Raw genomic sequence first — 144,179 nt, forward strand, 5'->3', positions numbered from 1 at the left:
GTGTCCAAAATGGTCCGGTTCCAGAGTGTTCTCCCCATGTTCTCTCTCTCTTCCTGTTCTTTTGGTTCCAGTTATATAGGGAAACTAATCAAGTGGTGCTGATTACTTGCACCTGACTAAAATGAAGGTCCCAATCGTGCCCGTGGTAAAATAATTAAAAGGATAAAACACATAGATTTAACCCCTTATTGGGGCCTCCCTTTGGGTATACAAATAAATAAAACAGAGTGTAAAAACTGCAATAATTAATGCAACTAAAACAGTGTACAATAAAACTACCAGTAAATAAAACAATTAAAACTTTGGTCACTTGTGACATAAATTTAAAAAATGTACATTTTCTTACATTTACTTGGTTATTTTTCACTTTTTTGTTTTACACCACATGGTAGTTTCTAATAATGAACTGTCATGCATAGGATTCACGCATTTAGGCAACTAAAAAGGTTCTTGAGCGATGTTTAGACAGAACTGGTAATGCAATATGACTGTTTGAAAGTGTACTGTTTTTTAATTGGATTAATTTTTGCACAGCATTAGCATGTTTATTATTTAACTTTTGTGTATCTCAAAAAAATACAGCACAAACCATGACACATGGACGAAAATACTTATCTTTGCATCTTCTCTCTTCCTGTTTAGGTTAGATGGTTTCCTGGTAAAATCCTCAGCGTTTCCATCATATTTTTATTGGGGAACTATTTTTTTTTTTTTTAACTCATGGGACTTTCCCTAACAACAGGGTTTAACATGTTATATTTGTACAGTAGTTTTGGAGTTTATCATGCTTTTCCCATGCTAATACCAGGCTTCTAGCTGGGTTTCTACCATACTTGCCTGTGTTTTTAAAGGACATTACCATGCTTTTAGATTACCACACCTTGCTATTCTTTTACCATGTTTCAACATACTTGAGAGTTAAGTTATAAGGTTGTTTATTTTTAATTAATCCTACAGTCTTCCAGCCCTAATCAAAGTAAACAGTCCTCGTCTCAGTTAAAAATAAATTGTCAAGATGAAGCCCTTTGATTCCAGATTAACGATAAACAAAGCAGACGCTTTTAGCCCTATTTTTGTTTTGTTCTGTTCTTTCATATCCTCCGATTATTGTTTTACCATTCCCTGCCTTGTTCTGTTTGCCACAAATGAAAAGCAACAGACAAGCCCTTGGCAGGGGCAAAAGCATAATGCAGTAATTTACTGTAACTAAAGAGTCCAATATTAAAAAAAAAGATACATAGTTAATCATCTTCGATGAGAGTTGTCTGAACCACTTCCTGAGTGAGCATGTAAACTCGTAGTGCACACCGTTTGAAGTGCTCTCAGGTGGTGTCAGGGAGCCTGGTGTGTCTCTTATCACCTCACTGCATAACGACATGTTTCCTCAAGTGACGCATGTGCCCTGGTACAGAGGAAGGAAAGCAGTGACTAAAACCTTACACAGGCATCAGCAGCAGGGCAGTGCCAATTCAGCGCCACAGTTGGAAATTCATTTTGGCATTTATTTAAAATTGGTGGTTTTCAACTTGGATGAGTGCAATCTTAATTCAAATGCAGATAGAATTGCAGCATAACTGATTTTATGCTGGCTACCCATTCACTGAGGTCAAGTGAGGGGTAGGCTTGAACATGCACATTTCCATACATAGTGCAAAGATCTGCTGCAATGATACAGCAGTGTCCCTCACCCAATATAAAGGTTGTGAGAGATGATAGAACCCTGGCATTGAGGCTCAGAGACCAACCTGTTTTGTGCTGTGAAGCCATTTCTTAAAAATGTAACATTTCTTACATTGAATAAGTCATCAATATCATACAGTACTTCTAGGCAAGCCCAGGTCTTTTTGATTACTAACTTTTGTGTATAAGAATAGACCCATCATCTGTGCAAAGAAATGTTTGTCTTGCCATTATGCCAATATCTATAACTTAACAATTTAACAAACAGTCCATTTTCATCAAATGACCTATGCCAAAAGTGATATTTATGGAACAGCCATTTGATCCACCTCAATTATGCTTTAGTTCCTTCCATCTGTAAGACTTACCCCACTGGAAACATGCCTGAACATGTCATCTGTGTCATTCTAAATTATGTTTCTTATAGACAGAGTTTAAGAGGAAAAAATGTTTAAATTATATTAATGCCTAGTCATCAGAAATAAACCAAATATACAGAACAAAAACTTTGTAGCCCAGCTACAAAGCTCTGAAGAAGAAAGACAGGGAGAATGACAGGACACACTGGGACCACACATCTCAGGACTCTTAATCCCATGTATAGGGTAGGGAATTACAGAAGTACGGAAGCCAGAATTACTGGACAGGCTGTCTCAGGATAGAAATCCCAGTAAACTGCAAACTGTATAATCCTATTAGATGACATTTCGGGATAAAGAACTCAGAGTCACATGAGAAACGTAATTGCTTGAGCTAGAATCACAAGACAAACTACGCTATTTTCAGAATTAGTTTCAAACAGTAGAAACATGATACTGCACTCATCTTTGATTTCATAAGGTGAGTTGTTGGCATCCTCTTAGATCAAATGACAAAGTGCACCCTGTATTGTCTCCAGAATCATTATTTATTTGATATTTAAACCAACATTTCAACGTATCAATCGAGGGTTATCCAGGATAGAGAATTTGAAGACAGGGCTTATAATCTCTGGACACAGGACAGAAAATCAAAAAATGTATCAAGGCTGGATTTCAAAGTCATGTGACAGATATTGTACCAATAGGCCCACTTAGAAAAACTAAACAATGCATGGTTTACTTCAAGTATTTTAAAAGAAACAAAATGTTCTGAATTCCTGGTCTGAGTCATGGAGAGGGTGGTGCAAAAAGAGGCCAGATGTTGTAATCATTGTTAATACTGGTACTGGTCTGAGAAATGCATTTCTTCAATGGTGTCTTCAGCAATGATTGATTCATTCTGACCTAATGTGCTGGGGGAATAGATTGGTGTCAGCATTAGCACCTCTACATATAACTGGCAAATATAATTGGCTATGCCATAATTCTGTGACAAAGGATATGCTATGATGAAAAGTAGTGGGGAGCAGATAAAAGGACTCACCTAAGGAGGCTGTGTGGTCCAGTGGTTAAAGAAAAGGGCTTGTAACCAGGAGGTGCCTGGTTCAAATCCCACCTCAGCCACTGACTCATTGTGTGACCCTGAGCAAGTCACTTAACCTCCTTGTGCTCCCTCTTTCGGGTTAGATGTAATTGTAAGTGACTCTGCAGCTGATGCATAGTTCACACACCCTAGTCTCTGTAAATCGCCTTGGATAAAGGCGTCTGCTAAATAAACAAATAATAATGAGAAACATGCAGTTAATACCTACAGAGCAAACCATTTCTTATATGGGGCTACTTTGTTCTTCCTTTCACGTCAACTAAAATAGCTATGAAGTCTTTATGCCCAAATATAAGAAAAGCCAAACATATCCCCCCACAAATTAAACTGAATCATCAGAATCACTATACCTTGTAGTCCCCATCATAAATAAATGTGATCCTCAAGACAGTGGTATGAGAATCAGGACTCTATTTGGCCAGCAGTACTCCAAGTCCCCTCTCAGGAAGTAAGATATCTCAAGAAGACAAACATTACACAGATGGTGGTTCTCTTCTGACAGTGTTGGATTCAAATTGAATTATTGCATTATTGCTATTGTAGTGGATTTAAAAAAATACCAGATGACAACCACAGACTGGTTTATGACCTGTATGGGTCTCGGCTTCCATCACAGCCCTGCAGCTGGTGCCCTCCCAGTTTGTTCTTTTAACACCATTTACCAGCAAGAGGTACTGTGTATCTGTGGTTCACAGTTATACGTCAGCACTCCAGGCTTGTTTTTCTCTCTGCCTGCCAGCACCAAGACAGTTTAATGTAGTTTGTCATTGTCAGCTATCCCATAAAGATCATCTTTCACTGAGTACAAAACAAATGGCTGGATTGTACATCTACTTTACAATAATCAGCAGGAATTTGTTTTCAGCGGTATGGAATTTTACTGAGGCACCCATATTGTGTCTATAACCTAGAAGCAGTTTCAAGCAGTTCAAATAAAAACAAAACTGTTTGGAAGACTTGTAGAATACACTTATGAAATAGCATGACAATCACGATTTCAAATACATATTAACAGCCTACATTTTGATATCCAATGTTTTAATAGTACACATCACAAATCTCAAATTCACACATTCATTTTGCATTGGCACATTTTCTTTACACAATATGTAAAGGGAGGTCATTTATCTACACAGATGCCTAAACAACTGACTTCTGTCTGTCAACAAGTGATCCTCCAGCAGCCGTTGGGTACTTTGTGTGAAAATATGTGAGCATGGATTAGTGTATGCTTATTGTATAAAAGAGAAAAGAGAATGTCATACCTAAATAATGAAAATGATCCATACCTTCTAATGGACAGTGTAATAAAAATAAACTACAGCAAATAAAGCTAAATAAATGAATACATGAATGATGTATTCTCCATAAAATCAAACTCACATAACAAATATTACTAGATTCAGTTGAGTGGACATGTATTGTTCAGTACAACTGTAATGCGGTACAGCGATCTTGTCTTGTCTTGTCAAAGGCTTAGGATGACCACTGCAGTGACTTTCAGCAACACGGCTGGTACTTACTGTATCAGACTTAGTTAAATACTAATGTGATTGCTTCCATACATTAACCTGTATTCGCCACTCTCCAGCGTTTCATGAGCTTATCGCTAACTATTTGTTTCCACTCCATGGTATTCTTTGAGAAAGCTTATACATCATAAAGGAAGAGATGAGACTGCAAAGTATAGTTATACTACAGATTAATATGATGTATTATATCTGGCCTTGAGTTTACTAATGCTCACAATACAGCAGAGAGGGTGCAAAAAAGGTTGGGAGACTGGAGTTCAAGTTTCTTAGTCAGCCAAATCTTAGGGCATTAACCCTAACCCTAACCCTAACTCTAACCTTTCCAGGGCCATTAGCAGACAATACCATTATCAGACAATACCAATACAAATGTTACAGTGACCCTGATACAGTTTCACTGTGTTATTAATATGGTATTATGGTACTGAATTTACCAGTGTGTATTGGTTCCTACCAGTCAGATGCCATTCTTCCCTTGTGATGTCACTGCATTGTCACTGAAGATAATTTGATATGGAACTGTAACAGGGAACCGGGTCGCTGGTTCCTGCGCAAGTGTGTGCCTGTAGAAAATCAGCTGCAACGCGCAATTGGAGACGCGTTGCTAAGCAACCAGTTGAGTGGCAGGCTCGTCCTGAGCTAAAGTGATCGGGAGGTCTGGATTGGCTGGGGGGCGTGCCTGGAGATGCTGCGCAGAGCTCAAAAAGCGGCTGCGCTACAGCTCGGGGCTGCTGCAAGGCCATTGCTGTACAGACGAGAGCTGTGAGTTTGTTTACATCCAGGAGGGAAGCGTCCGCTCTGCGGGAAAGACTACTACGGAGCCCTTTAACTGCAAGACGGGGCCTGTGAAGGCAATTGCCCAGCCAGGACCGTCAGAATGGCCCGGAGTCGCTGGGAGGCCAGGACTTCAGAAATAACACAACAGAAGTAGGTCAGCTTAGGGGGGGTGGATCCCAAAACAGTATAAACAGGGTTACCGTAGAGTAGTAGGTTCCTGGAGCGGGACGTTCCTTTTAGTGGGACTAGCGCTCGTCATTTTGTGTGGCAAACTTTTATTTTTTAGCTTTTGTTTCTTTGTTTTTATTGCTTTGTTAAATGTGACACTAGGTCTACCATCGCTGGTACCCTAGTGTCAGTTTGGTGTTAAAATTAAATCTGCACGCCTGAGCGGCGCATCAACACCAATGCTCTGTGTCTGTCAGTATTTTCCAGTGACTACCCACACAAGTAACACGTCACCCTGTTACATATGGTGTCAGAAGTGGGCGTCACTGGTCCTGCTGAGTCAAGGCAGGATAGGCACAGAGCAGTTGCCTACCAGGATGCACAGGCAGAACCAGCTGACGATCAGCAGTCACCGGAGGCGGTGCGGAGGGAGCAACTGGAGTCAGAGACGTGGACGAGGCGTGTGGAGAGGCAAGGACTGCCTTCCTCAGCCAAAGGAGTGGCTGCCGTCCGGAGAGCTGATGGAGGAGTTGCGGTCAAGTGAAGGAGCTGACGTCCGAGAGAGGAGCAGCTGCCGTTCCATAAAGGAGTAACTGCCGTCCGGAGGGCTAAAGGAGGAGCTACTGCCCTAATCGCCAGTGAGGAGGAGACTGCCTCCACCACAGCCCCAACCACCACCCCTGGGCAACAGTCCGGCGCCTGTGGGTAAGAGCCCTTGACCCGTGCTCCCAGACACCCGACCTTGGTGTCTGGACCTCCCATCGCTGGGCCTGGGTCCCAGGTCGCAGCATCAGCAGGCACGGTTGTTCGCCCAGACTCCTGTTTCGCTCCCCCTGGTGAACCAGACATCGCTACACTGTCGCCAAGGCTCTCACCTCTGCTGGCAGCTGCAGCCGCCCGGTCACCAGCCTGCGCTCCGGTCGCCCTGTCCACGCAAGTCGGGTCTCCTGTCGCCGTGTCTCGGTCCCTTTAGAGATGGCGCCGGGGACGACAGCAGTCCACCCACTGACCCCCCCCCCCCCCCCAAAACGGAAGAGGAACCAGTCGGAGTTATCGAACGGACCGGTGGTGCCGTTCTGAGGGGGAAGATATGTAACAGGGAACCGGGTCGCTGGTTCCTGCGCAAGTGTGTGCCTGTAGAAAATCAGCTGCAACGCGCAATTGGAGACGCGTTGCTAAGCAACCAGTTGAGTGGCAGGCTCGTCCTGAGCTAAAGTGATCGGGAGGTCTGGATTGGCTGGGGGGCGTGCCTGGAGATGCTGCGCAGAGCTCAAAAAGCGGCTGCGCTACAGCTCGGGGCTGCTGCAAGGCCATTGCTGTACAGACGAGAGCTGTGAGTTTGTTTACATCCAGGAGGGAAGCGTCCGCTCTGCGGGAAAGACTACTACGGAGCCCTTTAACTGCAAGACGGGGCCTGTGAAGGCAATTGCCCAGCCAGGACCGTCAGAATGGCCCGGAGTCGCTGGGAGGCCAGGACTTCAGAAATAACACAACAGAAGTAGGTCAGCTTAGGGGAGGTGGATCCCAAAACAGTATAAACAGGGTTACCGTAGAGTAGTAGGTTCCTGGAGCGGGACGTTCCTTTTAGTGGGACTAGCGCTCGTCATTTTGTGTGGCAAACTTTTATTTTTTAGCTTTTGTTTCTTTGTTTTTATTGCTTTGTTAAATGTGACACTAGGTCTACCATCGCTGGTACCCTAGTGTCAGTTTGGTGTTAAAATTAAATCTGCACGCCTGAGCGGCGCATCAACACCAATGCTCTGTGTCTGTCAGTATTTTCCAGTGACTACCCACACATGTAACACGTCACCCTGTTACATATGGTGTCAGAAGTGGGCGTCACTGGTCCTGCTGAGTCAAGGCAGGATAGGCACAGAGCAGTTGCCCACCAGGATGCACAGGCAGAACCAGCTGACGATCAGCAGTCACCGGAGGCGGTGCGGAGGGAGCAACTGGAGTCAGAGACGTGGACGAGGCGTGTGGAGAGGCAAGGACTGCCTTCCTCAGCCAAAGGAGTGGCTGCCGTCCGGAGAGCTGATGGAGGAGTTGCGGTCAAGTGAAGGAGCTGACGTCCGAGAGAGGAGCAGCTGCCGTTCCATAAAGGAGTAACTGCCGTCCGGAGGGCTAAAGGAGGAGCTACTGCCCTATTCGCCAGTGAGGAGGAGACTGCCTCCACCACAGCCCCAACCACCACCCCTGGGCAACAGTCCGGCGCCTGTGGGTAAGAGCCCTTGACCCGTGCTCCCAGACACCCGACCTTGGTGTCTGGACCTCCCATCGCTGGGCCTGGGTCCCAGGTCGCAGCATCAGCAGGCACGGTTGTTCGCCCAGACTCCTGTTTCGCTCCCCCTGGTGAACCAGACATCGCTACACTGTCGCCAAGGCTCTCACCTCTGTTGGCAGCTGCAGCCGCCCGGTCACCAGCCTGCGCTCCGGTCGCCCTGTCCACGCAAGTCGGGTCTCCTGTCGCCGTGTCTCGGTCCCTTTAGAGATGGCGCCGGGGACGACAGCAGTCCACCCACTGACCCCCCCCCCCCCCCCAAAACGGAAGAGGAACCAGTCGGAGTTATCGAACGGACCGGTGGTGCCGTTCTGAGGGGGAAGATATGTAACGGAACCGGGTCGCTGGTTCCTGCGCAAGTGTGTGCCTGTAGAAAATCAGCTGCAACGCGCAATTGGAGACGCGTTGCTAAGCAACCAGTTGAGTGGCAGGCTCGTCCTGAGCTAAAGTGATCGGGAGGTCTGGATTGGCTGGGGGGCGTGCCTGGAGATGCTGCGCAGAGCTCAAAAAGCGGCTGCGCTACAGCTCGGGGCTGCTGCAAGGCCATTGCTGTACAGACGAGAGCTGTGAGTTTGTTTACATCCAGGAGGGAAGCGTCCGCTCTGCGGGAAAGACTACTACGGAGCCCTTTAACTGCAAGACGGGGCATGTGAAGGCAATTGCCCAGCCAGGACCGTCAGAATGGCCTGGAGTCGCTGGGAGGCCAGGACTTCAGAAATAACACAACAGAAGTAGGTCAGCTTAGGGGAGGTGGATCCCAAAACAGTATAAACAGGGTTACCGTAGAGTAGTAGGTTCCTGGAGCGGGACGTTCCTTTTAGTGGACTAGCGCTCGTCATTTTGTGTGGCAAACTTTTATTTTTAGCTTTTGTTTCTTTGTTTTTATTGCTTTGTTAAATGTGACACTAGGTCTACCATCGCTGGTACCCTAGTGTCAGTTTGGTGTTAAAATTAAATCTGCACGCCTGAGCGGCGCATCAACACCAATGCTCTGTGTCTGTCAGTATTTTCCAGTGACTACCCACACATGTAACACGTCACCCTGTTACAGGAACATAAAAGAATTTGATATCTTCATTTGACACAAATTTTAAAAAAATGTGACTAGAAGATTAACTATATTATCACTACAATCAATACAGCTCGTTAATATGAAGCAACATTTTGAAGTATTGATTTTCAATTGCAAGGCTACCATGATCCTGCTAGCATGCAGTTTCAGTGTAGTTAAACTACAGTGAACTACACTCTGCAATTGTGTGTCCGTGTGGTTGAAGATGGAATTAGAAAGTAGTTGTCAGAACTGAATAATGGATAGACTATTAAAGCTAACCTGATTGCTAAGAACTGAGATAGTCGGTACACAGCTCATCCCCGCAATGACCACACCCAGATGGACATCTCTAGTTCCTAAGTCCTACCTGCTCTTAACAATCAGGATCCTGGTATTTGCCCAAGTTGATGCCACCATAAACAACAAAAGCCACAATATTCCCCACTAGATAAGATGGATTTCAATCTGTTCCTGGGTGCCAGATGGAGGAGACTACTTACCGGAATACTGCAGATGAGTCTACTTTACAGGAAGCTGTGTGCATTGAATAAGAGTAAGTCGTAACTTTCAGGGGCTGTCACCAACCGGATCCGTGTCACTGTCTTGCAGGCTGGCAGGAAAGGGAAACACAATTATAATTACAGCACCGCTGGGACCAAGCTTGGGACAATTATCACTGCTACATAATATTGGATGAGAAGCATGATCCTGCTGTGAAGTGGATTGGATGCTGAGAACCTGCAGTATTGCTGTGAGCGGCATATTAAAACCTGCCTTTACTGAGCAAACCATATGGTTCAGATCTGTTGACAATGAAACAGCTGTATGAGTTCATTTACTTACGCAATGTTCCAGTTAAATATTTCATTTACACAATATAAATAAAGCAGTTAAATATTGAAAACAGTGAATTAGCACATGGCTTTTACACAGTAGATTGTATTACATGTATAGTGTACTGCCAGCTTTGTGAAATAGCAAGGAAGCACTGTATTTACTTAATGTTAATGTATTACTTAGTACAATTTAAAGGAAAAATAATATATTGCCTTCTTTTCGTTTTTTTATAATTTATTCAAACGTTTATTACAGTACCTTGCACACAGACAACCAGTCGCCTAATAACAGAGCTGTGTGCCCAGTTTGTGGTAAAGATACTTGGGCAAAGAGTTCCTGCCATACAAAACTAAAGTTAACCTCTGGAGCTGTATTTATCATGTAAATCCAGTCTGCTTAAAGGTGCCTACTTACTATCAGGAGCACACATAACTAGGATTTAGAGTTGACAGATTACATCTGGATAACGTAGTCCTATACGCTAAAACAAACCCGATAGTGATTTCAATCTTTGAAGTGAAATAGATCCCAGACGAAAGGGCTGGAGCACTCTGTAACAGGCTATATAAACAGGCATACAATGTACTGTGGAGCAGCACTTCATCTCCCTGCACAGATCCCTGTTACCTCATCCTTGAAGTATGTGCTAAACTGGAGACGTTTCCTCAACAAAAAGTTGACAAGTGGCTGGCAAACATGCTCCCTGCGCTGTGTAACATGTGCCACGAGTTCCATGACAGCTTCTTAAATCAACCTGAGAGTTTCTCTCTCCTTTGACGTCGGGGGTGTGGTGCATGACGCAGGCCTCACTTAGAAAAACAGAATAGTGGATTGCAGCCTGGGTGCGTGAGCAGGGGCTTGCAGGATGATTGCTGAAGGATGGTGAGGAGAGCGTTTCTCTTCCAGAAAGGCTCCTCTCATGAGTGTCTGTACAAACCTAACCTGTTTGTGTACGCAGACACAAGACCAGTGTGTGTTGATTTACTGCCCTCTGGTTATAAAACATTTTAATCTAAGCCAGCAGGTATCATTTTGTATCATTGTTCTTACCTTCCTACCTACCTACCATAGTTAAGCCAATCAGGTGGAATTAGAAACATTTGTTCAAATTGCTTTTCTTCATTGTTTAAAATCAAGCTTTTTTGCTGTGTGGTTGTAAAAGATAAGATATCAAAGCAGTATATTAGCTTCAGGGTGGCGGAGAAGGAAAGTTGTACAAATACTAATCTGCGGAAATCAGAGCAATCAGCAGTGTTCTGCTAAAGGGTTGCAAATCTTATTTTCTTTTGGCATCTGAAATCTGGCACCCGAACGCAGGCTGGTGCCACATGCCATCGAACGTGCTTTACTCTAAATACACTGAAATATAAAAGGAGGTTGAAACAAACTGCAGACTCTGCAACTAGGACAAGGTTATAGGGTCTAATCTTTTCTATTTTATATCTTCTGCTCTTCTTAAACTTTGATCACTGCTTACATGCCATCTTCAACATCTGAGAGGGCTAACTGGGGCCCCCCTGTGTTAAGTAATATTTTATGATAGATCTCTGCGTAAAATAAACCTTTATATATACAGTAGATAAGACGTCCTGGGGGCTGGCTGCATCACAGGGTGCATGCAGTAGCTAGACATTTCTAGATCCCACAACTTGTTTTTTTGTCTTTTAGCAGAAAACATTCAAAATTCCTGCTAAACACAATCACAGAAGTTCGTTTGCAGCAAAACAAAGAGAGTGGATCCCAGACGAAGCCACAAAGTCTTCAGCAGCAGAAAGACAAAAGAGCTAGGGCAGCCCAAAATGCCACAACAGATCCTCACATACTTTTAAGTTTGGTTTAAAAATATGCAAAACAAACATATACAGACCAATTTCAAACCAGCTATCCTTAAATCTTTTTTATACCTGTCCTCAAGTGTTTGTTTTATTTTTACCCCACTGATATTTTCTGAGATCACAGGCTATAAAATTGCTGCACCCCCTTTTTAAAAAACACATTCCTTGCATCGTAAATGCCTGCATCCAATAATATGCACATTCCCACAACTGTATGGCAACTGCACAGATTAGATATAGAATAGATGTACCTGGAGACTGTATCTGATATTAGGTCAGAAGGCCTTTGGAAATAGGTTTACTAACCTACATTTACCACCATTATCTTTGCTGAAGCCTGTTCTAGTAGGGGAGTCCCCCACCCAAGGCTTAGGATATTGCAGAGAGATGTGTATAATGTACTGGGTCATTTGGCAATATGCTGTACTGTATATCCAAAATTTCATTCTACAGTACAGCCCATCGTAAATCGAGGCTACGCTTATTGTAGTTTGCCAGTATTGCAAGTACAGTTGTCATTTATCTATAAGAATACAGAGAATCAGCAGTACAGCTATGGCCAACAGTTTTGCATCACCCTATAGAATTCATTAATTGTGCTTCATAAAGCCGAATGAAACCTGCTGAATAATGTTACTCTAACATATTGAATTACATACTGCTTTATAATATTTTATAGGCTTAACAAAAAACTGACATTGATAAATATGACATTTTGAAATCTAACATGAAATACTGTACTGTACTATTATTATAGTTTCCTGTAGACTTTTGTGATATTATTTTCTAGTTTCTTTGATTACATGATATTAAACAAAAGATTAAAATGTTGTTCATATATATATATATATGTACAGAGAAATAGCATCTGTAATTGACAAACCCAGGACTGGAAGACCCAAAAAGCTGTCTAACAAGGATGAGCAATACTTGAAGATAATGTGTATTTGTATTTGGGCACAGGGATTGTACAAATTCATTCACGTGCTGGGATTCAAGTGAATGATTAATTAGCAATTGAGTCCCGTCATAGCTCTATATATAGAGGCACAAATCACTCACTGAGGGTTGGTGTGTTCAGAGGCGGAACGAGAGACGTGAGTCATGAGAGAAAGAAACTAATATCTTAAAACAATTGCTACCAGTGCTTGTTTTGTTTCATTTCATGTCTGTTTTGTTTGTCTATTTGTTTTGGTCACTGTGCCATTTTTGTTTCTGTTTTGTGAAAACTCTTTGTTTGTTATATTAATCTGCACATCAGCGCAATTCACTTACCACTCTGTGTCCTGCATTTCCTGGCCTGACATCACCACACAAGCCATCCTGTCACACAGGAATTTTTGACAGCCTGTATTCTCTGTTTCGGTCTGCATGATTTCCTCTCTGTTGATTATGATCATGTTGTGTATGATGCCAGAAATTTAATAATTAATAAAACATGATATAATAAAAATAAAATGACTGCTAAATGGAAAAGGCTCTTTTATTTATTTAGCAGACAGACACATTTTCCCTAAATGACTGCATGAACTGCCCCTGCAAGAGCTAGGGTGCCAAATCTGAAACAACAAAAAGGGATTCCAGGACATCACTAAGGGATCTGCCAAATCCTAAATAGTAATACATTCCATTACCACAGGGCATAAAACATACACAAATTGACAGAGGAAAACTGAAACAAACCATCCATGACAAGAACCAGCTAAAGAACCAGTAAAGGAGGATGACAAAGAATAATCCAAGCAGAGCAGTCACAACTCCTACATCAAAAAGAATCATGCTCCATAAACAAAACTCCAGCAACTGGAAATCCCAGAACCAAACCCAGGTGGAATGACTCCTGCTTCAAGAGAGATGTGTATAATGTACTGGGTCATTTGGCAATATGCAAAAACGGGTATCAATGCTGAGGGCAATGCATAAACCATTATTAGTAATAACACAGTACCACAGACTTGCTAAATGGATGCTCTTTATTGCTTTGGCTTTCAAACAGAAACACATCTATCACAGAGGAAGGGCTAAATATTTGCTGTTTTTTTGGTGTTCTGATAATAGAACATGGATTTGCAGTATTTGATCTAAGGTTTTATAATAAAAAGGCATTGCCTAATTGGTTCTTTTATTCGGTTACCTGTATAGGGAGGGAGTTTCCCTACAAATAATTCATGATTGAGTCTTGTTTACTTTTTTCTCCCCAGTTTTATTATGCTATTCAACTCTTTGTTTATGTTAACAAGGGAGATCTCTACTAGATCTAAGATATGACCATCTTATCCTTGCCAAGACTAATGATTTCACTTATCCCCTAATACCACTGTTACAATAATATCCATCTACTGTATGTGGCTGGCTATCTGTCTGTCCCGAAGTCTGAATAGGTAGATATCCATTCATCTGTCTCAGAATTTGGAAAGTTTATGGATTTTTAAAATAATTCAATTGGAGCAAGCCTGAGATTGCAATCAGTAACAGTGGCAGGGCAGAAGCCCTGCATGTGTAAATAAATGTATAGTTTGTAAGTATTATGTGTAAATATGACTATAAAGTGTGTGTTAGATATGGCAGGGCTGGAAGTTAAGATTCCAGCCCTGGTTGTTTTGGGTGTGTTTGTGGTGGTGGTTGGCAGGAATGGGGTTAATTCCTATCCCTGCCAAATACATGTGCAGAATGTGGCCAGGTGTTGATTGAATTATGAATTGTCAATTAACCCTGGCCACATGGTATTTAAGAGAGGCAGGCACTTGCTCCATTGTTTGGAACTGCCTGGGAGAGACACATGTGCCTGATTGTTTGTTTGCAGTGTCACTGTGCTAGCACTGCTTATGTGAGGGTGCTTTTTGTGTGTTCATTTTGTGGTACGTGATTATTTAGTTCCAACCTTTATTTTGCTCTGTGAGCCATGTTCTGTTTTATTATTTTTGTTTAATAAACATGTGCCCCAGAGCTTAACACCTGCAGTTACTGTCTCTGAGTCTATCCACCCAGCCATCCTGTCATAGTAACGAATGATAGTGATAAGTGAATATAAAGGTACTTTAAACACCAACAGGACGGTGTGCTTTTCAGCTAGCCACCACCAAATTATCTGTCTATCCACCATATCTGTGGCAAATCTACATATACTGCAGATATTTCCATTGCTTTCATGAGATCCCTTGGAAAGATGGTTTGCTCATTACCTCGTGCACAGTTAGCTGGCAGCTCCCCACAAGAGGGAAGGAAATGGTTGACTCGGAGAGCTCCTTACTCAGCACTGGCTCCTTGCATTACTGGGAATCTTCAAACCACAGTTCATCCGGGCTAGCACTTTCCAATTCCAACAACGAAACCCTGACTCACTTTCTGCAGTGCCCTGCTTTCAGATACTTGCAGTGTAAACCAGGTCCAGAAGCATGACTGAAGGCATGTATCTCAAGAGCAAAAGATGTGTTGAAAGCAGCACTCCAGAGAAGGTTTTGGGTCTGGGAGTAACGTACCCTCTAATTTTAACACTGAGAGAGTGAAATGTATTTTCAGGGGGTAAACTGCAACATTACCTTGAAATCATGAGTAATCTTGATAAATACTGTACAATCTTTAATGGCAATGGGGTAGGCATTAAAAAAGAGCCTTCCATTTTAACTGCAATGTTACTTTGAACTACTGTACAACCACGCATGTATTCTACAAGGTTCTTTATCAGCTCAGCACATTTTTTTCAGGGTATCGCAATGACTGCAAATTAATTATGTTACTTATTTTAACATTAAATTCTTAAACTCAGTGAACATGTTAAAACTTCAATATAAAGCCATACAAATAAATAAAATAAGGAAATGCATCAATAAGTTACATAACAGTTTAATATTATAGGCACCACCTTTTGGCGGTTGCCTCTGATGATGGTTCCAGTTGGATTTGTAGCTGGACTGGGGTATGCTTCAACCTGTGCAGCTTAAAATTTTTCTTATTCTTTCTGTGATTGGCTGCAATGTTTGGTAAATGTTTGTTGGGTTGGTTTCTGGGAAATGTAGTTGTTAGTGGAAGTTTTAGGGGAGGCAGGAGGGGAGGCAGACAAGCTGTGCAGCAAAACTGTTATGCATATTTTTATGCATTAAATTAAAATTCTGTACATATTTCAGATTCTTAATTGCGTAAAAATGGCAGGTGCGCAGTTTATCTGGACCGCTGGTTGGAAGTTCATTTTAGCATCAGAACATTTTTAGAAAGTGGGTCGAGGCCTTCTGAGGTGTTTATTAGCTTTCTTTTGTAGGGGTGTACAGTAGAATCCCTCAGGTTTAGGTAATGTACCACAGTTTTTTTAATCCTCCTTATTTCTCTCCTCTAGTGTGCATGCATTTACCAGAATATTCCCTGATTTGTTGGATAGTCAAAGGAAACATCCCGAAATGCAGTGAGCATGGAAGTGCTCTAGCTCTTAGCAAAGCTAAGCTCCATGTTTTTAGTCTGGCTTAAGACCCTTTCACACTGGCATGATCTACACTGGTCAGAACCTACCCAGGCAGGACCCGGTGTCATGCAGGTCGGGTATGCGATTTCACACTGCTTTTAATAAAGCAGGGTTGACCTGGGTGACAAACGCAAGTAAACAATGCGAGTATCAATGCCCCGGAAACAGCTTGTTACAGACACTTCCATCCAAGCTTGAACTGCCTGCCCAAATGTTGATTAGAGAAAATGTTTCTTCATCCCTGCTGCAATCTGGCTCATGGTGTGTCTCACGCAGGCGTGGCTGTTTGCTATTGCGTCAGCTCACGAACGGCCATCAAGCATTTTATCTCGCTCAGCCCGGGTCAAAGCATGTCAACCCACATCCTGAGGTGGGTCACTGGGACCCGGGTTAGGAGTGCCAGTGTTTCACACTACACAAGATTGTGACCCGGTTAGCTAGGACCCAGGCAGGAGTGCCAGTGTGAAAGAGGCTTAGGTTGTACAGTGGACTGATTCACTATCTTTTCATGTTCAGCACACATCACCACACAATACGGCACAATGGTCAGTCTGTGCTTGAGAGACTGAATGGCAGCTATGAGAGGAAGCTGTTCTTTTTAGGTTTGCATCTTGGTGTGCAGTAATATTTTGAGCAGCCTGCAATGAAAGATGAGTTAATTAATGTTGTATTATGGTGATGATGATGACATGCTAAATTGAGCCTGTTTGTCAAAGGGTTAAGCTCACATTATTCGTTCACTCAGACTAGAGGGTGTGTTTCAGTATGTTAAAGCTCTATGGGTATGGGCTAAGAAGTTTAAATAATTACACACAAAACGTTGTACAAGCATAACTTGAGCATTGAAAACATTTGCATACATACTCACCTACGCACTTGCACACACCCATGCACACGGAAATAAAACTGGGGCCTTCCTCTCGGCTTATGCTGGGGAAGTAATTTAGTTAAAAAAGGCCTTGATTCACTTTCCGGTTGGCGCTCATTCATTTTCTCAGTGGGAAGACTGGTCCCTGCTTTGCGCATCTCCTCTCGGGACAGGGTGGTCCTCTTTGTTCTGGAAACACGTTGAAAAGCCATCAGAGGAGTGAGGGATGGAGGGAAGTGCTTCCTCCGCAGCTCCCTGGCTTATCGAACTGACAACTCCAGCAGACACTGTGCTTTTACATTTATACAGAAGAAAAAATAGATAGATTGAAAGATGGTTACAATTTTGCCCATAAGCATAGCCATTCTATTGTTTCAGATAATGTGTTTGAATGTACTGTTGCTCATTAATAAACGACGATACCATAATGATACATTTTTTTCACAATAAATCCATAATAAAAATGAACAGTAGTGCTTTTAGTAAAGAAAGGACTTGATAAATAAATAGACACCCAGTCAGTGTATATTTATTAAAGTTTCTTCACAACTTCAAGACAATTTGTCATAGCATGTACTGTAAAAGCTTTTTACATATAGATCACTTTGAAGCAATACAAAGAACAATGGTCTCACTGCCCTGTCATTCTACATTAGCAATAAACGGTTATTTGTCCATGTGACGGAAATATAATGAGTTCTGGTCGTAAATCTCCCTCTCGACCTGTGAGGATACAAAGTAGCGAAAGGGAAAGGCTTTGGACAGGTTGTCCTGACAGTTCATTCCCTGGGTCGGGAAGTCAATCAGCCTGGAAAAAGACGAGACTCCAGTGCGAGAATGTATTGACCTGGAAGGTAAACGAGGTAGCAGCTGCAGGCAATAGAGTCAGCTGTAATCGTTTACCAAGGGGTCATGCATAATCGCATAAAAGGGGCTGGAGAATTGTAAATCTTTTCCTTCGCTTGGGTTTTGACATGGAAACTGGAAGGACCGGGAGATTGCCCAAAATAATTAAAAGAAAATAATTTGTGAGTGTTTTGTTTGTTTGTCTGTTTAGTAATTGTCTGTGTTTGTTATCACTAGACGGCTAAACACAGATCCGGAGCTGTTGCCAAGGGCCAGCACGAAACCGGATCACCACTGCACTACCGTCACGAATAAACATTGTTATCAGCACCTGTTTCACTAAAAGCACGTATTATATAGTATTTCACCACAAGCACTGAGAGCACTCACTTTGGAACAGTGATCGTGTGTGTCTAATTGTGTGTGTTTTGTACCGTGTTTTTCATTTGCGGGACTGCAACCCTTTGTTTCATCACTGCGCAATACACATTGTTGTGTATTGCCAGCTCTTTATTATTTACTGGCAGGTCATCAGACCATTGGATTATAAACCATTAAAACATTTTCACCCGTACTTTGTTGTCTGTGTGATTCTTGGAATTACGGTATCTGCACTGCACCTGCTATACACCTGCTACCACTTACCACTTTGCCACAGTCCAATAAACAAGGTGATTGCATGTTCTTCAGAGACCTCTACTTTCTGAAATTAAAAGGGAATCCCCCCTAGTCATTTGTCACTGTTATTTGTCCAATAAAATGGAAATTGCATGTTCTTCATAGACCCACAGCACAGCAAATGGAGGTGATTAAATGCCTCTTGTGGCAGCTAGACCAGGTTATGTGTGTAGAGCAGTAACACTGACAGCAGACACCTCCCTGTCTATAGATAATAGTCCCTTTGATAACTCATTAGGCACTGGGAAAGGTTGCCATATGTTAACCATGTGTACCGTACATGCTCCTTTCTCTAATAAGAGAAGCAAGATGGGGGAGAGGCTAAAGTGTCACTTCTTGTTTAGAATAACTGGGCCACAGCCGAAAGGTTCTTGTTTTTAAATTACATGTAGAAGTAAGCCACTCAGTGGAATGATACCAAACCCTACCTCATACATGAAGTATTGTACTGTATACTATATGTACATGTCAGTGTATACTGTATGCAGTTTGTATCTGCTATGGCAGGAGGTGCATCAGAGCATTGTTACACTACAGTTCAGCTGCACTGTAAATGCAATGTGAATGGGATCTTAAACAGCATATATCTGCTGATATCTTTACAGCTACTTTGTGACAGTGGCATGCAAACCACTCATTACATAATGTATGAATGAATGTATGCATGTACGTACGTACTTAGTCATGTATGTGTGCTTATATGCCTGAGAGTTTGTATCCCTGTAAGTGTTGTCAGTTATGGAAACAAATCCACCCAGGAGGTGAACACACTTTATTAGTAATAAAGTGTGTTCATCTCCTGTTGGTGCCTGCTTGAACTGTATATGGAAATGACAGAGCCGTAGTTAGTGTGTTAGCTTTAGGCAAGCTTATATTATTACGGTGGATGAATAGCACAGAGCAACACTGCCGGCACCATCTTCCCAATAGTATAGTCAAGGGCCAAGGCAGTCATTTTGGGAAGGGGGTGTGGGATGGGGAATTGTACCTGTCCCTCTTTGCCCATTTGCTCTCCATGTGACAGCTAGGTTTTGGGACACATCAGCACAATCCCAACCTGTCACGGTTTGGGGCCTACACACATCCGGGGGATTACAGTAGGGGGGTTGTGTTGGACCAGGGAAAAGAGCTGTGTGCATGGAAACCAGAGATCTGGCCTACCTATCAAACACATCTCTGCTTACCTCATTACTGGCCCTCTTTCCGAGTGAGATCCCGGCCTCCTCCTGCTCATTTTGTGAACCGGATCGAAGGGTTTGGGAATTACATTAAGGGGGATGATAACAGTGACAGGAAGCACCTGGAAAGGACTTTCCAAGAACCCGCCGCTGGAATTGTGAAATGCAAAGAAATAATACAATATATGAAGATGTGAAAAAAACTCACTTTTCATACACATACTGAAGCTATTCATTTTTAAATATACATATATTTTCATTATATATCTGTAATATATTATGTCACAGGTTTGTTTTGGAGGTTTAGTTGGCCTCCATTATACACAATGTATATTTTAAGTTATTAACCATTGAATACATCATTGGGATTCACAGTGTCTGATAACGCTGTTTCATTATTTTATATTATGTACAGTATAATAACATGTAATGTCAGATAACTGTCAATGATTTGTGTTCTTAAGTGCCAACTATGCATGTTGTACCATGTAATTACACAGTAGTTACTGTGAAAGAGCAGGAATAATGAGTAATTATCAGTTATTACAGTGTAATAATATGGCTTCTCATGCCCTATAATCTAAAGCGCAATCATTTTTCCTCTCTCATTATTGGCATATTTGTTCAGCATTCTAGCAGTTGGCATCTTTATTATGTAGGCTTTAGATTATTTTAATTAGGCTATTTAAGTTTTGTTTTGGGGCTCTAAAAGTTATACATCTCCCGAGAGAGAGGATGTAATAAACTGAGGTTCTGTGCTTCCACATACCAGTACTCTTATTAATATACTCACTTTAGCCTAACACTGTCCATTCTCATGCTGGCTCCAGAATCTCAGTGAAAGAATCTGATGTCATATCACTATTCATCCTCATCAAACATTTTTGTTAAATAAATTAACTATTTTAACCGTAAAACCAGGCTGTGCCCCAGACAGCTTCTTCCTGCATGTGAGGAAATTTCATCCACCCTCCAAGTCATTTCAGCTATGCAGTGCTACAGAAACTGCCGATGCTGTGGTACAGATGTGGTTCTGCCAAGGCAATTCGCTACATTAATTCTGCAATGCAGCATCACGAAGGAGAAACCTTGCTTTTTATTTATTATGCTGTCATTTGTGTTTGAGTAAATAAAGTCAGCAAACCCAGAATGGACAATAGTCCAAAAATGTATTATTGTAGTCTATTGATAGCCAGGCGCAGATGGTATTCATTACTGATACAAGCAAAACAAAGGAGTGAAATGACACCTCCGGACCGTGAAGCCCACACAGAATGGTTTTGTTGGTGTTATAATACATCTTCATTACAATTTGACAGGGTATGACTTGTGCCAGCTAATTTTGAAAGTTGTTTAACTTCATACACATTAGTATTTAGGAGAAATCTGGATACAGTGCCATTCATTTGACAAGCTTCTTTTCCCCTGCAGATTTGAAAAACCACGTTATAGCAAAATATATATATTTACCAGGTTACACTTTTTAAGGATATATTTCCCGTATAATGTGAACAGCTTTTCAAAATCTGCGCATCTAAATGCAGCTTTGGTGGATTAATGTTTCCAGATAGGCCTGTAAAACTTCCATTTGCAGAAGTCTGCAATACTCTGGCTTCAATCTCTGCTGTTTAGTCGATTACCACCAGTAAAAGTTTTATTAAGTGATACACCAACTGTGATGAAATACAACAGTAGAACTGTACAGGTACAGTGAGAACCTATGTATCCTTTACCTACTGGTAAAAGAGAGTAGTTGTTTTGAATCAAGGAATCTGCTTGTTGGAACTTGCCTGAACATGCCTAAATGAAGAAAGCTCAGTGCTGATACCAAATGTTTCAGTCTGGAATTAGAGCCAGAAATACTGTATAACTGACCCCTGAAGAACATCAGCTGCCCACAGGCTTGCACACCATGACTGATGCATATCTACTAAACAGACTGCACAGAGCAGTGTGCAGTACATGCACCAGCTATGTAACGTTCACGTACACACACAAACACATGTGCAGTTGAACACATGCACGCACACCCCCAGCAGCTACAGTACATTAAGGTTTTGCCTGATTTGATGGTAATACCTTATGGTTTTTGAATACTATAGTTATTGTACTTAATAGGCTTTAAAACATGTTTCATATTAGAACAGCAGGATTGCATTCCACATTAGATATTTTCAGACATTAATTAGATGGATTTAAAATCATTTCCGAGAAGCCTGCTTCAGAGTGCACTTCAATACCGCATTTAAAAGTAGCAGCCTCTCTGTAATGAAACACAGACTTTCCAGTGAGGCACTGAAGGATAACACTTTATCAGACTTCTTCTAGAAGTTTGCAACGTAGCTGCTTGTGTCTCAGCTTTCAAAGCAAAGCCCCTGTTCGGGTGCACTTACACACTGTGCCCATGCACAACCCAAGAGAGGGGCATCAAAATGGTCAGCAGCATGTAGTCACAGTAATCCGCATTGGGATGCCAATATAATACTGTTTCCCTGAACACAGTCCTAGCAGAACTAATATAGATCAAGGCATTACCAGCAATGGGCAAGTCAATGGATTTGGACCAAATATTACTCAGTATTCCTGTTCTCGAGAACTACTGTAATACTGATATTGTACCAGAGTATTGCGATGGATTGTGAGGGTGTACTGGTTGATGCCACTGCTCTAACCTCGGTTTTTCAAAATATGAAAAAGTTATCACTTGGTATTTTTCATCCAAGAGCTCATACTTTTATTGCTTTCCTTACACTGTCATTGCCCCTCAATACTGAACAATTGCATTAGTAGTGCCAATGCTTTGCTATTGATAATAATTTGGCAAGGGGCCACATAGCTGCACTCTACTATAATTGAATATGCTGTGTGCATATTGACTTTTATTGTATAACAGATTTCATATGGCGAACTGTGGGTGAACAAGCGCAATGTATTCTTAACAGTTTGTTGAGCAAATTCAAGATTGACCTATGTAATTCAATTGCAGTCTTGTGGGTAATTCTGGTGTACTTTGGGGATGTACATTTCTGGACTTCCACTTTTACTATACTCAAAGTAACTATGAAATCCATTTAGTGTAGAGCTTTTCCTTTTAATGGCACTCAATAAAAGCTGTATGCTGTTGTTTCTTAAAGTCTGTTTTTTTAGCGACAATGAGATATCAATATTTTACTTGGCATCCATAAGATGGCAGCATTGTACTTTGAAAATCATTTTGTCCTTCATAGGAATTCAGTTTTTTTTTCAGCCATTTTCCAAAAGAAAGCAGCTTAATACAGAAGCAACCTGAATTACAGTATGATATCTAGAGGATTTCCTAAGCATTTGCTCTTGCTGATTAAAGAAGCAGCTAAAAGTTAATGATCTCAAAGACAGTACTGTTTAATAAAAGACCACCAATCCAGAAGTCATGCTGTCTCACACTGCATTTTTATGAGTTGTGTGCATCTGATCAGAATCAAGCAACTTTCAAGACTGGACTTCATTATAGATGCAGGGCCCCACTTTACTTTTATAATACAATAGCAGCTTCATGCAAAATACCTATGTATGCTTCTCCCCCTTCTAATAGGTGCAGTTAGACTTTACCATGTTCATTGTGTCTGTATTAGACATATAATCATATGTGACATATACACATTTTACAGATCGGTATAAAGTACTGTCTGCCTATAATGAAGGGACTGCACTACCAGTATTTTTTTCTTAATTAAAGGGTCACAGAACACACTGCAGTGTTTACAAGAAACAGAAGGTTACATTTATTATACAGTAATCATAGCAACAAATAAAAAACATTAAATACAAGAGCATCTTTATATTCCTGCAAGAAGTTTCACTATCATATTCCTTTGTTACATATTAACAGAAGAAAAAAAGTTGGAATATTAAACTGAAAAGTTAGCTGTGGGTGGAAATTGATATTGTTCCCAGTGTAAATCTTTCTCCTCCTCTGTTGCAGTAGCGAAGCCAAGGCATCCTTTCCATCTGCCTGCATCACTGACAGCTGAAACTGCACAGTCACTGTTTTAGGGCCAGGCCACTGGCTCCTGCTTTATTAGTTCCTATTTGAGCATTTTCCAAGGCTCAGTGCTCAAGACTGGGATTCACATATCTGTACCCCACAGAATGAAAACATGGAAATGTATGTTGTTTGTAAAAATATCATCAAGTAGTTAACTCAATTTAGTTGCTGTGGAGTGCATGCATGTAAGTGTTCACCTGCATTTGTGTGTGTGAAAGTTAACTTGCAAGTGTATATACTGTACAACGTTTCAGTGTGAAGAGTGGATCAGTGGATATTTAACACAATTCTTTACCACATCCCCTGCCCCATGCATATGTTTTCATTTATAATCAAAAGTAGTACTTATTGTTGATGTAGAAAGATGTTCTATCATGTTGTGTAGAGAGAGACATATTTGCGTTCATTCATCACACCTATATTGTACTGCTTCCAGCTGGTGGCAATGGTAATCTTATTTATGATTGGTTTGGATTATGAACTCTGCCCTTTCTTTTGGTTGTTTAGTCCATTGCACACATACAGTACATATAGTTTAGATTTAAAAAGCATTTATTCAATTTTTGTATTCAAACCAGATTATTCTGACATTTAAAAAGCTAAATATGACAATGACCTTGCATTAAAGTTTAACAAATGTACTTTATCACATTATTGTATTATCTGTATGTAAAGGAACACCATCAGTGGCTGCATCTTGTTTCACATGAAACTGAACTTAAAGTACCTACATTTCTGCACTTCAGATAAAAGGGTCAGTATAGCCCTGTCTGTTTTTACAATTAAATTCCCCTGGTCTTGTAGAACAGTAAGTGCTCTCTCTCAGTCCCTTGTTAGAAGTTAATTCCCCTAGTTGGCTTCAAGTGCATTTGAAAAGATACCTCAATTAATTACTTCTTATCATTGGCAACAGGGAGTAAGGATATCTTTTGAAACGTACATGGTCATAAGTTATGTACTGTTCTACAGTATATATTGTGCAACATCTTCCTACAATTAGACTATGATGCTGTCGAGAGGATACAAGGCTTGCCTGATAGTGATCTGGAGCAGAACCTGCAGATATACTGCATTCTGGTTTGAGAGTAACAGGGTGGTGGTGGTGGTGGTTATTAATAGAAGATAGGAAGAAAATAATAAACACTTTGTTTATTCCAGCACACCTCTGCCTGCCCAATTGTCAAGGATGCTTAGTAGTGTTTTACAGGTATCTGCTTATCGAGTTCCAGCACACAAGGCTCTTATCAAGCGTTTTTTCTTCTCTGAATTCCCACTTGGTATTGAACATAAGGTTGTGTTTTTGTGTTTAATGAATACAGTTCCTGTGTTTATATTCCTTCTTCCTCTTGGAGCTCAGCAACAGGGTGATTAAGCCAGGCAAAGGAAAGGGGGTGATGACCTGAAATGAATGACCTCAGCTTCGCAAGCTATCAGCAACAATGCAATGCCTTCTGGTAGCAGAGAGTAGTAGTGGTCATAAGCCAGGGTAGTGGGTAGATACCTTACTGGGAGAAAGGCGGCACACAGGTTAAGCCCCAAAGCCCATCATAGGCCTCTTCCTTGAGGCCATTTCAGAACCAGTGCCACACACAGCCATTGGAATGATCAACAGAGGGACAATAACAACAGGTTTCAATTATCTGGTGACAGGGTACTTTTAATATACAGCTACAAATAACTGTGTGTTTATATATCTGTAACCTTACTTTGCGGCATCGGGTTGTCACTGCTTGTCTTTTTGTATAGTGGTGCTATTCTAGTGTTTTCTAGTTAGTACTCTCTTTGTATTATGTTAGTTAGTGTTTTTCTCACCTTCTTCTCCCGATTGAGAGACCAATTAGTCAGAGAGACAGCTTTTCATTTTTTCGAATTCACGGTTTATTAATACCAAGAAGAAAACAAAATATGAGTCGGCACACAACCCAATGCTCTGTCCTTTTGCCACAATAGTGAAACAGCCATAGGAGAAACTTTAGGGATGACTCCTCAATCAAAACCTATTTCACTGAAGCCCCAAGCCAATAGAAATACTTTTTTATGCAGCGCAGCATTTCAGTAGCTATGGGTTTACTGTATACCTTGGCTTCAAGCACACACATTACTGGAAAGCACACTAAATCTCTCTACATAACCAAGAATGCTGACCAACCCGAATATATATATATATATATATATATATATATATATATATATATATATATATATATATATATATATATATATATATATATATATTACAGATGATGTTGATGGGATGACAGAAGGAGAAGATCTCCTGGATGACAAACTTCTTCACACTGATTCTAGTAAAGAATCTGAAGTAGATTATCTTGCACACCTGCATAGTATTTAGAAAGTTATTTCTGGTCCTAGTTCCTGAAGGTTGTGGCTACCACTGGTAAGTTTACATTTTTAGGTAGGAGATCATCAAATTATACTTATGAGGACATTTCTAAAAAAATTCAATGAATTTTAAAATGTATTTTTAAATTGTTTTACATTCAAACTAAGGGTATAATCATTATAGACTGAAAACATCGTTTTTGTAATAATCTTCAAACCTTTAGCTTCAGTTAATTTGCAATGTATACTTTTCAAAAGTTTACTTACAACCATATTTTCAATAAAATACACTGTACTTAAATGTATAATACTTTTCATTGTATTGTAATTGAAATTTGATTTGCTTTAGACTTGATAATAATAATTACTGATATATATATATATATATATATATATATATATATATATATATATATATATATATATATATATATATATATATATATATCATCATCATCATCATCAGCAGCCTTTTTCAATCCACTGCTGGATGAAGGCCTCCCCAAGATTCTTCCACAAAAGCCTGTCTGCTGCCTCCCTCATCCATGTTGCTCCGGCGTGTTTCCTAATTTCATCTTGCCATCTTCCTGGAGGTCGTCTTCAGGGTCTATTTACAGTAGAACCTCTCGATTATGAACACCTTAGGAATGGAGGTTGTCTGAAACGCCTGTAACTCTGAAAATGAGTTTTCAATGGTTTTGATAAATATGTACACCTACTATCTGCAGCCTAAATCTGGCAAACGGTACAATGATACAGAACAGTAATGTAATACTCATATTGTTATAGCTCTAGTCTTTAAAACGCTGCTATAACTGGAAACAGTCTACATTTAACTTACTGTTCAGATTGTAACTGTTGCACAAACACAGATTTTAAATGCCCAGGAAAACCTGGGTGAACGTAGTGCTTGGTTTTATTTAATTTTAAAATAAAGCAAAAAAATATATATATAAATCCTTGAAAAACAACTTTGCTATGTTTAAAACTGAAATGTTCCTAGTCAAATTGCCCGGTCTTGCTTTGAAATCTGCCTCACTTCTGTCTGGATACATTTGCTGGCACACAAATGTTGCCTTCTCCATGGCCAGCACCCCACTCATGGAGTGCTTTATCACAATCATCATTAGCAGCTTTGTATACGATACATCTCTTTTTCATCTCCTTTGCGAATTGTTGGATTTTTTTCTTGGCCTTTTTCAATATCGCTGACAATTTTATGATACCACATTCTCATTCCTGAGGATGATATCGTTGGCGAATTTTTAAAAATATTTTCAATGTTTTAATTCAATTGAAAGTGTAACAAGTTTAGGTTTCCTAGTTGTTATCATTTCAGTAGGTTCACCTTATGCTTTAAGCTGGAATCTAAGTATTCTGTCTGTCCACTTTTTTTTGCTCTGTGTAGATGCACTATTATTCTATGTTTTGCTATGGTTTGGCATTTAAACGTTTTAAAATGAAATAAAAAGTGGAAAGGCATTCAGATGACTCCAGAAGGCCAACGTTGATAAAAAAAATAAAATTAAAAAAAGATACTGCACCCTACACAAACATTGGTTTGACCCATGGTCTGCACTTTAGTAATATCTAGCTATATCTAACTTTATCAGGGCTGTGAATGCAACAGAACCAGCAGTTTCTGGAGATTAAAAAAAAGCATTTTTTCAGTAGGTGTACAGGCAGGCATGGACACGTTTAAGTTCAACACTAACCTTAAATAAAATGATGTGCCTGTTATTAAGCAGGAGTAATAATCGGAAGCAGTGGTATTTAGAAATAACAGAAGCCAGTTTTCACTTTAGTATACATTTTTTTCTCTTCATACTTACATATAGTACACATAGAGTCAGTTTACTAAATACATACACAAACACTCAAACCTTCTTCAGTGTGCATAGTATCCCCAAGGATGCTTGTCTTGGTTGACGTCAATAGAGCGCAGTCTGCTTGGTATGGTGTTTAGATGGCTGAGAGGCAGTGAGGCCTGCATGGACAGGGATCTGGCACGACTCTTACCAGTCTCCTCCGCTCTGACATTCTTGCTGACAAGCTTCCCTGGCACGGACCGTGCATAGGCCTCTTTCACTGAGGACACTGCAAAGAGTGCTGTGTCTCCACCAAGTAAATCCGTGTGTGTGTTAGGCACCATCCAAAATTGTCTTGGGGTTTTGGGGGCAGTGTCAGTTTTTTATTTTTATCAAATATTCACATGCCTTCCTGAAATAGTACTACAGCCACCAGAGATCACTTTTGTCAGCATTTTTAAAATAAAATTTTGGTTGAGATGAAGTATCGTGTTATAACACGTTTCATTCACACAGCGCATTGGTGGAGTAAAGGATTTAAAAGGACACTTTGTCACTGTATAACTTTAAAACATTTCTTCGGCCTATCAAGCTCCTTTCTGATGAAATGGCAGAAAAGTTTTTTTCTTTTTTAATTTGTTATACTGCATTCCCCCAGTATGCAAATGCTGTACTTGCACAATGAATTGAAATAAATAGCATAATAGCATGTCTAAAAATACGTCTTGAAAAACAGCATGCTGTGTACACTTGGTGTATTTAATTATCATTTTGGATGACCTCTTACTATGTTAATAATTCTTCAGAATAACTTTGAAAAAACAACGTAACAGGTATTCATAACATGTTGTCACAGCATTTATATGAACTACAATTTGAAAATAGACATATAGCAATTAATACTCCTGATTTAACAAATATAATTCTGTATCATTATGGCAAAAAATTTAATGTCAACACATTTAACGGAAATATTCAGAATACTTATGTGCATGTTGGGTAATTGTATGTAAAATAATGTAATATCTGTATAATGTGAAATAATGTATAATGTGATATCTTGTAACAATTGTAAGTCGCTCTGGATAAGGGCGTCTGCTAAGAAATCAATAATAATAATAATAATAATAATGTTAGGCAGGTTTTCAAAGTGATTATGAATGGTTATACAGTGTCGTGTAGGCTTTATGATGGTGTTATAAATGCTATATAGTATGTAGTTCAAATAAATCCTTGCCCTTTTTTTTTTTTTTTTTTTAATGAGGAAAAAGTCTGTAAAAGTTATAAAACTAGGAACAAAGACACTGGGTATTTAATTTAAGTTCACTTTGGATGATTCTTTTTAATTTATTAACCTGAAATTTAAGATTTAAACAACACTTTGTTTACATTTTAAAAGATTTGTAATAATATGCAGAGCTACTTAAGAAACAACAGTTTGTTGTGTTCTCTATTGATACAGTATATGTATTTGCTGGATCACTGGCACGAGTGGCCCCTCAGACATTTACGAGAAGGCCATTGGTAAGTGAAACCAACAACGGATTTTTAATGGGAGTAATAATATTACAGTTACTGTCTGCAAAAAAGAAACAAGTTCGTCTCGTTACCTTTTCCCTGTTGTACGCTTACATTAGTGGTCTTTTCTTTTTTAAGCCCAACGCGCCAGACTGCTCTTCTGCACCGATGACGCGATCTCTCCTCCGTGTCTCACGGCAAACAGTCTTTCTGAGCCTTGTATTTTAATAAGACTAGGCACTATGCCAATTTTGATGATACACTTAAAAACGTCATACTGATAGATGCGTCTACCGTCGAATATTTTGAAGTTTATTAGGACAAGATCGAGAGGAGTTTCGTACTTGACTGTATGTACCACTTTTATTTATTTGTTTGCTTGCTTAAGTTAACAGTGGTGTGCCACATTTATTGCATCACCCCATTATTGTTACGTTGACTGCTTTATCACCATATAGTTTGTTTTTCTCTATACCTTTTTTGGTTATTGAGGATTTGCTGTTTGTGGTTTTATTGTATTCTAACGTTTGTGTGATTTTCTCTTCATACTGCAAAATTGTTGAAAGTCAGGATTAGATACATTATGTTTGTACGCCAAAACTTTTGTTTATCTTGATCTTGTCTTTGTGAACGTCAGTCATTTTGTGCGCAATGTTCGTACGTGAGCATGAGTTGTAATTTGTGTTAAGTATTCTTCCAGTGCCAAAATAAATATTTATGCCTGTGAAGACGACCAAGTGGCTGTTTCCTGCGTTCCAAAAATCTCTTGTGTTCCTGAGGTGAAAAATGTGACTGTGGGTGGGGGTAAGCTCGGACCATCACCCTGTTACATAATCACAACAGCTGTTTCACAGAACACGACATGACAAAGAAATATAACGAGTACTATAACGTGCTACTTTTTTTTTTATTAAGTAATAAGTAAGGATATTATGTAACTCAAGTAACAAGTAATACCTTACTTTTTTCAGTAGTGCCCAACTCTGATAAAATGATTCTAATATGTTTGTTTTGTGATGTCACTTAGAATGTGCTTGTTTTTTTTAATCATTGAATATTCGGCCCTGCAAATAAATTAAAATGCACTCCAGCTCATCTTCCTCGAGGTAGCGGACACTTATTCTGCTCATGGAAATAAAAGGAAGTGTTTATGTCACAAATGACCGAAGTTTTAATTGATTTATTCACTGGTGGTTTTATTGGTACACTGTTTTATTCGCACTATTTATTGTATTTTTACGGTGTGTGTTACTTTTATTATACCCAAATGGAGGCCCCAATAAGGGGTTAAATTGATGTGTTTTATGTACCCAAATGTAGACCCCAATAAGGAGTTTTATGTATGTGTTTTTATCCTTTTAATTATTTTAGCACAGTAACAAGAGACTGGGACCTCAATTGTAGTCAGGTGCAAGCCTTCAGCGTCACTTGATTATTTCCCCTATATAACTGGAACCAGAAGAACAGGAAGAGAGAGAACACGGGCGGGGCGGGGCGGGGCGGGGCGGGGAGGGGAAGGGGAAGGGGAAGGGGAAGGGGAAAGGGAAGGGAAGAATACAGTGGAACTGCACCGGGGCCATTTTGGACATGGAAGGAAGAGAAGCAGCACTGGAGCCTAAGCAACAAATACATTGAAGAGAAGCAGAAGGAAACAAAACAGCACAACTAAATGCAATGAAGACATCACAGAAGAGAAAGTTAAGTAGATTATGAGAATATTGTTTCACAAAGGACTGCTAATATAACTCGTGTTGTTTACGTAAGCTCCCCGTCTGATGGTTGCTAGCTTTCTAGTTATTGTTAACTGTTACACGACTCCAGTACATAGGGACTGTGAATGGAATAGGTATACTGTCGGACTGGAAGATATCTTTATTGTATTACCAGTGCTGACGGATTGTAGTTAGTCTGTCTCCAGGGCTTGTCTTCTCTCTACCTCCGTTCCAGAAGAAGGTTTTCAGAGAAAATGGACTGCTGTATCACCTGCAGACACCCCGATAAGCGAGGCTCTCACCTACTAGAGTTAAGTATCAGTAGCCTGGTCGGAAGACTAATGCTCTTGTAGGGAGGGGCCAAATGTGAGGTGTGTGAATTAGCCCCGCATAGAGAGTGAGACAGGGAGGGGAAAGCGAGTATTAAGGACGGATTGCTTTCACTTATTCCAGGATCTACGTCATGGAGGGAGGAAGCACCCCCTGGAGGCAGGGGTGGGATCTGGATGCAAAGTATTGGTAAGGAGCCAGTTGGACTTTCGTGGAAAAATTAAAGTGCCTGTATTATGGTGAAGACCACTTTGGAGAAGATTGCCTTTTGTCTAGGGTTGGGACAATAGTGATTTTTTTTACTATCGCTACATCGTTTTCACAAAGACCCAATGCATCGATTTTTCATAATGCAAAAGAAATGTGTAAATAATATGTACATATATTTTCATCAGATCTAATCAAGAAAAGTAGACGTTTCTCCAGTTAAACTTAAAACTACACATTTTAATTATTTATGTATAGTAACACTGTCAGCGAGGTTGCCCACAAAAAGTTAATTAAACATTAAAAATATTACTGTCTTACCTGAAGTATAACTATTTACAAGTCCAACGTAACAAAGTGCTCTCTCCAGAGCTTATTTTCTGTTTTTATTCAGAAATATACCATCCACATTCTCCGGTTTCAAAGAAGAACGGAGTTTGTTCACAAGCATCCCTGCTATGATGAACACATGCTCGGGACCGATGTTGCAGGGATAGTTAACATGCTCTTTTCCAAGGCTGCTAGGTTGGGAAAGCGTGTCTGGTTATTTTTCCACCAAATCAGGAGACCTTCGCTGATGTTTTATGTTTCAGAAGCATACATCTTCATCTCTTGTTGGATTACGGTTTCCTTAGAAGTAGTGTATGTTTGTTGCTGTCCACGAAGTAACAATTCCATTGCTTGTTCAGTCTTCGTTTTATTTTTAACAGGCAAGTCCTCTGTGCTGCACTCACTTGTACAGGCACGATTTCCGTCATTTTCGAGGTTGTCCTCCACCAGCCTCACTAGTTGGAAGGCTGCTTCAGACACGCAGGCTTTGGCCTGTTCGTATAGGAAATATATATATATATATATATATATATATATATATATATATATATATATATATATATATATATATATATATATATTAGTACTGTGTCAATATTTGTTACAAATGTATATTATAGTCTTGGTATGTTCAACACATTTTTATGTTAGTATCTGCATTTTTTCCTAAAAAAGCTTTCTGCCAATCTAAATAGGTTAGTTTACTCTCCAACAATGGGCCCATTACGCTTTCTATGAAACACTGAAAGAAACATTTTTCACATAAATAAATATTTGGAACACACACTTGTGTCCAAAGGTTAATTCTATTTTGGTATTATCTTTTAAAATAGACCTTAGCGCAGCTGGGGAGCTGAAACAAGAATTGTATACAATTAGCCCCATGCTTTATTACAGCAGAAAGCTGTCAAGTGCCTGTCAGAACTGCCTTCTGTGGTTTAACAAACGTTACACAATATGGCTTACAGGCTGAAATAAAAACCATTCAACTGTTCTTTTTCTGCCTCCAAATAAACCCAGTACCATCATGTGCCCTGTGCAGCCACCCCGTTGCGCAGAACATCAAAGAAAACAATTTAAACATTTGTTTTCTTTGATGTTTTCCAACCACCCACCAAATCGACAAAAAGCACACCACTGGCCAGTGCCATGTGCCAGGAAGTCACTGGTTAATATTTTGCCTCATGTTTGGACTGTTTTTTTTGGGGTTTTTTTACCATGTACAGTAATGTAATGACTTAAACATCAGCAGACCCTAAACCCAGTAAACCTGCTCTACTTCATATCTCTTTTTACTGGATTTTACTCTTTTACTCTTTTTACTGTATAATATTCAACTCCAGACGGGACAAAGGAAGTTATCCAGGGCTTGGCTTCCAGTGATATGAAGCCTTGGTAACGGGCTGAGAACACTAGGGTTGACCAACTTTCTGCACAGTAAGTGCAAGTCACATTTTTCAGAGGCTAAACATTTTTTTAGAGGCTGTAATTATTACATTTTTTGAAACATTTTTTATTACCGTTATGCTAAGGAAATACACTTGACAACCTGCTTGACTAAATTAAAACCAACAGACAAACAGAAAATAAAGAGCAAATGTAGATAGTCAGAGAGTACTGCATCATAAGTACATAAGGGTTAAATTGGGACCTTTTTTTAGGATTTAAAAGCCTCAATCAAACCTTCCCCAACCACTCAGGTCACTCATCGCACTTTTTCCCCTGGGGTTAGTCTGGCTGCACTTCGCTGGACCTCTCTCAGAAGCTGCAATGTCTTTTTTGTAGTGCAGGGACCTGGCTTGATAGCAACAATTCGACCACAATGGCAAGGTCTTTCTCATGGCGACTACATTCTAGTTCCATGGCACCTCTTTCAGATATACAAAACACTTGACACAAGGTAATGCCGGCTAGTCAGGAACTGTCATTTGTGATTGGCCAGTCAGGAACTGCCACTTGTGATTAGCCAGTCAGGAACTGCCACTTGTGATCTAGAGAGGGCTATGCTTAAACATCAACTGATTTTTAGGTGATATGACTTATCTTTCAAAAAAACATCTTGAAGCTCATTTGCTTTGGGCATGCAGCGAGTCGAGATTAAATAAGCTCCAACAATAAGCAATGGATTATTTATGTTGTTAGCTGCTGTTGTACAAATGAATGAATCCAATACAGAGGTCCTGGTAGCCATGACGTTTGTGCTTGGTTTTAAACACCATCTGGAGACCTCATGAAATCACAAAGTTTCACACTCCCACAAGAGACCACCAATTGATCTACCTGCAAGTCAGCAAAAAGCACTAGGCATGTTTAGCTGTGGTAAAGTTAGGGTAGACAAAGAAACTAATTACCTGCAAAGCCTGCTCTGGCTCATATGGTGATTAGCAAAAAAGCTGTGGAGCGTAGGAGACTGGAACTCCATTGTGTGCCTGGAGCCTAGCTGAAATCATCTGGAATTTCATCTGATTGCACCCGCAATTGACACAGTCGGTTAAATAAACAGCCATGTCCAATGTGGTCCTCTGTTTAAATCTGAGAGGGTTGTTCAAGCATTACCAGAATCTCAAACGTCTAGCCTCTGTGTTCCAATGTAGACCTTTCATTTCAATTCTGTCTTCATAGAAACTCATGTCCATAATAGACTTGGGGCAGGGCAGAAAAGCCCTGTGTGTAAAGTGGGGGCTGGGCAAAGTCCTGCTGGTGATTAATGTGTTATAATGGGTTTATTTAAAAGAACAGTGGGAGATTTGATCTCAAAGATGGTGGGAGACCCATTGTGTATCATAACAGACATTGCTGAGGCGATGCAATAAATATAAATAACAAAAATGAAGGTTTTGCAAAGTTCACAGGATTAGTGTTTTTAAGACCACCACAATGAGTTATCCCAGATGTTGTGCAAGACTGACGCACTGTTAATGGAGACCTACAATGACATTAGTTAATGAAGCATGAATCCACTGCATATGACTTAACTCGTACTGTACTGTAGTGTACTGGGTAGCAAATCAGTCTTGTTTTTGACAGGAATGTTTGTTTTATGTCTGAAAAAAAAACAAATTCTCCTTATATTCTACATTAAATGCAACAACAGAGTATTAGTTTTATTTCATGACATAAATTGACCAAATAAAATGTTCCCATTATTGTTATTTCCAGTCCAGGAACAGAATATCTGACTATAATACTACTACTACTACAACGACTACTACTAATAATAATCAGGGGTAAAATTCTGGTACCGGGACTTAATTTAATGCCGGTACTGGGCACCGGTACTTATTTTATCTGCTTTTCATTCAACGTGCATGCATTCCATCCACTCTTACACAATCCACTAGCACAACATTTCTCAAATGCGGCCACCAGCGGGATTTTGTGTGGCCAAAGCAGCCCTCCAGTAACTCTTCTCTTAACTCGTCTGTTTCTATTAGCTGCTATTGGCCAGCATTAACGTCAGTATAATCACTGCATGTTGATTAGCTGAGCTTTCATTCTGAACATTTTGGCATGCATCACAAATCTCTGCCCATTTCACTTTGTGTTAGTGCTCATTGGTTGATCAATGAAAGAAGGCTTTAGCAGTGCAACGTGAAAACAGCGGTATGGACTACATTTTTTTTGGGTAGCGGAGAAACTATCAGAATATTCCAATGACCACTGCTGCAAACGAATTTGAAGGCAAAAATCCACGTCAGTGTCCGCCATAAATTACATAGTTTTTTAAAAATTAGAAATAATTATCTCAACGGGTTTTGCCTTGCACCAGTTTACCACCTTTCTAAAATGGCAAGTGGTGTGTGGGACAATAGGGATTAACATAAAAAAAAACAGGATCAACAAAGTGGTGCTTCAGATTTCGTGAGAGAGAGTCAGAGTCAGTATACAGATGTAGGTGTGCTTCACACTTTTAAAACACTGACCCAACTTGCAAGGTAAGTATAGTGATCAACGTTTTGTTTTGTTGTGGTCCTAGTATTTTCTGTTATGAGGACTGTAAAAGAAAACCAAAAGATTGAAGTGTTTCTTGTTTGTACAATGCCCTTTTAATGCATTTTTTTTGAAGAGTTTAAGCAAAATTTGAGTTTTCACATCTAAAAAAAGGCACAAGTAAACCACAGTAATGATTACTTTATGAAACTTTGCCTTTTGCCACTTCGTTTATTGTGCAAAAACCACAATGCCAGGGATTAAAAAGAAAAAAACTACAATGTCTACCTTTATACTCTTTCTGCCTGCAAAATATTTTTCTGGAATAGCTCATGGTTATTAAGAAGCACACAGCATATATTAAGTTAAGATAAGTAATAAGTAAAAAAAAAAAAAAAGAAACAGATATATATGTTCTCATCCAAGGCTATCATTGTAGAATGGCCAGGTCCTGTTGTAGGTGAGTACTCACTGTCTGTGAAGTATGGGAGATGATTTCAGAGAATACTGTGGATATTAAATGGTCAATGCCTGTACATAGAAAATTCGAGGGGTATTATAGCCCCTGTTGTGCATTGATTGACGTCATCACTTTTTTAGGCTATCTTGAAACAAAACTCCCTCTCTACAGCAGTTACTGCGTAGTGTAATATTTCTTAATGCTTGTCATATATGGTTTAACTCAAGTGTTATATTACAGTACATGACTGAGTGATACAAGCAGAGGGTACAAAGCTTTCAGTATTTTCAGCTTCCTTATTTTGTATTCATAAATGTATTGTGTAGTAATATGCATACATTTTAAAAGTATTTATTCATTGGCACTGAAATTGTCTCAAATGTTTATACCTGGCTGCTCATATGAGTACCTGCACTCAGCATTTCAACCCTGATAATAATAATAATAATAATAACAATAATAATAATAATAATAATAATAATAATAATAATAATAATAATAATAATAGTGATATATCTTTGTTGGTGCCACATACAGTAAGATTCAAGTTTAATAATTGTCCTAATGCAATTTTGTTTTACTGTTTGAGTGGAACTTGGAAATAAAAGTGGCACAAATATTGTCAATGGGGATGGAAATCTCAACAGCTTTGTTTGCTGCCTTGTACCATTCCTCTCATACATCTCATGGATTTAACATCTCCTCATACATTATATTGAAAGTGGATTTGATGAGGCTGGCATGAAAGATTGGAAGTTCATTCATATGAATGAAAAGCTCCTCCCTGGGTAGAACAGAATGACCTAATGGAGAAATCTCTGCCAGCGAGGCATGTGCTGGCACTAACATCTAATTAATCAAGGGTGGTGCAGACCTTTAATCCAACTGACAGGAAATTACAACAATGAGCAGTGAAAGCAACAATTGTCCAATATGTTTGTTTTGTGATTCACTGTATGGGAAGTTTTTGTTTTTTGTTTAATCTGTAAATATTTAAGTTAAATATTACATATGTATGACATAGTTCATATTTAAGTTATTATTAATTAATAAATCAATTCATTCATTCATTCATTCATTCAAACATTCATTCTTTCATTACAATTGTTTAACCGGGATATACCTTTGGTGTACCATCTAGTTTCCAAAGGGTTGGGAGAAAGCAAGAGGATGGTATACAAATAGATGTGGTAATACTGCACTCCAAGATAACCACCTAAAAATAGAAACATTGATGATTGTGATTAGGGTTCTGCTTTGGTTTCTAAAACATATACTTGTTCTTTTAATTTCAAGGGTGATTTCTGTGTTTATTTTTTGTGATGAAGTGTTGGCAACCCTTCAGATAATGCTTCACCCTGTATTGCTGTGCGATTGCCTAACCCTATATCGCTGTGCTATTTACTGCAGGTCCTGGTTCGTTTTCTATTTTATGTTTTAGGTGATATCTTTAAATGGATTGAATTTATATTGATATATCAGTTTGTTTCATGTTATGATGTCTGACAAAAAAAAAAAATCCCTCCTGAGTTTATAAGGCTCCAGCGGTGTGGCTTTGTAAAGCATAAAGAAGAAGAAGAGTAACCCACATTAAAGTCACAGCAATAAGGAATCCTTATAAACTGTAGAGACGCTTAGGTGGGCTCCTGACTGAGGCTGTGTGTTTAAATTTTACAGCTTCACAGCCTTCGGATAGACTTCAGATAGTGACATGGGGATAGTGTGTCTTGCTTAGGGAGCAGTAGCTTTACCTTTTGTGTTAAAGTGTGTTGTGGACAGAAAATAGTAAATAATATCTTGCAACTTCAAGCTTGCTCTCTTATGCATGTTATGCTCCTATGAAGTTTTGAAGGATTTTGTTTTGAATAATTAATCTAAAGCATTCACGCATCTAATTTGCAAAGCATTACTACAGTAAAAATAGTTGATAATACTTAAAGAGTAAGTAGTGGGGTTCCGAAAAAGTCCCCACAGGTTGCTACAACTGTTTAAATAATGTACCTGTAATTTCTCTTTTCATTGTTAACATCCTGACAACTTTTTTTACGCTATTTTCAAAATGGCTGCTCTAGTGCACTAGGGATTGATCTGTCCTCTAAATCACTGCAGGAAGAGCAATTAAAAAAAAACAAAAAAACAACAACTGGCTTTTCTTTTCCATACCACATCATGGATCGTTATTGCTGTGTTACCTGTTTGACAATGTGGGCAATATTCCTTACACTGTCAGTGCACTAGAGCAGCCATTTTGAAAAGAGCTTTGAAACAGACTTTAAAGTTATAAGTGTAAGAAGTTTACGATGTTAACAACGAAAATAAAAATTACAGGCAAGTTATTTAAACAGTTGTAGCAACACCTGGGGACATGTCATACGTGGCTATATTTTTCAGAACCCCGCTACTTACTCTTTAAGTAGAGGTCTGTTTTCTGATTTTGATTTTACAAATATACCATATATATTAACTAAACACCAAAAATGTTTTAAACAGCTTATAAACTGTCCCTTAAAGAGTAAGTAGTGGGTTTCCGAAAAATATAGCATGACACATCCCCACGTGTTGCTACAACTGTTTAAATAACATACTTCTAAGACAAACTATCTGATACAACCTGACAAGTTTTATTCAAGTACATCATCAAACATCTGCACAGCCGAAACGCCATATTTAAATGAACAATTAAACATACATTTTCTAACTTCCCACATATAAAGCACTATTTTAAAAATGAAAAAAAAAACTACAATAAAATACACATTTAAACAAAACTAGTGTGTAAACAGGCATATGTACATACAAAACTGTAAAAACAAAAGTAGTTTTCAATTTAAAAGGAAAGTAACATGTTTTCTCTTGCGTGTGTGTCACTCAGTGCAGCACTGAATCCAGGTTTAGCTGCTGCAGCCTGCTGCTTTGCAGTTTTCTTATTGAAATGCTTCTGCCAAAGCGCTGTGGCTAGTTTCAAGATGCAATCTCTCCTACTGATATTTTTTCCAGTGCATTCCTTGTACAAAACGAAAGAATTGATGGCTGCCAGGTTCAGTAGAGATAACGAGATGCTTGTATACCGAACTAGGAGACCAAGAGTCACAACACCTGCCCAAGATCGACAGATCATTTTGCAGCATCTTCATGATGTCAATTGTTAATCAGCACAATAAAAAGTCACTGCACCTGCTCTAAAACAGAATTTGTCATTTTTCGATCACATCTAGTGAATTTTATCCAAATATAAGTGATAAGTTTCTTTTGATGCTCAAATATAAGTGATAAGTTTATTTTGATGCTCAGTATATATAAAATAAAATAGAATACTAGGTTATATTCAAAATAAAAACGTGTCTTGTAAAAGGCAGTCAAAATGACTGCTCTGGCGGTTCTAGGTGGATGGGATTATAACTTTTTTTTATTTTTTGAAGTCCTGCCTTTCAAAAGCCATCAGGGTATTTAATTCATGTATTTAGAAAAAGTCAGGAACGGACAACCGCGTATCTTTCACACACACAGAGTAATTTAAATTTTAAAAGTGAAAACTGTCAAAATGACTGCATTAGTGGTTCTAGTGTTAACCCACACATGTGACGCACCTTGGTATTAGGTGACTCAAAGGATATAACTGGAAACGATAAAAGGGTTATTACTGGTTTCGTTTCAGCACAGTTAATCTGAATATTTAGAAAAAAGGATTAAACAGCTGACTGAGCAGATTATAAACGACTTTCATTAACTGCTTGAAGGGCCCTGGGCAAGACCAATACTAATCTATTCAGTAAACTATTAACATCAGTACTACCAGGAACAGGAAAGCATGCAACACATTATCAGACCATACAAAAATACACCACCAAAGATTTACATTGGTGTGAATAAGAACCAGCAAAACGTAGGCTGGTAACACATTTATTGCCTTCTTTATGATCTTTTATGGCTTCCTTCTGGCCCGTCATTCTTTCCCCTAGTTTTCTGACATTCTTAACCTAGTGATGCATAGATGGGAGTGGGTGGATATATTAAACTTCAATGCTAAAAGCTATGTAATGTGGAGATTTACTTGTTGTGAATTTTTTTTTCTTTTTGTATTGCTCGTGGTTTAGGATTTATCAAAAATGCCATATAAAAGTGAAACCATTCCATTTTCTGATTTACTAATTGACAGTAAATAATGCTCTAGAGATTTCAAATTGGAAATGACATGTTCAATATAAAAACTGCAGAGGCTCTCACAAATTTTTTCATACATATTCAAGTCTATACCTCTGTTTAAGTTATTCACTGTCGGGATCATGACTGCTTGTATGGGTATGGTGAGAGTGGTGATTATGGGCTATTTGGCCTCTGGTCCCGCCTGTTAAGGGTAGGGGTAGAAGCCACCGATGCCATGTCAGCAGGATGGATCATGACGAAGCTACACCCTTCCCCTCCATCAAGGGGACTGCCTGCATTAAGGTGGAAGTTGGGGAGGTGGAGGTTAGGATTACAAGTTTACCTGAGATTTATATAGCATACGAGGAACTGATCGAATGAGAGAGCAATTATTCAATAATCCTAATGAGAGACTCCCTAATAATCCCTCCCCTGAATTACAGCCTAAGCTTCTAATTTATAATCAGCTGTAGTTCTTTTATTTAAATCAATCGAATCCCCATTGTTTTTAATTCCTCCCCCCCCCCCTCGTAAGAATATTTTAGAAGTGTATTGTAAATGGGGTTTATAACTGAGGCTACACAGTAGGTCCTCTTTAAGGATTTTATATAAAAAGCTTTTAAATGAACATCTATGGTTGCGTTTTTGTTAAGTATAGTTTTATGACATCATCTTGGTTGCAAGTGAACCCTTGGAGATCATTCTGAAATCGATTTTGTTTGCTACTGACAGTGTCCTGATTTTGTAGCCATGTATACATATTACTAACTTTACATGGTAAAATAAGAGTGGAATAAGAAATTCTAGGATTTTTGTTTTTTGTTCCATAAGATGCTATACAATTTTTTAGATAAAGAAATATTTCCTTTTTTGACGTCACTTTAATCAGAATTGTTATTTAGACTAATAACTTTCTTCCTATCAGATAACAATAAAATTGATTGCATTTTGAGCATGTTGAACGTGACGAAGGAGTGGTTCTATTGAACTGGGTGCCCAGGCTGATATGACACAATATGATGACACTGTTGTGTGCACGCTATTTTGTGTTTAACAGATGCACTTTTTTATTTTGCCAACTAACCTTTCCTGTATTACATTCTTTCATATGATTCTGTTTATATATATATATATATATATATATATATATATATATATATATATATATATATATATTATTGATGCAATTATCCAGGTCAAGCGGTGTACAATGCATATAATAATGCAATCAATTATCACATTAATAGCTAAAGTTTTGTTTTAAACTTAAATGATTAAAGACAGCAATTTTTCAAGTAGAAAGCACAACCACTTGCTTTTTATTCATATTTTGTGAACAGTATAAACAGTCCAACACTGTCCAAGTCTTCTTAAAGGTATTGTTATAACTTCTATGAACATTATAACTTTTTTAGGTACAGTATTGTGTTAAATTACTTTTTACAGTAACTTTGTAATCCAGCACACTCTGGCACAATTTTCCGGTCCCAGGCAATGCTGGATTGTGCAGGTTTTACTGTAATTCTAATTTAGTTTGTTATCTTACAGATAACTGTAAAATAACAACATATCATCAGAGCAGCTTTTAGATGTTGTAAATTTGTATGTGTTGTATGTATTAAAAAAAGTAGCTCTGGATAGCCTGATGGTATTTGCCTGTCTAAACATGAATACATAAAGTCAATGAACAAATCTGACAAACCAATACCTGCCCATCACATTGGTGATCCTTATTCATACCTTTGGATTTGGCTACTACTCATTCTGCATTGGAAAAGCTTTGGAATCTTTATTCCTTTTGGCCTTCTGAGATTATTCCTGAGATTCTATCACATTACATCTTGGTCATCACTGTTTAATCCAGTGGGTTCACTGCAGGGCAAACCTATCAATAATGTTTAAGTGACACTGACACTTTCTAGTGGAGAAAAATCAAATTGCGAAAGGATCCATCATGTATTACTTTTGTTTGGAATAACCTGACAGCCCATACAGTATTTGATAAAGTAGATGAAGCCTTACTGTCTTTCTAAGCCTTTGCAACCCTATAACAAATCTAATCAAGTCAAGTAACAAAGCAACTGTAAACTGATCAATATGCATGCATATGTATGTTCTTGTGTATTATGCAGCATGCTGACAAATGAGGGGTGCAAGAGGATTGATTGACTGGGTGGACATCTTTCTTCCAGTTGAAGCTCTTCCGTACTGCTTTCAACATGAATCATCTGAATCAATCTGTAAACTGACGGACGGAGAACTGCAATTACTTGCCATTGGTTCCATAGTCACTTCTGTGAAGTGCTGCAGCAACCAGATTTTCTTTAGTAAGAAACCCAGGCCTTAATTTCAGAAGAGGAACAACCTTTTCAACCTCCATCCCTGAATACTTGCAACTGGTTTCACAGACACCAATAACCAATAATCTTGGACTACCTAATGTTACCATAAATAAGGGTAATACGAGTCTGTGTAACTAGTCGTGTTTTGATGTGGAATGTACTGTTTGCTACAGTTACTTTCATTAATACCATTGGATGCATTACTTTTATTTTGTAATTATGTTTTATTTATTATTATTTGTTTATTTAGCAGACGCCTTTATCCAAGGTGACTTACAGAGACTAGGGTGTGTGAACTATGCATCAGCTGCAGAGTCACTTACAATTACGTCTCACCCAAAAGACGGAGCACAAGGAGGTTAAGTGACTTGCTCAGGGTCACACAGTGAGTCAGTGGCTGAGGTGGGATTTGAACTGGGATCTCCTGGTTACAAGCCCTTTCCTTTAACCACTGGACCACACAGCCTTCTACCTCCTAGCCTCCTATCTATCTACAATTTTGGAAGAAAGAGTAAGATCAAGTAAAAGGCAACTGTTTGTCTAATTGGTTTAATGGATGTTTGCTGGCAGCAGTACTTGCTCTTTACAAACTCCCTGATAAACCTTTTCTCCTCATGTAAATCACAAACAGCATTCCTAGCACTCAGAGAAAAGCTTGCAGTCTCATAAAACTGTATCCCATGGCAGACGAAAATGGACCAGACAGGCTATAAAACAGATATTGGTAATCTCCAGTGCATACGTGACACAAATATCAGGAGATGGATGGATTATTAGGCCAGACAAACAAACCTGACTCAGAGGGGAAGAGGGAAAGAGATGCAAGACTAATCAATTAGAACCGACAGTATGCTGAAAAGGAGAGGTGAAAAGGCTAACACACTTTCATTTTTGTTTGGCAGACTTCACTTCTCTGGCCACAGTGGAATAGAACACTGTTACATACATGATCACAACAAACAAGGCCAGGTCACTCTGTTTACATCCATCTCAATGGAGGACAAAAGGAATGTCTATCCCTGACTGAGAAAGGAAGGGGGTGCAAACGCTGTTTGTCACAAACACTATACCAATAAAGAAAGCTGGAAGCTGTCCACTCTATTTTTGCTGTAATGTTTGGTGATGAATTTAGAGGTTTGTAATGACTTTGTCACACTCTGCTAAAGAGAGACAAAACCACTCTTTGGTCAACAGGGAAAGGCTTAGTGATGAACTCAGTGCATGTCATTGTACACGTCAGGGATAGACAGCACTGGAGAGTCCTAACAGGCAGAAAGAGTTCAGGCAAGCAAGCAAAGATTCATTTAAGGCCAGAATAGAATTTAAATAAAATCATAAATCACTACATCCCTCATAGGACGTTTACTGTGGTTTATGGCCTGACCTTGAGCTGTCATATACTGTTTTGCTTCGTTACCAAATTACCCTGACACTGAACCTTCACTGAACTGCAGTTCTCACTAGACTTGTACCATAGACACACATTCCACAGGGCAGCATTGCTTATATTCCCTCCAGTAGAACAGACTTGAAATCTCAAGAAGACTGGAATTTCTTTCCAGAATCTTCCAATATGGATAACTAGACAAACACAAGATCCATTCTGTGCTGAAACTTTCTAATACAGAAAAAACAACAATACAATGTATGTTATCCAGTATAATTTGTGAATGAATTCATTCAATACTACAATAAAACTGCAGTAGTATTTAAATATACACATACTCTGAGATTGAGCATTTTTTTTTAACCATGTCTGCGATTACATACTGGAATTTATTTTAGCACGGAGCCTGTCTGAAATATGTTATCACCTCCTTAGGACTCTGAAACATGCAGAACCATTTTAGATGGAAAATACTCAATACATCAACTCTTTTGATTTTTGCACAGGGGGTATGCTAATTAGGTGCCCACTTAATTTTCATAACATCATGTATACTGTCGGAATTGGGGTTTTGCCACTGTTCTCATCCTTCTTGGCCATTTTAGATTTTTGCTCGGAACACGAAAAACAGTCTGAAAGTTGAAACACCCAGACAAAAGCCCTCCCGGACAGTCGGAAAAGCTTTGGTATTCAGGGCAAGTGTAACCACAGGCATCCTGTCTCTAACTGGAGGAGAGGGAGCCCTACACGACTGCTCAGCCTAAAGAACCACACAAGTAGTTTGATGGAAAATGGAGATTTATTCTGTAAGAATAAACAAAACAGGTTTCAGGGGATACAGTCCTCAAACGGCAACACAGCTCACTGCATCTGGAATCCATTACACTGCTGCACACATTGTGATCATATAGTGAGTTTAGTATTGAGTAGTAAAAATAAAACAAATCAAACATCAATTACCAGGAAATATTATCTGGTAATTTAGAAAAGAACCTTCTCTTCCCAACAGTTATGAACAACAAAACAACATCACAGTAAACAATAATAAAGACATAGTCAGTTATATTAATAACACTATGTAACACAATTTTTGTTCCTGGGTAGTAAGTGTTATTTCCTAATTGCTTATGCCTCAAAAGTATAGAAAATGGCTATTATTCCCCACAAACTTTGCTTTTGTGACCAGGAGTGATATTTTGAAATGTACCTATTTCCAATGAGAAAACGGGCGAATTTGTGTCTTTTCGTTCGCATAAAGTCAGAAAAAAACAACATATGAATCCAAATTAACATGTATTTATACTAAAGTAATACAAAAATGACTACAAAAGATTTAGAAGTGAGTAGTTTTTCAAGATTTACGATTATACTGTAAATCACTTTCACGAATCAGCCCCCAAATGTAGTCTCCCATCATGTTCTCGTTATACTGTCCTTCATTGACAGCTCATCCAGGAGCCTCAAAGCCGTGCTGCTCCATAATGGTAACAAGTACCCGTCTCTTCACCTTGCTCACTCGGTGCACCTCAAAGAGGATTAAAACAGCATCAAGACCTTGCTGGACGCCTTGAAGTATGATGAGTACGGCTGGGACCCCCGGAAGGTGCTGATGCCACCACTGCACATCAAATTGGGCCTTATGAAACAATTGGTCAGAGCTCTAGATAAGGAGTCGGCAGCCTTCAAGTACCTTCAAGACTTCTTCCCTAAGCTGTCTGAGGCAAAGGTCAAAGCCGGTGTCTTCGTCGGACCACAGATAAAGAAGATCCTGGAGTGCAATGAATTCCCCAAGAAGCTCACTAGTAAGGAGAAAGCGGCTTGGAACAGCTTTGTCGCAGTGGTTCGGGGCTTCCTGGGCAATCACAAGGCCGAAAACTATGTGGAGCTGGTTGAGACTCTGGTGAAGAACTACGGCACAATGGGCTGTAGGATGTCCATCAAAGTCCATATCCTTGATGCTCATCTTGATAAATTCAAGGAGAACATGGGAGCGTACTCGGAGGAGCAAGGCGAGCGCTTCCACCAGGATATACTGGACTTTGAACGCCGCTACCAAGGACAGTATAACGAGAACATGATGGGAGACTACATTTGGGGGCTGATTCCTGAAAGTGATTTACAGTATAATCGTAAATCTCGAAAAACTACTCACTTCTAAATCTTTTGTAGTCATTTTTGTATTACTTTAGTATAAATACATGTTAATTTGGATTCATATGTTTTTTTCTGACTTTATGTGAACGAAAAGACACAAATTCGCCCGTTTTCTCATTGGAAATAGGTCAATTTCAAAATATCACTGTCCTGGTCACAAAAGCAAAGTTTGTGGGGAATAATAGCCATTTTCTATACTTTTGAGGCATAAGCAATTAGGAAATAACACTTACTACCCAGGAACCAAAAAAAAAAAAAAAATTGTTACATGGTGTAACTATCAAGCTAGAAATTACATTTCTGAAAGTATTTAAAAATACAACCGTTCAGATTACAGGAAGGAAACAAATTCAGTTTTTCAAGTGAAATAAAAACTCAGATCTCAACATGGCTTTTTAAAACCACAAAAGTAACGACTAAAGCTGAGGTTTACAATTTTAAAAAGGCCAACTATGAGGGAATGAAGCAGAGACTAACAGAAGTAGATTGGTGTAAAATAGAGAAAACATCCACAGAAAAAGGATGGCTACATTTCAAAAATGTAGTACTAGAGGCGCAAAACAATTACATCCCAAAAGTAGACCAATCAAAATCTAACACAAAATGACCAAAATGGTTTAATAGATCAATTAAAAAAAATTATCCAGAGAAAAAAAGGCACTTTACAGAACATTTAAAAAGGGACCAAGAACAAAACACACAGAGTACTTGGAACTGGAAATGCAAGTCAAAAAGGAAGTTAGAAAGGCCAAGAGAGAGATGGGAATGAGTATTGCTAAGGGGGTTAAAACCAATTCCAAAAAGTTTTTCCAATTTTATAACAGCAAGAGTACATTCAAGGAGTAGGTAAAATGTCTAAGAGGTGCAAATGGTGAAATCATAGATGAAGAGAAAAAAATAGCAAATATATTAAATTATTACTTTTCACAGGTTTTTACAAAGGAGGGCATGGACAACATGCATCACATGTCGACCTGTTCCTATCCAGTTTTAAATAACTTTAGCATAACAGAGGCAGAAGTGTTAAAGAGACTGGGAGCTCTTAAAATAAACAAATCCCCTGGGCCGGATGAGATCCTCCCAATAGTACTCAAAGAAATGAAAGAAGTTATTTACAAACCGCTAACCAAGATCATGCAACAGTCTTTTGACACAGGAGTTGTACCGACAGACTGGAAAATTGCAAACGTAATACCGATCCACAAAAAGGGAGACAAAATCAAACCAGGTAATTTAGGGTTACCATATGGCTCCAGATTAACCAGACGCTTTGAGACAGACCGGGATTTCAAAATTCCCCCTAAACTGAAAGTAATTCATGTATAAATGAGCGCCACCTTTGCTGAGATTAATCCTGCTGTGGTGGAATTGCTTGGGCACAGCAAACAAGTCACACTGATCAGCTGCTTCTGATCAGATCTTAATGAACGAATAGCTAATCTATCGATAGAGCAACGAGGTGATGATGCGATTGTATTTGCAGGATAATATGGGCGATTGAATTTTAACAAACAGAAAAAATAGCGACTGGCTGCAATTCATTCTTAGTATAATACAATTATTTGTGTCTAACTAACCTGCTTGATTTTTTTGATGATGCAACATTGACAATGGATAATTGCAAAGCATATCACATGGTTTATTTAGACTTCCAGAAAGCTTTTGACAAAGTCCCGCATAAAAGATTAATTCTCAAACTGAATGCAGTAGGGATTCAAGGAAATGCATACACATGGATTAGAGAGTGGTTAACATGTAAAAAACAGAAAGTACTAATTAGAGGAGAAACCTCAAAATGGAGCGAGGTAACCAGTGGAGTACCACAGGGATCAGTATTAGGTCCTCTGCTATTCCTAATCTACATTAATGACTTTGATTCTGGTATAGTAAGCAAACTTGTTAAATTTGCAGATGACACAAAAATAGGAGGAGTGGAAAACACAGCTGCAAAGGTCATTCAAAATGATCCAGACAGCATTCAGAACTGGGCAGACAAATGGCAAATGACATTTAATAGAGAAAAGTGTAAGGTACTGCACACAGGCAATAACAATGTGCATTACAAATACCATATGGGAGGTACTGAAATTAAAGAAGGAATCTATGAAAAAGACCTAGGAGTTTATGTTGACTCAGAAATGTCTTCATCTAGACAATGTGGGGAAGCTATAAAAAAAGGCCAACAAAATGCTCGGATATATACTGAAAAGTGGTGAATTTAAAATCAAGGGAAGTAATGATAAAACTTTACAATTGTAACGGAGCCTCACGGCTCAGGTTCATTTTCGCCCTTGAAATCACAGACCCAGACACAAGATTTGTGATTTTAGCGCTTGCGCTCACTTTTAATAAAGCAAAATAAACAAAAATGAAAACAAACTCCCAACTCTGTTCGGAGTACTTACTAAACATTGTCAGGAATACCCTAACTATTAAACAGGACAGCTAAACTGTTTGCCTGTTAAAATAACAAGAACCACACAGCTTTACAATTAAACACGTTTTGTTTTCGTAAAGAACACACAATACCTTTTCTTCATTTGAGACACACAGTCAGGATTCTTCACACAGCAGAGACCCCAAAGAGACTGGCTGCTTTCCTTTAATACCCTGCACCTAGCTCTAATTTACAATAATAGCCAGGTGCAGGTGATAAGTAACAATAAAAGAGTGCAAAGAAGAGCAACCAAAATTATTCCAGGTTTAAAAGGCATATCATATGCTGACAGGTTTGAATCTATTCAGTCTTGAACAAAGAAGACTACGCAGCAATCTGATTCAAGCATTCAAAATTCTAAAAGGTAGTGACAATGTCAACCCAAGGGACTTTTTCGACCTGAAAAAAGAAACAAAGGGTCACAAATGGAAATTAGATAAAGGGGCATTCAGAACTTAAAATAGGAGGCACTTTTTTACATAGAGAATTGTGGGAGTCTGGAACTAACTCCCCAGTAATGTTGTTGAAGCTGACACCCTGGGATCCTTCAAGAAGCTGCTTGATGGTGGTGGCTCCCGAGTGGCGCATCCAGTAAAGGCGCTCCGCGCGGAGTGCAGGATGTGCCCTATAGCCTGGAGATCGCAGGTTCGAATCCAGGCTATGTCACAGCTGACCATGACCGGGAGTTCCTAGGGGGCGGCGCACAATTGGCTGAGCGCTGCCCGGGTAGGGAGGGCTTAGGTCGGCAGGGGAATCCACGGCTCACCGCACATCAGCGACCCCTGTGGCCGATAGGGCTCCTGTGGCTCTGCAGCGGAGCCGCCAGATCTGTGTTGTCCTCCGGCACTATAGGTCTGGTGGCATTGCTGTGGATCTGCAGTGCGAAAAATGACGGCTTGGCAGGAGCACGTTTCGGAGGACGCGTATTCCAGCCTCCGTTTCCCGAGTCGGCGGGGGGGTTGCGAGCGGTGAGCTGGGGATACAGATAATAATTGGGCATGCTAAATTGGGGTGAATATCGGGGTAAAATAATTGGCGACGACTAAATTAAAAAAAAAAAAAAAAAAAAAAGAAGCTGCTTGATGAGATTCTGGGATCAATAAGCTACTAACAACCAAACGAGCAAGATGGGCCGAATGGCCTCCTCTCATTTGTAAACTTTCTTATGTTCTTTGTTTACCGAAGGCATGCAAGGGAAACTGTTCCTCATTGGTCAGTTCCCTAGCTGCTGCGCAACACCAATTCGATTTTTTTCACATCACTTCTGTCTTGCTTCAGTGTCCCCCATCACATCAAAAATACATGTTTTTTTGTGGTGCGGTGTGTCGTACGACACATTCAGTTGTTGCATCGCGTCCGGGTGTGGAGACCTTTATTGGTAATAAGAATAACTTAATACAATTAAAACCAAGATTAACTAAGATTAAAAATTGTAATCTCAAGCTTAATCACGATTATTTTTTTTAATCACTTGAAAGCCCTAGTAAAAATCAAAACCTACAATTTTAGCAAGAATTTAATGGCACTTTTAACTCTGTTACACGAGCATGCAAGTCCACACATATGAAGCTGAAATTTTGCAACGCAATGGTATGCAGTGTGCAACGTACGTACGGCTCGGGCGCCAATGTATGCAATAGTTTAAATGACCCAGTTTGGGAATAATAAAAAAAATAAAAACACTTTTAAAAAATAAAATTAAACGAAATACCATGTTGAAAAAAAAATAAAGTTTATATGGCTTCTGAAGTACTTTATAATGTTCACCAGAGTGTTCTGAAAGACCATATGAAGGAAACTGATGGTAAGCAATTATCAGTCTGGTTAAAACAACAATTTACCTCAAGAATGAGTCCTTTATAATAGGTTCTGTATAAACTATTCTCTCTGCATGTCAGTTGAGAAGAAAAAAAAATTAACTGCCTCAATGAATCCCAAGAAATACCCTACAAAACGTTCTTTCCAGTTCTTTCAGATACTGTATGTTCAATTAAACTCTTGGTGCTTGGACCCTCTTACAGCTTTTGATTTTATTTTTTGAAAAGAAGAAAGACGTCTCAAGTTATAGTCACTGTCTGCATGAAGAAACATAAACACACACATAACACTCCTAGACACTTGGATGAACATAAGGAGGCTGTGTGGTCCAGAGGTTACTCAACCTCCTTGTGCTCTGTCTTTCGGGTGAGACGTAGTTGTAAGTGACTCTGCAGCTGATGCATAGTTCACACACCCTAGTCTCTGTAAGACGCCTTGGATAAAGGCGTCTGCTAAATAAAAAAAATATATACATATATATATATATATATATATATATATATGTGCTGCTATTCCACTGTATGGAGAAACAAACACAAAAGCACCTACATCTATTCTCGCATACAAAATGACACGCAAACACATAGTAATTGAGTTTCTATGTCCTTGTGTTCCTTGCGAGTCAGTAATGACTAAAAATGGGCTGAAAAGATAATAGGTCGATCCACATGTGACTTATTAGGCACTTTATTCCCAGGTGCTTCTGTATACAACACAAATTTACTAACATTTACTAAATAACAGCAATAAAGGACTGGTCATATATCCCTCCAGACTAATTGAAACCTCTTGCAGAAATGTCATTTTAAATCACTACCACCCAGCCTGCCCAAGCTGACCACACACCCTTTTGATTGTGCTACAGCAGGTGTTTGTACTTTTTGTTGTCCAGGCCCTTTTGAAAAATGGCAACAAAGGTGAGATGAAGTATGAGTTTCCCTTAGCATCTTGGAGGTTTATGTTGAGAAATAAACATCTATGGTAAATAAACATCTATGGTGATAACACTTGAATTTCAATAGAATAGAATGTCATCAGATTTCATAGGAGTAACACTTGATTAACTGAGTTTGTAATGAATGCTGTACTTGAAAAGACAACATTAAAAAATGTGCACAGATTCATAATGGATTTAAATGGAACGCCACTGGAATAACATCTAATCTATTGGAATTGATATGAATTGGTGGCCAGTATTTTAGAGTAACCTGATATATTAATTCAGCTTCTATTCACTTAACGTCAAAATAATCTGTTATAATTTCTTTTTTCCAAAATCCTGTTATTTGTTACATATAAAGTGAATGGAAGTCTGCTGTAACTATTCCCTCTATCTCCCCCTGCAAGCTCTGGATTGGCTGGCCTTGTTTCCCTTCAACTGGAATGACAACCACTGACAAATAATTCTGGGAACTGCTTGGCACAAGGGAATCCTAGGAACCACTGGCAGCCTTTCAGTGCTGCTGAGGAGACAAGATAATTTAGCGCCCTCCAGGAAAAAAAGAGAATCATCCACACTGACAACAGTATATAAACTGAGAGAGGTACACACAGAGAGAGTCCTGTAACCCCCTTCCCTCTGTCTCTCTCTCTGGCACAGATAGACATATGGCACACTATACACACACACACACAAGCTATCAGATGCAACCACTGACACACACACACACACACACAGGTGCAGACAATTATATTATCATACTAAATAATGTTATTCTACAGAATAAGAATGTATGGAATGCAGACTGGTGAAAAAATTGTTAGCTTAACATGAGTCTGTTTAAACAGAAAACCTGTGCCAGAATATCTCTGATCAGTATGTAGTAGGTTGGGACGCAGTGTTTTACTAATGTAACTCTTTATTTTGAACTATTATTTGTATCCCAACAGCTAGACTTTAAAAGCTAAAGCACTGGTACTTTTTTTGCATTTTCCAACTCAGTACAGGTATAGGACTTTCTTGTAATAGTTGAATTTACATGACTACAGTTTAGTTTCCATTCCAACAATAAGTGCAGTGGCCAGGCCAGCAGGGTGTACACATCTGCTTTTCTTGAAGTACTCCAGCAACATTTCCATATCGACATTGAGAACATGACCTCTGTTTAACTCCTCTCTAGTACAAACATGCTGGGCCCCTGTCTAGTTTTGGCTCAGAGGAGCCATTCATTTGTTTTTGTATAAGGTGCAGGTAAAACAATTCTGCAAAATAAATTTGTGTGCACTTTCCTTCTCTTTTCAATCGCATGTATACATTCACATTCACAGAGTCCTGTGTTTTTTTTCCACTCATGTCAGTACACTCATTCATAGAATAAACACCAGCTACTGTGAGTATCCTCTGTGCTTGAGGAATTAGCACTACAGTGCGTCAAACAGCCTTGTCCAAGGTCTTGAAAGGTTCAACTCTAATTATTTACTCCACAGCTGCTCACCATTGGATATCCTTATATATCATCATAAAAATCAGGCTAGCTGGAATTGTAAACATGCTGAATAAGGAATATTCGTAAGTATTCTGATTGACTGCTGGCTGTCACTGCAGCCCCTCTTTGACGCACATACACACACACACACACACACACACACACACACACACACACACACACACACACACACACACACACGTACGTGCTGGTACTGTCAACAAAGGCTGACCCCCACTACTTTCTGCCATTCCATTTGTGGAGGTCAACAACACATAGTGAAAGACAAGAAACTTCAGTAATTTCAGTAACAGTTAGTTAGTAAGGATGCATAGTACTAGGAAAATGGCTACCCTCCTGTTCACAGCTAAGCAGAATCATAGGTGGCATTTGGGTCCGAAATGTGGGAGGGGGAAATTCACAGTTACTGAAACATATAAAATGCTTTTTTGGTGATTGCTACATTTTTCAGTTGTCTTTTTCCAATCTGAAAAGCCTGTTATACAAAATGTTTCCTCAGCATCCACTGCCACCAAGTTTTGTATTGATTACTCAACTGTGATAAGCCTACTAGCATTAATTCCAACAAAAGTCTTAGGGTTTATGTACTAAAGTGCACTAGGCGCAATGCTATATGCGACTTTTTAGGGAATGCTTTGCGGCAGCAGTTTTTCTTTGCGGTTATGTGTGTGGCGTAGTGGTTAGGGCTCTGGACTCTTGACTGGAGGGTTGTGGGTTTAATCCCCAGTGGGGGACACTGCTGTTGTACCCTTGAGCATGGTACTTTACCTAGATTGCTCCAGTAAAAACCCACCTGTATAAATGGGTAATTGCATGTAGAAATAATGTATAATGTGATATCTTGTAACAATTGTAAGTTGCCCTGGATAAGGGCGTCTGCTAAGAAATAAATAATAATAATAATGAATATGTAGTTATGGGCGGAGGAGATAGTGCAGATGAGGGTTCTCAAATATTATAATGATATGTACGAAAGATGCCAACAATTGTTACAATTGCATCAATTTATTAAGAACTTTTGAAAGCATGTTTTAAACAGTCGCAATTGTTGCAGGCATTTCCCAGTTCGCTATTTCTCGTGCGTTGCCAGTTGTGCTTGATGCATTTTTTAGGCGAACACCCAAGTACCTAACTTTTATGAAAGGCAGGGTGTACAAGCCATGAAAACAAATTTCTATGACATTTCTGGTTTCCCCAATGTGCTGGAAGCAATAGACTGCACACCCTCCAGCTCATTCTGAGCATCTGTATAGGACCATGATCTATTTTGTGAAAATTGTCTAGGCCAAGTTAAAAATAGTAATAATAATAATAATAATAATAATAATAATAATAATAATAATAATAATAATAATAATAATAATAAAAACGCTAAAATCATTTAGTTTCATTTAAAATCATCTTCTTTTCGCATTGTACACCAACAAAATGCAAACGAAAATGCAAATTGCGTTATATTTGCACTGCGACTGACCCATCATAGTACACCTACCCCTTACTATTTAACTAGGTAGCTATATTTATGCTGAAAAAGTGAGAGGGGACCCTCCACCCCCAGTAATCCCACCCATGAGCAGAATGTTTGTATTGGGTAGTATTTGAAATATCACAACACTAGTTGCTAATAGCAATCATTTTGTTCCTACAGAGGCGATCCCAGGTGAACGCTATAACAGGAACCCGGTACATGACATTACAGCAGAGATGATTACCCTTTGAAAGCAATGAAAACACTGTTCTCAATAAATTCAATCTCAACTATATTATTATTATTATTATTATTATTTATTTCTTAGCAGACGCCCTTATCCAGGGCGACTTACAATCGCAAGCAAATACAAATACATTCAAGTGTTACAATATAAGTCATACAATAAGAACAAGAAATACAATAATTCTCAAGTGTGACAAACCACATTTAGCAGTTTAACCTGTGAATCTAGTAATTTAAATCACATTTTTCTTTGGCCATTTCTTAAAACTGCTAAGCCTCCTGTGTTTTAAAGTTAACCCTTATAAAATAAAACAGAAGACGAAGACAGGATGTCTGTCTCTCTATCTGTATTGTGGAGAGAATTATATTAAACCTTGGTCAGGGGTTATCCAAACTCAAATGCAAAGCCAAACCAAATATTTCCCAAACAGCTGAAATTGTTTGAGTTTTTGTTTTCCAGACACCTGATTGCTTGCCACTAGCAGTCTGTCACAATCACCTGTTTATAGTACTGGGATATTTGTTTTTATAACATTGCACTGTTGTTACTTTTTGGAGTATTACGCACACCCTTTTTACAAAATTTAGAGGCATTTGGAATTCTGCAACATACCAACATGGTACCATAGAAATGTATTAGCTCTTCCCAAATATATTGATGGTAGTTTAAAATACAATAATAAAACAGACAGTATAAATTCTTCATTTAAACAGATTTATATTTTGTATGTAATGCTAAATACAAAACAAAAAAAATACATTCAACCAGAAGTCACATTTAATGTTAACGGTGTCATGCCGAAAGTCTGCACCTTGCTGAATTTTGCATCTGAGACAAAAACACATTGGAAATGTGAAAAAAGTTTTCAAAAGTGCCCAGCTATTTAAAGTGGAGATATCAAAAACACAAGCCAAGTTTCAAGAAACCATTGGGGCAACCTTGCTCAGCACAAAGCAAATGTGTGTGTATGTGTGTGTGTGTGTATATATATATATATATATATATATATATATATATATATATATATATATATATATATATATATATATTTTTTTTTTTTAAGTTTGCAATATAAACCCTGTGTGGGAATCAAACCCAAGACATGCTTCCAATGCAGCTTGCAATGCAGACACCCTACCTTTCACGTCACAAAGTTTCTCCTTCCATTTTATAACATTTGCAAGTATAGCAGTAAAGTTACAGTTTTTAACAAGTAACGAGACAAACAAGGTTTTGAAAATAATGATAATGTATTATCCTGATTATATTGAAAGCTTTCATCTGATTTTGCAAACTATCATAATAAGCTTGATCCATGAATTTTGTATATTGTAACATTTTCAAGTTTAGGAAGTAGTACTCAGGGAGACGGTGTTGAATTCTCAAAATGTTTGTTTTATTTGAAACTACAGAGAATTCCTGTCAGGGGCCGGAATTCACGGCACCAAAATAATAACCCTACGTTTTAGTCTTGGCACTTTCACTGCATATTCTCTCTGGTCACAGCTCACTCGCTCGCTCAGTCGCACCCACAGTTTCTCATTCAAGTTCAGCGCTGGACTGTCTCCAGTCCCCAGGCTCATGCACACCCTTATTATATAACCTCCTGTCGTTTCCCACCGCTGTCCGGCTCATCAACCAGTCACATCCATGCTCTGCAACCCCTGAAAACAGCAACACACATTCTCCCCACTCATTCACTCACTCCCCCTTCCCATGCTGAGTAATGGCGTGACCTGTTCCCCTTACGATATATGTAACATAAAAGACAGACGAGACAAACTGAACAGGCAACAAGTCCTGCAACAAAGCAATTGTCCAGGTCGTTACAATATATATTTTTTTTAATTTGAAAGTAAAAAGATATGAAAGTATGACGACTTTTATGTACAAAAATCTTCACTAATATACAATTGAACAAGAACTGCTGAGTATTTATTTCCGTTTCATACAGTATTAAATGGCAGTGTTTATATGAAAAATAAATAAATATCAAGATAGATAAAGAAAGAAATGTCTATGTATTGATTTATGTAATCATTTATTTCATTTTTAATTAATGTATTTATTTATGTATGTTTTACTTTTACCAAATATAGAGGCTATCCTTAAGCATAGCTAAATCTCAGAACAGTCAGTGTTTAGTTGAATTTTGTCCATGTGATTATTATGCTATTCATTTATTCATCCCAGTGGTTTAATAGTAGGATAAGGTTAATTATACTGGTTGGATAGATGGTGGCTTGCTTGCAGAATCTGTTGCTGCTGCCCTGTGTGTTTTTAAGGTTAGTAGGATAAGGTTAATTATACTGGTTGGATAGATGGTGGCTTGCTTGCAGAATCTGATGCTGCTGTCCTGTGTGTTTTTAAGGTTAGTAGGATAAGGTTAATTATACTGTCGGCATTCCAGTCCTCAACCCCCCACTGATCTCGCTGAAACTGCTTGGATCTGTGCACTGGGACTTTTGTAAACACATCAGTCAGCTCACAGTCTGCTGAATAAGAGACCAAGTGATATTGCAGATTAACGTTATCTTGTATTTTATGATGTTTTAAACCATTTTTAGCAAAACTGGGAGGGTTTTATTTTGTTATCTGTGTATTTGATTTAACATTTTTAGAGTGTCTAGTATCCATTCTGGCTATACTTGTAACATTGTATACTCATGTCCCCATATCCCTTATAGGAATAGTTACTGTATTTTATATTACGTTTTGTTTTATTCTGTTTTTTTATTATTAGTTTGATATACAAAGCCCCCGTTGTTATAGCTATCTGGGTCTCTACTTAACAAATTGTAAGCTACATTGACTGATAGTGCTTTGTATATTTTGTATTTTCTTGTTGTTTTATTATTTGATACATCATTTTAATTGCCTACTCTTGTGTCTTGTCCCCTGTGTGTGTGCTGTTGCCACACCCATTCCAGTGCCCAAAAACAAAGCACCTGTGCAGGTAGATTATTGCCCCTGAACTAAATAGAGTGGAGCTCCCACTGTGGCGTAGTCGGACTAATTTTTTTTTAATATTTGGTCTTCGTGTTACACTTTACTCATTCTTTTTACAAAAAGTTTTCAACCATTCTCCATTTTTTAACTGATCATGTGACCGCACATGCCCTTCCCCCTTTTCACTGAAACTTGCAAAAAACACAGGGATAAAAGGAATCTTACATTTAAAACACAGGGATAAAAGGAATCTTACATTTAAAACACAGGGATAAAAGGAATCTTACATTTAAAACACAGGGATAAAAGGAATCTCACATTTAAAACACAGGGATAAAAGGAATCTTACATTTAAAACACAGGGATAAAAGGAATCTTACATTTAAAACACAGGGATAAAAGGAATCTTACATTTAAAACACAGGGATAAAAGGAATCTTACATTTAAACTGAAATATGCCCAAATAGGGTTCAGATGTTTTACCTTTATTGCCTGACAAAAAAACAGAGAACGGCACAATTTCATTACCACTAAGTGTCTTTCATGTAAATCCAGATATATGCTTGACTCGTGTTAGTCCTTGTATAATTTGGTGGAGGTTGGGTGCATACTTGTGACCACACACTGCAAGTGGGCATCTTAAACAGTACTTATTACTGAGCTCAAACTTTTTTTAAATAAGTTTGAAGGATGTGATGAAAAAAATAAACAAAATAAAAATTGGAAACATGTGGATGAGAAATGATTCATTTTTGTTCACCCTAGTTGTTATACATTTAAGTCATGAACAATGATCCAGGAGCCACTAGCCTTCTGATAATAACTTCATCTGTTATCTATTAGTCTACTTTAGCTTTGGACTTAGACTGCCTCTCTTCTGCCTCTAGGCTGAATTGGTGGGTTTGTTCATCTGGCCAAAACATCAAAATGATCTCTGCCAGATTATGCTTGTGGTGTATGTTTCTTTTGTCTTTGCTATGGACAGCTGCACTGCTAACAAATTGCTTCCATGTGAAATAAGCACCCTGTGACTGGGTACACCCCACCCCTGTGTTTATTTGTTTTATTTTTGTATTATTATTATTGTTATTGTTTAATGTATTTGTATTGTTATTTTTATAGTTAAATATAGTTTGGCAAGGATGAAGTCTGCCTCTCGTCTCTGCCAAATACATCCCGTGAGAATGCGCATTCGGCAGCTAGAAATGTATTGACAAATTGACTGTCGACCACGCTCATTAGAAAATCCTGTACGGAATGTGGTCGAGGGATAGACGAGGTAATTGACAAACAGTCAATCCCTCGACCACCATATATATACCAGCAGTTTTGGCTGACGAAAGAGGGGGTTGTTCGGAGAAGGAGAGCTCAAGAGAATGATGTATAAAGACAAACAATTGTCTTATTTCCCATGTTCTATTTTTGTTTGTTTGGCCATCGTGTGTTTAGTGTTTTGTTATTCTGATTTAATAAATAAGAGCGCATTGGCGACTCACTTTTTCATATGGCCCTCAAATGTACTGTCGTATTTCTGTCTGATGTCACCCACCAAGCAAAACATGACACACTCAAACACTGACTCAGACTAGCTTCTTAAGGATTATTTTTCCAAACCTTTCATTTCTGTATAACTCTTTAGTGTATTTCAACATTCTAAATTAAAGAGAAAATTGGAGGTAAAATAATTGGGCACTTCAAATAAAAAATAAAACAACGGTATATTATTAAGACTTCACTTGATGCACTAGTCCTGCATATTCCTTCACATTAGCACTAGTATGTTGCTAAGGAAGAGAGCCCCCCTTGCATAACTATGAATCTGCTGAAAGAGCTGTTACAAATGTTTGTTATAATTTATAAGCAAGTCATATAAAAACTTATCAGGTAAGAAACAGACTCTGGTGTATAGTGGAGTAAGTCGCCAACACATTTATAAATAGTGTTACTTTTGTAAGTTCAGCTGTGTAGCAGTGGTTCCAGTGGGCGGCAGTACAGTTAATTCAGACAGGGAGATTGATGGTGAGAGGTAGATCAATGTACAGGTGGAGGCTCGACATGATATCTGGTAACTTGCACAATTCAGCCTAGATCTTAACCTCTGTACAAAAGAGATAGGTATGTCTGCACGAGCAGGTACAGACTTTAAGGATTACCTTCAAGTGCAATAACTCATTTTAACTGTAACAGTCTCGTATTGACTGTTTTTTCTTAACTTGTGCCACACAAGTTTCTAATATTTGTGTTAATTTCATCAGTAAAGAGATGAAACTACACATAACATGAGAATAGAGACATGGCTCATTTCTATTTGGGTTTTACAGTAAAATGAATCCAGCTCAATCTTCAATAATCTGAAAAACCCAGTATCTGTAATATATAATAATTATTTTGTTGTCTTTTTACTCATGGTACTTTATTTTTTGGCTGTATTTTATATCCCTAAGCCTTAAACCATGTTTCCTAACACCCTTTGCAATGTTTCTTTTTGTTTGTTTTCATGTGGCCCTCAAATGTTCCTGTAAACACATTTTCATTAAATGACACAAACAAGTGGACATCTTGATCACCTTAGCACATGCAGTCGTGGGCCCCTGAAAGGTGGATTGAGTATTATTTAATCTAAAAGGTGTACAGGTGCATTAAAATAAACCTTTTGGAGTAATGGAAGCTGTTTTAGGTTTATCTTCTTCGTTTACCTCGACCTGCCAATAACAAAAGATTCAATCCAGGAGGGATAAGTATTTTGTTTTCCCATGCGCTTCCAAAGCCTCATCAATTCTTGAAATTCTTCGATGTAGAATTTCAGTGGGCTTTGCTAGTTGTAGACTGTGGAGGTTAGTATTGGACATGGCTGATTCTGCATGGAAGTGTAACTAAGGCCCTGCTGAATCAGGAGCAGGGAGTTCTGCGAGGCTGCCAAGGGGAGGTGAGGATTAATCGGGAGGCTTGGGTTGGCATGGCTGAAAATACGACAGGCCTTGTATTTAGGCCCTGAGCACTTTAATTAAGTGATTAAACTTCAAAGCCATAAAATGACACAACTGGCCAAGTGTACACACGCTTCAATACACATATTGGCTCCATAAATAATATTTTGACTTAATTAATACATAATTAGAACCAGTACCAATGTATAGGAACAGCATTTATTTTGCCAAGAACAAATAATTATGGGGACTTAATAGAAGTCTTTAGAATCTTTTAAAGAGCTGACAAAAGCAGTTAACCCTACAAATAATTTCAGCACAATGCAGAAACCGGGACCAGAGGACAAAGTTGGAAATTATGTGGAGATAGAGACAGGACAGAGAGCAGGAGACAATTCTTTACACAGACATTGGTAAAGGTATTAATTGGTTACCTAGTTATGTTGTTGATGCTGGATCATAGGGATCCTTTAAGATCCAACTTGACAAAGTTTTAAGATCAATCAGATACTAGGAATTAGTCGAGCATTGATAGAATTAAATGCATTTAGACCAGGTGTTGACATTCAAACAATGCAGTGAAATGTATATTTGTGAATGTGAATCCTGTATATTTCCATATGAAATGCAACTGGTTCAAGACAGACAGAACGCATCTCAGCACATTGTACATACATATTGGTCAGATCTGTCTCTGCTTTGGGAAGGAAAAATAAGGGGTGGTCCTTCAGGAAGCTGTGTCAGTAAGCCTCTTATTCCTTCAACTTACCAGCACTAGATTCTCAAACCCTGAGAAAAAAATAGATATTTCAGTGAAAAAAGGGTGACTGAGATGGTTTGGCTAGCCCTGTCAACTTGCATCCTGCTCACCAGTGTTCCAGAAGGTTATAATTACTATCCTCAGCAATATTGGGTAATTCAGAGAAGATTGGTACCAGGCAAATTCAAAACTGAATCTGGGTTCCTTGAATATGTGACCAGGATGGCTGGTGGTGACGTCAGGCTAGGAAATGAATGGCGATTGACAACAGACCCGGGTAATGAAAGCACTGATGCACGAGTTTTATTAATAAATAAAAAAGATTAAACAAAACACTTTGCAAAAGAAAACAGCTTGTTGGCCAAAACAAACAGACAAAACACAAAATAAACCGAGCACTAAATAAAACAAGTATCGCGCTAATTCTCATCTGCTTGTGGATCAGGGTTTTGTACCTTATTGTTGGTGTCGGTAGCTGCATGCTGACCTTTTGTTGGTGGCGGGTTGACTAATCTGATGAACAGGAGCAAAGACACTGCTGTTGTTAAGGGTGCTAGTTTTTGGGCGTTTTGCCATTTGGGTTGTAAAAATACTAGCAATGTTGCAACCTAAAATAAACAGCTACGGAACACTTTTGTTACTTCATGGAAGAGGAAAGAGTTTTTTTTTAATGTACCTGGTACGTATATAGAGTTCTTTTTTGCACCAAAAAATATGTATTTTTTTTCATTTGCAAACTGTACAATTCTCGCCTTTCAGACAAAAAGGTACCGGATCTAGGATCTGGTGTGATCCACACAAATTAACCCCTGGTGACACCTGTTGCATCATACAAAAGCACTGGTATCCTGGGAAGACTGCATAAAAGTCCTTCCTGGACCGTCCCGAAACGTAGTCTGGCAGCAGATAAAAGAGCTGGTATCAAAGAATTTGTAAGATTTGATAAAGAGCAAAGAACCTTTCAGAGCCCGCAGGAGAGGCAGATATGAGCGGAACTATGGGCTGCCACGGGATGGCATGAAGAGAGAGCTGTGTGTTTACAATAGGCCTTTCAGATCACCAGTTATCTGCGAGTTTGGCAACACATCAATGCAATGCTTATCGCTCTAACAAAGGGAGGTGGGATCCATGTGAAGCCTGTGTATCTCCCGGTAGTCCTATCCCTGGCCATACAGCCTCCTCTGTGCTTGAGATGTAAACACAATTGCATGCCCAGGCTCAGGCTGTTCCGCCAAACTGAGCAGATGGAATGGATGCCTGTGGGAGGGGCAGGAAATGAAAGTATGTTTCCTGTTACACTTTTCCATCTCCTTCCTCCTCTCAGATTTGTACAAGCTTGGTTAACTTCTTTTTACAGCATTCTTCACAAAAACACCTGTAGACAACAAGGGCATTGAATTAAAATGTGGATCTTGTGCTGTACCGTAGCATTCTTGTAAATGACAGTGACGCTGCCCTGGGTAAGTTAAATACTTGTACAGTTGTGTGTTCAAAGTGATGACCAGCTTGTGGAAGAAAATCTTATGATAAACATCAGAGTTTCACATGTTTCAAATCAAAGTTTTACAGTGCACATCTAGTGTCTTTAAAATACAGGTATAGTCGAGCAGTGCACTATTTGTGGCGGAGATCATAATAAACTCTATGGTTATGTCTTGGTGTTCTCATTAATTCTTTCCTCCCCGTTACCTTCTTCTCTTCCACAGGTATGGAAGAATGTGAAGCAGTGAAACAACACAAAACAAACCTCTTAAGCTTTCTTTCCTCTTTTTAGCTCAACACACTCGCTGCCTGCCTGCAGTTGTATCTATAGACCACACCATAGCCACACATCACACCTAATAAGATGAGCACACTTCCACCGTGTCTTCAGTCCAACCAAATAGTCATTTTGCCTGTTCACATTCTTTTCACAGGACACATTGAAAGCATGTTGTCTATGCCATACAGGAATAACACGTGCCTCCTGGCTTTAGCCAAAAATCTAAAAGAAACCTGCATTGAAATCCATAAAGGTATACTCATGTAACTCAAGGCAGATAAGGAATATATTGATGAAACTGGTTAATTTGTAATTTAGCTGAATTAAAAGTTATCTCAGCACGAAACACAATCCTCTGTAGTTCAGGTCTTTATTTTTTGGGGGCAAAGTATGCATTGTCCATTCTTAGTTTATACAGAACCCATGATTGCTACTGGAGGCAACTTTAAAAGCAGGCCAAGCACTTCTATACTACAATCAAGTGCTGGCAGCAAATAGAAGGGTATCTTCCAATGCGCTTGAGCTCTCCAAGGAAAGATGGGTTATCTAACATTATTTGTTGTTGTTTATTATGAATATGTGACTAAGTGACCGATAATCAGGCAGCCTTCTTTTATAAATTGCACACTTTTACTTACAATAAACAAATAAACTAAAAAAAAATAAAAAAATACAAAGCAAAGTACCGGTCCTTTTAGCAGGGTCGGGAGTTTTGAAAATCTATCTCGATTACCAGGACAAAGAGGACAGGCATACCTGCTATTCTTGAGCCTTTCCCCTTAAATACAGATGACCAGGTCAAATTGACATTCAATTAACCAATTTAATTGACCAAAGACTCACCTGGATTTTCAGATGGAAAAAGGCTGGAACCAGCAACCCTTCAGTGTGAAGGCAGGGCTTTACTGGTCTGCTAAAAAGCAACAGCATTTGTTAATTTGAGTTCTAAGAGACTCACTTCTCCAATTGTATACATCTCAACAAACAACACTCAACACAAGGGACTGGTCCAGGTGTTTTGTATTTGAATGGTAATACGTTCAAGGTTAAATGTAACCCTGTCTGCATTAGGTTTTAATGTACATATACAGAACATTCACAATGTCAGGAACACAGCATGTGGCAATTCAGGATTAAGTCACTCACAGGCTACTGAAAAGAGGGGACTTTGCTACCCCTTGTGGCCACACCGTTTCACCAAGTTATTTGTAGATTGAAGGCTACATTTCTTACTTACTTTTAGCACCCTGTGCTGATAAAGCTGCAATCACATCTTGTATTGACTGTAATGGTGACACGTATGTTGGGGTTTCCAGTTGGAAATTATTAGACAGCATGCTTTCCCATTGTTGTACCCCCTCTGGAGTTTAGGGTCATAAGGCAGTGTCTACACTAACCACATCAACCACTTTGAGGAGAAGTATTTATTTATTTTGTTTATTATATGTTATTTTATTGAGGACCATGAGTGAAGCGCTTTTACTGCATGTGGTGGTAAATGGACCCCTTTCCCCACCTGCCCAGATCACAAATAACATGGCTGATGATCTCTCTTGAACCCGTCCACAGCTCTTACTATTTAAGAATATTACATGGTTCTTTGATAAGCTTTAAAAAAAAGAGCCACCCATCTTTATAGTCAAATCCATTTGAAAAACACACCAGAAAAATAGTAAACTAATAAGTACAGTCCACCTTAAATTATTTTCTGTTGTAGTTGTATTCTTCAGCCTCTAGGTGGTACTCCAAGACTATAGGATCTGGCTTTTTATGAACAGTCTTCCATTGAGGAAGTGCTTTATTTAAGGTGGTCTGGTGTGTTGAGCAACATTGTTTTTTCTCCTGATCTAGGATACAGCTACCAAATAGTGTTACCGTGCTTGTATGTTTTATTTTTTTTAAACTAAACTGCAGTTAGAGTAAAGGATGGGGTCTGTTTGTATACCAGCAGTATTAAGAGCTACCAATGGTCATATACAAAAAATCTAGAAATATTAGAAATCAAATAGTAAGGGCCAATGGTTAAAGTGGGGCGGTATGAGCTGGTAAAAAAAAAAAAAAAAAACGATTACAAAAAATTTGGAGGTATGCCATACCGGCAAAAAAAAAATAAAAAATAAAATAAAATTTAAAAAAAGTATATGACGTTGTACTGTTGATGCAAAAAACTCTACTCGCACATCTTGTGTTTTGCATCAGCATCAGCACATCAATACCATGAATTTCCCTGTCAGGAGTCCCTTGTTCTTGCCTATTCATTGTTTGAGCGCAGACTCTAATCTCAAGCCTGCTGCTGTGATGGGGCAGTCCCTGGAAGGGACTCTGAAGGTCTCCCTTGTGGAAATATTTACATGATTAAATAAATAAATAAACAGCGCAGGGGAACCTGCTGGAGATACAGTACTCATGGCTGACTATGTGTAACCCTCCCTGGGGGTCCGGAGGCCTGTGTTAGGAAAGAAGAGTCCACAAAAACATCCTCTGGGGTATGGGGGCAAGTGTTACTAGAATGGGACTGGGACTTGGATTGAATCAGAATTGTGGTGGCTCTAAGGCAATATAAAGTATAGCTTTGGTAGCACCATAAACTTTGATTTAAATTTGGCCTGGTAATCTTTTGGAACAAGGCTGATTTTAAAGGTTTTGAGTTATAGTACTAATCAGGTTTACCTGGCCAGAAGTTAATAAGGTAATCCTTCTTACTCTGTGTTTATATTTAATGTAATTGCCCTTGTAAAGGTTATTCATTAAGGTAAAAGGTGAGTTTAGATAAGTAATTTTTTGTTACAGGGCTGGCTTTAAAATGTTTTGACGTATTAAAATCTCAGCACAAAGTTATGTTGTTTTCCCCATAGAACCAAACTTAAAGCCAGGTTGCCAAGCCAAATACAATGCTACAGTAAAGAACTATAGAGGGCACATTATATATAATGTAGAGTTTTCTAGAAATTTCATTTTTCAACCATGTGTGCCAAAAATAACCATACTGATCATTTTCACTGTAATTTCAAAGTTTCCTGTGTATTTTATATGCGTAATCTATGAAACTACTCTTCTTTATCATTACATACTTATCAGTTATTCACCATGCTTTTCTATGCTTTTCCATGCTTTCCATGTATATGGTATACCATGGTAAACGTTTATAAAGGTAGGCTTATCTTCATCAGACAGGGCATGTTGTCATGTTAACTTATCAAGCTTTTACCATTCTTATAACAGCTGGTTTGATCATTTCACGCTTCTTATGCTTTACTACAATTTTCCTTTGGTGTTTTTAAATTGATATACAGCAGTCCACTTTCATAAGAGCTCTAACAACAAACATGCAAGTACAGAGAGCTATTAAACATCTCCTTCAGTCTCAGATTAGATGGAAAACTCGAAGAACTGTACACTCAGTGGATAAAAGGGATAATGTCTTAACTTTCCACCTCCATCTCAGCTGCAGTGGGGCCTCTTTGGGAACAATCATGCACACTCAGAAGGCTGCCCTACAGTAACTGGTCTGTCCTTTAGAGGGCTTCATGTGCCATTCTTCAATAGAGCGAATTCAGCGTGCATGGATGTCAAGTATTTTGCGCATAATTGCAAAGCTGAGTATTAGAATGAAGGGGATTATGTTAGGAATGAAAGTAGTTGGAGGCTGGTGGAGCGAGTGCTTTTGAATGAGGGTGGTAAGCTTTTTATAGGATTCAAGTGTAATTAAAATGCGAGTAGAGTGCAGAGCAGGCACACTGCAGAGAGTCATGCCATAGGTATGGTGTGCGCTCTGGGTTTAGAGGAGATTTAATAAAAGCGGGATGATTAGAAAGTTGGTGTGCTCTATATTTGGCTTACAGAAATTAGGCTTTCCTTATGATGGCTATACTGTTTGGAGCAGCCTTATTGCTTAAGTGGTTTGCAGCACCATACAATGTATAATGAGGGTGGTTTGTATAACAGCCGTCCAGTACAGGTTGGTACAAAGTTGACTTGACCAGTTCACAGATGATGTTCTAGTTGGACCCTGCTCACATAACCATTCTGTTCACCTCACTATAAAAATATTTTATAGCAGGGGTTCCCAAACTGGGGGCCAGGGACCACTGGGGGGCCGAAAGATACTTTTAGGTAGCTGTAGTACATACAAACATTTTCTGTCCCAAATGACCATGACAAAGCAATGTTCCCCAGACAGGAGGATCAGTTAATTTATGTGCCTGGAGTAATTCTGAATGAACACTGATGTCAGCTCAACAGTATGTAACATTATACAATAAAAAGGGGGTGATTGAAAAGAGAACAACATAGGCAATTATGTTAATGCCCCTAAATAAAACATACTGCGCCTGTTTACCTTTACAGGCAGGTTTATGTTGCATTTGCAGTTAGAGTGTACAAACAAACAACCTCTCTCAATAAAGGTATCAAAATCACAATTTCGGGTGGGGTCCTCAGTAAGAATGCCTAATGTCATGAGGGGCCTTGAGCGAAGAAAGTTTGGGAACCCCTGCGTTATACCACAAAAGGTACAGGGCAACTAGGTTAATCCTCATTCTCCTTCTGTATCATTCTTTTATTTTAAAAAGTAAACATACAGTATTGAAACTGGCTTTGATGTTGATTTAGCCGTACAGTTAGAATGCAATTAAACAAATTCCCCACAGGCAGAGATTGTAAAAAAATATTTGAAGCACCTGCCAACACTGTCAAGAGGGTGTAGGGCCTTTAACATGTGCAGCCTGGACAGCACTGGACAGCACTGGACATGAGTGTTTGAAGAAGTTAGGGCTGGGAAATCTGCCATCCCATGCAGTGGTCACCTTTGAGTGGTCACCTTTGAGTCTATTCCTTGTTAGGTCTTCATGCAGTCTTGAATATAAAATTGTCTCTTGGCCCATTATGCAGTTCTAGTTCCCCTAAAACAGATTTATGTAAAATTCTGTATTCCATAAACTTCGATCAGACAGTGCTTGTCATTGCATAAATTACAACAAAAGTACAGCAAGGGAAATGGCACTGAACCACCACACCAATCAGATGGTGGGGTAATAAAATTCACTAAATCCACTGAAGAACTGACATTTATTTAGGTTGTTTGTTTATTTAGCAGACGCCTTTATCCAAGGCGACTTACAGAGACTAGGGTGTGTGAACTATGCATCAGCTGCAGAGTCACTTACAACTACGTCTCACCTGAAAGACGGAGCACAAGGAGGTTAAGTGACTTGCTCAGGGTCACACAATGAGTCAGTGGCTGAGGTGGGATTTGAACCGGGGACCTCCTGGTTACAAGCCCTTTTCTTTAACCACTGGACCACACAGCCTCCTAGGTATAGCATACTGTCTTTTACAAATTTCTTCATGCAGTAAGATATTATACAGATAGTATATTGCATACAATGTGCAGTATGCTGTGTTGTTTTTGCTAGGTTGAAATGTAAGTGTATTAGTATGTGCGTTGGATCCTATGTTTAGGATCCTACATTTTTTAGCACTATTGCAAATAAGTAAAACTACCACAGATTGTACTACACTCTTCTTCTTCAAAGAAGGACAGTCTTTTACTGTCTACAAAGCGTACAATCACCCATCACTAGATGTTGCTGTGGCTAGTGATTGAGTTGTCATCAGGAGGGGATCAGGAGGGGATTTTGTCCAACATGGTAACTGGTGTTCCCTGGATTTATAGTTATGTGATACCAATACTAGGTGTTATTGCAGCAGCTAGTTGTTGTTGTAATAATTGTTGTAATAATATAACTTATTTAGAATACCATCTATTTTTTAGGAAGAACATTTCAGACAGCTTAAAACAGGACCTGAGGCTTCTAGGTGACAGTGGTGTTCAATCTAAACTAGTCCGGCCTACTTCGCACAGCCGGGACGCAAGCTTTATCATTTTTTATGCATTTTTGAGTTAAGCTGTTTAGTTGTTTTGATCTGTCCTAAAGATTAGACTTCGGTGAGGTATTTTTTTTTCATATAAGCTGTAAAATAACAGGATGCCATGTAGGAGCCCCAGTGGTTGATTCCAGTCCTCTTGTCTGCAGTTCCACTGGCTATCACTTCCTCTGTGGACTTCTCCACCTGCAGTGTAAATGCACTCATTGTTACCTGGGACAGAGCACTTTATCTCAATGCCTGTATAAACTGTACAAGATGTACCTGCGCTGTGTCAGAAGCTCCTCAGACTTAATGTGTGTATCTTTAGCAGCGGCCCCTGCTGCTCATATCACACTACCACACCTGGAGCCAAAAATGGCCTCCCTTTTAACTTGCCTAATATAATCCCAGGGCAATGGCTTACATAGACACCCCTTGGCATTACAGTAATGCCTGTTCTTAGAGTTGCATCTTTCTAAAATACTCATAAGTGTATACAGTACAAATTATGTTTATGTAATAAGTGTATTGATACAACTAGGTTAGGTAGGGTTCAGTAAAAACTGATTGATAAAGAATAAACGACACAGTAATTAAGCTCTAACCACTAGACCACACTGCCTCCCAGTCCCTCAGCTCTAACCACTAGGCCACACAGCCGCCATCTTTCAATAATTACCACCAGACTAGACTGGCTTCTAGTCTCTCAGCTCTAACCAAAAGGCCACACTACCTCCCAGTCCCTGTCCGGCACTGCCTCCTTGCCTTCATCTCTAGCAATAGACCAGGCTCCTTGCTCTTACCTCTAAACACACAGCCACACAGCCTTCCAGTCTTAAACACCAAGGTTCAATATGCAGGGGGTTAGGGGGGCTTAGCTCCACATAAGAATTCACTGAAGGGTTATAAAGAATATTTACTTCAGTTTAATTTAAATAGCTATTGAGTGATAAATGCCTTTAACACAAATCTAAGATAAGAATAACCAGGCTGGCCATTTCTAAAATCCTGTTTATAACTGATCACTGGACAGCCTCTTCTGCATTGCTCGCCATCCTTTCCACAGACCATCAATCCCCCGTTCCAGTACATAGTGTTCTAGCCCCATACAATGCCATGGTAACCGGGGAAGCACATTTGAACAGCCAGACCAGAAGGGGGTGCACTGGGAGTCCTTGGGGCAGGACGAGCCAAGAGGAAGTTTTCTCATGAGAGACAGTGAATAAGCTATTTGTCTCTGTTTTGCTCTTGACAGCCTCACTCACTCCTCTCTCATTGTAGCTTTGCTCCCTATTCATTTTTATACTGTTACTGCAGGTCAACAATTGTCGATGCTTTCTATCTCATAAACCATTAATAACCTTATATACAAAACAACAATGTGTTTAATGCATGTACAGAGCTCAATACTTCATTGTTGAAGGTGTGTAATATTGGAATGAATTGAAATTGCAATGAAAGTATACCAGCATACTTTATATGATAATTCAGTCTCCAGGTTCTTGGATCAAATCGCTGGCTGACATTACTGAACTCAGTCATCTCCAGGGACATTTCTGAACAATATACAGTAAAATCCATCCCCTCTATAAACAGGCACTCTGTATAACCCTGCATCATTTATGGGTCCCAAACAAATACCTAGTGAAATGAATGAAATTAACTCTGCAATCAAGATCATAGTCATGTGATTTTTCTTTCCAAAGTTTATAATCACGTAGGTCCCATGGGTACTGTACATGACAGTAAAATCCTGTTTTTACATAATCAAGAAAGTCAATTACAGGGTATATCTGGACAGTACTTACTGTATGCACTGTAATAGAGTTTTTTAAGTGTTCAAATAATTTGTCATTTATACTACTGTAGCTAAAGTATTATATTTTACAGTACCTCTATAAACCAACATGCTGTATAATCCGGCACACTTTTCCAATCCCAAGAGATGCTGGATTATACAGGTTTTACTGTAATGGGTTCTTGCACATGAAAACAAACAAACAAAAAACAAACAATACATAAATAAGGATCACTCAGTATGTTAAATATCTGTTTTATAATTATTATACCGAAAGAAAAAATTACTCGTATAATAACAAATACTGTACAGCATTAACAAAAATATTCTGTAGCAGTTCAATCCCATGGACAGTTAATACATTTCCATAAACCACCTGTATACTTTTTGGTCTGTAGGTAATCTAGGCCTATTGTGCATACATAAAGTAGTACAACACACAGTACATATTTGACAGCTTCTAGCACTTGGTTCAAACTAAACACAAGAAAAGCGTGAATTGTTTGCATGATGTTCTGTTCTTTCCTGTTTTATTTTAATAGGCAATAACTCATTGTGCTGTTCATTACACAGTAATTCAAGCTTCCATTACTCTTCTCCATCGTTACTCTTAGTTGAATCTTCCAAATGACTGGCTTATAACAGACAAATGTTTTATTTCACCTTCACCATTCTGTGTCCAGCTTTCCCTCTAAGATAACAGTGAATCACTGTAGCACCTGGGCAGTGTTCCAGATTACATCATGAAGTCCTGCTTCTGTTGTTCTTGTCAGGTTTTCTCCAAGTCCAGTTCATCATCTGTGGCTCAGTTCTACCACTCTTTACTCTCTCACTGTCATCTCTCTAGGTTTCCAGCCAGTCCTCTGCTCACTCATATCATTTTGTGAAGTGTTGACCTTTCATTTTGTCTTTTAGATTTCCTCGCTTTGTCTTGACGTAGGAGCATTCTATATTGATGCAGTGGGATGTGCTTACTGTGGCCAAAAGTGCTGTATGCAACTGGTCCTCAAAGATACCATTAAATGATGAAAACCTTTATTGGGCTGGATGTTTATAGTTAAATGCCAATAAAATTGTCTACTGCTTAATTCATCTGGTAGCACAAATTATTTTTTTATAAGACTGTCAGTCTTCAATAGACTGTTGCAAACTTGGTTTAGGTTACCTGTAATTAAAATGTTCGATGCCATGACATAGAATACTTCCTAATGCTGCCATATCCTAGTTCCCTGCTGACTGCATTTCCCAGAGCGTTTAGTTTTACCTGCCCTAAAACCTGCAGCTTGAGGTAAAAACAACTAGCTCCTTCCAGTAGTCCTAAAGACTATTATATTATTGTTTGCGACAGTGATAGCTGATTTTCGTCTTAACAACACAAATGCAATTAGGCATGAACACTTGATTGCATGGATTAATAAATACAGACTTCATATTAAGTAAACATTAAAGTGTAGATGCCTGCAAATATTGTCTAAGACTGGCAGCTAAAACTAAAGAGCAGCTTCTGAACTCAGGCAAATGTACCTTAGCATAGACTATATCAAAAAGTATAAAAGCACAATGGCCCATAAGCGTAAAAGATGGCGGTAATTTCTGGCCATTCAAAAAAATGACACACTATTTATAAAACTATGGCCTGGTTATTTTACCGGTCAGTAATGGTTTTAAATGTGATTTACAAGAAGCTTCTTTTAAACTAAAATAAATAAATACCGCTAGACAGAAAAATTCTGCCTGTCACGCAATACTACTCGGTTTCATAGTGAAATTGGATTAGAAAGCGCTACGTATTTCTTACAATTTATTTGTAACTACTAAAATATAATTTATTTAACTAGACCTACAACAATACAATACTGTTTGACACAAATATGCATTTTTTCAATATAAATAGTAAGCACACGTACATTTTGGGGGACTTGTAATAAAATATAATTGACTTTTAAATGACTTGAGCTGCCTCTAACAGTAGATGAAATGCTATGAAAAATATGAAAAGCTAAGTACTACCTGCTTTCTGGTCACGGACAGTGATCAATATCGGAATGAAAAAGAGTGGGGTTTTTTTGACCTGCAAAAATATCAGAATCCAAATCATGCAGTGAATTGATAACTTTCATTAATATAGAAACGGCCTTGTTTCTAGCAGTTCAACTCTTCAGTTTTAGTTCTCTGCAAGGGTTAATAATTGTGCTCCTGCTACGAATCACTTCATCAGAGTAATCCAGAGGGTCAAGTCACAGCTCAAATCTACTGGGTCTTCTCACTTGTATGGGAGGATTTCTTCCAAGATATCTCTAGATGTACACAGAAGCACACCGAAGCCTGACGTTTTCTCCACTTAGAGCAATGAATAGGCTACAAACCTGATTTATATGTGTAACAGGGGGAGACCTGTGCTGACTCTGCTGGCGTGTTCACAGTGCTGCAGGAAGAGGGCAGCAGTCGTCCAACAGCCGCCTGTCAGTCATGGCCGTGACACGGGGAGGTGGGAGTGTGTGTGTGTGTGAACTCTCCCTCTCTCTGAATGGCTGGGAGGCGGGTCTTGGGGGGATTGTTGGCCCTATAAGATAATGCTCTACTGTTTCCTCAGGTCTGCCAGATTTTAATGAATGGGCCAGCAGAGACCCTACGGACGGACAGAGCGGGGCTGGAAGAGAGCCGCGCGCATCTTGAAAGAGAAAAACAAAGACGCCGCGCACAGAAAGAATAAGTGTAGCGGGGAACATAAATGGGCAGAACCCCAAAGTATATAGTGTAGCGAGGGAACAGTGGGAGTGTAGGACGGAGTCCCGGGCCGTGCGGCTAGCGACGGTTGGGGTTTGTTTTGCTGCTGAGTGCAGTACTTTATTTTGTAGGTTTTGAGTATTTGTTTTTGTTTTCGTTTGCCTTCTGTTTCTTGTGATTTATTGCCATGGCGTGTGCGCCATAGGTGAGCACTGAGACACCTTTACCATCGTTGGTAACAACGGCGTCTCAGTGCCACCTGGTGGCGAGAAATAAATAGTGCACCCAAGGGGTGTTTAGAACCCAAAACTTTCTGTCTCCGGTGTCAGTGATTTCCCCCACCCTTCCACACGTGGTGTCAGAAGTGGGATTCACTGGCATTGCCCATTAAAAGCAGTGCAACCACAGGAGGTGCCAACATGGATGCCACACAATTTGCGGCGATGATGGACTTGTTACGTCAGACCCTCACTGCTGCGGTGCAGGGGGCTGCTAGACCCGCAGGTCCAGATCCCAGGTTGCAGAGACCCACCAAAATGACGGCTGATGATCGCCCTGAAGCCTACCTGGAGGTGTTCGAGGCTATGGCGATCTCGGCCGGGTGGGACCAGGCACAGTGGGCTACCTGCCTCTTACCCCAGCTGACGGGAGAGGCACAGGCAGCCGCGAGGGCGCTGTCCCCGGAACAAATGCTGGATTACCCCACCCTAAAAGCGGCCATCCTTAATCGGGTGGGGGCCACGCCAGAGGGATATCGGCGAAAGTTCCGGGAGGCGCAGTTTTCGGCGGGGGAGCATCCCAGAACCATAGCCCACCGCTTAAAGGATTACGCTCTGGGCTGGTTGAACCCGGACGCGACCACCAAAGCCAGGTTGGTGGAGGTGATCGTGGTGGAGCGATTTCTGGAGTGCTTGGCTCCGGGACCTCGGCTATGGGTACAGCGGCAGGCCCCTGCCACTTTGGACCGGGCGGTTGAGTTGGCAGAGCAATACCAGGCGGCGGAGCCAACGCCAGCGAAACCGTCTGGACGAAGTGGGGCTACCGGATCGTTCCCTCAACTGGCCCCGGAGAGGGCGAAGGGACTGGGGGGACGGGGTAATCGAGTATTTGGTCGGGGGGTGTCAGCGGGCGCTCCCGGCCCGGGAACTGGGGCAGGGTGGGGTTACCCACGGGCTGCTGCGGTGTCGGACCGGGGTCTCGCGCGGACACCTTATCGGCGAGCCCCTGTTATGGCTCCGGTATTTCCACCTGCTGTCGAAGCCTCGGGGAGAGAAACTAGCCCACCGAGGTGTTGGACGTGCAGGGAGGTGGGCCACCTCGCCTGGGACTGTCCGGTGATGGAGTGTGACCTCGGCCGACCAGGTAAGCACGTTCAATTACCTCAGTCACTTCAGCACAAGGGTTTTGTTATTCCTGTGACCGTGGATGGTGCAAAAACCCAGGCTCTCCTGGATTCAGGGTGTGGTCAGTCTCTAGTACAGGAGAGCCTAATCTCACCGGGGCATAAACATATACTGGGACGGGTGCATATTAAATGTATTCATGGGGATGTACGCTCCTATCCCAAGATCAGTGTGAATATGACGATTGGCCAGCAAGTGACGCAGGTGCAGGTAGGATTATGTCCTCAATTGCCAGTGCCGGTAGTTCTGGGACGGGACTGTGAGCAGTTTAAAGATTGGTTAGCTGCCCTGACAGCCCCGTCCTCCTTATTGGCTAAGAAAGAGGAAGTAATTGGAGAGATTTTTCCCTTTCGTGATCCGGAGTGGTTTTGTCATAAATTTAAACCCCGTAAAACTAAACGGGAGCGTCGGATCGCTAAGAATGAGGGCTGGCAATGGAGGGGGTCGGAGAAGTTTCAGGTGGGGGCGGTTGGTGAAGAGTCTGGGGGGGAGGCCGCGGAGCCAGCGCAGGGGTCTGGCTCGGCTGCCTCTGCTCGGGACCGATCTGACCCCGAGTTGGAAGCCATGGGAGCTGATTTCTTAGCTCGCTCCCGTGACTTCCGACTCGAGCAAGGGCGTGACGACGTGCTGGGCAGACTCTTTGACCAAGCAGCGGTGGTTAATGGTCGGGTGGTCGAGCCCAGACGCGCCGCCACGTACCCTCACTTTGAAATCAATCGAGACCTTCTGTACCGGGTTGATAAATTACCCCAGACCGGGGAAGTGCGTCATCAGTTGCTCATTCCTCAGCCTTTTAAGGAGGATTTGTTGCAGCTTGCTCACGCTATTCCCCTGTCTGGTCATTTGGGAAGGGACAAGACTAAAGCGAGGCTCGTGACACGGTTCTATTGGCTGGGGCTGGATGGTGACGTCAGACGTTTTTGCGAACGCTGTGGGGAGTGTCAGAAAGCTAGCCCTAGAGCCGTCCCACGCGCCCCACTGGTGCCATTGCCCCTAGTGGAAGCTCCATTTGAGCGTATTGGAGTGGATATAGTGGGTCCGTTAGAAAGGAGTGCGGCGGGATACACACACCTATTGGTTATTCTGGATTACGCTACGCGTTATCCCGAGGCCATTCCCCTCCGATCTGCGTCCGCTAAATCTGTTGCCAACGAGCTCGTGAAGGTTTTCTCCCGGGTGGGAATCCCCAAAGAAATACTGACCGACCAGGGTACCAACTTTATGTCTCGGCTAGTCCGCGGAACATGTAAACTTTTGGGTATTAAGACCATTAGGACCTCGGTTTTTCACCCTCAGACTGATGGTCTTGTGGAGCGATTTAATAAGACCCTCAAGAACATGTTGCGCAGATTTATTGATAGTGACGTGCGCTACTGGGACCAGCTGATTCCGCCCCTTCTCTTTGCTATCAGAGAGGTACCCCAGGCGTCCACCGGTTTTTCGCCATTCGAGTTGTTGTATGGACGGAGACCACGGGGTGTACTCGATCTGGTTAGAGAGATGTGGGAGGAACAGCAGGACAATTCGACTAATACTGTCCGGTATGTGTTGGACCTGCGCAAACGTCTGGAGTCGGTGGGAAAGTGGGCGCACGACAATTTGCAACAGGCTCAGCACAGACAGGAGACCCAATATAACAGGGGGGCTCGGTTACGCACGTTTCAGCCGGGGGATAAGGTGCTTCTATTGTTACCCAGTTCAGAGTCCAAACTCCTGGCAAAGTGGCAAGGTCCGTTTGAGGTTACACGCCGGGTTGGGGCGGTGGATTATGAGATCTGCCAGCCGGAGCGACGGAGAGAAAAGCACATTTACCATATCAACCTGTTGAAGCCGTGGTTACAGCAGGAGGCTTTGTTAGTGGCGCAAGCAGATGACGTCACGGACCTGGGACCTGATCTTTCTGTGTTGGCGAAAACAGGGTCGGTACAGATTGCAGAAAATCTGACACCAACACAGAAATGTCAGGCTCGGGCGCTAGTGGCGGAGTTTCCTGACGTGTTTTCTCCCGTCCCGGGGCAGACTCGAGTAGCCCATCATCACATTGAGATTGAGCCGGGGGCGCCAGTTCGCCAGAGGCCGTACCGCATACCTGAGCGTAAAAGGCAGGTAGTGAAAGCGGAGATTGATGAGATGCTTAGACTGGGTGTAATAGAAGAGTCCCAGAGTGACTGGAACAGTCCGATTGTGTTAGTGGATAAGCCGGATGGATCAACTCGATTTTGCATTGATTTTAGGCGAGTTAATGAAAAATCGAAGTTTGATGCTTATCCCATGCCCCGAGTAGATGAATTGCTGGAGCGTCTTGGTACGGCTCACTTTATGACGACACTGGATTTAACGAAGGGGTACTGGCAGATACCCCTGACTCCGGAATCCAGAGAGAGGACGGCGTTTTCGACTCCCTTCGGGTTGTACCAATTCAGGACCATGCCCTTTGGGTTGCACGGAGCACCAGCCACTTTCCAGCGGATGATGGATCGCATTTTGCGGCCCCATCAGCAGTACGCCGCTGCTTACATAGATGACGTGGTGATCCACAGTGAGGATTGGCCGGGTCATCTGTGTAAGGTAGCGGCGGTATTGCAATCCTTGCGGGAGGCTGGGCTCACTGCTAACCCAAAGAAATGTGCCATTGGGAAGAGTGAGTCGGAGTATTTGGGGTATCGAGTAGGGAGCGGCCAGATCAGACCGCTGATTGCTAAGGTGAAAGCCTTGGCTGACTGGCCGGTCCCTACGACCAAAACCCAGGTGCGCTCTTTCTTGGGACTGGCGAGCTATTATAGGAAGTTCATCCCGAGCTTCGCTACGCTCGCTGCTCCCTTGACAGACCTCACCCGGAAGGCTGCCCCAAATACGGTTCAGTGGACGGAGCCGTGCCAGAGGGCCTTTCTCGCCTTGAAGCGAAGGCTGTGCAGCAAGCCAGTGCTGTGCAGTCCTGATTTCGGCAGGAGGTTCACCCTGCAGACGGATGCGTCAGAGACAGGTCTCGGGGCAGTGTTGTCTCAGGAGGTACGGGGGAGCGAGCACCCGGTCCTGTATATCAGCAGGAAGCTCCTGCCCCGCGAGAAAAACTACAGTACCATCGAGAAGGAGTGTCTCGCGGTAAAATGGGCAGTCGAGTCACTCCGGTACTACCTCCTGGGACGACACTTCACCCTGATTACAGATCATGCCCCCTTAGCATGGCTTCACCGGATGAAAGATAACAACGCCAGAATCACGCGGTGGTACTTGGCCCTGCAGCCCTATGCCTTCAGGGTAGTCCACCGAGCAGGGAAACTGCATCAAAACGCAGATTTTTTCTCTCGGGAAGGCATGGGGTTGTAGGATTTTCGAATGGACCGGTGGTGCCATTCTGAGGGGGAGGATATGTAACAGGGGGAGACCTGTGCTGACTCTGCTGGCGTGTTCACAGTGCTGCAGGAAGAGGGCAGCAGTCGTCCAACAGCCGCCTGTCAGTCATGGCCGTGACACGGGGAGGTGGGAGTGTGTGTGTGTGTGAACTCTCCCTCTCTCTGAATGGCTGGGAGGCGGGTCTTGGGGGGATTGTTGGCCCTATAAGATAATGCTCTACTGTTTCCTCAGGTCTGCCAGATTTTAATGAATGGGCCAGCAGAGACCCTACGGACGGACAGAGCGGGGCTGGAAGAGAGCCGCGCGCATCTTGAAAGAGAAAAACAAAGACGCCGCGCACAGAAAGAATAAGTGTAGCGGGGAACATAAATGGGCAGAACCCCAAAGTATATAGTGTAGCGAGGGAACAGTGGGAGTGTAGGACGGAGTCCCGGGCCGTGCGGCTAGCGACGGTTGGGGTTTGTTTTGCTGCTGAGTGCAGTACTTTATTTTGTAGGTTTTGAGTATTTGTTTTTGTTTTCGTTTGCCTTCTGTTTCTTGTGATTTATTGCCATGGTGTGTGCGCCATAGGTGAGCACTGAGACACCTTTACCATCGTTGGTAACAACGGCGTCTCAGTGCCACCTGGTGGCGAGAAATAAATAGTGCACCCAAGGGGTGTTTAGAACCCAAAACTTTCTGTCTCCGGTGTCAGTGATTTCCCCCACCCTTCCACAATATGTTTTCCAACCAGTAAGTAACCTATGCTGTTCAGTTAACAGTGAAATTTATTGTATGTCTTACAAATAACAAACTACTTAAATACTTATTCTAATGTCGCGATGAGTGATGTATTTTAATGGTAAATGGCTTTTATGAATCACCCGATGAAATACTGTCATGTTAAACAATATTACTGGCATGACAAAGGAGACAGTACATTTTATGCGTATGGGCCAATATTTGAATAACACATATTTTTTTTAGGTTTACATTACAATTGTAATTATTAAATAATAGTGAAACTTCAAATAAAGTGTTGCTGAAATGTGCGAAAAATCTACCATTTGTGTTTATATACCCCACAAACACGAATAAGAGGAGGATATCATTAATATCACACTCTCTTTATCTGAAGAAAAAGAACCACCAAATAAGTCGCATTAAAACAAAAGAGGAAATATGGAAAACTTAAATTTTGCCATGGAAATTACATGGAGCTTTTCGAGCCCAAGGATAAAGATTAGAAAGCAACATTTGTGGGTAATAATGAAACATTTCTGTTGGGAAGTGCAATAATTAGCCATGACGTTGTTACATGTGCTGATATTCTTGATGTAAAATGCTGTATTTATTATTTTCTTTTGTTTGTTGTTGTAGCTTCATTACAGTGGTGTCATCAAACAGCTGTACCAGAGCTGTGGTTTGTGGGCTCTGGCACCAGAGGGTTTGCCAGATGTTGTCCTCGCAATGTATTACATATAACAAAAACTTGTTAATAAGAGATTGAGAAATATCAATACTTCAGTGTACAGCTTCAAAACATTAATCAAAACCAATGCATCAGAGATATTACACAGTCAAACCACAGAAGTGACCAGACATCCAACAATACACAGAAGCATCTAGAAATAACAATGCATTAAATGCATTAGACCTTGCAGGGATTTCATAACAGGTTATGCAAAGTTCTTTTTTTATTACATAAATTGAGCTTTACCTTCATTTATATATTTACCTCATTGGCAGTGCATGTCACAGCCTAGGAAGTTAAGACATTCAAAAATTAAACCGTTACTAATTTGAGCAGTGAAATCACAAAACATTCCATGAAAAAAGAACAGTGCACGTATACAGAATAGATTATACAGAATAAATAAATTATACAGCTTATATTGGTTTGTTTCTGTTAAAGTTAACGAAGCTTATACAATAACTTATTAACACCTTGTTGGATTAATCTGAAAATGCAATATGCTGTCATAAAGGCAGGGGAGCGAAATGCACACAGCTGCAAATTGTTGAAACATTGATAAGATGTTGAGAAAGACTTGTACTGTAGTCAGTTATGGATGATTTGCAAATCATTGTAACAAATGATTCCCACAAAGGTCCTTGTTATTGAGATACCTACATGGCAGGGCTGATTGAGATTGACAGGTTCTTATTTGTAAAAACTCCATACCTAACATGTTCCTCCCCAAGTAAGGTATGATTTCCACGAAAAGGGATGAGGGGGTATAACATTATCTCATGATTACAGTATCTGCAGGGGATTCCAACACCACTTATTTCGTCCTCCTTTGACAGCTCCAGCAGGAAGAGATAAGGGCTCATCAAACAGACAATAAGGACTTCATTGTCATCCCAGACACTGTTTGTTATTTTAACATGCAGAATTTAGGAGTTATGCAATAGTTCTCATATTTCATATTTGCATTAGTTCATGCTCTGCCAGGCAAGTAAATCAACCCTTTAAAAAAAAGTTATTTGACTTAGGAGTTGGAAAAAAATGTACAATAGAAACACGTGTATAGTTTTCACAGTGTTTACATGCTCGCTAATTGTTGATTTATTCTTTATTATACTATCAAATATACCACTCAAGGAAACTGTACATTGGGAATAAGATACTGAACAAGACTTCTAGTTGAAATGGTAGTAATTAAACTTGGTTTATTTTAGTTCTGTATTTCTAAAATTGGGAATAATGTGAACAGTATTCAGAATACAGTATTAGAATTCTCAGTATTGCAAATATAATTATTTTTTCATGTACATACTTTATTCAGAATGCCTTCTAGCTAGTGCTAGAGTGAAATACTTTAACATTCTCTCTCTCTCTCTCTGTCTCTATCTATCTGTATTTTCAGTTAACACAGGTATGCAAAGAGAACCGCAAGAATCAGATTTTCCAAACTATTTACTCTCGTCTGTACTTTACTGTTTTATGAGAACCTAATGGAATTGGGGGAACTCGATTGTATTCAGTAGTTCATCTCGTTTTCAGTAGGTTCTATGGATTAGCCCACTTTTTATACAGAAGCCTCCATCAGTCTCAATAATTACATATTTCTACACCAGTATGCTTTCTGCCATATCCAATGCTGTTTTACTAATACTTTTCCATTATATAATGAAATAAACAAAGCATAATTGCACTTTAATAAACAGAGCATTAATAGGGCAAAAGTCTATTGAATGCATTATGTTTGATTTTTTTTCCTAGTGATCATTTAATATGTCACTGAGAGAAAAGTATTTAATTTATTTGACATCCTTTTTCATTTGTCCTATCCCTTGCATCATCCAAGCATAACCCCTCTTGTATTTTTTGTCCTTGTGTCATACTTGCATGTCTTGCTTGATCCTTCTGTTTTTTTTTCTGGAATGTAGTACCAAAGTTAATCAGATTAATGTTGACAACATTATTGACGAACAAAGTCTAATAAAGCAGTAAACTGATTAAAGACTAAAGATCCTTCATCACAACACAAACATGCAGACAACAAAACTGGCCAAAGGCATTTCTTTGTTAAATAATTTTCCTTGGCAGGATAAAGGTTGTGGTTGGAATTAATGCAGATTATAATGGGTTTCACATTTTACAAACAATTAATTAGACATTTCTGACAAAAAAACATTGTGGTCACAGGGCAGATGTTATTGCCTGCTTTATATCAGACATTCAAAGGGATGATTTATATAATCTGCAATGTCTTAATATTTCACACCTTACCTTTAATATCCTACTGTGTGTCCTGTATGATTCTCTGCTGCTGTTTCTGCTTGTTTTTCAGTAAAATTTGCTTCTGAAAAGGCTGATTTTCTAAAATGAAGTGGGGAAGGATCAATGTTTTACATGATTCGTTACACAATCCTTCAACTATTGTCGCCATTGAACGATGCTTCACCTATGGGTTTCAGTGCATAGTGCAGTACCTAATGCTTCCATATATGTGCTTGCTACATCACATTCTTATGACAATGGAGAGAGAATGTGTAGTTTCTAAACTGCATGGAAACCCCATCATGGGTATTCTGTTCTGACCTGAACACTGCAGTCTTGTGCAGCCAGTTTTGTTCCTGGAAATTTTGTTATGTGGGGCTAAGCTGAGGCCACCAAATTCACTTCACTTGGGGCCTGCAGTGCTGGGCTGTATCCTGTCTAATGATTTATAAATAAGGTTCCTTATAGTTACTTAAAAGTGCATGCCTACATTCAAGCACAACTGCAATTTCATCTTATTTGAAACTTAAAAATGGTCTTTAATACATTTATGTACACCCTTTTAGTAAAATAAAACATATGCTAATAAGGTACATTTATTGTCTTTTTTATTTATTGTCTATTAAAGTGTTATAGAACCCCCTGCAGTGTTTACAAGAAACACATTGTTTTACTTTTGCTGTATCCTGTGTTGTCAATATCACAGCAATTTTTTTTCAACATATTCCAGATTGTTTTGATATTTTTATTCACATATTATATGTAAATCAACTAGGGAATTACTGTTTTCAACTTTTACTCAGAAACGTCCTCCAGGATCTGTGCATTGCCGTATATTCACAATAGGAGGGTCATGATACACTACGGATCACAATACAGTAAATTAAGTGTGAAACCCAAAAATTACACAATTATTGTCCCATTTGTTAGTTTGAAATGAACCAGGTTTTGGTCAAAATGCATCGCAACCTGCTTTGCTTTTGATTTCTGATTATTCTTGGAAAAAAATGTTTTCCTTTTGATCATTTTTTCACACACGATGATTGAAACGTTGGGGTGAGGCTGCTAGATTTTCAATGTAGACACTAAATGAATGCAGTAACATGTTAGCAGACAACCAAGTTTTTTGCATGCAGTCTCTTATCGGTCAACTTATCGGTACAGGGGTGTAGAGGTGATGTGATTACGAAACAGAAGGCAGACAGAGTTCACGATCCAAACAGACGTTTATTTTTGTAATCCTGGTCTGGCGACTGCAAAGAATAATCCCAGGCAATACAAAGCAATGTGTATTGCACTGTTCTAAACAATGGTTTACAGTCCTGAAATAATAAACACTGAAGAACACACACAAAGACACACACACAATCACAAGTGCTGGCCTTAAGCAACAGCTCCCGGTACATGTTAGCCATCTAATAAGAACAAACGAGTACAATTAGAAATGACAAAACAAACAAACACTAAACACTCACAGTTTTGTTATTATTTTCCTTCATGGGTTCTATCGCAACAAAGGAACAGATCGCTTAGCCATGTCCCCTTTTGTGCTGTCAGTCACGCCCCCTTGGTTAGCGAGTGCAACCGTTCCTCCTCCAATCCGCGGTTGCCACATTGCTTCCTTTCTGGGACGATGACTTGGTGTACCGTAGCTCCGCCCTCTTTCTAGATGGCCAACTTCCAACTGACCCTGGAATGAACTGTCAAACCATCCAGTCCGGGGTACACTGTTCCTGTTATACCATGCACTCACAGGTCGAGAGGGAGACTGTTGACTCGGATTCATTTGCTGTCTGTCACAATAACATTATATTTTTCGGAACCCCGCTACTTACTCTTTAAGGCTAGTGTACAATGAATTGCATCTTATTGCTAAGGGATGGAAAAGTCTAGACTGAAAGCAATCGGCTATACGATGACCAAACACAAAAATAACAAAGTGAATGTACAGGATGGAAAAATATATTTCTGTGCTTTGCAAAAGGCTTCGTTATTTATTAATTTATTGCAATGAATAAACAAATAATAAATAGATATATAAATAATGAAGCCTCTTGTAAAGCACAGAAATGCATTGTGGACAAAAAAGGTCATGTTTGTACCCCAAAATGTATTAAATAAGCACAGCTGGGAATTTGTGCCAGTGGACTCCTGTATTATTTCTGCGGGCTACTAAAATCTGATTCATTGAGCAATATTTGTTTTAGAAGAATGAAAACATGAACAAAATAACTGTTGGCTCAACAAATTTGTCAAAAAGACAAATATGGGGCTTAACATCAGCTTGCTGCAAGACTTAGAGAGCAAAGTTGCAGAAAGTTACAAAAATAATTGAAAAGAAATGTGTTAGACTCGTATGGACTACCCTTCAATGTCCATTCCATGATGACTAAAATTCAAATTCACAAATAGAGGCCCAAGCAGGCTGATCCATAGATCCAGTAAAGCTATTATTGGCAAATTCTGTATTTTTTTTTTTTATTTCATATATCATAATTTCTTGTTCCCAGTAATTTTAATATGAGATAATGATCTATTATTAATATCACCATGCAAAAAATTGATGTCCGATATTATAAACACAGGCTTATAAAAAGAAAAGAGGGGAAACATACAAAAAAAAAAAAAACATGTGAAAAGAGTAACTGGCCCCAGATCATGCCAACAATGATCTCCTGATCATTACTTGACGATCAGCAGCTTGGCCTCAGACAGTAAAGCAAAGATCGTTCTTATTTTAATAAATTATTTTGTACATAATATACTCAATATGCAATATTTTCTATTAATAGTATTTCATTACCTACAATAGGTATTAAAAAGCCAAGTACAGAAGATATGCTGTCTGTTATGGCATTAGTTGGGTGCTCTGGCGAAATAAGCGTCCAATTGGATTGATCTAAATCCCCAATCCTAAAGCACAATTTCAGTCTTTTTCATGACTCAAGCTTGCAGTACTATGTGGATCAAATTTGGTGTACTTAGGCACACCCCTGTGAATAGCCTCCATGCTGGCTTTTTTTGTAACAAGGTTATTTGAAGTCTGTTCAGATATCATGGCTGGATGAAACAACTTTGAGTTGCTTTTACTAAACTGCTCAGATTGAACTATAAATCAGTTGTAAATCAGCAAACTAATATGGCTAGTAAACTATTATTTCAGTAAAATGAAATCCCCTGCACATGACCTTGCTTTCAATTAACAGCCAGCATCCTCTGCTACAGCTGTTTATTTCTGCTGCCAGGGTTTGATTCCCTCACAAGCTGGGCTGAATGGCTTCAATTAAGAACTATTACCCATTATTCACTATTGGGCCACAATTAATGGCAAAACAGAAAAAAAGAGAAATATTTAGGCTGAGCCTGAACCCGGAGCCCAAATCATGCTACATAAGGGTATTTTGGCCATACCAAAAGCCAGACATTTTCACCTCCCCCATGAGTTTTAATGGACACCCTGATATCACACAGCTGCCCTATAATTAGTCACAAACAGCTCTTTATCATTTCTTGGGCTCAGGTTGTTTATTATTTGTGAGGAGATAGTAAGTGTAGATGTTTCTTGTTAGTTTTATACCTATATATAGAAAATGTCTCTTTTCACTGTGGCCCATAAAGCATTGTTCACTTGCATCGCAGAGGAAAGGAATGTAATTGGCTTATAGCTCTGTCATTCAGTCAATCCCTGGAATCTGTTACTTGTCATTTCAAACTACATTTTATTTCTAAACTTACTGTGTTAACACTTAGTCTCTTCAAACTTGAAGCTAACAACTCAAGGTTAGTGTAACTGACCAATAAACAATAATCCCCTGGCAATACACAGCAATGTGTACTGCATGGGGTAGACAATAATGGGCTTCTAGACCCCAAACAATAAACAATACGTATCTGACCCACAAAAATACCGACACGGTTACTAGTCCTGGGTACGTGCAGTAGTGCTCGTGGTGGGTGATACAGTTTATTTTGTGACAGTAGTGCAGTGTTGTTCTGGCTAGTGCTGGCCCTCGGCGACAGCTCCGGAATCGTGTTAGCCGTCTAGTGGTTCACAAACAAGACGAATTACAGAAAGACAAACAAACAAAACACTCACGATACTGAAACAGTGGTTACGGGGTCTCTCACTGTCCTTCTCGGTTCACAAACACAAACCAAAACGAAGGAACAGATTACATAAGAACAGCTTCAACAACATTCCGATTCTCCGTCCCCTCTTATGCTGTTACACATGACCCCTTGGTAAACGAGTGCAACCGCCTCTCCAATCTGTGGCTGCCACATCGTTTCCCTTCCGGGTCAATGCGTTATTGCAATGGATTCTCACCCCTTCCTGGCTGGCCGACTTCCCTTGAACCCTGGGAAAGAACTGTCAGACCAGCCCATCCAAGGTTCTTGCTGCTTAGTGCCCTCACAGGTCAGGATGGTGATTTACAACCAAGAATCATTGTATTTCTGTCACACCAGCTAATGGATCATAGCTGTCAGTACTGCAGGGGGGTTTATGTTTGCAGCACCCTAACACCTGGGTCTACAGACCAGTCTTGCCTCTGCAGTTGAAAACGTCACAGTTAAAAACAAGTTTATGCATGCAGAACCATAACTAATTTAATGTAGGAAACAGATGATCCAGAATGGTTTGTGGGAGATCACCTTATCAGGGACCATGCAGAAATGTTGCTGACAGTTATTGTGAGTTGCTGGTCTCTAACTGCCCTAGTAGATAGAGAAATTTAATGTGTGACCAGGACTTTGAAAGAATCAAATACAACCGAAAAACACTCATTAGAAAATATAAGTAAAACTAACAAGAAACATTATTCCTGACTAAGGCATGAGCCAAAATGTTTGTTTGCTTGTTTCTTTTCTACTTTCACCGGAAGAAGAGACCTTTGAGGTCTTGAAAGCTTGTGATTAATTATTGTTTATTTAGTCCAATAAAAGGTAACACATCTCCTTCTCTTTGTCGACCAACAAGAAAGCAATGAAACACACCTTTCTAAGGAAATTTATAAACAAAATATTTTTGGGGGGTTTGGGACACTTATCCATGTTCAGTTATCAAGCAGGAATGCCCACTGCATCGGATACTAAAGTTTAATTGTGCAACTTTATATCCTGAAGGGAGGCCAGAGATGAGAATGGTGATAACAAATGTATTAAATTCCTGGTGAGGTTAGTATTGTTCCAGGCCAGTTTCAGATTCATTGGGGAATGTTAATGAAGGCCATATGATATGGACTATTAGAGATCATTGGCTGAGCACAGTATGCATGGATAACAATCCACAGTGCCCATAGGGATGGCACCAATTTGTTGAGGGGCTTGACTACAGCACCACACTCATTTTTGGAGATGTTATACTAATGACTGTCCAAAATATACATGATAGATACAGTAACATTTGTAACTTTTTCTACATGTCTACTACATAGGGTGACTAGAGTTTTATATCATCATCATCATCTTCAGCCTTTTTCAATCCACTGCTATATGAAGGCCTCCCCAAGATTCTTCCACAAAAGCCTGTCTGCTGCGTCTCTCATCCACGTTGCTCTGTCGTGTTTCCTAATTTCATCTTGCCATCTTCCTGGAGGTCTTCTTCTTGGTCGCTTTATATCTTGGGATCCAGTCTAGTATCTCCTTGGTCCAGTAATGGTCTGTTCTTATTGCTACATGTCCGGCTCACTGCCATTTCAGTTTTTTCGCTCTTATAATAACATTGCATACTTTTGTTTGCACTCTTATCCATTCCTTCCTTTTCTTGTTTCTTCATGTTATTCCTAGCATGCATCTTTCCATACTCCGTTGAGTCGTTTATAATTTTTGAATCATTTTTGCATTGAGGGTCCAGGTTTCGCATCCGTAAGTTAGCACTGGTAGCGCGCATTGGTCGAAGACTTTCCTCTTGAGGCATAAGGGTAGTTTCCCTTTCAGAACCATGCTTAATCTTCCAAAGGCACTCCAGCCCATTTTTGCTCTTCTGTTGATTTCGCACATTTGGTTCTCTATTGCCAAAACTAACTGTCCTAAGTATACATAGTTATTGACTTCTTGTTCACTAGCTTACTAGATTTTTTGGGGGGGTGGGTTGGGGTTGGGCCAAGGGGGTGTAGGGAATCAATAATTAGTATCACTTACCACACTGCTTTCAGTTGTCTTTTGTTGAAGCACCACTTCAAGATGATCAGCATCTTCCATTGAAGACAAGGGGAAGTTATACTCTCTGGTTGCAAGTTCATTTGCGAGATCTATTACAGAGATTTTCATTGTTCATTTAGGAATTTCAAAGAAAAACAAATAGAATGTTTTTTCCTTTTCCTGACTGAAATTTCACAGCTACTGAGGAACATATTATTGCCATGCTAGTCATGGAAATAAAAGCTCAGGTGCAGCAGAACACAAAGATCCTTCAAGACCTGCAAAGGAAAATCTCTGTAATAGATCCCACAGATGAGTGTGCAACCTTTCCAGAGAGTATAAACTTCCCCTTGTCAGCTAAACAACAGAGACCTGCATATTAACATCTAACCAAAACGTTCCTATGTTAAAAAAGAAAAAAACAAGTTAGAAACAGGGATCGGCCAAATAAAGATGTGATTCCGTCCAAAGAGCCAAGTTAGTAAAAACAGGTAAGACACAATTTAGGCTGACATTGAGCTGCCAAGTTCAGATTTATGAATGAAAAGGGGACCAAGTTAGCACAAAATGTCTCTTATTTACTAAGTTATATCATATCTTTACTGGTCTTACCTGTTTTTACTAACTTGGCCCTTTTGACTCATATTACATGTTTATTTGGCTGATCCCTGTATCTAATATGGCTGTTTTTGTACATTGGAAATATTTTGATCAGATATCACTTCTTTTGTATTTTAAGACAAAAGTGATATCTTTGAATACACATATTAAATTGGATTCTAAATGTACATTTGAAAACAATTGTTATGTTGCTTCTTCAAGGGTGTCAATGATTCATTTAGAAAAAAAAAACAAAAAAACAGTTTTACCACTGTTTGATATAATCTATAGCAGATATTAAGTTGTTCTTTAGTATGTGATGTTAGTGTCCAGATCTGTTCAGAAACATATGAATAGGGACACTCAGGCATTTAGTGTAGCTGTGGCAATACCTCAGATTGGGCCAAAAGTTTAGTCCTGTATATAGTCACAGCAGTGTTTGTAGCCCTGTAGCTCAGCCAAGCACAGTTCAGGGAATCTTAAACTGTTTTAGCTTAAGTCTAAGCTGAATTTATTAATTTAGTTTATGAGCCAATGTTTTAAACTTACCAGTTGTATATAGAATGCATAATTGATACTGTGTCCACTCGTCATCTCTTCTGATGCCATTCATAACTGCCTTTTTAAGTTTTTCCCCCAGTGTAATTTGGCCATTTAGAAGCTCCTTCATTTACCATCCAGGAGATTGGCACAATGTTAACCTCTTGTGAGTCAAGGAACTCAACAATGTGAAACATATAAAGATTTCTGTAAATACAAACGTCTGTTTTAAAAATTTCTGTGTTTAAAATGATGTTAAATAGCCTGATTGCTCACTAAAGCTTGTCATTAAAATTATTTTCAGTGTGACATTTTCACTTCTTCTATTTATATAGAAAAGCCTCAAAAACATTAAATAGCTGCAAGAATTGGCAGATGTTTTAGCCCATTATTTTCAATCTCTGAACATCAATCGAAATTTGTTAATACATTAAATGTAAAAGAGGAAATGCACCAAACTTTGTCTAGTGGGCATAAGAACATATTTACTTCTAACAACTTTGAAACCATGTAGATTTCAAGAGCCACTGAGCTGAGAGGACAGAAAAAGAATTATTCAACGGTATTACATTTGTTAGAAAGTGTTTTATTTTTCTTGTATTTTAATGCAGTTGTCACACGTAGATAAACAGATTCTTCTTAATACTGCTCAGATAAGGGAAAATCAAATAGAAGTGGCCCTTTGTTATGTTGTTTTCTCAACTCTATGTTTCTTCTTTTTTCATACAATTTGCTGCAATGGTAATTCTGTTTTTTTAATCAACTTTTTAAGATGCTATCTAGTAGACCAAACTGCTTCACTGCTGCAGCTAAATGCACAAGGCCATGAACATTGTACAACATCATATCTTTACCATACAGATCGCCAAAGTTCTTGACAAAGAGAACCATCATGTCATGGGCATAACCTGTACAATCACGTGAGAACAATGGGCTTATAAACAGAAATATTCCAACAAAAAACAATAAAACATTCTTGTAATTAAACGCATCAGACAGTCTTTGCCACAAAACTACTAGTCCAGTTGAAAGCCTAAGTGACCTAGGCTTTCGACTCAATTCTTTTGGCATATGAGCCCGTAAATCAAGTAATACAGGCAGCAGTGTGGAGTAGTGGTGAGGGCTCTGGACTCTTGACCGGAGGGTCGTGGGTTCAATCCCAGGTGGGGACACTGCTGCTGTACCCTTGAGCAAGGTACTTTACCTAGATTGCTCCAGTAAAAACCCAACTGTATAAATGGGTAATTGTATGTAAAAATAATGTGATATCTTGTAACAATTGTAAGTCGCCCTGGATAAGGGCGACTGCTAAAAAATAAATAATAATAATAATAATAATAATAATAATAATGTTTCTGATAGCTGATTGATAACAGTGTCACCAATCTGCACTGCAGAGGTCCCTTAATCCACAACAGTATTAGCCTTCTAGTAACACCAAGGCACACAAGATGTAGTCTAAAGGAAACTGTGAGACCATGCCTATGTTAAGGTCACTTGGTGGTGAGGGTCCAAGGTGATGGTCCATGTCTCTCATTTCTGCAAAGGCAATGTCTGTCCTCAGTGGAGCACCAAATTTGTCAAGATTTTCTTATCCAGCTATTCCAAACTAGGTCAAGTCCTTGCTTCTTATAATAAAATCTACCTAAAATGTGCCCTTGTTTATTACTTAGCCCCTATTTTATTGGAATTGAATATGTGAATAAATGAATATATAAAAGGACATGTGGCTGTGTGTGTTTATGACTGTGGAAAGGGCCTGCTCAGTTACAAGGTGAGCATTTAGTAGGCAGGGGGTGAAGTTCACGTTCTCACACTTTTTACAGCAGAGTCACCTGCAAATAATCACAGACACAGCAGGGTTCTGGGGCACTCACACACGAGAAGCACATAAAATCCAAGGAACGCAAGCCAAGCATTAGATGTTAAACAAATAGGGATCCGGGCACCTGGAAGCACCTCGGGGTAAAGCTGTACTGGTATTCACAGGATTTCAGTGCCACTGCCATCCAGTGACCCCATCCCCAACCCCCAGCCCTCCTTCCGGCTATCTAGTCATATAACATTAATGTAAAATATTGAAACTAATAACACAAAGGAAATACGTCCACAATCCAGCCGGGAGTCAAAATGCAATCTGATGCTCACATTTTAATTGTGTTAGCAATCTGCTGCATAGATTTAAACATGCCAGGCCATGTAGTAACTAATAATTTTGCTATCTGAGCTAAGAAGGATAAACCCTATTTATGTTTCCTGGAGGCTACAGGGTCAGCCCGATGTTAAATATCCCGCCAGCAACCTGGCCCTTTAACTCTTTTTACTCAGGCACTGTGAGAGACAGCCCTGCTTGTATTTCTGGTAGAGAATCATATTAGGAGATAGCCGTGAGTGCGTAAGACACACCTACCTTGGTGCAGTAAACAAACATTTTCACACAAAATCTTTACAAAATAAGAGAAATGGCGAAAGAAAGGCACAAGGACCTATTTTCGTGTTTCATGTTTGTGGATCAGATGCACGAGACAGGAGCTGTTAGGGTTATGTTGCCATGGTCACCACAGTGAACAGCCCCACCTTGTGCCACATGATCAGGGTCCCTGAGATGAATAATTTGAATGTGTTTTTTTTGTTTGTTTTGTTTTGTTTTGCACATTTTTAATTAATCCGTTTTTTTGGTTGCTTTTGGTCCCTTTTGTATATATGGCCATAATTACTTTATTTATTATCCAAAATTGTTTTTCCATGTTCCCTACATATTGAAGTTTCATTATACACTGTCAGATTTGAGCTGGCCATGCTAAAATAGTTTTTACAAACAATAAATAATGTTTTTGGTTTTTTTCTAAAAAGCATCTCTCTTTTACTTCATTTTTGTTATCTGTATTAAACAGGATGAGTCTCAGACTAGTTCACTTTTTTATGGAAGCCTAGTGTGTGCACATTCATTTCATGTATGACATGTACCTGTAACCTTTATTGTTAAAGACTTATAGCCACAAATCTAACAACAGTAACAAAAAAAAAGGTCAAAATATCTTGGATCCTAAATTAATACTGTAAAACTGTGTAGAATGGTTCACTTTGAAAACGATCATATAACACAGACATCTAGTCATAATATGTGTTACAAAAATGCTGCAAACATGGTATTATTTAATAGATAGTTAAGAATTACAGTAATGGCTACAAGTCACACATGTATATGAAACTCTATATTTTCAGTTACAATACTTTCGGTTTGTTGTAAATCTCATGACATGAATATTTATATGCATGTCATGTTGGTTCTCAATGTCAATAGGATGGATTATCCATATAGCTGTACAGTGTTAGGTAGCCTCTATGAAGGTGGTATGACTGCTATTTTGTGTCCAGTTTATATAGGGTGTTACAGTAATGGTAATGTATCCCAATGGGTACCAATACAAAGTCATTGTATCATGGCAATGCTTGATGTACAATGTGATCAGACATCTTGAATGGGGCACAAAGACAAATCAGTTGGGGTATATAAACCTGGAATGAAACCATGACAATCTTAACATTTTAATTTCATCTTTACAAGGCTAGCAGACTTGCAAGAACTTAATGTATCTTTCTGATCTGTTCCAATTCTTATGTGCTGCTAAAATTACTCACTTTTAGCCTTTTATTGAGAACATTCAATTAAGTTGTTTTGCACAAGTCAATTTATTGTTCATTTTCTTGGATGTTATTAAAACAGTTGGAACTGTTTTTTCTTTTGTTTTTTTTACAATTCAATTGCACCCATTGCCAAAAATGCAGCAGTTAACCTAAATAAAAACAACTGTGTAATACGGAGAGACCTCACTAACAACATGCCCTCTGTGTTTCTAAATTTAATAGTGTTTCAAAAGTACATATAAATGCAGGTAAAAAGTTTCAGATAAGGACCCTAACAAATCATTAAAAATAGTCTAGAATTATAACCATTCCTTACTAGTCAGATGTACCTTTCCTCTGCTGAACTCTTCAAACAATTCAGGAACAGGATGGCATATTGCACCCAATTCCGAGACTTTATTTGTGTATGTATTTATTTTTTTCTGCATTTTATAAAAAGGTTGCGTGTTATATACGCAGTACATAGTATACAAAACATGGGTGAATATAGTATTCTATATAGAATACTATGATATTTTTAAAGGGTAGTACACACAGTGCACATTGTACAAGATATGCAACCCAAGACTGCTCTGTCATGTGTGTTATACATAGGGTGTATGTTATATATAAAACATTACAGTACTGTCATTAACTGCCACCTACAATGACAAGAAATAATTAACCCCTAAACAAAAATATCAACAGCTATTTCTAATATAAGCTTCAGAGTGAGATATAGTATCAATAAACAGCACATGTTGCGGGAATACAAAATCCACCCACTACATATGAACTGTCCTATGATTCAATATAATTCAATTCTATTCCAAGCACATTTGTTCTTATGATCATTATATAAGTGATCACCAAATTGAATTAAAAAAAAATGCAACCTGATGTTTGTGGAGTGAAAGATCTTTATGGAGCTTTACCATTTCCACGGGCAGCAGGTTGTATGTCTATATTAACACAGGATCAGTGGAACAATGTGCAGTGCTATGGGAAATCATGGAGAATTCAAGAGTGTTCTGCGTGCCCCATAGTTGAAATGAGGATGTTGCTAAGTATCTCGGAGGTATGTATAGTTAACATTTTGTTCCAATGGCCCCTTCATAGTAGCCCCAACAGGTTACAGGGTACTGTGTTAAAGAGAGAAAGAATCAATGCTGTAAATCTCACTCCCAATTGGAAAGGGCGCCGGGTAAGTTTGGTAGTACACTTTTCCATAGACGGGTCGACTCGACGGTGGGCAGAAACCGGAAGTCGTCCATCTTGGGGAAAGTGTGTAACTGCAAATATTCTAAACAACTCCATTGCGATCAGATACAGGTCAGGCAGCAATTGGATAAACCTGATTGCAGGGAGGAGTTTGGTAGTACAAAGGGGATGCATTTGCACGATTACAGCCCCGTGCGCTGAAATGTAACATACGGCCAGAGCACTGTATGTTTATTTTTGTTACGTGTTTGTTTTTTGTGTCTCGCAGAGGAGGACGGAGCCAGCGGCTGCAGCCATGGAGCCAGTCCAACCAACTGAACACTACCCTCACCTCACGATACAAGCACCCTCACCTCACGACACAAGCACGCACCGCCACACCGCTGAAAGTAAGAGCACATTTTCATGTACAGGAATTGTGGAATGAATTGTTGTTATTGTTTTGTTTTGACCTGCAAACTAGCCGTGTTCCCCCGATAACGTTGCTGGTTGAGGTGTGGTTCTTTTTGTTTGTATTAAATAAACACAGACATTTTGGGAGTTTACTACTGTTTGGACTTTGCCTTTGTCACCACACCACACTCACCTGATGACAGGTACCCTTTAGTAAAAATTTTGGTGGACAAACATTTGACAAGGTGTGGTAAAGTGGTTTGCAGTGCAGGTGTAGAGGTGATGTGATTACGAAACAGAAGACAGACAACAAAGTTCACAATCCAAACAATGGTTTATTTTTGTAATCCCGGTCTGGCGACCACAAAGAATAATCCCAGGCAATACACAGCAATGTATATTACACTGTTCCAAACAACGGGTTACAATTCCGAAATAATAAACACAGTATAACTACACACAAAGACACACACACGATCACAAGTCCAGAGTGAGTGCTAACGTGCAAGTGGTGAAATACAATTTATTTGTGTACAGTTATGAAGTGTTGTCCGGGTTGGTGCTGGCCTTAAGCGACAGCTCCCGGTACATGTTAGCTATCTAATAAACAAACAAGTATATCATTAGACACGACAAAACAAACAAACACTCACGGTACAATTTTGGTTCTCTTTTAGTGGTTCGCTCTTAACCATAAAAAAAGGAACAGATCACCAAGCCACGTCCCCTTTTGTACCATCAATCATGCCCCCTTGGTTAGCGAGTGCAACCGTTTCTCCTCCAATCCGCGGTTGCCACATCGCTTCCCTTCTGGGGCGATGACTTGGTGTACCATAGCTCCGCCCCCTTTCTAGATGGCCGACTTCCACCTTTCCCTGGAATGAATTGTCAGACCAGCCAGTCCAGGGCACTCTGTTCCCTTTATACAGTGCCCTCACAGGTCGGGAGGGAGATTGATAACCAAGATTCATTCTTTCTCTGTCACACAATGTTGTTTTGTGTTGTGTAATTCTAAAATTTTTATTCCATTTAATTTATACATAATGACCTAAAACATGTTAAAGGGAATTGCTCAGACAATCTGAGTTTTGGTTTGCATTGATCATGGTTTTTTTAGCAGTGCTTTTATAAAGCAATCCTTTCTTTTGTAGCGGTACACAGCACTAATATAGGCAGCCTGCTATAATATAATACATTCTAGTGATTTTTTTTTTTTTTTTTTTTTTTTTTTATGAAACACAGACACAACATCTACTTTGATTGTAAAAATATAAATTGTAGTACAGCAGTTTACATTCCATTCATTTTTAACAGTTTAAAATATGCACACAAGTTTACCCTGCTGCATGGTAAGGGAAAATAAATGATGAAAAACATTTTTACTACTTAAATGTATGTAGGTTCCAACGCAAAGTTTTAGAGAGGGATGCTCATCAGGGGAGAAGCGAAGAGGATTATCTTCAAGCTGCGTTGTTCCTTGTTGATTTCAGGTCAAACGTGGAAATCTTAAGACAATGCAATTCTTGCAAACATTTGTGGTTGTATGCTCTTGATTGCTCAAAAATCATTTTTAATGAAACTACAATGCAAATTATTTAAAATGTTTACTTGAAGAAAAAAACTAAATGCAGTGATACTTTACTTTTTTTGTTGGTTTCAGGGTTTACCCAAATCTCTTATCACAGGTTTGTGTCACAAAGGATTACATATAGTTTTAAACTTTTATATGACTGCTGTTAACATGTTGACCCTTCGTCTTCATAACTATATAATAAAGCTTTAATTTGTGTACATATTTACAGACCTTTTTTGAAAATGGGTTGGGAATTTTATGTAGACACTTTACTGATATGTATAACAAGAGATTCCTGGTTCCAAGTACGAATTTTGCAAATTAGAACTCGTTTGAGGTTCACACACCCTTAGTTTGCATAGAAACATGACAGTGGTTGGTTTTATATAAATCCCAGACGGCAGTCACAACTTATCTATTAAGAATATAAGGGAGTAGGGGCACATACACTGTGCTGTAGAGACCCAGAAGAGTCTTGGTGATGCCCTCTCAGCCCTGCAATGTTGATGTGGCGCTACAAGCCCAGTGCTCTTGCAGTTGGCAGCAATGTTTCATAGTGCAGGGGTAATCGTATCCATCTGGGAGTCATGGCCATCTTCCCAGAATGCCGCGGGGAAAAACAGTGGGGGGGAGTTGTTTCTGGGGTTGGCTCTACAATTTCAAGGGTTCCATAAATCTCTGTTTTCTTTGACGTTCCAAAAATAAATTTGTACTGACAGATTTAGTGTTTGCTAGAGGTTAGCACACAAACAGACCGATTTTCAAAGATTTTGCTCTGCTTATTTTTTTGTATTTTTATTTTCAATTGATCCCTGCCTGTTTTTCCTCTGGAGCACATGATACAATATTCAGGTATTCATTCCTATAGTAATGAAGGACATGTCCTTTTACAGGAGCAAACAGCAATATTAATACAAATAGGTTGAAATCAAAAGAAATACACTGGAAAGGAATAACACTTCAAGTAATTCAGCTTTTTGAAAAGAAGCTTTGTGTAAATCGCAGCTTGTGTTTTAATGGTTATTTTTAACAACCACTATGTTAAGGTATCATTTATGGGATCATACAAGGGGTTTAAAGTCTAATGTAGTCTTTATTTTATTAATTATCATTTTAAAAGTACTGGTATACATTAAAAAAGTAGGCTACGTACAGACTATTTTTTTTAATCTCCTGAGACCAAGGGTGTGTTCAATAAACAGAATGCTCTCTCGTGAAGCCCCGTAACAGATGTGAAGAAGTTGTAGATCAGTCTATTAGGAGCTAGCGGTTTCAAAATGGCAGGCAAGGTATTGCCATGTTTTTAAAAAGTTGCTTTGAGCAGTTGGTTCAAACAATTTAATAGCAAATGCTGGATTTTTTTCTGTATAATTCTGTGTAAATAAATATAAGACATATAATAATGTCACTAATAAAACAAATTTGAATGAGATTGATGCAGTAATGGTATCAATTAAATATGTGATTAAAATCAAGATTAACTGAGATACATTTTTTTAATCACAATTATTTTTCTTAATTGCTTGACAACTCTAGTTAGAATGATTATGGCACTTAAAGAAAATATTACGGGATACTATCTTGTCAAAGTCCCTGTTCTTGTCTATTTTTTTTTCTTTAGAATATATTCTTTTAACATTGACCATACAATTATGATGGTTTAGTGGGTCTTTATCTCAGAACTTGGGACTTGCCCTGGTATGTGACTCTGAAACAGAAGGCAAGGATTACAGGAAAAAGTAATTTCTGATCTCCTTTTTGTGACACACCTTCTTAGCACCCACATATGAAAACAATTAGGAGCTGACAATGTTGGAGCAAGTGCTCTGTGATTTAGTTCAATTAAATATAACAATCGCCTAATTATTAACTAAAAAGTTACCACGAAAGCAGCCTTAAAATGATCAACACGCCAGGATACTCAAAATGTATTGTTTAATTTGTACTGCACAGAAATACTGTTTCATAAAGCTGCTGATCTCTTCAAGAGACCTTCCCCACTGAGTACCAGCTCTTATACAAAGTAAGCCACTGTAGTATCTGCTCAGTCATTTCACTGAGCATGTCCAAACTTTTAGTTCTTGGCTTTTGTTTGTATCTGGGGATACAATACCTGTCTGCCTGTCTGTCTGTCTATCTGTATGTCAGACTAACTAGTGATGAAACTTGGTTAGTTCCTTTTTTAAATTAAGAATCCAGTGGTATGCAGAGGCATCTGTTTGTCTGTCTGTATGTCTAACTTACATTTGTATATGTGCAAACAGTATGATATGATGTTTGGAATCATTCTGAGTAGATCCTGTTGCTGCAATAATTATCATTTTTCTGTACATCTTTTACCTGGCTTGGAGCTTTCTTTGAGTTGGGCTGGAGATCACAAGTACAGTACCTGCTCTGAACAGTCCTTCCTTATTCTATTCAAGTCATATGACAATATGACCTTTCAACTCTACCAGCCGCGCTTACTCAGGTTATTTGTAGGCATAATGTAACATTAAATCTTTATGCAGATGACACGGTTAGCAGTGACAATACACACATTTGTTATTTAAGTACCAGCTCTCTCAATGCTTTCCTCTTAGCTGGATTTCACTCACCTTGGGAGTGTGCAGTGTGTGACCAGCTGTCATTTGATGTCCACAACTGAAACCAAACCAAATCTTCAAATTGCTATTTGAGAAATTTTGCTGGGCTGTGTCCTAAACTGATTTTTTTAGATGCTGACAGAAAACTAAAAAGGAAACCAGCTTTGGGTTACTACACAAATCCAATGTCTTGTGTATCTAAGCCTTTGTGATATACTGTATTTTGCGATGTTGGTACTGTAGGCATTTTAGAAGTTCCAGTTTCAATATAACCTTTAATTAATACATGTCAATGGGGCTATTTAATTGATTTTAAATTCAGTGACTTGAAATGCAGTCGTTGTTTAAATCATTAAATTTAGACACCCCCTGGAGTTGAAGTTGCTTAACAACAAGGATGCTGAATAAATAAGCAGCCAAAAGGTGAACAGATAGGGAAGCAAACAGCAGAAAGGTGAACAGAGAGAGAGAGAGAGAGAGAGAGAGAGAGAGAGAGAGAGGGAGAGAGAGAGAGAGAGAAAACAGTTGAAAGGGGAACAGAGGACAGAAAAGCAGCCGGAAAGTGGAGAGAGTTGGGTGGAGAGTTGGGTGGAGGCGGGTGGACAGAGAAGAGAGACATTGAACAATCCAGGAACAGAGGAGCCTGAATCAGCGCCTGGGTAGCAGCGAGCATAAGCAAGAGACGGGGGTGTCAGGGAGACGAGACCAGGATCATAACAATAACAACTGAACATTTTGCAAAGAGCTGCAAAGAAAAATGAAAGTGGGACAAAGAAAACTACTGGCATGGTCGAATAAATGCCACAAGTGACTAATTTAGATTGTGGGGTGGTATATGTTTTATAATTATTGTGTCCAGGTGTGTGTTCTCTTGTGTAAATTGTTATTATTATTTAAGATATTGTTTTAATTTTGCTGTGAGATTTATTTTTATTAATGCACTGTTTTGAATATTCTGCGTGTATTGTTTATTTTTTTTGTTTATTTCACTAATTAATATTTGAGCACAATCAGTCATGTACCTTTCCTAGGATCCAGAATTAAATTGCCACAGGTGCATGCCATTCTGTATCAATTGACAGACTGCTATAAAAGCGGAACCAAAACTATAGAAAGGGAACAAGGACACGCAGGAAGTCGGCAAGGTTTTTTTGGATTTTAGCAAGGGGATTGCAGGAGTAAACAACCTGCACACTGAACAGAAAAGAAACACAGGAACCATTCAGAAGTGGATAAAGAAACGCTTGAGAAACAAGGGAAGTACCATTTTTGTCACCGTTAGACAATGAATACAGTTCACTCCATTTATAAGAATTACAGATAAGAATCAACCGCATATAGTGATCAAAACCACTGGGACAAAATTGCAAACTGACTGCATTTAATACGATACTGTATCAAGTGCAATGACAATAAAGCTGTTTTTGATTGTGTGATTAGGCACGTACACAGTAGAAAGACTCCCAGTAGAAAAAAAGCAAGTTGTGCAGTTTATGTAGGTCGACAGGGCAGGAAAAAGAAAGACGTGTGACTGCATTGTACAGGTATTTTTTGTGTTCTCTGTTAGTGAAAATTAGTTTTAATAAAGTGAATACACATTCATTGAATACATACTGAGTACAGCACTGTTATTGTGTGATATGCATGTAGAGGAAGGGGGATTGGGTAGCGGCAGGGGGGGTGGGGGGGGGGGGTTGTGGAGCTTTGCATCTCCGTTTAGTGAAAAACTGTGAGATTTGCATAGCAGCTTAAAAAAAGCAAGCCACATGCTTAAATGCAGTGCTAGTCCTGACAGTAAAATACTGTACTGTAATATAATTTTAACTCAAAGGCCATCACACATAACACCACACGACAGTTAAACTAGGCCCCCTCACGAGACGATCGCTTCTCAAGTATACTGTAGTAAAATAATATTCTGTAGCCTTGAGTAAACATAATCATATAACAAGTTGCTTACCCACGAGGACTTGTTTTGATTGTTTTGACGTGTTGTCCTCAGTGATTGAGCATTGACATTTGTATACTGTATTTAAACTACTGATGCGCAGAGGCATGATTTTGTTAATTGTAAACATATTGGTCTGCTTTTAAGAATCAACCGCTTTTAAGAATCAAATCGAAAATCGAATCAAATTGAACATTCTGTTGTGCTACAGATCAGCTACTTGCATAGCAGAGTGTTCTTGAACATTCTGTTGTCTACAGATCAGCTACCAGCATAGCAGAGTCTTCTTGAACATTCTGTTGGCTACAGATCAGCTACCAGCATAGCAGAGTCTTCTTGAACATTCTGTTGGCTACAGATCAGCTACTGGCATAGCAGAGTGTTATTGAACATTCTGTTAGCTACAGATCGGCTACTTGCATAGCAGAGTGTTCTTGAACATTCTGTTGGCTACAGATCAGCTACTGGCATAGCAGAGTGTTCTTGAACATTCTGTTGGGTACATCCCATGTTATCAGATAAGAAGTATGGTAACCATTGGAGGAGCCTGGTGGAGGCTGTGTGCTGGTGGCTATAAATGTCAAATGAAAAGGGTGCTCTTTCGTAATTCTCTGAACCATGGAGTTTACCCAGTATGTTATACTCAGCTTGCTGTCATACTTTGACGATTTCTGCTTGAATAAAATAATTTTTTACAAGAAGGTAAAACACCTACATTTGGCTCCACCTATATGTGCAAACAGGCATTCTCCCACTTGAATCACATCAAAAACTATTTGTGCTCAAGATTAAAAAAAAGAAAGCCTGCATGCTTACATGAAATCAAACTTGACCAGCTATGAACCGAACTTCAAAGAAACGATGCAGCAGCAGAAGTCACATTAAAGAAGTTCATGTAGCAGGGCAGAAGAGCCCTGCACATAAAATGTATTATTTTGTGTGTGTTTAAAAGTATTATTGTATTGCTTTTTGTGGTTTGGCAGGGGTGATTTTTGGAGCTCATCTCTGCCAGACTACATCCTGTGTGAATGTGTAGCTAATGATTTATTGACAACTTGGCTGTCGATCACGCATGTTAAAACTCTCGTGCAGAATGTGGCCATCTCCGAATTGATTAAATGATTGCTAATTTGGAGATGGCTACGTGTATATGTGTAGCTTGTACTTGTCTGTGTTCAGGGTGGGGTTTTTGAATGTAGAAAGAGCGAGAAAGAGAAAAAGAAGGAGGTAAAGATTTAAAAGAAATACAATTGCTACTCATGCTGGAAGAAATAGCACAATACTTGTTTGGTGGCAGTGTTCTGTGTTCAAGATTTGTTTTTGTGAAACCTTTTTATTTTGGCTCTGTGAGCTGTGTTTGGTATGTCATTTTGATTTATTTTTATTTAAATAAATACACGCTCAGCGCTTCAACCCGCAGTACTTGTGGGGACGTCACCACTCAGCCACGTGTAGCAGGACGCGTTAGTAATCATTTCATCAATTCGGAGATGGCCACATTCTGTACGAGAGTTTTAATATGTATGGTCGACAGCCAATTTGTCAATAAATCATAAGCTGCCAACCACGCATTCTCACGAGCTGTAGTCTGGCAGAGACAAGCTCCAAACATCACCCCTGCCAAAACCACATTAAACTAAACAATACAACAACCCTTTTAAACACACACAAAATAATACATTTCTAGCAGGGCTCTGTAGCTACATTGCTACAGTACAATAATCAATTTAAATTATTATTTTGCACTTAAAAGTACATAAATTGTGTGTTTATGATTGTCTCTTTGCAGACCACTTGCTCTAAATTTCCATTCAGTTTCAGTCACTTGCATAAAAAGGTTGTCAAATCCTGGTCTAGACTAACTCAAGAGGAGAGAGGAGAGCTGATAACCCAGAGTCTGAAGGTACCCTTGCCAAATTACTGTGTACTTTACGTTATTCTCCTCAAAACTCAGTTCTTTAGAAAGTGGCCTCAAAGAAACCTCCATTAACTCATACTTAGCCTAGGAATGTAGTCAATCTTAATTAGAAAGCAGGCAGCACACTTCCTGTACTCAATAGAATATAAAGAGAAAAATAGACTTTCCACAGCCTCTCCCTGGAACAAGCAGATCACAGCAATCTTTAAAATACATCAGTAGCCCTCGCAGATCTAGATTGGACTGGAAACACAGTTCAGAAAATGTAGAAGCTTAAAAGGTTCTTTATGACAGTAAATAAAAAGGTTCCAGGGCACACTTATCAAATAAATAATATTCAGGTTGATTGATGATATATTTGCCATATTTTTTTTTCTTTCATTGCTGTAAGCAGTCTCAAGTATTTTCTTATTACCGTAGTTCTAGAATTGTAATGGTTGTTTTTTTCTCTTTGGAAAGAAATTGTGCCGATAATGATTTAGCTTTGAGAATTTCGATGGAATGCAGCTTGAAAGGCCAAAGTGTTGAAGTCTGAGACAGAGCAGTGCCTGTTTGTGTTTGCCATGGAAACAGCTGGGTTGCTGCACGTCAACCTACGAAAGCGATACAGTGGCGGACATTGAGGTAACGTACCCTGATTCCCAGTGTAAACAATTCAACTAAAACTGGAGCTATAACCAGTGAAAGCATCAAGTGTACAACAGTATCCCTCTTTAATTTAATAACCTTGACTACTTCTTTGATTTCACCCAGTAGGAAGACTTTTATCTCTTCATGCACTTAATGTGTCTGTGGTTATAGCTTATCGATTTCACCAGCAAATTGCGGTATTCCACCTTGGACTGAATCTTTGGGGCTTATAAAATGCACTACTATGTTTTTGTGTTGACAGCTTAATGTACTACAATGTACTGTACCAGTACTGTAATTGTGTTGACAACTATGTGACTGATTATGCACATCTTACCTAAACTCTCTTATACAACAAGGTAGAAATAGGCAGCCCTGGCTGTACCACACATACAAAACTGTCAACGTTCGAAATAAGGATTTTACCAGTATTTTCTCTTTGAATTTTGTGGACAAGGAGAGACTCCACAAACCTCAGAACTTTTAAACAAACTGAGAGGTAAACCTGAACTATATTTATGTATGCTCATGCTGTTTTATAACCAATTTTAACCATTCTCTGTTTGCTGCCTGCCTGTGTCCTCAGGAAACTTTTCAAAATTAGATGTTTTCAACTCACAATGTTACCCTACTTAAAGTCATTAATAAATAACGTTCAGAGATATAATTTCCTTACATATTCCCGAGTCTGTTGTTGTTTTTTGTCAGCAATGCCACTACTCTCAAATTTAAGTATTGCCTTAGTAGTAGATATTCTATATATTTTTCTCTATTATCATAAGAAAAATACAGAAAATAATCACTATTTTTCTAAATCCTGCAGTGTCTGCTATTTCAATTTAATGTATTTTCATACACTTATTTTTTCTGCTCATGCTCAGCAGCTCTCCCTTAGGCCACTGGCGTTTCATCCTGCAGTCCAGCAATCGCTGTCTTCCAGGAGGGAGCCTGCACGTCTGCACGTGCCCCTGCTCACATCTCCCAGACCTGCCCCAGAAAACAGCCAGCTGTTTCCACTCTGCACTCGTGAGGAGCTGGCCGGCGGGCCCCACAGCTGGAAGCAATGAGGGGGACAGCTGCCAGGCAGCCAGATGTGCACCAGTCTCCTCCCTCAGAACCAGGAGGTCTTTCGCAAAGAAATGGAACTGACGCCTGCCAGAAAAGCTTGACGTCTACTGCTCGCTTGCCACACAGCGAAGTGGCACTCTGTGGTAAGTACTTGCAATAGGGTTATATGAAAGTAAATAGGGTATTTTTTTATTGATTGACTAATTTAAAAAAAAAAAAACAATGACAGTAGAGGTGTTTTATTATTATAAATCAGTGAGACACTCAGATAATAAAAGTTCCTGATTCATAAACATTCCAATACCACATCTTATATATCGTAAATCAATTGTATAATTGTATAATCTGCTGTATAATTTTGACTGCTGGCAATCACCTTGAGGTGGTGTTGTCGTTTTGCCTCGCTAAATGAATGAACAGACTGGCTCTGCTCTGACAGATACTATACTGAAATACCTCCCAGCTTCATTTGCTAGCCTTATGTAAACAATGGCCCCTCTGATCTAATGCATTATGGATATTATAACAGCCACAACCCTTAGGAAGTGTGACCCTTTTATTTTCTTTGTATTTTATCAATGTGCAAGTTAAACACGTTGCTAAATATCAACAGAAATTGTCATGTATTATTAACATAATATTGTTGGTAATAGACAGGTGACTAGTTTATATTTTGCACAATAATCTAAAACCATGCATTGTGAGATATCACAATATCACATTGGCTGCTGATGGAATATGAGCTACTGTTCAGATGTGGGCATGGTATGCCAAATAATTATAATGTTAACTTGAAACTGTCTTCTACAATGTAAGACTTTAGTTGGGCAAGAGAACCATGAAGTATCATTTGATCTTGATTTTTCATGGTATCATGCCTGACCAAGAGAAACTATTACTGTAACTGTGCCATTTAACCCATTGTGGTCACATGTGTAAAGCAATCAAAAACAAGTTCAACCTAAGGCTGTTCAGTTGTTCATTAAAATAATCACTCTCAAATTGCTGTAATTTACATTCAGTAAAAAGGAATCACAAACACATTTGGATGATTTATCTCTTGTGCCATGCAAGAAAGTCCATATAAAGTGTTTTACACACAGCAATATGACTAGGCCATGTTTCATTCATTCAACCAAGGCATTCAATGCAGACATTACAGATTATGTCCAGATATATTTAATTGCAGGTTACAAATCAGACATGGGAAATGCAAAAATGAATATTTTTGACATTTCATATATTGACTTTTATATAACCAGCTTACATTTTGAACAAACATTTTTTGGATACATTCCTAAGGAGTGTGTAATAAATATGTACTACAAGTTTACTTACAAAACTATAAACATAATCTTCTGATATTCATTTGATAAATGGACCTATGCATGGACCCAGAAAATTAAAATTGACTCTGCTTGTAAAAAAAGCTCATATGGGACTTGCATCTCAAATTCAAACCTGAAGCACTATAAACCGTGCAGCTCGACTACTTTTTTTTCTGCATCCAGGAAGTTTTAGGTGCGCTTGAGCTTGTTGCCATGGTACCTCAAGATCTCAACTTCAGATAAAATCAATTAATGATGGCAAAATACTGTAAATACTGTAAATGTACACTTAGTTACTACCAATATCTACGTAGTTTTATATTTTAACTTTATTTTTTTGTATTTATTTATTTATTTATTTATTTATTTGAAACATTTTTAGTGCAGAGCAAAGTTTCAATCGTAAGTGTTTGGAGTAAGGCAGACAGTAGTCCACCAGAGATTAATCTACCCCTTTTTTAATGTCCCCTAGCAAAGTGGTCCCTCAAACCACACAGTTGCATACATTACTATTGTTTTGTATATCCAACATCATTTTCACACACACCCCCCCAAAAATGGACCTGATCTGTGCCTATCCCATAATGCACTGGGAGCAGACAAAACAGCTTTTAAATCCATTAGTGTTAGGGGCTGCCAGCTGTAGCTCAACTAGAAACATAAATGGTTTTATTGGATAACGTTTCTGCACAGTGATGACATCCGCTTTAACAATTCCCGGCACAAGCCTTTATTAGTGTGTCTCAGAAATGATTTTATTATTTATTGCAGCTCTTCCTTCACCTAGTTTGAAGAGAGACCCACATCCTTATTAAACGCTATCAGTTCATCCTTTTGTATTTGCTAATCATTCATTCATTTTGGAAATCATCCTTTTTATTTTACATTATTAATACACTGCAGAGGAAAATTCCAGTTCTGTGCAATCTGTGCAACGCCTTGCTGATCTTCACAGCCTGACCCAACAACCATATACCTCCCCACTTCACTTAACTCCTGTCTCCTTTGACCGACATCTGCCATCCACCAATAACATTCGATCCTAAACCTGTATGTATTTATGTCTTTTGACCTTAATGGCCATGTCTCAAGACCAGAAATTGCCAAGAAAATAAGGGGAAAGTGAGTTTTATACTATATATTTTTTTCTCACTGTATGTGAAAACTAGGATTGGATAACTATACAATATACTATATACTGTACTCACATCTTTTAATTTCTGATACATTTCTCATAAAATACTCCCATAGCCGATGCAAAAAAAACATTCACCCTGATTTAAATGTGTTAATGCAATTTTCTGTTTTTTTTATTATTGAAAAAAGGAAGATAAAACTGTGCATTTACTCTACCAGGAGTGAGGGAGTGGGTGGCTCTCTTACCTACTTCCTTTTGGCCCGTCTAGATTTGAGTGGGTTCATTATACAATGGTGTTTCCTTGAGATTATTGTTCCAGTGGGTACACGTTACTATTGCATTTGAGAACATCTGACCAGATGGAAATGTAATACACTACATTTGTTATAATTCCACATAATCAGTATATGATATATCATTTAGTCTGACTTAAAGCTGCAGTGGTGATGAGACCCCGAGGGACAATGATATTGTCTACAGTGTTGATAGCTTACACTCATAGCTCTGAGAGTGCACCCCAGTCCTGACCTGAACACCCCTTGCAATTCAGTCCAGAGCAGAGACTGCTAGCTACACTGAATTTTCCCTAACATTGATTCATTATGATAAGCATGGCACTGCTATATATCCTTAAGTAAAAAATAAAAATAAAAAAAAGATATAACTTTGTTCAACACTACCTGTAAAATAACAGCTTTTATTCTGTCAGGTTTTTTTTTCCCTTGTGGACTTCATCATGCCCAGGCCTTCACAGGTGAAAATCCTGTGTCTATAATCCTTCATCGAGTACTTTACATGTAAGTGCCAGAAGTATCTCAGTAACATACATCGCCTAAGCTGTAAATGCTAACTGTGGCTAATTGTCTAATTGTCATTTGGCTAATTGTCATTGTCATTTGACATATAACTGGCAACAGCAATCCGTCTGCAGTATGGTTTACATAGGTAATTATGGTACAATATGTTTATTGATGATAATGACAACATGATTCCACCTCTGCTTCTGTTTAATACAATCCTTGGCGTTATTAATTAAACAGCTTTTTAAATTTCACTAAACATACCTTTTAGTCCTCTCCAGGTAAGTTGAATCAGATCATTTAAAAAAAAAGGTGTAGTGTTTTTAAAAGCCTTTAAAAGGAACTGTTTCCAATGGGATATTGACCCAAGCTGCCTCAATTTCACATAGCTGTGTGCTGTGTAAACAGAGCTGGGGCCCTCGGCCTACGTGCCACCATGGAAACTATGGAAACAGGTTCTTGGAATGAGTCGCAGTCTCACAGAGGTTACTCTCTGGCAATGGGCTGCTTCACCTCCTTGAAGTCAAACATGGGCTCAAACTGAATGAGAAGCCTTGAGAGTTATGCTATCATAAAAAGTAAATTTAACTAAAAGTCCTAAACAAGAAGTATCTTTCAGGAGGTAATGTACATTTAAATATATGGAATTTATTATGCGTTGGACAAAAAATATAAATAAATGCTACAACACAATGATAAGATGTGATGAGTCTGCAAGGTGTTTTTATCTGTAAGGATATGCGCCCAATTCCTCAGGGATTACCACCTCTAATCCAAGAAAGTAGAGGGTGGAAATCTGTTCTACAGAAGGACCCAGAAAGTCATCATTTTTAAGGCTGAAACCTTTTTTTCTTGTGAAATCTACAGTACTGACTGAGGCCCCAGATGAAATGTAAGCCTGTAACCCCAGCCCGTCCTTTTAAACATTAATTTATGCAACTAGTGTTAGACTGGGTCACAGAGTTCTTCAATGGGATAAACAAGAGTAAATGCATGTCATTAGACAGATTTGTGTAAATGTTGTGATCATAATGTTATGTTCTTGTTTAGATTGCTGTGCAGCTAAAAAGAAAATCCAAACACGATTTGTTTCACGAAGTAATGATAGTTGTCGTTGATTACACAGAACTAATCCAATTTAAATATCTGTAAAAATAAATATAAGTTTTGTCTATGTATTGGGTCTGTCAAATGTATTCATAGCAAGTGGTTTAAGATAGGAGGTAGCTTAATTTGATGCTATGAGATGAGTACAGAAGGACTGCTTTAGAGGACATGTAGTTTGACAGAGGTGGTAGACCTATTTTGCCACAGGATGTGAATATTCAGAACAATAACCTTCTTGCCAGGCACAGCAGCCATTATACTTACTTTGAGTTGGTGATTGTGCTTTCAATACTGTATTGTTTACACCAAAATCACATCATATGTCTGCCCATTGACCAACTGACAATGCTGGTCACAATCAAGTGTAAAGTGTGGGCATTGCTTTTTCGTACTAATAAAAACAAGATTTTGTTATTGTAAAACAAATAAAAAATAAAATAATACGAAGCACAATGAGTCACAAACTGATTGCTCAGATTCTTTGAAATGAGTGTTTGCAGGCAAACACACTTTTAGAATATGTGTCAGGGACAACTTGTACTGTGCTTGCAAGACTTTTGTCATAAACTTTTAGTTTGAGAAATACGGTAACTTATAACCATGAATGTCAGCCAAGTCATCTCTATAAAAGAGTGTCCTCATGCCATAGTGTTTTTGATGTTTTTATTCCTATGCCATGTGCTACTTAAAGTTGAACCACTATATCTGTTTGACATTATCACACACACACTTCATTTAATTCATTTTTATGTTACAATATTTCCACACTTTCTCTTGTGGTGAATGTCTAACTGGCACCACAAGGAGTGCTTTTTTTACAGTGATAATTGAAACACAGAATCAAATAGATTTAAGAACTAACAGAACAACTTAAAACATACTATAAAATAGAGAAAAGCCAGCCAGTGGGGATGGGAATATATAGAACTTTAAGCTATATGTGTAAATTATGTCTATAACCCCACTGAAACTGATCATGAAGGTAAGCATGGTGCCGGACATCTGAATGCCTGCTTTGAAACAGTATTCTAGTCGGTAGAATCAATTTCTGTTAAATAGACTAGTATTTAAACATTGCACCGTCCCAACAGAGAGCTGGTCAGCAGCCCACCTCCACATTCCTGCACCACTATTTAATAGAGTTCTGCTGGCAAGCAGACTGTCCCCTTTAATCTGGCTCCACAAGCAGCTGGGGATACAAGGGAGAGGAGCTGGCACTTGTCTCCAGCCAGGGTTTCTCCTTTGAAGAGCATGAGAGGAGGAGGAGGAGGAGGAGGAGGAGGAGGAGGAGGAGGAGTAGACTTTTGGTGGGCTGTAATGGCTACAGTTCAGTAGGCTTTCCTTTAAAGAGACACCCTCATTAATGAGGTGTGTATCTAAATGGTTTCTTCCATAATATTAGACTTTTAAATTGTATTTTAAATTCAATTTCGATTTATACAACCTGCTAAAGGATCTCATTGAGGGAATGTTTAAGTAATTGTTAATGTTTAATGTGAATAATTGGAATACCTGATAAATGTGTAAATCTCTCAAGTTATTCCAGTTGGTAATATAGCCATACGGTAAGTGACTCATAGAAATCACCAATAATGATTCGTTAATAATTTTAATGTCAAAAATTTGTAAGTACATAATTAAAGACATGTAAACACATACATAAAAAATGGATGAATGCAGTTCTCTGGATCCAATTCAGTTTTCTTTAAAAAAAAAAAAAAAGTAGTAGGTTGCTGGAGAGATCACCCACCTTCAATTCAAGTACTTTTACATTACAGGAGGAAATGACACTTTGTTTGTAATTACAGATTCAGCTGTGTAGTTAATGTGGTCCTTCTAATTCTGTCTGTTCTAAGTACCCCACCATGCTGCTCCTCTCCCTCAGTGATAAGATCCCATTCACACATCCAGTACCAATAGGTCGCACAAACTTCCATCCCAGGTCTTAACACAAAGCTTCACTACCTCCCATTACACAGCTTCACCAAAAGTCTCTACGGCTTCCCAGTCCTAAGCACCATGCTAGTGGCTATGCGAACACACAGGCTCTAGCTATAACCCTGAGGCCACACTACCCACCACACAAGGTCTTTCCACTAAGCCATACTGCCGCCTAGCCAACCGCTAAACCACTAGTCTCACATGGCCTCACAGAGCTCAACCATAATATTGATGCCACATTTCATTTCATCCCAGATGTCAGACTGAGAGTACACTGAGGAACTTTTTGTAAAAAAGCGTTAAGAATTTTAGGAATATACAAGCAGTGGGACTTGAAGGGTGAATCAGAAACCTGCTCTGAACCCAAGTCGAACAAACATATTTAGTGACTGAGGTGGGAATTTCACTGTTGGGTAAACATCAGCTTGGTTCCCAGGCAACAAAAGAGAGCAGCTTTTTTTCACACCGAGGCACTGGGTATTATGGGATGCCTGTTAGGTGGGATGAGTGTATCTAAAACTGGTGAATTACATCAGGCTCGGAAAGGTTAGCTCACTGCAAAGGAATTTTCTCACCTGGATCCCTGCACACACACGCACACACATGTACACGCACGCGCACACACACACACACACACACTATGCCTCCACTTCTAAGAGCCACTGCACCGTTCATCACGGTGTTGTGAAAGTCCACAACATCACTCTAAAAAAATACTCGGTGAATAGAGAGCCCATATAGGAGGGAGATGGTTAAGTCGAAATTAAAAAAAGAAGAGAAGCATTCCTTCTGCCAGTGTGATATCAGCAGTGTATACCCCTTTGCCCTTACAAAGGGAATGCTGTCAGGTTTCTGGGAATGGGTGGTATTGGTGGTTGGCTCTGACATTCTTCTTGTGTTGCCACAGCAATCAAAAACCTAGTGGTTAACATACAACAGTGATTGGGAGGTCATTGAATCAGCCTCCTCATAAACATGGTAAAGTATGTAGCCCCCTCTTCCCTTAGTCAGGTTGATGTTACAAAGCTCTGAAATGACTAATTATAAGCATTGCATATTAACCCTTTGAATAGTACGAACGTACTGGTACGGTCAGCTGCTCTCTGGTCCCCAGGGGGTACGAATATACCGGTATGTTCTACAACTTTAAACTTGAATTACTGAGCCTACAAAACCCCTGATCACATAATATTGTAACACTGGGTTTATGTAACACATTTTATTGGTCTCTTGCCAGATATTGACTGAATTACATATAATAAACCCAGTCACAAAAATGTCAACAGTGTTTGTAACCGGCGAAAATCGCTCAGTGAGAAAGAAGTATTAGTAATAATACTGAATTCAGATTCCGATTTAAATTCAAATACATACAATTCTTCCACTGAATCAGATGTCAGCGAGTGTGTCAGTGAAGACATATGCGAAGAATATTTACCATCAACATCAAGTGACAGTTAAGAGGTGGTGCAAGCTCTGTGAATTGCTCCATGCTTCAAGGAGTATCATAAGCTGAAGCATTAGACACTCTCATTCCCTCCGCTCCCACAATCTACGGTAAAAATGATTTGTCTGTATTTCGTCAGTGTTCATTACATACATACAAACATATAGCTTTCAGCTTGTTTGTATGCTGTAATCAAGTGCATGCAGTAGACAGAAAAAAGACTTAGGGTCTTATGTGGGTCGTAGCTTAGCATAATGCCTGTTGTACTTTTAAAAACAACCTTATCTGGACTGAATTACCTCGCCATAATGGCTGGCCTCCCTGCGTCCGCCACCCGTCCGCTCCAGCTCATCCAGAACTCTGCTGCTCGCCTGGTGTTCTCTCTACCTCGCTTCGCCCACGCTACTCCACTACTCCGCTCGCTCCACTGGCTCCCGATCACCGCTCGCATCCAGTTCAAGACTCTTGTACTAGCCTACAGATGCCTTGATCAGACTGCACCCAGCTACCTCCAGACCCTCATCTCTCCCTACACCCCCACTCGACCTCTCCGCTCCGCCTGCACTAGAAGACTGGCTCTACCTCCGCTACGCTCCCCTGCCTCCCGAGCCCGCTCCTTCTCCACCCTTGCTCCGCAGTGGTGGAACGACCTTCCTACAGATGTCAGGACTGCCCAGTCCCTGACCACATTCCGGCGCCTCCTCAAGACTCACCTCTTCAAACAGCACCTGTAGAACTCCTCTGTTGTATCCTGGGACACTATCACCCTTCATTTAAATATGCTTTATTTTGCTCTTATCTGCCCCCTATTTTACTGCATTTAATCCTGTACCTCAGAATATTGTAATCTGCCAAGTGTTTAATCTGTAGTATTTTGTACTTCATCATATCCTGATGTAACTATCACTACTTAATCATATCCTGATGTAACTTTCACTATTATCTGCTGTATTATTGAATTGTGGTTTGTCACACTTGAGAATTATTGTATTTCTTGTTCTTATTGTATGACTTATATTGTAACACTTGAATGTATTTGTATTTGCTTGCGATTGTAAGTCGCCCTGGATAAGGGCGTCTGCTAAGAAATAAATAATAATAATAATAATAATATTTTGCAATACACTATAGCCTGAGTGCATACTGACTCTAGTTTAGGGTCATAGATGTTAGATCACAGCGTGACCTATAGCTGTAGACTGTAACACCATATTCCAGTGGAGGGCAACACATCTTATAAGTAATAATAGACCAAGGTGGTGTTTATAGCATTAGGGATCAAATAAATTCACATAGAAGGACATGTTATTAATTATGTATTGATTTCCATCAGATAAGTTTATTATTATTATTATTATTATTATTATTATTATTATTATTATTATTATTATTATTATTATTATTAATAATAATAATAATAATAATAATAATAATAATAATAATAATAATAATAATAATAATATGTATTTCCTGCTGCACCCCACTCAGTTTTTGGTGACAGTATTATTTAAAAAAAAAAAAAAAATCCTTCTCTAACATGGCAATCTTTGAATAATTGGCAATCACAGTAAATACATAAAGAAAGGAATTTGATAATCCAAATGAGATTGCTGGAAAATCAGACATCCTCGGTTCTGAACCTGCCCCTTGGAGATAATAGTTGCAATTAAGCAGAGAACTGTTACGAACACCAGTTTTAGTAATTGTTGCAATTAAGGGTATTCTAATCCAAAGATGTTTATTAAATTAAAGAGTTAAATGAAATACTTATTTTGAGATTTTATTTGGATTCTGAATGAGGCAATTTAGGGAGGAGGGAGGGGGAGTTGGATTAGGGACAATCATGTTGCAGTATATAATAATTTTTTGTTCTCTCAAAACAATAACCCATTGGATTATCTATCCTGGAACGTGGTAAGTTTCATATCTGTTTCCACTCCCTCGTGGTGCCACTATAAAGCACTTTACAACAACATTGAAAATGAATAAATACATAAACAATGTCAAAAATGTTTTCAAACATAAAACAAACATTTGGATATTTGGATATGCCCAAACAAAACACAAAATCAATAAATCAGCAATCGTTTCAGAATCTGTTTTCATTTTTTTTTTTGCAAAGTAAAAGAGCAAACTGGTCTTGAGTGTGAAGGCTTACCCTAGGAACTTGCAGTAGATCCACATCAAATATTCCTAAAGTGCCGTTTGGAGTATAAATCGATAAAGAAAGCATTCAAATATAGTGCATATTGATCATTGACAGCTTTATATGTCAGTAACAAAATGTATCTATTACAAGTTGTGCAGCAACAACTGGGCAAATATTTCGTACTTTTGTTTTGGTTAAATTGAAAAATGGCTAACATGTTAGAAGCAGCACCATCAAGTAAGACATTGCAATTATTAATAATCAAAAGGTATGGAATGGCTGTTAGGCATAAGAAATAGACAAGCTCTAAGACGTGGTCTTATATTATGATCTCAAGTCCATGAAAAGCCATTGTACTTCTTATTTGATGCCAAGAAATGTAACCTGTCTTATCAGAATTTAGTTGCAAATGATTATTTCATCCCTAATATCAGAAAGACAAGTGGGAATCCATTCCTTATCAGTGAATAATTTGACCTAAGAAAAATATGTAAATGTTAATACAGTTTCTTAAACTAAATACTATTTGTGTCTAAAATGCTTTTTGTTATGAAAAACAAAAACCAAAGAGTTACTGTAATTTTAATGTACTCAGCTTGACAACACTCTAACACGTGGCAGGAATATACATTGAATTTACAAATGAGCTAAAATAGTATGCCCTATCTTATTCCAATAAACCATTACTTTGTAATGCCAAGCCTTCCATATGTGAACAGCTACTTATAGTAAAGTGCTTCACATTTTTGAATACTTTATTTTACTTGAATATGTTTTCTTCTTTTTTATATTTTGGTTGTGTTTTACATTCCTGTTAAAGCTGTATGTAGAAAAAGAGAGAGAGGGAGAGTGACATGACTTTAAATGAATTGTACTGTGTTTAGAATTTTAAATAAACTTTAAAAAAACTGAATAAATACATGAAATTAAATAAAAAGCCTTCTTATAAGCCCCTTAAACCTCTCCTCTGAAAGTCAATGTGCAGGTGTGGGTGGGGAGGTGTTGGGTGCTTTGGTGCAAGGGGTAACATCATGTACCACATCACTGGCTGTCTGTAGAAATGTTCTGCTGAGTGTCTTATCAAAGCCACAGCAGTGAATTCTCTTGTTTGGTTTAATATTTTAATTGATAACTGTCACTGTAGAAAAGGCCCGTTCCACACTTTGTTTGTTGGCTCTGACATCAACTGTATGCAGATGCCAGATGAACTCCCCCCCCCCCCCCCTACCCCCCCACCCCCTCCCCACACATTCAATCTTGCATCATGGACATTGAGAGGCCTTTGACCTTGGCTTTTGTCACCTAGGTTACAGCAGGTCCCAAGCAGGCCTTTGAAAAGCAGACTAGTGTAGACTCATCACTGACACTGTGAGGTGCCTCTTGGGGGTTCCTGGTTAACATTTGCTAGTCGCCATGGTGACAGCTCCACTAGTGTAAACAATATGAACTTGAAAGGAAATACCTACTTCAGTGTAAGGTGGTTTATAGGACCTCACTGTGTAAACGTGTCTCCACACCCAGTTGATCTAACTTCTAATCCATCTGGGAGCATGATGGGAACAAAACTGGTGTCAGGCAGAAGGTATTGACATGAGGGCAGTGACTTCTGCATTACCCAGGTCTGTTGGTGTTTTTTTTGGTTCATTGATGTACATTAGCCTAGTGGCTAGATACGTATCCTTGATTTGTGGCTCTGTTTTGATCTCTCGATGATGATCACACGTCATACTTTTAAATGAAAACACATGCTAAGGTTATAGCAACATATCTTGGAGGGATTTGCACAAGATTAGAAAAAAAATGTCTACAGTTAGCTGTCTCCTAGGAGCAATGATTTGGCCATCACTAACAGTACCAATGAGTAACAAATTGGTTGGCCATTTTTCATTTCATGAACTTAAAGACTGCATGAAACAAAACAGTAACATTGATACAATCCTAGTACAGATATAATTGTATGTCTATTAGAGATGTGATGGTTCTAGGAGTTGATTTCATTAAAAAAAAAAAACAGTGCCACTTTAAGACTAGCGCAATGTAATTAAACACACACCACTGTATAAGTAAAAGGGTCAAGAACTGAACTAAACACTTTAAGCCCTTGATTTAAAAAGTTTGTTTGAATGGGAAATAACACAGATGCAGTTTTTTTTTTTTTTTCTGACAGAAGGTATGTGGTATAAGCTTTGACCAAGGACTGTACAAAATATACAAAAACACATTTAGAGTTTGTTCTCATCTTTTTTCAACATTTCTGTTTTACATTGTTATCTTTATATTTTGTTTCTGAGCTTGTACTTCTGCAGGGCAATCACTAAAGCCTAAATGAGGTAACTTAGTCAAACAGCCAGTTTTTACATTACTCAAAGCAGCAGAAGAACACAGCAGGCCAGCGATATACGGTACAGTAATACTCAATTACCTAAGCAACTCACCTCAGGTCAGTAGAGAATGTTTCAGTTCTCACACCTCTACTATAAAGTGCACAAGAGACTGAAGAGCAGAGTGTAACACCCCCTCAGACAGGGGATGTTCAAAATGGGTTTCAAATTTAGATACAATGGAATTATTTTTAATATGCAGATCTTAAGGGGAAAGGGGTCACCAAGAAAAGCACACAGACAATCTATACAAATCAATACAATTTAATTTATTGCACAACATGTTTAAAAAAGTACCGGCAACACATTTTTAGGGTCTTTATAAGACAACGATTATACAATTCACAGAGTAGCAGAAAACAATTAATAAAGCTTTTTGATTGTCAACTAATCAGAATTGATTAGGAGTAGGAGTAGGCTAAATATTTCTTTAAATCATAAATCATTAAAAACTGGCATTTATTACACTAAAAACTGCTTGTCCATCCAGTAAGGTTTGAGGGTTTCTTATTTTAATAAAAACACAATAGAGAATAATATTAAAACAGACACTGACTGGTTTAAAATCAAAACACACATACACAATGTATGTGCAGGGGAGTAAACATCAGAGGGAGAAAAATATCATAATATCTTACATTAATTCACTCATGTTCATTATTTAAACCGGAATACAATCAGCCAAATACTTACAGGCAGTAAAATCCATTTACAGGTGTGTTTCACTTTCCTCTGTTACTCTCTGTTCCAAACATTGTGTTCCCTCTTGCACAAACAAAACCCAAGAGAAAGGACTGACATACACAAACCCCCAGGGTGGCCATCCCATTTGTAAAAAAATGAAAGGAGGCTGTGTGGTTCAGTGGTTAAAGAAAAGGGCTTGTAACCAGGAGGTCCCTGGTTCAAATCCCACCTCAGCCACTGACTCATCGTGTGACCCTGAGCAAGTCACTTAACCTCCTTGTGCTCCGTCTTTCGGGTGAGACGTAGTTGTAAGTGACTCTGCAGCTGATGCATAGTTCACACACCCTAGTCTCTGTAAGTCGCCTTGGATAAAGGCGTCTGCTAAATAAACAAATAATAATAATGATCAGTAATTAAATTAGACAAAATAAAAGGGGACTGAGTGGAGAAGCTACGAGAAAGTGATGCAAATCAATTACAAAGTGTCAAACAGCAATATATACAGTATATATATCAAACATGCATAAATCAAATCAACATATAACATTATAATAATAAAACATACAAGTGCGAAATGAACATGTGAAAAATAACAGGGCATTACACATAATATCTGAAAAAACTTTAAACTTCAACAGTTCCATTTCTCCAAACAGGTGTTGCTTGGAGACAGATGTTTTAAGAAAACACTGAAAGAGACAAATGGACAGCAGTAGTCAGTTGCAAAAAAAAAAAATGAAAGAAAAACAAGTATGTAAAAAGAAGTAAATCATAGCACAGAAAAAGGAACAAAGGGTTCACAGAAAAAGGACAAAAAAACAAAATTATGAAGATAACTTGAAAGGAGAAGGCCCCAAGTGAAGAGAGAAGGACACATATACTTCAAAGGGAGCTCAGACTCCCAAACCAGGGGCCCGATGATCCCTGATGAGGCAAGGCTTAGATCGCAACTTCTGAAGGCTCTTGGACTTGAGTGTTTAACCCATGTTAAATATGTTGTTCTTCCAATACTGGGTTCTAAATTGAAAGGCTTTGTGACATCCCAGTACTAACGATCTCTCTGAAAGCTTGCTTCTTTTGATTTTGATCAAGGCTCAATGTGGACAAAACCGTGCTTTGTGTTAGGAGTTACCTGTTAATGTTAATGGCAAAGCTTGAATGCCTAACAATAGAGATCCTTTTTTTTGTGTACAACTATGCCATACTATACTGTAATTTAACATGTTCCTTTTTTACATTTCAAATGGCCCTGAAAGGTAAGTTCAGGATAAAAGCGAGTGTGCACTATTTGTAGATACATTTACACCCTTTTAACGGTAGGTTTGCTGCCCAAATCCTGCCGTTCATTTCTGCCATAAATGATGATGACATAAATGACTGTACCTGTTTTGTTTTGCTGCATGTATATTAACCAACAGGTAGAACTTGGATTATAGCAAAAATAACAAACATCAAACAGCATGTTATTTTGTTTTTTCAGGACTGTTTATATGTATGTTTCTGAAATGCATGCAAAGTAAATTAAATCACTTACAAGTACAAGCATACGATAAAGTAGAAAAGAAATGCTTGCAGATCAAACTAACAAACACAGATTTTTAGTACATTTTTCTTTAGTGCACACACTGATTAATAGTAGCATCGATGGGACACAAATGAATTTTTGAGCTTTTGTTAGAGATATAACAATGGTTCTTTCTGTGTTATTTCATAGCAGACTGACAGTTTTCAGGTTGAGCTTCATCACCTTGTTTAAATGAAACATTCAGATCCTAATAAAATGTGACAGCGCAAATCATTAACGACTCAGGCTGAAGAAGTTGGCAAACAACTCACATGTACATTGGCAGACACAGTGACACATGGATATATAAAGTGACAATAAAGATTATTAACTCAAAACATTAAATACCAAAGGTGCTTAGTGCACGATATGTTATATATATATATATATATATATATATATATATATATATATATATATATATATATATATATATATATATATATATACTGTATATATATATATATGTTTTCTTCAGCTAATTACAGCACTATTCATCACATGTTTATATGAACAGCTTTCTGTCTCCTCAAAGCTCAATTAAAAGAAAATATATTAATTAGTTAGACACCTCAAGGAGTTGATAGGGAAGAAAGATAAAACACAATAACCCTTTGTGTTTGAAAAGACTAAGCTGTGCTTTGTGTGTAACCCTCCTGGATCCAGCGGCCACTGAGAGATAAGGTGTAGGGATCTCCCCTTCACTTCAAGTGTGAAAGGTTTATTTCATCCTTGATGGAGTTTGAAAAGAATAACATAATCATAAAGGCACAAAGAACAAGACATGAGAATAGAGGCTCCTTTGTTTCAGGGGGAAAGTCTCTCAGACTGCCTTGGCGCAGTAATGGATTGTGTTGTTACTGATAATAAAAAGGAACTGTTCTCCAGGAGGGTGGTCTATGCCTGTGAGCACATGCTTACTGTAGTCTGACTTGTGTCTCAACTGTCTCTCAGCCTAGGTTGGTTTACACAGAAGATCACATTCCAGGTTGTATAACTGTAAGAAGATCTCCAACAACAATAGGGTTTATCTTGGAAGAACTCCATATTTATACCCAATACATTTTGCAACTTTACCTTTTAATTAGATTGATGTATATATCGTTTTCTCTCCCCAAAAGAACCAAGCGCTAATTTTCAAACAGTGCGCCCTGGAGCATGTTTCATTTAAGGGCTCAACTTATAACACTTTGCTGTGTCAAACAATTGACAATTACAGTTTTCATATTTTGTACAATCATGCTCAACTGTGAGAGTGAGAGTTAGAAAAATAAGAATAGAAACAAATAGAAAAATAAGCATTTGCCACCTACCAACAATTTCACTGTTTCCTCATTGGTTTGTTGGGATTGAAGGTTTTGGACACAGTACCCCCACAGTTTTGATACGACATGCATTTTCAGTATCAATATTTAGTAATATACTCAAATATAAAGTTAACATTCAATCTACACACTTTTAAAAGGGTAGGTTACTCTGACAAATTGATGCATCCGTTTAGTTAATGCATTAATCACTAGCAACTCATTAACAGATCAGTAAAGGCCAACCGTTTGTACATTTTTTCTAACCAGCAGGGTTGTATACAGCTGTATCATCTTTCTTCATTCTGAGAAGTGATGGGCTGTGTGCACACATGGGCTGTGTGCACACATGAATGCCTTTCGTCCTGACAACATTCTACAACTACTCCAGAAACGTGTGTTTGTGGGAGATGAGAGTGTTGAAAAGGGAAATCCAGGTAGATACAATACCACTACAAATAATTGGTGGGAGAGCCATAAACTCTGACGTGACCTGAGGGTAGTAGAAATAGTGCAGTGAGATTACTGAGGCAAGCCAATGCATATTGTAAGTTGGAGATATCACTGTGCCTTCCATGTAATCCAGCTAAAATAACAGAGAAACTACAGCTCAGTAAAGTTGCTAGCAGTTTTGCATACTGTTTAGGCATTGGATGAGAGACATTGAGGTCTGCATATAGTACTGTAGTTTTAGTATTGGATTGGTATGTCCACAAGCTACAGCAGAGAGAATGGCATTGTGGTTGTAGCCAGGTAAACCCACATAGAGACTGCTAGGTGTTCTGAATTGTGTCAACTCCCTATTAGACAAGTATACGTTTCCAGCTGGTCATGCTGATTCAAGATTATAATGCTTGTTAAAGTGTCATACTCCATGTTAACAATAAACTACATAGTTAAAGCAGTCTACTGAATCATACTGTAGAGTGCAAAACTGTGAACCCACCTACAACTGTCCAATGTAGCTAACTGATAATCTGTATGAACTAGTTTTAAATGTACAGGCTCTCCAGCTGAAATATAGGGTTAAGATTTATTAAAATAACATATGGGAAGGGTTTCAATGTTTCTGTGCCTGGAAATATTTTAATGTAAAATAATTATAGAGGGGGAACGAGAGTGACAGAGACGCATAGAGTGCCCTTCTCAGTGCTGGCATGGAATCCTGGCCAGCGGCCTAGGTGGGGTGGAGGCTTGTATTTGGGAACAAAATCAGGCCTAAGTCAGTGCAAATGAGGTGAGGCCCCGTGGGAGCCACGCTGTGATGGAACTACTATCCTCTTCAACAGCAGCCCTCTGCAGAAATTGTGAAACCGCAAAAAAAAAAAATGTAAGGAGTGTAGACAGAGGCAGACACAGTTGCCAGCGAAAACAAAGGTCTGGTGCATATCAGTGGTTAAATCCTTGTTGAATTTCCCTGTGGCGTAGCCATTCCCTAAAGGCCTGAGGGGTTTGGGGGGGAGACCGCAAGCTCACAGCAGGTCTGTAGGACAGTGAGCTATTACTGGGAATGTTCCATGGAGTTTGGAAAAAGCTGCTTAGATTTTCCAGGTGTTGTTTTCTCATCTCGTTGTGTAAACTTTTGGACTGGGCCACAGAAATTAAAACCAGAATGTGAACTAAGCGCCTGTACAATCCGATGGCCACTGAATTCTGGAGAATATACAAGTCTGTGGATTCTCCAGGTTATAGATGACAGTTCAGATCTGATGACTGAGTCTTTGGATCTCAGTTCTTTGCCAGTACAAGGTGGCTTTAAGGTTATTCTTCAGAGTAAGCTGCAACTGCTTCCAATCTATATATTGTTTGGTACACTTGGTGAACATATACACTTGGTGTCTTCTTAGACATCGAAAGGGTCTAAAGTCCCTAAATGCATTGCTGATGATTAAAAGCAACTTTTCTTTGAAAAGAAGCCTTCGTACTGTACATATGCACACGTGTGTAACTGTCTTCTATGGATGGAGTTGCACTCACTATTCTGTAAACCTCTGCAAACATTACAGAAGTTCAAGAAGAAGACACAAAGAAGGTTGTGAAACACTGCAAGTTCTTACAATTGTGGTTGGGCTAAAGTAGCTTTTGGGGAAATAGTGGGTTGGTAAATTGGGGGTTACAGTATGTTGGTAATTGTTTGTATTAAGATCCACAATAAAGTGAAGGAAAGTGTTCCTATATTTGTAAAATGATTAAAAAAACCACACACACACACAAATCGGGCCTTTTTATATTAACTGGCTTTTAATTTGAAACAGTGTTCTGCATTGCTAGTGACAATCCAAATGTTCGCTGAACTTCCCTCTCACCCCTAAGATCTGCAGGGGCTGAGGCGAGTCACATTGCCAGAGCAGTATGTGGGGAAGCTCAGAAAGGATGAGTTCCAGCCCATAAGGAAGAGTGTTCCCTACTATCCACCAACACCACTGGAAGGAAGGCATGACAAAAGTGTGCTGTGAGGCTGTTTATACACCTGCTGACATTGAACACATTCACTTTTAAATCGTTGCTTTATTAAACCACCATGGCAGCGAGGATGCAGGGCTGAGTGTCTGGCCAGACTGCATATTGTGGCACAGACACACTCGCTCGCTTAAAGAAAACTACACATCAGCAAAAAACAGTCCCTCTCCCTAAGCTTGTCAGAGGTACAGTGTCTGTGATTCTTTCTCTGCCAACTGAAGGAAACATGTGGTAAAGTCCTTTCAAAGGACACTGGGCTTTTTCTTCTGCTGGAAACAGAGCCCTCTCTCTGTGTGTGAGTGTGCAGGGGCCCCCGTGCCAGCTCTCCTTGCTTATCCTGATGGCTTCAGCAATACGCCTGGCTCCAGCTGGGGGAGGGGGCCTTTCCCCTGTGTGTTTATCCTCTCACCGAGAGGCTCCGTGTCTTTCTTTGGAATAATAACATTGCTTTTAGCTTTTAATCTGCGCTTTTCTGAGAAGTGATTCTTAGTATTGCTGTCCTCACAGGATGCTATTCATTAGCCATTATGCAAAGAGGTGGAGCCCTCCACCCAGGACTGAGACACATGGTGTGTGCAGGGGGAGCACTTCACAGCTGAGATGTAGGGAAATTATACAGTCTGATTTTAGGTCAAGGTTTTACTAAGTAACCTAAAAGGACTCGTTGAAATTATACTAATACTGCTACTTATGTTTAGCCTATATTTTCCTTTTTTCCTAAATTAAACTTATTTCAGTGTTTCCTCAGGAAGGTTTTGATGTGATACCTGTTACAAGATGGCTTTGTAGGCAGTGCGCGGGAGCACACTCAGACATGCACATGTTAACCTCACATAATTTATGATTCCTCACGCTTGACCACAAAAAAATAACTCCCACAGGGGAAAACACACACAAACAAACATCAGCACACCAGTGAATGCATGCGTTAGTCTACAGTATATAAAAAGCTAAGTACCTTATAAACCCTGAGGTGAAGGAAACTGAATTTAGATTTGAATATATTGTATCTTGTATAATTGACAGTATTGCCAAATCCCAGCCTCTGCAAGTAACTATCTGTATGTGCAGCAGATGCATATCATCATCAATGCATTAATGGGTGAGACCACAGAACTGCAACCCCCATTGTTGATATGAAACGCTTTCTGTCTCTCAATGCACAAGCGACAATACCTGCACTGGGGGAAAGTTTTATTTTTTCTTTTAGCCTGCTCAAGGTGAGTATTGACAACACCAGATAATCCTCTGGTCACACTTTATTGTGTTAAACATTTAGCTTCAATTGTTATTTGTGAAGGCTTCACTGGAGAGGAACCAAGGTAGTCAAGCTTTCTGTGCTCCTGGTATTTGTAACAATGAGCTTCTCTTAAAGGGACAGTCACCATGGGTTAGGTGGGACATACTTTTTTCCCTGTGTAACAGAGTTAAACTTTCTTTGCAGTTTATTTTTTCTATTTAACATTATTTAAAAGTATGCATTTTTCATTACACTTTGATTATTTTATATTGGTATATTTTGAAAGTACGTGTAAATTTGTGTAAGGAAATCGCAGTTTAATTAACCGATTAGTTAAACTGTGTGTCGCTAGATACTTTATAAAGCTTGATTAAGAAGAACGAGACAGAATGCTGGGAGGACTTAAATAACGAGGAGCTTGTGTGAGCATGGATGACGGGCTGGCAAGTAAGAGCGGTGGTAGGGGTTTTGACAAACTGTTACTTTGTGTGCAACACAAGGTAAGCTGTATGTGAAGTTTTTAAACTGTAGTGTATACTGGCGGAGTGGTGCATAGCCACATATGGCAATTATAGCTCATGTGTTACCGCTGCTGTTATATTCTTAGCCTGGCACCGACTGACTGTAGTGAGAGGGGTAGGGGGAGATCTAGAATGATCGTATGTGATCGTTTAGCCTGTAAATTGAAAATCGAGTTCCTTTCTTTGTTAGCTGTGAGATTGGGATTCTTTAGCCAATAGAATACAATGCTTAGTATCTGAAGTCCATTGGAGGTGAGATTGAGGACTCGCTAGGTTTGTTTCCTGTTTAGTTGGAGATCCGATTCAATACTTTTTGTTGATGGGGTCCTCAATCACATCTCCAGTTTACCACTGTAAATAACTCTGGATTGCTTTATTCTGCTTTAGGTTCCCTTTGCTGCTTTACAACCTGTGATGCTGACTTGTGAACGATGCTGTCTGTAATTTGTGTAGCTGGTTAACTAATATGCCTCTGTCTTTACAAAGCCCAGGAAAATTATCAATTTGATATAATCTCTGGTTGAAAATTCAAAACGCATATTTGATCTTATAAATAAAAATATTGACCTCCATTTTTGCTTGTCCTCTACTTTTCTTGTGGTTCTTGCATTGCTCTTGCCCAATAAAATAACCTGTGGTGGTAAGCATTACATTTTAGTGGCTCTTTATAGAGCTGACGTAGTCGGATTACTGCACAACATAGCGGTGGTGTCTTAGCCTGAGCGTAGTTGTCCCTTCTGACGCTATGTCCCCATTTACTTGTTAGTTTGTTTTATGGATGGACAGGAAGTTGGCCATTTTGGGGAGCAAGAAAAGCAAGACAACAACACACACACAGACCGATCTGCAGTCTGGCGAAATGGTTCAGAGTTGATGGAGGACGTATAGTACAAAGGGAAGTATTATGGATATTTAAGTACAAGATAAGTCAACACTATAACGCTGCATGTAGAGAATACTGAATGTGGATTGTTGTTGGACTGAAAGTGTGGTTGCATGACCTCCAAGTAAGTACACAGAGGGTCCAAAAGACGCAGGTACTCACACACTGCCACTTGTGAGGGACATGGATATATTAATGTATTTTGGCTCTGTTTCAAAGGCACTTGCACTGTTAACATCGCTGTTACAGAGGACTGAGAGATCTTATACCAGCAGCACAACACACACCCAAACTGCGAGGCCCTACTCTACATTAAGTACTAGTGGCCGTGTCGGAAGGCAATTCCTAGAGCAGGGGAGCCAGAAGCGTGGGTTGGTTGGAACCAGATACAGTGCTGCTTGGAGAGGGAATAAGTGCTGTTCATGTCCTCTTTTCTACAGGAACTACAGTGCGGTGCTGGTGAGGGTGCGAAGGCGGCAGAAGATATTGTCGTGTTTGTGACTGTTTCCATCAGGGCCTGGAGGAGATCAAACAGGCTGCGGCCATTATGTTAATTACCGTTTCCATACTGTAGCGCCCCCTTAGGTAGCCAAGGAGATCCCAAAAACACAGGCAAGGAGATAGCCCCTGGTTATCGCTGGTGGACCGCTCTGGAATAAAAATGCAAAACACTTTCCATGAAATTGTATGCTGTTTCAGAAAGGAAAGGACATCGGTGAGCTCAGAATAGTGCAGTTGATAGTCTTGTGCAGGTTCAGTACTCGGATGATAAGCTTGGTTTTAAATTAACTTCATAAAGAATTGGTCTGCCACTAATTGCGATGAAATCTTATACACATACCAATATCACCGTGTAACAATTATTATTTTTTTTTTTGGTTCCTGGGTAGTAAGTGTTATTTCCTAATTGCTTATGCCTCAAAAGTATAGAAAATGGCTATTATTCCCCACAAACTTTGCTTTTGTGACCAGGACAGTGATATTTTGAAATGTACCTATTGCCAATGAGAAAACGGGTGAATTTGTGTCTTTTCGTTCACATAAAGTCAGAAAAAAACAACATATGAATCCAAATTAACATGTATTTATACTAAAGTAATACAAAAATGACTACAAAAGATTTAGAAGTGAGTAGTTTTTCGACATTTACGATTATACTGTAAATCACTTTCACGAATCAGCCCCCAAATGTAGTCTCCCATCATGTTCTTGTTATACTGTCTTTGGTAGCGGCGTTCAAAGTCCAGTATATCCTGGTGGAAGCGCTCGCCTTGCTCCTCCGAGTACGCTCCCATGTTCTCCTTGAATTTATCAAGATGAGCATCAAGGATATGGACTTTGAGGGACATCCTACAGCCCATTGTGCCGTAGTTCTTCACCAGAGTCTCAACCAGCTCCACATAGTTTTCGGCCTTGTGATTGCCCAGGAAGCCCCGAACCACTGCGACAAAGCTGTTCCAAGCCGCTTTCTCCTTACTAGTGAGCTTCTTGGGGAATTCATTGCACTCCAGGATCTTCTTTATATGTGGTCCGACGAAGATACCGGCTTTGACCTTTGCCTCAGACAGCTTAGGGATGAAGTCTTGAAGGTACTTGAAGGTGCTCTGACAAATTGTTTCATAAGTCCCAATTTGATGTGCAGTGGTGGCATCAGCACCTTCCGGGGGTCCCAGCCATACTCATCATACTTCAAGGCATCCAGCAAGGTCTTGATGCTGTTGTAATCCTCTTTGAGGTGCACCGAGTGAGCCAGGGGAAGAGACGGGTACTTGTTACCATTATGGAGCAGCACGGCTTTGAGGATCCTGGATGAGCTGTCAATGAAGGACAGTATAACGAGAACATGATGGGAGACTACATTTGGGGGCTGATTCGTGAAAATGATTTACACTATAATCGTAAATGTCGAAAAACTACTCACTTCTAAATCTTTTGTAGTCATTTTTGTATTACTTTAGTATAAATACATGTTAATTTGGATCCATATGTTGTTTCTTTCTGACTTTATGTGAACGAAAAGACACAAATTCGCCCGTTTTCTCATTGGAAATAGGTAAATTTCAAAATATCACTGTCCTGGTCACAAAAGCAAAGTTTGTGGGGAATAATAGCCATTTTCTATACTTTTGAGGCATAAGCAATTAGGAAATAACACTTACTACCCAGGAACAAAAATTGTGTTACATTGTGTATTTATTAATCTGTTTTTATACATTGATTAAAGTGATCCCCAAGGGGGTCTGTGAAACCAGATGAAAATCTTATGATTGAGAATTTAGAGTAATAGAGTAATGGTTAATGTACAGTTTTTTCCCCCCATAAGTATGCACATGCTGATGTTATTCTTGCACAAGTTTAATTCAGAAGACAAGCCATGGCGTTGGACATCCTCTACCAAGCCAACTTTCATGGAATGTATGGTTCAATGGAAGATACACAGATATGGTTTCACAGAAAGTATTGCATTCAGAGTTGAATGGAGTTGAAATGTTACTACATTTAGGAAGTCCTACATTCAAATAATTATGCTTTTTGTTTATAGTGATATAGAAATAGAAAATAAACAATGCAATACAATCTGTCAGGGCTGATAGTAAATGAATCTAGGTACACTAAGTTATTTAAGTAGGCTGAGTTAGCAAAACTAAAATCCTGAACTCTTGCAGTCAGAGACTGCCTGGAGAAGTTGCTGAGTTATGTGAGATCTGTCTGTGAAACTAAAACATTCAAAAACCTTCCTGAAGTTGCCAACTTTGTGGAAACCCTATTCAGTAGAGATTTAATGTGAGAGTCAAAATTTGATAGAGGCATCAAAAATGAAAGTTAAGCATTTAAACTGACACCTGATCTATATAAATCTTCCACAATATTTAAAGAGTTGCAGTTTACGGAGATACACACATGCACATTAATGCTGTATTAATAAGGAGCACTTATGTGCAGACTTGAATGCAGACATCTGTATTACACATATTAAAAGTATTTACACAGACATGAAATAATAAAATAAAATAAAATAATTACATGAAATAAACTAAACATATATTTTAATTTCACCCTGTTAGCACTTAGAGTTCCCCCTGCAGGAGAGGATAACTGAGGAAACTCTTTTACACCCCACAAGTTTATCCGGGCATTGAAATAAAAAATGAATAGAGGATACTGAAAATATAAAATAATTAGAGGATACTGAATGATCATTTGTAGCATATAGTTTTTATTAGCAGTAGGAGGATGTCCCAGTAAATTATGATCCCCAACAAGGGAGATAAAAAAAAAAACATATACCACGAATGAACAGTCAGTATTCTGTTTATACCACAAGTATATAGTTAAAATAAACAGCAGTAAAATGTGTACTTTTATATTACATCAGTTAATTCAGGGATAATTTTACCTGGTGGATCTTTACTTTCATTTCGAACTTGGGACTGACCTGACCATAAAGCCACTGTTGGCATGTATATGTTATTCCACTTATGTTATTCCACTTATTAAATTAAGTTTTACCTTTGAAATACAGTGCGTTACTGCCAATGTAGACTTAATGCTCGTGGTGCACACACATAACACACACACACATAATGAGGCATGCGTCAGTCTAGAAAATATCGCATTTAGTGTCAAATTAGACAACAGTAACCATGATGATGACAGTGGCAGTGAGGAAGAAGAGACCCCAAAAACCTGTAGAGTAGATGCCAAAACAGCAGCGCTATAGATGTGAGGGTTTGTTTCTTCGTATGAACAGCAGAGGGATGCCGATTCTGTAAAATTAGTTCTCCTGAGGCATTTACTTAGGCCCTGTCCACACTACATAACCGAACTCGTGAACCGTACTCAAAAACGGTTTCATTAATCCAGCTCAAAACGTCCACACTGAAGTACCGTTTCATGTTTAGTCGGGCTTAATGCGTCCACACACTATTAAAATAGTTTGGTTACAGTTCCTAGCAGCGCAATGAACAGTGGAAATGAATACGATAGTATCCCACCATGATCTGTATTTTATTTTAAAATAATGTGTTATGCTTCATATTAATAGAAGTGCGTATTGCTAAAAAGAAATAAAACAAGTATTTTGGAAAAAAGTTAATTTTAACACACACACACACACACACACACAAGTAGGGCTTGAAGTTTTGGGGTTATATTTTTAATCAGGTTTAAAGTCCCTTTAAACAAATTGATCTGATTCTGTTTTTATAATTAAACTCAGAAAAAAAGATGTTAATTAAAACAATCTTTGTTTTTACCTTCATATCTTGCCTGAGACAAATTCTGGTGCTTTTAAATTTGTTTTAAACAGAGCTGACAAATTACGTGAATTGTACATCCCTGATCCTACTTTTAACTCGCATTTCATTTTTGCAGTCGCCAATAATTTAACATTGTGCTTTTGTTATTTTCCCAACTAGTTCAATAGAGAGATGTCCTGACAGATTATTTTTTTAAGTATTCAAATTAATATGTAGTGCAGAGTGTACACTGACAGCAGCATAAAGGAATATCCACTAAAAAGTGTCCTGAGGGCATCAGATGATTCTAGTGCATTTGCCAAGCACTCCCACCTTTCACTTCCAGAGCTCGGCAACTCTACGAAATCAACCCACCCTGACCCTAACCGAACCCCAACCCTAACCTTAAGCAACCCCAGCCCTAAAACCTAACCCTAACCCAATACCTAACCCTAAACCTTACCATTAAAAATAATCTGATGCCCTCAGGACACTTTCTTGAAGATATTCCTTTGTGCTGCACACTGACAGCAGGTCCTTCAGGCGCCTGCTCTGAATATTTTGCCAAACATACCACAAAGCATTTTGGGATACTGGAGGATACACAAAAAATGAAATGTGGTATTACAGCATCCATACTTCTGAGAAATTGCACTACCTGATGCAATCTAATTATTTATTTATTTATTTATTTATTTATATTTATATAGCGCCTTTAACCAAGGCGCTTTACAATTATTAAACTAAACAGTACAATCAAGAGAAATGACTGAAGGAAGAAGGTACGTTTATTGGGCAAGGGTGAGGAAGTAGAGAGTGGTGCTACTGTGAGAACAGAGGCTAGGGCAGGGTTGGGCAAGCAAGCAGGGTCCTGACCGGGGGTTAGGGGCTAGGGCACGCAGTGGGATAGGCTAGGGTGAAAAGATGTGTTTTAAGGGAGGAGCGAAAACTGCGTAGTGTAGGTGACTATTTTATATTGAGTGGGAGTTTATTCCAATGAAGGGGAGCCAGGAGGGAAAAGGAACGAAAATGGGATTGGGCACAGGGCGAGGGTGGGACCGAGAGGGATAACAAAGTTTGAGAGCGTAAGGGACGGGAGGGAGCATAGTAAGTGATAAGTGCAGCCAGGTAGGGTGGGGCAAGACCATGGAGGGATTTGTAGACTAGAGTAAGGAATTTAAATAAGCAGCGATAGTAAACAGGGAGCCAGTGTAGCTGGAGGAGAAGAGGGGAGGTATGAGAGGAGCGGGGGAGGTTGAATATGATACGGGCAGAGGCGTTTTGAATTTGCTGTAGTGGTGTGAAGGCATAGGAGGGAAGGCCAAGGAGGAGGGAGTTGCAGTAATTGAGACGGGTGAAGATGAGAGCATGAACCAGGAGTTTAGTGGCAGAGAAAGAGATGGAGGGGATATTTTTGCAGATGTTAAATATGTGGAATCGGCAGGTGCGTGTAGTGGCCGAGATATGATCAGCAAGGGAAAGGGTAGCGTCAAAGATGACGCCGAGGTTGCAAGCAGAGTTAACCGGAATGAGGGACAGGGGAGGAAATGAAATGGTAGGGGTGGGAAGGGGAGAAGAAGGGGAGGGGAAGAAAAGGATTTCAGTTTTTGATGGATTGATGAGGAGGTATTGGTGTGCCATCCAAGATTGGATAGCAGTCAGGCAAGCAGTTATACGGGTGGAAAGGTCAGGGGTGAAGGAAGGAAAGGAAAAGAAAATCTGGGTGTCATCAGCAAAGAAATGGCGGGGGAAGTTAAAAGAAGAGATAAGAGCTTCAAGAGGTGAGGTGTACAGAGAGAATAACAAGGGTCCGAGGACAGAGCCCTGGGGAACACCAACAGTCAGAGGGGAGGGGGGAGAGGTGAGGCTGTTGAAAGCAACAGCAGAGGTGCGGGAGGATAGGTAGGAGTGCAGCCAGTTAAGGGGTGTTCCAGAAATGCCGAGGTTGGAAAGGGTGGCGAGGAGGATGGGATGATCGACTGTGTCAAAGGCAGAGGAAAGATCAAGGAGAATTAGAATTGAAGAGAGGCCAGCGTAGGAGGAGTTGGCCAGATGATTCTGGACAGTGAGAAGGGCAGTCTCCGTGGAATGGAAAGGACGGAAACCAGATTGGAATCGGGGGTAGAGGGAGTTGGCGGATATGTATTGTGATAGGCGTACGTGAACTAGACGCTCAAGAAGTTTTGAAAAATATGGAAGGAGATAGATTGGGCGGTAGTTGGCAGGACAGGCAGGGTTGAGAGTGGGTTTTTTTAACAGAGGAATGATGGTAGCTGATTTAAAAGTGGCAGGGCAGATACCGGTGGACAGGGAGGAGTTAAAGAGGGAGACTAGATAGGGGAGGATAAGAGGGAGTAAAGGGGGTATGAGGGAAGCAGGGACAGGATCCAGGGGGGAAGAGGTTGGGTGGGCCTTGGAAATGATGGAGGAGAGTTCAGAATAAGATGTGGGGGGAAAGACAGTAAAGGGGGCATTAGGAGCAGATGGAGTTAATTAGAACCGGACTCAAGACTACCTCCTGAGGTGGTCTCGAGTCCGGTATTAAATGTTGTGTAGTGTGGACGCTAACCGTATTTAGCACTTTTAAGTCAGTTTAACTGCAACTAATACAGTTTAAAGGCATAGTGTGGACAGGGCCTTTATGAAGCCCAGCAAACATATTTTTCCTCACTGAAACAAAAGACCATGATGGACTTTCTGAAGGTTCACAAGAACAAATTGTATTTTTTGTTTGAAATCCCAGAAAACTAGCAACACTTAGCTACCATTATTTAATATTAATGCGTGGAATAAATTAGCAATAATACCTTGTGATATTTCTAGCTGCTAGACACACACAACTTAGTTTATAGGAAAATGGTGAGCTCTGATGGGCGGAATAGCTTATTCCCATCATAAAATGTCTTATGATCTTGTAGCATTTTTATTTGTATTTATTATTATTTATTTATTTATTTATTTATTTATTTATTTATTTATAAGATAAACAGAGTTCCACTATATACAGTCAGCACTGTTACCCAGATACACGTCAGTCACGTTTTACCGCCCTTGTATTAAGAATAAAATCAATCCCAATTATATATATGTATGTAACAAATTAATGCACTTACCCGTCACACGCGATTTCTGACTCCGTCGCCAGTTTTCTGATACAAAGCCCATCTATTCAATGTTAAAATTTATTTGAATATTCGTCAATGTCACTTTATTCTGCAATTCTGAATACTGACTTTGGATACTGTTTTAATTCTGGAAACTGTGTTGTTGTTTTTTTTAATCTTTTGCTAAATTGTATTGCCTTTTACATTTGACACACTTCTGTGCATGGGTAACATTTTGATTTAATTTTGCTGTTGGGTCCTTAACAGGGAATTTTACATACTGCTACAATACATACCAGATTTAATATTATGTACTATATTTGAACCCACATCTCTTTTGGCAAGTTATATTTTCAGAATCATATCGTTCTGAATTAAAATACTTCTTTTGTTGAAAATATAGTACTGTACCAACAAAACCAATACAGTACATCTAAATGGAAGCCTACTTATTTTTCAACTATGTATTTTTGATATTTTTATCTTTTTTGTGTTCCCTGAAAAACAGACAAGGGTTGGAACGGGCCAAAATGAAATAATAGGAGATATGTGTCACACGCGTTTAACCGTCACTGAAGTCAAAATTTTATAGGGTCAGACATGTGAGTGCTGACCTGTGTGTGTATATATATATATATATATATATATATATATATATATCTATATAACAAGATGTAATTGTAAAACTGTGAACAATTAAGGCAAAATTGTATGTGTAGAAATGCCTTGATACCAAAAAAAGATTTAGTTGTGTAAAAATAGCCATGGAAACAAGCTACTGAAATTTATAGGGCAGTAAAGCAACCCAGCAGCTGCACTGTCGTCATGTGCGGAAAAGAAGGCTCCTGTGCGGAAGAGGAAAGCCCAAGTGATCATTATCACTTCCTCAGGAGGAGGTGGATGGGCCCTGCCCTCTTCACCATTGCCAGGCACCCAAGTCATTAATATTGTACAGCTAATGTGTTTTGTCATTTCCGCAGGAGCTGTTACAGGATGAGGACCTGACAGCTTTACCATGTGGAATGGAGGTCAGAGCTACAGACTGGGAGGCAGTGTGACCTAGTGGATAAAGCCGAGGGACTGGTAGGCAATGTGGTATAGTGGATAAAGCAGAGGGACTGGGAGGCAATGTGGTATAGTGGTTACAGCAGAGGGACTGGGAGGCAGTGTGACCTAGTGAATAAAGCAGAGGCACTGGGAGGCAATGTGGTATAGTGGATAAAGCAGAGGGACTGGGAGGCAATGTGGTATAGTGGATAAAGCAGAGGGACTGGGAGGCAATGTGGTATAGTGGATAAAGCAGAGGGACTGGGAGGCAGTGTGACCTAGTGGATAAAGCAGAGGGACTGGGAGGCAATGTGGTATAGTGGTTACAGCAGAGGGACTGGGAGGCAGTGTGACCTAGTGGATAAAGCAGAGGGACTGGGAGGCAATGTGGTATAGTGGTTACAGCTGAGGAACTGGGAGACAGTGTGACCTAGTGGATAAAGCAGAGGGACTGGGAGGCAATGTGGTATAGTGGATAAAGCAGAGGGACTGGGAGGCAATGTGGTATAGTGGATAAAGCAGAGGGACTGGGAGGCAATGTGGTATAGTGGATACAGCAGAGGGACTGGGAGGCAGTGTGACCTAGTGGATAAAGCAGAGGGACTGGGAGGCAATGTGGTATAGTGGTTACAGCAGAGGGACTGGGAGGCAGTGTGACCTAGTGGATAAAGCAGAGGGACTGGGAGGCAATGTGGTATAGTGGTTACAGCTGAGGAACTGGGAGACAGTGTGACCTAGTGGATAAAGCAGAGGGACTGGGAGGCAATGTGGTATAGTGGATAAAGCAGAGGGACTGGGAGGCAATGTGGTATAGTGGATAAAGCAGAGGGACTGGGAGGCAATGTGGTATAGTGGATAAAGCAGAGGCACTGGGAAGCAATGTGGTATAGTGGATAAAGCAGAGGGACTGGGAGGCAGTGTGACCTAGAGGTAAATGTAGTCAACTGGATAGAGCTGAGAGACTGGGAGGAAGTATGCCAATTTGTAGCTGAGGCATATAATTCAGCCAAACTGCTAAACCTAGTCTCTTCGAATTAAAATAATTCCTGACTAGTTAAAAGAGAAACATCATAAACAGTAAGGGAGGGAGGTGTGAAGAAAAGCTGCAGACATTCATATAGCCCCTCCTTTCCCTAATAACACAAAATACATCCTAACAAATTACATGAAGCTGTTCTGGGAGCCTGCTTCAGGAAGTGAAGCATCTACAACAGGAAGTATCAACCAGGGGCTGTGGCCCTAAGGAAAGGCTACACTTCACGGAAGGAAGATGTGATTTCCTAATGAGTAAATTAAACTTCTGACTACTTCATAGCACAGTCTGCAGTGATGTGGGACTTGATTCAGGAGTAGCATGTGGTTAAATGGCAAACAGCATTATATTATATTATATTGATGGGTTTATATTTTCAGGTTTTATTTTTAGTGTGTGTAGAATGTGGAATACATTTTGAATTTTAAAAAGCAGATTGACATAATTCCTTTTTAAGTTTGCACATAAATACAATATATTTGATATTCAGGTGTGTGAATAACAGAGACCGTGTTAGTGCTCATAACTTTGTACAGTGGCCTGAAATGATATTCAGTTTCAGGATGATGCTTTATAGTCACTGAACTCCATGCACCAAATTCGTTCTCAAAATTGCAATGGGATGGAGCCTGACATATTTTGAGAGTGTTTCTCAGATGCATCAAATACAGATGCTTCAGGGCACATCTGTTTAAACCCTTCTTTGTTCCCTCACAGTTTGATTTACTAGTCGAGCAGTCCAAACCTGCCAGCACATTAAAAGAGAATTGGCCTGGTGCTTGATAGCAAAAAATACAGGTACTCCATGCCAGCAAGCCACTCATCAATGGAGATTGAAGGGACACTAAGATACTAATAGCAGTCCTGCACTCGAAAAAGCAAAACTAAAAGCTACTTAAAATAATTAACAGAAAGTCTAAAAAAAAATAAAGTAACTACTTGCAGAATTGAACAAATGTAGTAAGTAAAATAATTTTAAATGATAAATTGTCACACTATTTCAAGAGCATTGCGCAATTTGTAGATTGTTTAATTCTTAATATTGTTCATTTCTTTATAGTAACAACAATATTTAATCAATCAAAGTACTTTGAAATAATTAATTTTTTCACTGGTTAGCAATGGCAGTTACCAAAAAAAAGCGTATAGACAGCGTTTAACAGATAGGGGCTGATGTAAGGATAGGCGTAGTGCTAACAATTGCAGCTGCACAATACAAATTGCCTAGCGGTCAGGCAATTATTTTGCACTGCGGCCCATTTAAGCTTAAGAGCAGTGCAAATTACTCAACACGCACAAATAATTAGCTGCAATCATGATAATGAGGGTCACAATGAGCATACATGTGCATCCAGCCACACTTACAGCCCAGAGGTGAGGTGAGTTAGTACAGAGAGCAGTAGGCGCTGTATGAGATTTGTGGAGCACGAAAATCAAACCAAACAAAAAGATATGTGAGAAGAAAAAAAATGTTTTCTGAGGAGGACCTTAGAGTCCTTACGGCTGATGTCACTCAGCATGAAATTGAGTTATCTGAAAAAGCCTCAGCCAGCATCAGTTATGCTACCAAAGAGGCCATATGGCCCTCTATAGTAGAGAAAGTCAATGCTGTCTGTGTTACCAGGATGACAGTCAACCAGGTGATGAAAAGGTGAAATTCATCTATTTGGTCTAGGATGATCTGTGGCATCCTCCAGTATCCCAAACAAAGTGACCCTGGGTTTGAATATGCTGGGTCTTCTTCCTGCCTGTCCTCAACAAGAGCCAAGTGTCACTGCATCAGGAAATGCACCAGCCATCCTGAAGCCAATGACAGGTCTCTGCAGGTGTGTGTTTTTATACAGCTCTTAATTACTGGCTTCTACAATGGTTGTAAGAGGAGGTATAAAGTTTTTGGAGGGTCAGCAATTTCCCAAGAGCAAGGCAAAATCCTTACATCACATTAGAATGTTTGCACCCGCTTAGTATTCCAGATCCCCGCCCAATTCCATGCTCGTCTTCATTTAAAAACATTTCAATATCATTTAAATGGATTAATGATGGCAAAGTGCTGATTTGATAGCAGGTGCAGAACGGCAGTTGAAAAACATTATGGAGACACGGCACATTTTTAGTGTCCTTTAAAGTCCCACTTTACGGTCGCTAAACACGGTTTGCGCGTGCAAAACGCAGATTTTGGCAGCAATATGGGTGTTTTGCAGCCACAAATCACTTTGCACGTATCCTAATCAGCCCCATAATTGCATGCTGTGATTCAGAATACTACCTACAGCTATGGCCAAAAGCTTTGCATCACCCTGTAGAATTAACTAATTTGCTTCATAAAGTCGAATGAAACCTGTTGAATAATGTTACATTAACATATTGAATTACATACCCGCTTAGTAGTTTTCCATATACAAAAAACTGGCAAAAATTATGTTTTGAAATTCACCATGACATACTGTAGTACTATTATGGCTTCCGGTAGAGTTTGATTACATAGTAAATGAAAGATCTAAATTATGTTCATATATTTTTTATTTTTTATTTTTAATTATGTCTCAATCCTAAAATTCAAGGTGATGCAAAACTTTTGGCCATAGCTGTAGTATAATGCAAGTAAAAATAATCAACAAAGAGAAAACATTGCTACTACTTGCTACTACATGTCTGTTAAAGGCAGAGGATAAATGGAAGGTGCTTTGTTGCAATAATTGCATGACTTAACTGTCACCAGATACAATTCATTTGATTTACTGTATCATATTGCTTGCCTGGGCACCAGTAACAGTCAGGGCATGTTTTATGGAATTTAATATTTCTATACATCATATACAGTGTACTAATTAAAATGCTTTATTACTTGTGTTAACAATTGGTAACTGTGTTTATTTATTTACTGAAGCAGAATTGTAAAACTGAATTTGAATGTCATTTCAGCCACAGTGTTTCTCAGCCATCCTCAATGTAGGTGAAAATTGATATATATATTAAGTGGTTCACCAAAAGAGTGACATAAAATACTGTATTATTATTAGTTTATTTAGAAGACACCTTTATCCAAGGTGACTTACAGAGACTAGGCTGTGTGAACTATGCATCAGTTGCAGAGTCACTTACAACTACGTCTCACCCAAAAGACAGAGCACAAGGAGGTTAGTGGCTGAAGTGGGATTTGAACCGGGGACCTCCTCGTTACAAGCCCTTTTCTTTAACCACTGGACCACACAGCCTCACACCACTGTACAGTGGCTGCCACAGTTTTAGCTGACTTTTGAGGTGTTCTCTGCTTCACCTTGTAATATTCCTGCTGGTTTTTCATGGCTTATCTTCTATCACTCTGTCAACAGCAACCTGTTTGTGTAGTTTGGTCTTCTGCCACCCCTCTGTATTTAGTTACACAGAGAGAAGACTTTCTGTTCCTGCACTAACACATCGATGGATTCTATTCAGGTTATAGGCTTAACGCATAGTAGATCATTAAAACAGTGCTGTTTGTGAATCAGCTTTAATAAAATCATACATCAAACAATTTTGCTAGTCTCTTTAGTGTATTTATGCATTTAAATACGTAAAACAGCACCAAAGGGAATTTAAATTACTTATTCACAGAAGAGGAGCATGGGCTGCGTGGAATAACAACCGGGAATTGAAATAGGAATGATGTGCTTGTGACTTTAGAAAGAGTACAGGATTTCCCCTTGACTCATGGAGAGCCGCCCTCGCAGAGGTGAGACCGAACCGATCAGACCAAGGCTGGGAAGCAACTGTTACATCCCCAAAGGGGAACCTAGAGTGATAGAGAACAAGAAAACAAAAGTGTTAGGATAGATTTGGCCGGAGGTCTCCTCTGGCATTCAGGAACCTTCCTTTCGGAGGATGCCTACGCAGCCGACCTCTAGGAGAGGACCTCAGGCTCCCGCATCTGCGCCATCAATGCAAGGTTTAGTAAATTTGTGACAATTGATAATCAATAATACAATAATCAGAGAAGAAACCCCCCTGGTGGGAGGAAACTGGTGGGAGGAAACTGGTGGTCCTGGCGGATAGCGGAGAGATGGCCCCCCACTCCAGGCATACTAGCAATATTCTGATGGGCTGTAGTGTACAGACTGAGGAGACGACAGGGAAATACCAAAACTATATACATGTTACTAATCTACAAGTGCAGGACTGCAGGAGGGATCACTCTTGCGAATTTGTGAATTAAAAAATAAGTTATTTATACAAAGAAATGGTCCGTTTCTTGCAGTTTTCATGTTGTTAAACTCTTTGGCCCTTTAGCCCAGCTTTTCACATCCTGTTAATTAACCAGTCAGTTCTGCATAGATGCCCATAAAGTGTGCCTCTGGTGAATCCATGGTGTAAAGCAACTGTTATTCATAAAAGGGTGTGGGTACAGGTTAAACAAAAAAAGATCAGTTTAGTAAAAGATGACACTGAAGGTTTAGTGAGAATGTTACAGTGTGCTTTCTTTGTGATTTTCAATGATTTCTGCCAAAGTGTTAAAGTTGTAAATAATAGAAAATGATGAATGTTACATGTATAACACATTTTTTGCCATTCATTTAGGAGAAATGGTGCAGCGCAATGTTTTCCAACACTACTGTACTTTCTAGAAATATGGGTACACAGTAAAATACTTGTTTGTTTCTGTTTTCAGAAGGTCCCTTTGTTTTTACCGACATGTTTAGAAAATGTTGAAGCTGTGACTGCTCTAGTAACATAAATGTTTGTGCATCATGTAAAAGGCCTGTGTGAAACGGAGACCCTGACTGGCAGAGAGAACTACACAGAGTAAAGAGCAGAGGTGCCTCTCAGAATACTATACATACCAAACAAAATCAAGGCTTAGAATGGTAAAAGGCTTTAATTACTACAGTATGCCACACTGACTCCTAGTCTCTCAGCTCTAACCAACAGGTCACATGTTCCTCACTAATGAGACACACACCTAGCAAGAACAAAGCCTCTGTGGGGTAATAAAACCTAGCTGGCCTATGTTAATCTATGGACAGCTCCACAGCTCCACCTGCTGTAAGACAGGCTTGATTAGCTGCTGAAATCCATTCTTACCTCGTCCCATCTGTGAGCAACTGTTCTGCAGGGATTACAAAGGAAGTATAGCTTGATCACCCATCACGTCAGCAATCACAAAGGACAGTATGTTTCTGTTTTACATGGCTTTCCCCACTACGAGTCAGGTGGCCCTTTTATAAAAAATAAAATGTTAATTGTGCTGTATACTTAAAATGTTGCAGTAGGCCTTTTATTCATTTATAATTAACCCCAGTACAGTTACATTAACATGGTAACATTTTAAATCCAGATTTATCAGTCTGAACCTTTAAACAACAACACGTTCCTTATCTGTTATTTACTGTATACTCATTTTCCCTGTGGGAGAGACTAGCTGTGCTTTTTAAAGTATAGACCATTCAGCCATGAGGTGGAGCTCAAGGATCACTCTCAGTTAAAACCAGCATTTTACATTGATATTCCAGCAGTCCTCAATGCTGCAGGCAGGTGGTGCAGATTCCAGAACTCATAGCTGACAGTGCTGGTAATGACTGGTGCCCACTGTTTCTGTATTGATGAGGATCAGCATCCTCCACTGCAGGGTAACTTCAGCACTTGGGCTATGGGGTTCAAAAAAACAACTCACAAACCATTAAACCCCACAATGAAACTGGCTAAATGTGAGCCGACCAAAAACCCTTTACAGCCACTTAAAACAGACCCCTAGAAGAATGTCTAATGCATTTGAACTGTAAAAATGTTTTACTATTGTATTAGGCTACTATATATGGTTATACAAGCATTTATTAATGATCTTGTGGCATCCTTGATGAGGAATAGAAGGGTGGAAATGGGCATGCAAATTAATTAAATGCAATACAGGGATAAGTTACCAGTAGGATTTTTAACAGGAGTTGGATTTCATGGCAGGGTATTGGTTACACAGTGACCCAGATGGAAGAGTGCCTCCTACTCAGCCACCAACTAACTGTAGCACCTGATGTTCTTTCATGGTCTCCTTTTGAAATTCTGTCTCATCCCAGCATCTGACAGAATCACATTCAGGCATTGTATGTAAGGCTGTAGGCATATGCCAACGGGTGTAAATGCTAGCAAGTGTGAAACAAGCAATTTACACAGATGTATAAAATTGATTTCAGTATTAAAAAATAAATAGGGATAGTATATCTTAACTGTTTTTTTTGTTTGGATAAGCAAAATACATAATTTTATCTATCTATCTATATATTTAACTGTCTACCTGTCCATCTGTTGGTCCTGTCTGAATGGCTGGGAGTGTGAGCGTGGTGTGATCAAGTTGGGAAAAGGTGCTGTAAAGTACTGCTTTTTTTTCTTCTAGTATTTTATGGTATCATAAAATACGTTTATACGTTTTAGGGTGACTTTTGTCAGCAGACGTGGCCATTGTGGCGTCTCGGGGAAACCTGCATGGCCTGGGTCACGAGCTTTTGAAAATCTCACTCGGGGACACGGAATAGAAATGATAGTAAATCCCCATGTCTCTGCTGAAGAATGTGTTGCTGAACGGGGTAAAGCTGTAGGAAATATCAGGCCAGCTTCATGAATTATTAAGGCTGTTGTTGTGTTTATGATTGATGAAGATGAAGATGTAGTGCAGGGATGTGTGGGATTAGTGATAGATAGGGCTTTGGTTTTTGTTTTGCCTCTTACAGACCCTGCTAAAAAAAATAACCTTTTAAAATATTCTGCTGTTTCTGAGGAAATAAGCTTCCTGCAAGTTTTTATTAACCTGGTCAAGCGAAGCGCCATTAGAATACAATACAGTATCATCTGCATAAATATGTCATTTAGAATGTTCAATACTAATGCCAAGGTTATTAATGTAAAGTGTAAACAAGACTGGTCCAAGTATAGATCCCTGAGGAACTCCTTTTTATTTATTTCTTAGCAGACGCTCTTATCCAGGGCGACTTACAATTGTTACAAGATATCACATTATTTTTACATACAATTACCCATTTATACAGTTGGGTTTTTACTGGAGCAATCTAGGTAAAGTACCTTGCTCAAGGGTACAGCAGCAGTGTCCCCAACCTGGGATTGAACCCACAACCCTTTTTCTCGCCTATCATGATGAACTGGTGAATTACATTTTCTATTTCCAGAATAGCATGCATATCTTGCAGTATATATTGATATTTATAGCCAAAGATCAAAAAACAGAAATCAACTGGAAACTCCATTTTTTTTTTTTTTTTTAACATTGCTGTACTACTTTTTTTGTTTGTTTATGTGGTCGTTAAGGGTTACCAGTGTGTCATGGGGACAGTTACACAAGCAGTTCCACCGAAAATGATATTTAAGCGATTTTATTCAACCCATTTTAAGAGTTATCAGTGTATACATCTTTTCAACCACTTTAGAGGGTAGGTAGTTATTTCTCACTGCCTAAACTATTGTAAAAGATTAAAAAAAAAAAAAAAACTTCCCAAAAACAGTTTTGCGAATAGGGACTTTAATCTATGTTGTTTTTAGTATGGTGTTATTGGGAAATTAACACATAAAATGAGACCCTAAATACATCTTTTGGCATCCCACCATATAAAAATCCTAGTAACTCTATTTACTGCAAAATCATTGTCATATAAAATTCATACTAACAGTACTGATCGGGGTCTTAAATTCTATTCATGTGTGTACAGATCATCTTTTTAATAGCTTGGTAAACTACCAGACACATGACTCCATAGCGCAGTTGAACAGTGATAAAGTAGATGCCTGAAGCCCAACAAGAGCTTCAGAAGATTCCTGTTTAGACAGACAGACAGGTCAGCTGTTCTTGTGATACATTCTGCAAACCTGACAGCTCCTTTATAAGCACTTTCTGTCTCCTTGCTCCAACTGGAAAAGCCTGTGCTTTCCTCATTCTAAAGATCTATGTCTGCAGGTCAGGCACTTTTTTTGCACTAAATTGTGCACTAAAGCCGGTGCAACACTGATATGCTTAGCCACCTCACTTCAGAAAATCAGCCTTGTGGAGTAGATTTTTATTAAATACAGTGTTCCCTCGCTATAATGCGGGTCTCAGGGGACACACAATATGAGTATTGTAACCGAAGATTAGGTTATAAAATGAATGCTGAATAAGATGTCTGTGTTATAAAGTGCCAGCGCAGCTTTTCTTCAGTTCAGATACTGTATCAAAAGGGAGAGACAGAAACTGAGAAGTTGTTTACAGTTTGAACAACACCGGTACTGTATTTACTGTAGTAATATTGCATGAATCACTAGTATAGGGAATTGGGGGACATGTTGTAGGAGCGTGATATCCAAGGCGCGTTATAACCGAGAGCCTTATAGCGAGGGAGTACTGTAATACAGTACATAAAATGTCAACACTATTGCATTGCAAACTCCCAAGTTGACTCTAAAACTAAAGAGCATAAAGGTACCCAGAGAATGGAATCTGCTGCACTACCATTAAAAGTAGACCTCCACCATACAGCTATAAGAACCAATTTTAAGGTTGAAAAAAAAAATAGGTTTCCTCCTGCCGTGCTGGTCCCCCGGCACTCAGATCTTATCTTGAGGTGATCCCATGGTGCTACGTGCAGATCTCCAGTCCACTGACGTCAGAGTTTTAGGAGCTGTCACCGTTACAGCAATCCTCTTTGTATCTCGGAGGCCTCAGGGTTCTCTGTTATGCGCAGGCTGTTAGCAAGCTCAATAATAATACCCTGCCCTCACACACACTGTCTTGTAATGCTGGCAGCTACAAAGGGTTCCTGAGGTTTTACACTACATTAAGACAGGAGAAAGGAAAAGAGTAAATAGACTTCCAAGAGCAGGTACATTAGATGTTGTTTGGTTAGCATAGAGCGAATGGGATGTTTTGTTACCTGTGCTTCCTGGAAGCGGGTAGGGTATCCCAATTCCTGTGTGAACTGAACTGCATGTTTTTTCTTAGACTTCGTGCAGGCTTGAAGCTCAACAATGGCAGAAATCACGTGCACTTGCTTGGATTTGGGTGTGCTTTTGTTCCCTGATCGCTGCTTTGAAGTGGTAGGACTTCAATTCCAGATAAGGTGTATTGGTGGATGTGTCTGCATGACAGTAAAGGGCTGGAGAGCATTTTGCAAAGAACTCGGGTCAGAAAGGGCTGATCTGACACATTCCACAGAAACCTATAGTCACAGGCTGTTTAACCCATTGTAGGGCAAACCTGTGGTTGTCAAGCAGGACAACAAAAACAGAATGTTTTAGTATTATTGTTTGCAAATATACATACTGTACATATTTAAACACCCACATGGTGGTTCCACATATAAATTACACCAACACTAATTTCCCCCTGTGCAGGGCAATCGCCCTGCTACAAGTATGTTTAAAAGAAAACAGTAAAGAAATGAAAAAGGAAAGAATGTACACTTACATGCTGAATACAGTAATTTAGATGTCTTTTCTCTTGAAAAAACTATCCAGCATAGATTGCTCCTCACGCCCGTTGCCTGGTTGCAGTTTGTGTGAAGATGACGGACAGGCAACGATTGCATTCATCATGCATGATTC

This window comes from Acipenser ruthenus, chromosome 9 (genome assembly GCF_902713425.1).
Source record: "Acipenser ruthenus chromosome 9, fAciRut3.2 maternal haplotype, whole genome shotgun sequence".
NCBI lineage: Eukaryota > Metazoa > Chordata > Actinopteri > Acipenseriformes > Acipenseridae > Acipenser > Acipenser ruthenus.